The sequence below is a fragment of the Canis lupus genome, chromosome 5 (genome assembly GCF_011100685.1).
Source record: "Canis lupus familiaris isolate Mischka breed German Shepherd chromosome 5, alternate assembly UU_Cfam_GSD_1.0, whole genome shotgun sequence".
Classification (NCBI taxonomy): Eukaryota; Metazoa; Chordata; class Mammalia; order Carnivora; family Canidae; genus Canis; species Canis lupus.
In genome coordinates this window covers 37,613,266-37,757,444 of record NC_049226.1, presented here as the reverse complement: position 1 = coordinate 37,757,444, position 144,179 = coordinate 37,613,266, and the positions used below count along the sequence as shown (strand labels likewise).

Genomic DNA, 144,179 nt, shown 5'->3' with positions numbered 1-144,179 from the left:
CTCTAGTCTATAAGGCAATTAGTTATTGGTGTAAGGATATACAAATGGGTCAGAGAGAGAGCTGAGAAATGGATATGAAGTTAATTGGTTTGTTTTTAAAATGCTGATAAAATTCATTGGGGAAAAGCCTTTTCAAAAAGACATGCTAGAACAACTAGATAGAACAACTAAACAATTAAACAACTAAAACAACTTCGTCTTTTTTCATGAGAAAAAAATACATTTTCATTTCTTTTTAAAATACCATATACAAAGTTAATTCAAGATGAATCATATGCCTAAATGTAAGAACTAAAACTATAAAGCTTTCCCAAAAATCTTAGCAGAATGTTTTTTATATTATTGCAGTCAGGAAAAAACTAGACTAGGGATGAATCACAAAATACTATGTTGAGTAAGAAAAGCCAGACACACACGAATTTCAAGAACAGGAACAATAATCTCTGGTTATAGAAATCAGAACAATATTTTCTTCTCAGAGAGGGATATTGAATGGGAAATGGCATGAGAGATTTTTCATGGAAAGTGGAAATATTATACCTTTTGATTTAGATGATGCTAGATGGGTATGAACATTTGTCAAAATTCATTGAACTGTACTCTTAAAATCAAAGCATTTTACTCTATGTAAAAAAAATGCCAATAAGTAAATCAATAAGCAAGAAATTCCCTACTTTTGGTTCAAATATCTCTTACTTGAAACACTGAAGTAAACCAAGAGATTTTTCAATAAAGGCAGAAAGGGTAGATTTAATCTGGGAGATATAGAATGCTTTTTCTCAAAACCATCTTCTTTTTTTTTTAAGATTTTATTTATTTATTCATGAGAGACACAGAGAGAGGGGCAGAGACACGGGCAGAGGGAGAAGCAGTCTCCATGCAGGGAGCGCGACATGGGACTCAATCTCGGGTCTTCAGGATCACGCCCCAGGTCGAAGGCAGGTGCTAAACCGTTGAGCCACCCAGGCTGCCCAAGGAAAGAGTATTTCATATTTTCCATTTGGACCGTATATTCTATTTAAAAAAATAGTGTTTGCTTGTGTTGAGAGCTGTGTGTAAATCTTTGGTCTTAGAGTTAAGTAAATCATAAGAAGAAGGGGAAAGACGTATCTAGACCTCACACAAGAGGAGAGACTTTGAATAGGATTGTATTTGAAGGGTCATCACTCACCCTGAACTTGTCTAATATATTTTGGAGACTCATAACTCAACTGCTCTGGTGTAACAACCTGTGATGTTATTCTCAACTTAGTAACTAAGATTTTTTGGGGGAAAATATCACTGCAGGTTGGCGTCACCTATGGTTTGCCCTGGAGGAGTAAGGCAATGAAATCCGGGCCAAGATCAACCCTTGTGGACTGCAGGTGTGGTTTTCTGAAAGACAAGTAGAGATTTGAAATAAGAATAAAAGAATGTGCCTCTCCCAGAGGGAGGGTAGGAAGGCCCTGGAGGCAGAGAAGGAGAATCTGCACCTCTCTGCTTCCCAAAGGGTCAGCACTTCATCATCCATCCATCTATCCATCCATCTTTCTGTTTATTTATTGTCTCTTGATTTGGGGCTCTGAGCACAATCATATTTCACAACCAGTTTTAAGTTACTGCTTCCTCTGTCGTGTAGGAATAGTTATCCCCAAGTCTATAATAATATGTTATAAATACGAAGATTTGCACTGTGTGTTTGGAGGAATTAAATGCCAGGCAAAAAGCAACCCACACTCCCCAATCTCTTGATGCCAGCACAGCAGAAACAGCATCTCCTCAAGGAGGTGACTATAGTCTTAGCTTTAGATACTGGCTGGCAACGCAGTGAGTGTGGTCCCCAAGGGAGCTGGGAGCAACTGAGTGGAGCATGCAACACAGAGAAGCAGTTTAAAGATGATCCCCCACCCTGCCTTTCCCAAAATATGGAGCAAGGAAAGCCTCCTACTTGGGTTACATGTGGATTATGTCAGATAATATATATTCTGCACATAGTAAGCACTGGATATATGGTAGTTATTAAAATAATAATAATAAATCTAAACTAATTCCACCTGGAACTATTTATCTGTGGAGGAATCTGGAGAGACGTATGGCAGATCAGGAGGCCTCTGGGAATGAAGTAATGTTATTTAAAACATCAACAAATACAGAAAACATAGAAGCATTGAATGCTAGAGTTGGGAGATCTCGAGAGTTACTTTAGTTCAACATTCTCATTTTACCAATATATAAACTGAGTCTCCAAGAAGTAAAGTGACCGGCTTCAAGTCACCTGTCATTTGTAGCAGTGAAGGGTGGACACATTGACTTCCAATGAACTGGGTTCTTTTTTTCCTCCATTTTTCAAGAAATCCTTCTTAGCAAATATCCGTAAGAAAATTCTAAGTAATGTCCATCATAAATTTATCTTAGTGGAGAAGTTACTGGAAGACATCTTCTCAGAGAAGTGGAACAATTCAGTGGGAAAAAAACAACATTTTAGGGTTTCCATGATAGACATCAATTCTTAAGGCAATAAAAATTCTTCCCTAGAAAATTCTATCATGATGTTTAAATGTTCCAAGTGATCTGAAAATCCAGTTTCCTTCCTTCCTTCCTTCCTTCCTTCCTTCCTTCCTTCCTTCCTTCCTTCCTTCCTTCCTTCCTTTCTTCTTCTTTCTTTTCTTTTCTTTTTTTCATATTTGTGTGCTCAGGAAATCTAATTGCAATGATGACAATGATTTCCAATGTTCTGCACCCTGTGAAATTGGAGCCCTTTGGAAATAGGGGCAAGGAAAGGCACCAAGCCAGCATGGATAACCAACAGCTTTGTGGTCAAGGGATGAGGAGGGAACTTCCGCAAAGCTTGCCCTGAGATCAACTTCATACAGAAATGCTATACTTGCAATATTAACTGCCTCTTTTAATTCCACGTGGAATCTTTACTTTTTAGGATTTTATTTATTTGTTTTGACACAGAAAGAGAGTGCGTAGCAGGGACAGTGACAGAGGGAGATGGAGAAGCAGACTCCCCACTGAGTAGGGAGCCCGATGCCGGGCTCCATCCCAGGACCCTGGATGATGACCTGAGCTAAAGGCACATGCTTCACCAGTTGAGCCCCCCAGGTGCCCCCCATATGGAATCTTTCAACTAGGACTACCTTTTGTCAGTAAAATTTAACCCTGAATAACAACTGTGATTCACAAATAGAGAAATACTGTCACTCTGGGGAATTGATCGAAATTTTATTCCTAGACCTTTCTGGAAGATCAAGATGTTATGCAACCATTGTCAATTCCAAGTTGGAATAAAGCTGTATGATAATCAAGGTAATTGTTACACCTGTGTCATATGGCTGTACCCTTCAGATCTGGTTCACCGAATCTACTCTTTTATAGTACCAGAGCTGGTTTAACATGTTCTCATTGATTCAAATCCTGGCAAACCTTGTGATGAAAGCATGACCCAAACTAACCTGCATCCTAAAGCTTATGATTCCAGTCTACGGGGTTCCCCTAGAAATGACCCATGTTCTGAGCTTATCTGATCCTTTCTTGCCAGAGCCTTCTGACGATTCTCCAGATCCAAGTCTTGTCCTCAGTCTCCAAGGCTTTCTCTCTGCCCATCTTCCCAGGTGGGACCTCCTTTATAGGGAGTCTGGCTTTTGGTACTGCCCAACATCCAAAAACTGCCAAATGTTTCATCTTCAGGATACAGAAAGTCCAAATTCCAACTACATATAGGTAAAAGCACTACAGACAAAAATTAACTCTAAAATGTCATGGGTGTTGGGCTTGAAGTGGCAAATGAAAACCAAAGAAGGAGAGAAAAAACAGAGACAATTTCACTCTTCTCTTTTTGCCTAATACTTAGAGAAAAATTTACCTTTGAACAACTTCAGAACATATACAGTTAAAAATACCACCTCAACAGTTAATATTATACATGAAAATATATTAATATTAATCACTACATCAAATATTAAATCAATTAAAGTAAATTAATGGACTTAATATTAAATGTGTAAATATTTAATTAATAGAAGCATTATTTAAATATTAAATTAGATATTATGTATGATGGCAATATTGGTTGTATATGTGTTGTATTAAAATAAAATTCAAGGGGTGTCTGGGTGGCTCAGTTAGTTAAGTAACCAACTCTTGGTTTCAGCTCAGGTCATGATCTCAGGGCTGTGAGATCAAGCCCCACATCAGGCTCTGCACTCAGGGTGGAGTCTGCTTTAGATTCTCTCTCCTTTCTCCCTCTCCTTCCTGTTCTCTCTCTCTCTCTCTCTCTCTCTCTCTCCTAAATAAATAAATAAAATCTAGGGACACCTGAGTGGCTCAGTGGTTGAGCATTTGCCTTAGGCTCAGGGCATGATCCTGGGTCCTGGGACTGAGTCCTGCATTGGTCTCTCCACAGGGACCCTGCTTCTCCCTCTGCCTGTGTCTCTGCCTCTCTCTGTGTATCTCTCATGAATAAATAAATAAAATATTTTTTAAAAAATCTTTTAAAACCATACAACTAAAATAGCTTCCAGAGTCAAAATTGAAATTCAGTAGTTTACAGAGCCTGCAATTTCTATGGGAAAGATCAGAGTGACTTGTTCTGATTTGTGAGCTAAAGACAGTAAGGCACTCTAAGGGCTATACCAATTGTCTCAAGATCCCAACTCCATCAAGCCTGGCCCTACATCCATATTTATACCTTCCAGATAACACAATACCCACGATTTTCTACTTGCCACATCAATATCACTCTGGATCCACGGAAGGGTCATTCTTGCTTTCTTCTTAGATGTTCTCGGCCTCTTTATACCCAACTTGACAGAATTCAGAGAAATCTCCCCCAAATTTGTCTGTTACCCTTTACCTTCCTAAGTCACAGTTCAAAGAACTTCTTGTTACACTATCAAAGGGACAGTCACATCATGAGTATACAGCTATATATCTTCTCCCTTAGCTTCTCCCAGACAGCTGCTCTCTGTAGTGCCAGAATTTGGATCATATGATTCTTTGGACATTACCTATTTTGTATCTTTGTTTTCCCCAAAGGAAGCCTAGTTTAATTGAGTGTGGATATTAGTATTGTGTTATCAGTAGCCAGATGGTCCTGAGACAGGAGGATGCTGTGATGTGTGGTCTCCATCCTTCAGAAGGAAGTGATTGCTGCTGCTTCTCACAGTGCCTGAGATACCAGAGGAGTTGTCAGTATTAACAACAATCTTCTCAGAGCAAAGTAAAAGTGACATGCAATGGAGCATATTCTCATCCTGGGATGTAGGGACCGACTCCATCAGCTAGCTAGTAGGACTGTGGAGGGAGTCCTGCAGCTGCACTGGGGCATCTGGCTCTAGCTGAAATCCCTTCAGTTTGCAGATGAGTAAACCGAGGAGATTTCAGCTACTTGTCAAGTGTGACAAGCACACTTTTATGTCCTCAGGCACAGTTAAAATTGTGGCTTTGAAAGTATTGTCTGTGAACCCAGACATCCACTCTAGTGCATCAGCTCGTTGTCAATCTCTGTCTGCTGTCTTTTCTTTTGAGAAAGGGTTGCATTTTCATGTTTAATTGTATGTTCAGTAATTTTGGATTGCATCCTAGGCATTGTGGCTGATATGTTGTAGGGACTGCGAATTCTGTTATATTGCTCTAAAGAGTTTTGATTTTTTAAATTTATTTTATTTTTAAAGATTTTATTTATTTATTCATGAGAGACACAGAGAGAGGTAGAGACACAGGCAGAGGGAGAAGCAGGCTACACTTGGGGAGCCCAATGACGTACATGATGCCAGGACCCCTGATTTTTTAAATTAGGCAATTAATTTGGCTAGCTTTAAATTGTGAACCCAAGTTTAAATGTCAGTTCAATTCTTTTAGTTTCAGCTGGATGTCCTGTAGTCTGTTCTGCGTGTTAGTGGCTCAGGGTTCAGCCTATGATTAGAATTTATTCAAAGACTCTGGGGCATCTTCCCTATACATTTCTTAATTTCCAGGAGTTCTATCCTACTTTCTAATGGCTGCAATCATCCTGAACTCTGTTCATAAACCTTCTACCCAGTAATCACTACTATTAGCATCTCACTCCATTTTTTTCCTGCCTTCCTGCATGCACTTCTATCTCTCTCTATTTATAAATACCATGCATTTTAAATTAAAATTGGATTCATATTACAAATATTTGCTTTATTTCTTACTTTTATCAGTTACCATTGTATTTTGAGCATCTTCTTTCTATTTGAGCTTCTTGAGCATATCTTTCTATTCTTCAAATATTTCAATGTAGAGAATTCCATAATTTGTCTTTTTTTAATTGCCATAAACAACAATGCAATCAATTTAACTACACATGAAGTTTGTCCATATCTCTGAATATGACCTTAGTTCATACTTCTGGAAGTGGAGTTATTTTTACTTGGATTCACTAGCTATCCAGTCACTACATAATAGCAAAGCTACTGTGTTCATCCTCCTATAGAAGAGGAAGTACTAATATGAATTGTCAAATTATGGGACATTTATTGGGTCAAATTTACTATTATCTAAGTCCCAAAGTATTAAAATGTTTGATATGGGGATGCCTTGGTGGCTCAGCAGTTGAGTATCTGCCGTTGGCATAGGGTGTGATCTGGGGTCCCCAGGATCAAGTCCTACAATGAGCTCTTTGCAGGGAGCCTGCTTCTCCCTCTACCTATGTCTCTGCCTCTCTTTGTGTCTCTAATAAATAAATAAATAGGGATCCCTGGGTGGTGCAGCGGTTTGGCGCCTGCCTTTGGCCCGGGGCACGATCCTGGAGACCTGGGATTGAATCCCACACCGGGCTCCCGGTGCATGGAGCCTGCTTCTCCCTCTGCCTGTGTCTCTGCCTCTCTCTCTCTCTCTCTCTCTCTCTGTGACTATCATAAATAAATAAAATAAATATTTTAAAAATAAATAAATAAATAAATAAATAAATAAATAAAATCTTTAAAAATAAAATAAAATAAAATATTCATTATGTGCAGTCCTCTCTTTGGAAGCTTTCTTTATCCTGGAAATTCCCAACACACCATTTTGCTCAGCTTTCCTCTCTACTTTGCACGCATTTCTAATTTTATTTGTCTTTGCTTTAAATTCCTGTACCATATGGATTATCAGAGGGTGGTAAGATGTTAGTATCTGTAAATATAGAGCTTAAGGGGCAAAGAGATGTCTTTGAGGCATTGAATCTGAACCACAAGTTCTAAACCAGCTTTTTGAGGGTTTCATAGGAGGTGTTTGACTCCCAACCAATAATAAAATGGTACATAACACCTTTGACTGAAGCACTTTGACTTTATGAACTTTCTTTTTTTTTTTTTTAAGATTGTATTTATTCATTCGTGAGATACACACGAGAGAAAGAGAGAGAGAGAGAGAGAGAGAGGCAGAGACACAGGCAGAGGGAGAAGCAGGCTCCATGTAGGGAGCCCGACGTGGGACTTGATCTCAGGTCCCCAGGATCATGCTCTGGGCTGAAGGTGGTGCTAAACCACTGAGCCACCCAGGCTGCCCTGAGCTTTCATAAATACAAGCAAAACCACTTCCAGAGCAAAAGCATGTCAACTCTACCCATCACCAATGGGTAGTAACTTGTCATGAACTTGTCTCAGTTGTACCTATGGGACTTTACTTTGTGGAGGTGACTGAGTGACAACATGGAGAGGCAGATGCCACTGAAAGAAGAGTTGATTATTTATATTCCCTGAGAGGAGAAGGCATGCCATGGGGAATGTAGGACCATAGGGAAGCACCAATAATGACCCGAAAGCAGAAAACAGGAGTAAGGAAAGAGCCTAGGCCAGAACCTTTATTACTATAGTGTGGAGAAATTGTCAGGTGGGATACCTTATTGGGCAGGAAGCAAAGCACAAGTGTTGGGGTTTGTGGTTAAAGAATTTGTAACATGATTTGCACACCTACAACAGCTGGATGGCAGCACCTATGTAAACAACTTGGGTTGTTTGGCTCTGTGGTTAACAGATGCCAAATAGATAAGGACGGAATCTAAGAAAACACAGAACACTGGTTTATAATGAAAAGGAAGCCAATAAAATGCAAATACACATGGGCAAAGAAATGTGCCTTGCAAGAAATTAGTACTTAGGATTAAAGGAATTAACATTATATTTAAGGGAATTGAAAAGAAGCAAGAAGGCCTTATGTGACCTGCCTTCTCCCCCTCTGACCATATCTGCCACTACCCTGCAACTTGCTCATTTCTCCCCAGCCATGGACCTGTGGGACACTCTGGAAAAAACTAAGTATGCTTCTGCCTCAGGGCCTTTGCACTTACTGTTCCTTCTATCTGGAAAGCTCTTTCCCAGACAGTAGCACGGTTCCCTCTTGAAGGCGTTCACTCAAAAATTACCTTCCTCATCAATCCTCCTAAAATGAACCCCATTTGACACTTCTAATCCCCTTTCCTACCTTGTTTTTTCTCTTTTGCATTTATCAATGTTTACAATGCTGTAGATACTTCACTTTTCTTTTCCTTCCTTTCTTTCTTTCTTCTTTTTTATTGGGGGAGGGGGGAATCTACCCTCCACTAGGATGTATGTTCCTTGAGGGCAGGTAGTTTGTTTTGTTTGCTGTTGTGCCCTCAATCCCCACATCTTTCAAACTAGTATTAAGAGGAAAATGTTGTGGGATGGGAAACACTGTGTTAACAGGGAGTAGAAAAACAGAAAGGGGGATCCCTGGGTGGCGCAGCGGTTTGGCGCCTGCCTTTGGCCCAGGGCGCGATCCTGGAGACCCGGGATCGAATCCCACATCGGGCTCCCGGTGCATGGAGCCTGCTTCTCCCTCTGCCTATGTCTCTGTCTCTGTCTCTCTCTGACTATCATAAATAAATAAAAATTAAAAAAAAAAGAACTTAAAAAAAAAAGAAAAACAGAAAGGTAAGTTTAACCATATAGATATTTAAATATATATATATATATATACACACACACACAAACACACATATGTATATGTGATTATACAGAGTGATAGATAACTAGATAAATAGATGAAGTTAGATAGAGATCGACTTCTACTTTAAATTATATATATAACATATGTAATATATGTATGTGTGCATATTTGTCTCTCTATGTGTGTGTGTATATATATATACACACACACACCTAATTGTTAAACCTGTAAACTTCTTTACAAACAGTAAGCTTCCCGGGATCCCTGGGTGGCGCAGCGGTTTGGCGCCTGCCATTGACCCAGGGCGCGATCCTAGAGACCCAGAATCGAATCCCACATCGGGTTCCTGGTGCATGGAGCCTGCTTCTCCCTCTGCCTATGTCTCTGCCTCTCTCTCTCTCTCTCTCTCTGTGACTATCATAAATAAATAAAAATTAAAAAAAAAAACAAAGAGTAAGCTTCCCAAGTTTTGTTTTTTAAAGATTTACTTATTTTATTTTATAGAGAAAGAGAGAGAGTGCAAGCAGGGAAGGGACATAGGGCTTGATGCCCTGAGATTATGACCTGAGCTGAAATCAAGAGTCAGATGTTTAACCAACTGAGCCATCCATGCACCCCATAATTTGAAAATCCTTTAAGTGTATTTACCGTCACTTTAGAACAATACTCTGAATAGCCAGCTCCTTAATATGTGATAGCTACACATTTTCGAAAACACATTTTAAATAACTCAAAATGCATTCCTTCCTATGTATCTCAGTGTAATTTTTTATGTCATGTTCGGTTTGGTTTAAAAATGACATCATTAATTTGATGGAAGTAGTGTGGGAATTACTTCATTCATGCAATATAGGCTTAAGAAAAAAACCTCATTGTTCATATTTTTGACAATAGAATCATGCAAACATCGATCATAGGGAAGTTTTCATAGAATGCCTGCATGTTGATACTTTAAAAGCTTCTCATACCTCGCTCGTTTGTTACTAGAAGGTGCTATGGGCTGAATTGTTTTGTCCTGCTCAAATTCACATGTCAATGCTCTCAACCCCAATATGACTGTCTTTAGAGGTAGGGCCTCTTTGGAACTAATTCAGGGTAGATAAGTTCATAAGGGTAAGACTCTGATCTAATATGGTTAGTGTCTTTACAAGAAAGAAAGAGACCAGAACTTTCCCCACTGCCCACATTCTCACACACTGAGAGAAGGCTATTTGAGCACCTAGCATGAACACAGTGTTCTTCAAGCCGAGAAGACAGCTCTGACCGGAAACTGAGTCACCGTCAGCATTTTGATCTTGGATTTCCAGGCTCTAAAACTATTGAGAAATGAATCTGTATTGTTTAAGTCCCCAGCCTATGGTATTTTGTGATGGCAACTTAAGCCAACTAAGACAGATGGCATTTCAATAAATACTAATTTCCAGGTTAAGGAATTGGAATATATTTATTTATAGTCAGTAATTGATAGAATGGTTTAGAAAACTGCCTTCTTATTAAGAGCTGTTAGGTCCAAGTATACCATGCAGTATGGTTAACATACATATATTTATTTACATCCTTTATTTTTCTGAGCGGAGCATAAGGAAATAGTCTTTTCACATGCAGTCAGAAAATATAAAACAGTTTTTTAAAAAGGAATAATTTGTAGAACTGAATGGTCAGGTTCCATAGGTTGATCTTAAAATTATGGGTATTTGGGGGAGGGGGGAATAGAAATCCATTCATTTAGTGGTTTCTGCATCACTTATCTGGACCAGATCTCTGGAGTGTCATCTTTAGAGCTCTCCAGAACATAAATCATGCCAAATGGGTAGTAAAAAATGATACAAGGTATTAGGCTGATTTGTACCATTCTTCTTTATGACACTTCACTGTGAGGTCTGCACTGTTATGGCTGTAAGAGGGAGCCCTGGTCCACCCAGCAGTGCTTCCTGCATATACCTCTGGGTGTGCGGAAGGGCACATCGGACCCATCAGAAGGGAGGCAGGGAGAACCATAGGCAGAGGACACAATGGATGGTATTCTGTGGATGAATGCACCTCTGCTCCTATCCATGTTAGCCCCTCCAAAGTACCACTTGAGCATCTTCAAGGCCTGGAGACTAGTTTCCCACACAGACAGCTTAAAAGAGCCAAAGCAGAAGCTGTAATCCTGTTACGACTAATCGTGGAAGTCACATACTGTCACCTATCCTATTGGAACATCTCTGATTCACACTAGAGTACAAATGCCAGGAAGTGTAGGTCATTAGGGACCACGTTTGGAGCCTGGCTCACACTCTTGGTACCACATGATGCTACTTCCTACTGGGGTCTTGCTTGAGCTATTCTATGATTTCTTTCCTCCTCTTGCCCAGGGGAATCTCTTAGGCTAAAGCAGCAGAAGTAGGGAAGTCCCACATTTTCTGCTCTTTCTAACTGACACAATTGTTTACCGAAATACTGACTTACAAGTACTCTAGATTCCCCTGAGGCATTGGTTTTTAATGTTGGCTGTTGTTTAGAATTATCTGAGGGGCACCTGGGTGGCTCAGTGGGTTGAGGGTCTGCCTTTGGCTCAGGGCCTGACCCTGGGGTCCTAGGATCCAGTCCCACATCGGCCTCCCCGAGGGGAGCCTGCTTCTCCCTGTGCCTAGGTCTCTGCCTCTTTCTGTGTCTCTCATGAATAAATAAATAAAATCTTTTTAAAAAGAAAGAATTACCTAAAGAGTGTATGCATGTGTGTGTTTTATACATATTATATATGTACACACACATATAAAATATATTTTATAAGACATTTATTTTATATATTTGTATTTACATATATCATATATACATATATATGTAAATACATACACATAATATTCTAACTGCACTTTCACCCCATCAGAAACCAGTGCTTCACCTCCATCCCATTCCTATAGGTTCTGATTTAATTGGTTTGGGAGGGATCCAGGCAACTGTAAATGTTGAACGTGTGCCTCAGTGATTCTAACACACAGGTCAAAGACCACAACTTACGTTTTTCGAACACAAGAGTCAGAGAGAGTGGCCCAGGTAAAGGACACAAATCTCATTTACTACTCAAGTTCAGCCTCTGCCCTCCATCCAAAGAAAGAAAAGACAAGAAGAGTAAATATTACAGACGGTCTTAACGACCTTAGCCATCACTGCCCAAGCAACGTTCACACCACTGGGGAGGAATTGGATGCAAGGCACCTAGTTTAGGGGCAGGGTCATGATTCCATCCCAGGACTCGTGCTTTCCTGTTTGCAGACCCTGCCAGCACCTCAAAGCCTCCTGGAAAACCTCAAGGGCTATTTTTGAAGAACCCACATGAACTTCCGCTCTTGGATTTCATCAGTGCTGACTCAGCAAGCATGGAAAAAACTTTCGTTGTACTTCTTTTTTCTTTCTGTTGAATTACCAAGGGCTCATCAGCGAGAAACTAAAACATCATAAACTGGAGGGTGTTTTGGGGTGGGGGCAGGTGGTAAAGAAATGAGAGAAATTTTTTTTTTTTAATGGGAAGCCTCAGGTAACACAGCTTTCAGCTCAGGGCTTCCACTTTGAGCACCAATTTTGCAAAGGGCCTCCGGTTCCTTGAGGGCAATCCACGTCAGCCCAAGCTTGATTCCTCTGCTTCCCCTACCTTCCGGGCCAGGTAACCGAGATCCATGAAGATCTCTGATTACTGCCCCACTTACTTTTTTTCTGCTTCAGGCACAAGCCATTTATTGAGAGCAGAGGTTTCAAATCAGAAGCCTGCGGGCTGGATGAGGTCCATGGAGTGGGGGTCGTCTGTGTTTTTCCTTTAAGTTCACATTGAAGAGAGAGAGAGAAAAAAAAACACAGAACCTCTAGGATCCCTTGAGGAATCAAGATAAATAACAATGTTGGGTTTGCATTTCAGTTTGGCAAGGATGTGTTTGAGTTGTATCCCTTCCTTCTCTCCCCCACAGCTTCATGCTTTTACATGCTGGGCCTCCTCTGTGGGCAATTGATCTGGGGGCCCCTTACTTAAACAATGACATGCATTAGGTATAATATTAGTTCTTGTTTACAAACACAATATGCCCTGAAGTTAAAAAAAAATTAAATGATATGTCTGTGTGTATATATGTATAGACAAATGCACACGTCCCCCACTGCTGAGATCCTTTCAGATCCCCTTGAGTTGCACTTGGGCATCACTGATCCTGGAGCGTTTCAGCCTCTGGTCAGTTGCTGGTTGGAATACAGGTGTTCAATACCTCCTTGGCATCTTCCTGATACTCACTCTGAGCGCCAAATACCTTCAGGAGGATATAAAATGACGTTGACACAACCTTCACTCTGAAAGAGCCATCGACTTCCTGAGTATTTGAATCCAGGCTTAGCTTTGACTTTTACCACTTATTTCCTGGAGTGATTGAGAAGCATCTTCAAGGGGAACCGTGTCTTGACACCATCTCAACCTCAAGGGTCCCCACTCCCTGCTCTCTGGGCGGTGACCTTCACCGAGAAGGTCATACACCTTGCATAAAACAATGACAACCAAAGTAGAGATCTTTTTTTTTTTTTTTTAAGATTGTATTTATTCATGCGAGACACACAGAGAGGCAGGGACATAGGCAGAGGGAGAAGCAGGCTCCCTGCGGGGAGCCGGATGTGGGACTCCATCCCAGGACCACAGGATCACGCCCTGAGCCAAAAACAGACCCTCAACCACTGAACTGCCCAGGTGTCCCCAAAGTTGAGATCTGACTCTTTTGCTACAAATTAAAACACATTCCTTTGCAATCCTTTATTTGGAAAGTCCTGAAATTTTATTCTTATAGAAAACAAACAAATACATTTTCTTTGGAGAGAAAACAGTGGCAACCTCACAGTGGTTTTATATTCATTCTCTTCCTGGCAGCTGGGAGGGCTGGGGGGTGAGTGATGGCGAAAGACATTATTTGAAAGTTTCTACTTTTTGGAGCTCATTCCGGGGATGCAGTGAACAAGGCTCGATTTTGCGGCTGTATTTCATGAAGTGTCATTATCCTTCTGCCAGAGCAAACTAATGGATGGCTGGGAGGAAAGATACAATTTGGAGGCAATTAATTCTGCTTCAAGTCCCAATTCACCCAATGCTAAATAGCACTTGAATCCCGACTCAAGATTTAGAGCCCAGCGGCCTGTGGAAGTCGGCAGGGCTGCTCCTCCTCCTGACTCCGTCCTGCAAGGGGCCTGCCTTTTGTTCTACTTCCTCTCGGCCCTGTGCTCCTGGGCAATTAGATCAGCGGTGGGGCTGGTCCTCGGCCGCTCTCCGCCCTGATTTACGGCCCCAGGGAAGCCCCTGGTAAGCTGGTGCAGGGCTCTGCTCGTCCCAGCCACAGCAGGGCCCATGCTGCCATCTGCTTGCGACACTAGGACAGGAGCACACACGGCAACAGCCTGTCCTGCCCCCCTCAGCGGGGCGGCTCCCAGACTCTGCGCTGATCGCGGAGCAAGTGAGCCAAAGATGCTCCCCGAGTCCTGGGATCCTCTGAAGTGGGAGGCTTGGCCAGGGCCCGCCCGCAGGCACCGCTGCAGGAACGAGAAACACATCATTTTCCCTGTTTATGATTCACCAACGCCGAGGGGGATGGTGGTTAAGCACATCTCCTGCAGGCACCTGTTGGGATCAGCCTGCTCCAGGAGAAAGGGGGCTGCCAGCGGCCCCCTGGGGCAGGGGCGTGTGCTGACACACCAAGCCCAGGTCAGCTGCACTCATTTGCCATCAGCACCTTGGAAAACACTTGGCCCAGCGAAGCAACACTGCTCTGCCTTCGTGGTCTCACACCGGGCACCTGGGGCAGCTTGGCATCTCCATGCCTCTGGTTGCTCATCCTCACCCTGGGGACGTTGCGAGCATTATGATGGGAAGGTTGTAAATAGGACCTGGGGCATCAGAAAAGCTCCGTCGATGTTAATTATCATCCCCGAGGTAGGGTTTCAACTCACGCCACAGTTAGTAAGTCAAACCAGAAGCAAGAAATCAAGCAAATACAGGGGCAGGGGCCTGAGTTGGGGTTGAAATCCGGAGACCCTTGCTTTGCAGCACCCCCTTCACCTCGCTGGGAGGACGGCTGACACTTGGTACCCTGAGTGCCAGGCAGGTACATAGGCTTTCCTGTATTAACTCTTCCCGCATGCCGCAGCTACTCTGAGAGGTGGGCTATTTTTATCCTTATCTCTATTTCACTAAGGAGAAAACTGAGACGTGCAAACACTAAGGAACCTCCTCAAAGTTGTGCGCCTAGGAGCCAGGATTCCAAGGTTGATAAACCCGCTCTGCTCCCAGTGGCGGCTCTTAACTACACCTCTACCCACCCACCACTCAGAACTAAGAAATGGGGCACCTGGGTGGCTCAGTGGTTGAACATCTGCCTTCGGTTCAGGGCGTGATCCTGGGGTCCTGGGATCAAGACCTGCATCAGGATCCCTGCAGGAAGCCTGCTTTTCCCTCTGCCTGTGTCATGAATTAAAAAAAAAAAAACAACAACAACAACAAAAAACCCTTTACAAAAAGAACAAAAGAAATGTAGAGCCCCAGGACCATAGATGGTCTGACTTGACCTTCTGGAGCTCCTAGCACCCAACTCCTTCATTTTGCAAAGGAAGGAACTGAAGATGAATTGGAGTTTCTTGGAGGAGGCAGGGCAATAGGGCAGCCTGGAGTCAGAGAGTCTGAGGGTCCCATTTGTGTCACCAAGCAACTCATTTAGCCTTTCTAAGTAGTGTCTTGGCATGACCCCACACCTGGTGTCCTACCACGTGCCTGCCTCACAAAGCTGCAGGCAGAGCCACCTGGGATGAGAGTGAGGGCTCTTTGAAAGGGGGTAGGGGTGGCTGTCCTTGCCCCCTTTTATGCAACTCAAGTGGTAAAGCTTGGGGACTGACCCAACAGCTGACTCCAGTTTCAGGATTCTTCCCACTACTCTCTACTCTCTGAAGAGCTGAAGAGGCACAGAAATCAAAAGGAAACCAGAGGTCTGGGGATGATGACAACCTTGACTCTACCCTACATGGTTCCCAAACAACTCAGAGCCCTGCATCGCAGTAAGAAGGGCTCTCACCTGTAGGAAAAACGCCACCTCTAGGAAGAGTGCTCACCTGGAAGAAGAGTGCTCTTCTGTAGGAAGAGTGCTCCTTGATAACCCGGTCCTGAGTCAAGTTGCGGGGGGCCCCCTCACCACCTGTTGTGCCTGCAACCTGCAGTCAGAGAAACCACTGAGCCTCCGGGCATTCACTGACCTGCCTTTGCCAAACCCAGGCTCCCGTTACGTTGGTCCTGGTGATTACCAGATGCCCATTCTCCAGGGCTCAGTTCATCTCAGAGCTCATTGCCGGATGCTGTGCAGGGGATACATAGATGCACAAAGGGAACTTAGAGGGAAATGAGGAGGCTGCCATCACTCATGGCAGTTGGTGGGGAAGTTCAAGCCCAGTGGTGTGGGAACTCGGAGAATATTGTGGGTAGCATGGTTTGGGAAGGGGGAATGACAGCAAATTTTTGAGCACCTCATGTATGTGAGCTCATGTAATTTTTTTTGAAGATTTTATTTATTTATTCATGAAAGACACACACAGAGAGGCAGAGACATACGCAGAGGGAGAAGCAGGCTCCTCAGGAAGCCGATACAGGACTCGATCCTGGAACCTCGGGATCATGCCCTGAGCGGAAGGCAGACACTCAACCACTGAGCCACCCAGACATCCCTGATCTTATGTAATTTTTAAACCTTTTTCAAAGAGATAAGCATACTTAAATTAATTTCACAGATGGAGCTTAAATGATGAAAAGTCACGTACTCACAAGGGCCAGGGCTAGAAATGGAACTGGAGTCTCTCTGGAAACAAAAATCCAAACCCATGATACTATATTCACATTGTTTCTGAGCATTTATGCAGCACTAGCTATGTACCAGGGGCTCGTGATGCAGGCTGCACATATTACCTTGTATAATCCTCAAAGAATCCTTTTGAAATAGATGTTATTAGTCCTCATTTCTAGTAAAAGGAGGCTTAAGTAACTTGCCCAAGATCACATAATAAGTAAAAGGGCGAGGTTTGAACCTGACTTTGTTTAGCTCCAAAACTAAGGCTCCTTTTACTGCACCCTGATTTTTCCCTATTTTTCCTATAATTTTTAAACAAAAACATTTCCAAATTTGATGAGGAGTTTAATGAAGCATTGTCATCTATGCAAACTAGCATATTCCTCATAGTCATTACCAGACTTTTCCTTCCTGGGAACCAAATACTGCCTCTCTAACCCAGTGTGGACGCCTGGTCACATCACTTCCTGGGACAGAGGACTTCTAGGTGGAGTACTTGGTGGCGATGCTGTGACCTTGGCATACCTTTCCCAGAAGCACCCCCTCCAATCCAGGGTGAGACTAACCTCCCCTCCCCTCCACCTGTGTCCTACCTACATCCCGTTAGCTCACAGATCCCTGACTTTGAGAGGCTACTCTTCTCTTTCCAGATACTATCTCAGATTCAGGAACTCCCCCAAACTATATCTCTGTCTCCAATCTCTCCTTTGACCTTGAGATCCATATATATAACTTCCTACGGAGCAGCGCAGGAGATAAATCTGGACAAAATAACTCGGTGCCCTAATGGAAATATGTAGAATGTATAGTGGAGACGTAAAGACTTAACTGGTTTAGTGATTTTCTGCTGAGGTTAGAGAAAGGTGACGAAAAATGGACTGTCTCATCCTGAGTCTGGGAGGAAGCTTCTGAGCTTTCTCTTTAAAGGCAGAAAACATGTATTTGTGAAAGGAGACTTTTTTTTTTTAAATTTTTATTTATTTATGATAGTCACACAGAGAGAGAGAGAGGCAGAGACATAGGCAGAGGGAGAAGCAGGCTCCATGCACCGGGAGCCCGACGTGGGATTCGATCCCGGGTCTCCAGGATCGCGCCCTAGGCCAAAGGCAGGCGCCAAACCGCTGCGCCACCCAGGGATCCCAGAGACTTTTTTTAAATACAAAATCCATGGGTCCCTTCATAATTATTTTCCTTTTAGCTTTCTCTTTCTCACTACCCCCCACTCCCCACTTTGTTTTAGTTCTCTGTTGTATTTGCATTATCAAAACTCTCTCCTTTGGCTCTCTCCCTCTCTTTTTTCTCAACCCATTAGATGATAGAACATAAAGAGCAACACCAGCCGGGTGGGAAGGAATGTGGATCAGTCCAGGAATATCCAAACTGGCCTTGCTCCTCGGTTAGGGTGACCAGTTTGTTTCAATTTGCCACCTACCCCGCCCCCCACCCTGGGAGGCTGGAGGGAGGGGTTCTCGGTTTTAGGACTACAGGACCCGCTTCCTGGGAAGCTCCACGGCCCTGGAGCACATCACCATGCTTGGCCACCCTCTCTCACCGGGATGCGAATAACTAAGGATCTGGATGTAAGCAAGTGTACAAACTAAAAGGCATTCGCCTAGATTTCCTTGGGAATAAATAAGGCGAGCATCTGCAGACCAGGATGCCCCGGGAGGCGTATCAAAGACACAGATGCCTGAGCTCACTGCGGACTTCTGATTCACGGGGTCAGAGTGGAGTCGAGAGTCACATTCCTGACGCCTGGCCATCTGACACCTGCTGCTTCCGGTCCAGGCACCAGCCTCGGAGAACCACCACTCTCCGGTTCCCAGAACGTCCCTGCAGAAAGTGCAGGATTCCTCCAACTGTGATAACACCGGAACCATCTTGCCACTAAGCCTGACCTTGTCCATGCCCACTGAGCCATTCTATTCTTGCTAAAGTCTTTATTGTTCAGAGACAGAGAGTGAGAGCTAGACCAGCAACATGGTCACCATTGATTAATGAGCCCCCTGCCGCCCTCGTGGCTTTGGGAGACTCCGGCATGCAGCTTTTGGCCTCAGAGCCTTGCATTTGGGGGAAAGAAATAAGAGGTCTCTTTAGAAAGGCTTGAGGGTGAAGGCCGGAGGGGCTGGGCAGGGCAACAGCTCAGGGCTACAGCTCACTGGAGAAATACCAACCTGACCCTCTCCAAACCCCCAACAAAACCTTTTCTTGAGTGATTAGCCCCAGAGAAAGGTGATTTGTTAAAGCCCTGGGTTCACTGCTTTTGTGTCCTAGGCCTAGGACATCTGGCAGGAGCCAGAGAGCTCTCTGATACTGGGCTTGAGCCCCATTCTCATCCACTGGACTGTGCATCATTGAAACACTGGCTACTCATTCTCATGCTAATCCGTGAACTCTGAGAGCAGATGTGAAACATTTCGTTCTGTTCCTGCTCACTTGTAAAGAACTAATGCCACTTTTTTTTAAAGGGAAGGGCTGAGTTGGGCTGAGAGAAAGGTGAAGGTGAAAGGGGAGAGAGAAACAAGGGGAATGGGGTGCATTCCAGAAAGACATAAAAATTTATTCTCTCCCAGTGGGCGAAGCACTCCAGGTTAGGTGAGTTCTGGCCAGAACAACATAAAACAGAAAATGCAAACTAATATTAAGTAGGGGGTACCTCCAGCTTGCAAAGCCAGTAATATCTTTGGCTTGCGGAGACAGAAAGACTTTGATGGTTTTCCCCAATATGTTCCCACGGAGTCTTTCCTGTCTGCCTTGCCCCAAAGCTTTATCTTTTGGGGCATAGAAGCTTCCCGGCAGATCCCAAAGATCTGCCTCCCAAGCTACTGGCATACTTCAATTATTTTACATTTAGAGTGCCAGTTGAGAATGGAGGCAAGTTTAAGCAGAAGCTGGGAGTGGTTCAGAGGAGTATATCTATATTTCTCTATGTATTTCCTCTTCTCTATTGATAGGAAAATAGATATAGATTTATAGAGAGAGGAACAGATAAATAACTTCTTACGCTGTCAGGCGTTTACGACGGCTATTCCTACGAGCTTCATTTGCCTAAAGTGCCTATACTATTGATTAAATTGTAAATCTGTTAATGACAACATTGATTCAGTGGAATATCTAGATTTGTTTCCTACACTGTCATCAGAAAAATTCTCAGGGAGAAAGACTTATGATACATTTGCTGATGGCAGACTGTCCCTCTTGCCCAGGATTTGTGGCCTATTTAATGCATGCCACAGACACAGGCTGACATCTGCAGAGCATGCCAACTCAGAATTGTTTACAGCTCTCACCCGAATGTCCTCTGCATGCCACTGCTTGCATCACTCACTTTAACAGATCCGCTGTGTCAGTAGCCCCTCTGCATGCTAAGCGGCCAGACCTCCACCTTTCACCCTTGCACCTTTCTTGAAGTCCCTTAAATCAGTGTTGCCCAAATAAAAATAACCCAGAGGGCTTGTTAATGGAAGAATTTTCTGGGCCCTACGCTGGACGTTCTTAGTAGACGTGGATGAGCAGGGGTTCTAGCCTGGCTAACAAGTGTCCCAGGAGAGTCTGATCAGCAGGAAACTCTTGGTCACATTGCCCACGCTCTTCTAGTGTGTTTGTGGACGGCCTCTGGGGTGGACAGGGGTCTACATACAACCCAAACTACTCACCCTCTGCCACTTCTCTGGTCATGCTGTCTACCTTTGCAGTTCAGTTGTTTGGGGGATCACCTTTGACCCTTTATACTTTGGGATGTCTGTTTCCACTGTGAAGTCATTCCCTGCAACTCTTGCCTATTTGTCTAGATACCTGGCGCTCTGTTCTTTTCCCGTAGGCAGCACCATGTTTAGGAGGAGAGGCAGAGGGACATTAGGTGATGATGTTTGGTCTTATAATTGGACAATTTGTTTAGTTTGTTTTGCTTGGTTCAGCTCAAGAAAAGTCTCAGGGGTTTTAAGTTGATTCTGTCCTGGTTGCATCTGTTCTAGAGAAGACCTCAAGAACACTAAAGCTATACATATCAATCTTTCAATCCTTTCTTATCCTTTTCTATCATCTTCTTTCTCATAATTTAAATTATCTTTCTTTTTCCTTCCAGCCACCTTAAACTAACTGCTTTCTTTTTTCTCTCAATTTTCTAATTCTATCTTCTGGAAGGTAGATTTTGTTTTTACCGCTTCTAACAAATTTTAGATTTTTCTTTTCGCATACCACCCAGGGAGACCTCGAGAAGGGGGTAATTGGATCACAACGTGACATTGCTATTGGAATCAACGCCTTGGGGCTTCCTCTGTTCCCAAGTGGGACTCCCACATCAGAGTCCTTTCCTCTCACTAACCTCCCTCTTATCCATACCTGTAAGCTAGACGCACACACACACATACACAGACCCCATCCAGATTTCCAGGATTCCCAGACATATTTCTAAATATCTAGCCCTACCTCTGGAACAGGTTCATGCTACTTCTCATAGGGCTATTGGGCTCCTCCAAATCAGAGGATGTAATGAAGCACTTGTTCAGAGAATGTTCAAGCATCCATTCATAGATAAGGAGGCCCCGTCTCCATCCTGAACTCAAAGAAGATCTCAATAAAGGGTATCTGCAAACTACCCCCTAGTATAGGCAACTTATTCAAGATGCGCTGTGCCACAACCCATTAAAAGAGTTGTCATTTCTTCCTGGACCCTATTCATCAATTATCCCCACCCATATTTATTCCTACCTGGGTGTCTACCTCATGCTATTCCCCTGGCTTCAAACATCTTTCTTCTTCCTTCCACCTATCCAAACCCTAAACATTAAAAAAAAAAACAACATCTGTTCAACTTTTAGATTCTTCTAGCCATCAGTGAGCTCCTTCTCTGAATTTCCAATCCTATATATTTTTTATCCCACAATTTGTATCTAATTACGTATTACTCGTATCATGAAATATCAGGTCAGGTATACATTTTCATTAGATTCATGAACACTAGAAATTCCATTTTGGCATTCCTGTGGCCTAATTCTATTTCTCTGATAGGCGTTTATTTTCTCCCTTATTGTTCTGTTTTTTGTTTTGTTTTGTTTTGTTTTTAAGTAATTCTGCACCCAATATGGGGCTTGAACTCACAACCCTGGGATGAAGAGTCACGTGCTCCACCTACCAAGCCAATTAGGAACCCTCTTCCTTTTTTTGTCAATGAGCTTTTCAAGTATGTCTTCTGTCCCTAACTAGATTGTAAATTAGTACATTAGGCAGTGAAGAGTTACCAAATATCCACCATGTGCCAGGGAAGCGTGGTTAGCAAGGCAAACTCATTTTCACTGCTCACAGTCTTTCAGTTTTCTCTAACTAAAAAAATCATTATTTCCTTAAAGAGAACTGCATGCTTTAAAGTCTTTTATTCCTGTTGCTCGTATAGCCTGGAAACAACATATAAAACACACACATCCTGTAAGTTTGGCTGGAGGGTGCTTCCACTGCCATGTCTAAAGAGTAAGTAGAGTGAAATGATGCTAATTACGATATTTACCATTTATTGAGCACTTGCTATGAGTCAGGTGCTTTATGAAGCCCTTTATATGTATGAACTCATTTATTGCTCACAATGACTCACTGAGCTGTTAACACACAGACATATTAAGAGTTCTCATTCTTTCTTCCTCTCTAAATGGGTATTTTAGAACTTCACAGCTTTGATAGGTTTCCCAAATAAAACTTCTTGATTATTTTCCTCATCATAGGAATCTTCTCTCTCTCTCTCTTTTTTTTTTTCTTTTAGAAGTTCAGGGCATTGATTTAAAAGAAGTACATGTCCCTCCCAAAGGAATACAGAAAATTTTATCTCAGGGCACCTGGGTGGTTCAGTTGGCTAAGTGTCTGCATTTGGCTTGGGTCATGATCCTGGGGTCCTGGGATCAAGTCCTGCACAGGGTTCCCTCCTTAGCGGGGAGCCTGCTTCTCCCCCTCCTTCTCTGCTCTCTCTTTCTCTTTCAAATAAATAAATTAAATATTTTTTTAAAGAAAATTTTATCTCAAAGAACTAAAAGATGTCTAAATTTCAAAACCTTTCTTTTTAAAGAGACTTTCTAGTTTAGCAGTATTATAATTTCTCTCATCTTTTCCTCCCTTGTTTAAAAGAGTAGCACACACAAGCCAGGGTACAGTCAATGGCAGGAAGGGGGAAAAAGAGGAAAGGTGGAGTAAAAAACTTACCAAGCTATGTTATTCCAACATGAATGGTTTTTTCCACTTTGCAGGCATGTAGAGGGTAGTGTTATGGGGTGTTTATGGGCATGGACCCTGGAGACGGTGTTCAAATCCTGACCACCTCCACATTCCTTATCCTGCTTGCACCTCAGTTGACCTATCTCAAAATGAGAATGATCATTATTTCACAGCGTTGTTAGTGAGATCAAAAGACTTGATATGTTTGAGCATTCTAGAACAGTCTTATGCAAATGAAAATTACTCTTTGATAGAATCCTTTGTTTCCTCATCTGTAAAATGGGGATGCTAGATTGAATCTGATATATCCAAGTTTATTTCTACCACAGGCTTGCAATCAGAAATTGACCTGTATATAAGTTCCAGGGATTTTTAAAAATGATAATTTTACCGAATTGAATGTGCTTCCACTTAGTGATTATTAGCTATGGCTCAACAATGATTTAAGTGCACAAGAAGGTATACTTTATACCTACTTTCCTTCTGTAAGTTATCCTTCATTATGTCAGTTTGGTGATATAAACTGACATTGCCCTTCAGTGACAATTGCTACTTGATCCAAGTACAGTAGAGGTACACCTGGCAAGGTTAGTTATGTGGCTGGAGCTGTGGGCTGATGGCACATGCTTGCTGCCCTGTGAAGTCAGGTATAGTAGCCAAATGGATAAAGAATTTGGTAACGAGTCTTCTGGAGCACATCTGTGGCCTTCAGACCACTCCAAGTGCGGTAGAGGGAAAAAAGCATAGCCAGAAAGACCTAGAATGCATCCCAACTTACCTTGGTTCAACTTTTGGAGCCTGGACTAGCGTTTCTAAGATCCTACAGGAGAGCTGTAAGGTTGAGAGTTGATACCGATAGAGACTCCAGCATACAGCTAATACCTACTGCATGCTCAATAAGTGGTGCTAGTGTGTGTTAAAGTTAAGTGTAATAGTGAGTAAATACTAACAACCATAAGACGCAGGAATCCTGTAGACTTGAGGTTTCAAGTATACAACCTGAGGTACATATTCAGCTCCATCACTTTCTAGGTTGATGACTTTGGGCAAGTTATACTAGATAACTAACCCTCAGTCTTCTCATCTGCAAACTGGGAATAATACCTGGAGAGGCTATGGTGAATAAAAGTTGGAAATAATAATGTAGTGTGATCAGCTGAAGATGTGTCATAATCAATATTCAGTAAAAGGAGATGGCCGTCCTTGAATCTTCTAACTTGCATTGTCATTTCCCCTGGAAGCTCTGTATACCACACGTATGTATTATTTTTATTCATAGCACTCATTCAGTATCTGAACTTATTTATTTCTTGTCTTGTTTTGTATTTTTCTTCATACCACCTCTTTGGTGAGAGCCAAAATTGTTCATCATTTTTTTTTAAGATTTTATTTATTTATTCACAGATAAGAGAGAGAGGCAGAGACACAAACAGAGGAGAAGCAGGCTCCATGCAGGAAGCCCGATGTGGAACTTGATCCCAGGACTCCAGAATCACGCCATGGGCCTAAGGCAGGTGCCAAAGCACTGAGCCACCCAGGGATCCCCTGTTCATCATGTTGATCATTACTCCATCCTTGAGATTTCACACGTGTAAGGCACATAATAAATGCTGGCTAAATAAACAAAATAATTATGTTAACTATTGTTATTGATGGAGATACACAGGACTAAAGGACTCCTGCAGATTTTCATGTATTTTAACTGTTTTTTTGTATTAAAATAATTTTTTGTCATTTCTGCGAAGATTATTGTCCCAAGTATCCTACGCTCTAGCACAGTGTTGGCAAGTCCTTTTGCCTAAAATTCAACAAGTCATAACGTATGCATTCTTCTGTAAATAGGTCTTATTAACATAAAACATGTCTTAAACATCTGTTCTTATACCTCTGTACTTTAATAAAAATGATCTTCTTTTAATAACTGAATATTGATGACAAAGGGATTCATGCAGGGGGACTTAATCATGGTCATGGGTAGATTTGGGATCAAATAGAAAAATCTAGCTTTGCTTTCAAGAGATTATTGGGCCAATCATTATACATACCAAGAAATTTAAGTGGAAGTCTTCTTTAGGAGTCTTCTGACTTCTGACTTCAGCAGACCCACCAGAAAGCAGAGAACACTGGGAAGGAAGGAATGTACAAAAGAGAGAAATGGAAGACATTCCAGTTTTAAATTTATTCCTTGGGGGTAAAATACTATTTGGCATTGAAGAGTGTCAATTCAGTGACAGTTTATTTCATTGACCCCTTTTTGGTCTTATTATGGCCCAGATTTCTATACTAGCATATTATGTTTGATCAACAGCACCATTTGAACCAGTTGCGCCACAGTTCTTTATTTCTTTCTTTCCTTTTTTTTTTTTTTTTTTTTTTTTTTTTTTGCCGTTGATCATTCTTGAAACAAATTCTTTCTCCACCTTATCAGGTAAGCTCATTTTCCTCCAACCCCACTGGTTGTTTCTTCTCACATTTCTTTTCTGACTCCCCTTCTTTTTCCCAATCTTTATTGGGAAACACCATATGGAACACCTAAGATCTCAGAGCTTGGTGTTCATTTCTTAATTTATGCTCTTTCCTCGGGCCATGATTAAACATACTTCCATGGTTTTAAACACATTCAATAAAGGGCATCTGGGTAGCTCAGTTGATTAAGTGTCTACCTTCAGCTCAGGTCATGATCTCAGGGTCCTGGAATTGAGCCCTGCATCAGGCCCCCTGCTCAGTGGGAGTCTGCTTCTCCCTCTCCCTCTTCCTCTGTCTCCCACTTGTGCACTCTCTCTTTCTCACATAAGTAAATAAAATCTTTAAAAATAAATAAATAAATATATTCAATAAGCTGGTGGCTTCCATATTTATATCTTCAGTCACATTTTCTCCATTGAGCTCCAGATTTGTGTCTGTTAAACATCTCCATGTGGATGTCCAATGAAGGTCTCAAACTTAGCAAGACCAAAATTCTACTCTTGATTCTTGCTTCCAAGCCATTATGGAATCCATGTTTCCCCATTTATGTAAGTAAAACAATCATTCTTTGAGTTGCTTAGATGAAAGACCTAGAAGCCAGCCTTGATTCCTTTCTTTCCCTTATGCCCCACATTTAATCCAGCAGCAGATCCCATTGGCTCTACCTCCAAAAAGCATTTCAGTATCTTCTCTTATTAGTACCTTTACCACTAACACCCCACTCCACAGTCCATGACTTCTTTCTGGGAGAACTGTTAAGAGTCTCCTCATTGGTATTTTTGTACATTCTCTTGTCCCCCCAGACTTTATTCACCATGTATTACTAGGGTAATTTTTTAAATATGTAAATAGTATCATATTACTTTTACTGAAAATCCCTCAATGGTTTTCCTATCACATCTAGAATGACCTCCATACTCTTTTCCCCATCTTAAAAGATGCTAAATGACTTAACCCACACCTCTTCAATGTCATATGTGTTCAATGAACAAATGAGTAGGTAAATAAATAAATGAATGAATAAAAGCAACAGATTTTATGGTTATGAGTATGGGCTCTGGTATTAGATTACCTGTGATCATATTTTGGATCTACCAATTAATAGTTTATGGATTGGATCCACCAATTAATAATGGGATCTTCGAGATTTAACTAAGGACTGTTTTGATTTTAAGCAATAGGAAGTGATTTTAACTAAATGGAATCAAAAAAGAGAATTTATTAGCTTGTTAAATCAGGAAATTCAAGGAATTCTTCTGACTTCAGGTACATTTGGTTATAGGTACTCAGATAATATCACTAGAAATTTGTCTCTTCTTCACCATAAACCACCACAGGTGCCTCATAATTGTCTTCAGATTCAGGCAAACTCTACCCATAATGGGGCAAAGATATCTCTGTTTTCATTCTGCTACGTAGCTAAAGATTCTACAGGAAAGAACATTTATTATTTTCAGAGAGTTTTAGCAAAAGTCTTATGAAAAATTCTAATTGGGTTTGGGTCATTTGCCTCATCCTGAACCAATGACTAGGGCTAAGGGATGACTAGTGTTGGCTCATGTGCCCATCCCTCAAAGTTAGGCTGGATTCATTCTTCTAAGCAACTTGGACTAAGAATAAGGGAGGGCCAGCTACCCAAAAAGCTGTTTTGGGTTCATCACATGTAAAATAAGGCAAGAGTTCCTACCTTGTATATAAGGCTCATAACACAATGCCCAGCATACAGTGAGTAATCCATTAATTAGATACAAATGGCACTTAGAAAAGCTTTGGGATGTGGACCAAGTTCTACATAGATAAAAAGTTATGCTCCTAAAAACTCCTACCACTGAGCAAAAACAAATGAAAATGAATAAAATATGATTTCTGAGCTTGCTCATGATTCTAGAACACCACCACAAAAGCACCTAAGGAAAGAAGAAAGGAAATAACAAAGTTATAAGCAAAAATCAACAAATCAGAAAGCAGAAATGGTAGTTGTACTTCTCAATTGCCTTTTTGAACAAAATAAATAGATACAGGGGCACTTGGGTGACTCAGTCGGTTGAGTGTCAGACCCTTGGTTTTGGCTCTGGTCATGATCTCAAGGTCATGGGGTCAAGCCCCACACTGGACTCCATGTTTGGCACAGAGTCTCCTTGCCCCTCTCCCTCTGATTCCTCTCTTGTTCATGTTATCTCTCTCACATGGATAAATAAATAAAATCATTAATAAAGAAGTAAAATCTTTAAGAAATAAATGTACATAACTCTGGCAAGCTAATAAAAGGGGGGTGTGATACACAAGTGCACTAAATAATAATTAGAATTATAAAGAGACACCATGTTTTTAAAAATTATAATTGAATGCATTTCAATTCGAATAACATGACAAATAGAATAATTTGGCATGCTTTTAATGTTTATTACAGAGATATCATACAAATAAAGCCTGAAAACATTATTACAAAAAGAAATCAAACATTTAAGTACAGCAAGAAAAAAAATCTTTTTCACATTTCTTTGCTTGCATTCTTCCTAAAAATAACCACTTTTAGGAGTGGGGTGTTCATTCTTTCCCTGCATTGATGCATTTACAAATGTAGGGATTTATGCCTTCTGTGTTATATAGAAAAGTCCACATGTGAGTTATCTATACTGCTTTGAAACGTACTTTTTCGCTTAAGCAAATGAGTTGATGATAAATCTAGTGTTGACATACGGGTCTATGTCATCCAATTTTACAGCCTCAGAGTGCTCCTCAGGAAGGCCTGCCTTTTAAATTATTTAACTACTTCTCCTTTGATGGACATTTAGGATCTTAACAATTTTGTTATTACAAACAGCATGGAAATTGAGCAACCCTGTATATGCATCTTTGGATACAAGTGCAAATAGTTATTTAGCATAAATTTCTGGAAGGATTTATCATTTCTATTTTGATAGAGGGTGGCACCTCACCTTCATAAAAGTCAACACCAATATACTTTTTGTATAACTGTTTTAGATTTTCTATTTTCTGCTCATTCTTGAAAACATTTTCTATCACCAATGTTTTTACTCTGCTAATTGGATGAGGCTACCCCCATAATTCATGCCATGCATTTCCCTGCTCCCCAACAGCAATATCTACCAGAAAGGTCAAAAAGAGAAAGCTGATCCCTCAGTTGTATTGCCTCCTGACTTGGGAATATCAGTAAAAATTCTCAGGATTATGTCTGTTCACCGGGATGGTTTCTGGGGATTGAAAGGCATATATATAAGTAGAATCAAGCTTTATCCTTTTGCTCTGCTCTGATTGAGTCAGGTTTCCTCTCTTTTACTTTCTTTCTTTCTTTCTTTCTTTCTTTCTTTCTTTCTTTCTTTCTTTCTTTCTTCTTTCTTTCTTTCTTTCTTTCTTCTTTCTTTTTTTAATTGATGAATTTTGGAATGGGAGAGAGGTTGTCTCTTCATTTTTACTCATTTTTGTAGGTGTTGGAAAAAAGATTTTTCTGTGGCAGAAATCCAGATTCTTTTCTATGAATCCAATAGTCTCTGGATCCTCACCAATGATATTAATTTTACTTCTAAAAAATTATTTTTCAGGGGCTCCTGGGAGGTTCAGTTGGTTAAGCATCTGACTCTTGACTTCAGCTCAGGTCATGATCTCAGGGTTGTGGGATGGAGACATGAGTCTAGCTCCTTGCTCAGCATGGAGTAGGCTTGAGATTCTCTCTCTCCCTCTGCCCCTCCTCTCCCTCAAAATAAATAAACTTAAAAAATAAAAAGAGTCTTTGTAGATGTTTCCTTTGTCAATCATTTTACCTACAGATATTGTTTTTCCTTTTAATGCAATTAAAATCTGATCTGTCCTGATGGTTTGAAGCAGGTTAAACCAAATGTCATTACTGATACTCAGCTGATACTCGGCTGTTTTGTTAACCTACAACAACAGCAATTTCACATCTGGCAAATCTTTAAGAATCTATGTTTTTCTGCCTATGCTTTTTTCTTTTTTTTTTTTTTTTTGCCTATGCTTTTTTCTGTAGTTTGGCCACTGATGGGGGCTAGGAGCTGTTGCCAGGTGAGGTGGGCTGGCCCCTTGGTGAACCTGAGGCTCTCAGGGTTTCCCACTGCTGGGCCACACAGCAAGCAGTGTGGGTGGAAGAGGCAGAGGAAGAGAGTTGAGCATCATCTCCCATTTCATCACCCTGATGAATTGCCCATCACTTTTTGAACCCACTTGTTGACTGTGGCATTGGGACCACATGGGACCACTTTCGTATCTAAAACAGTGTCTCCTGAGTAGTTTGGACTGCACTTGGCTCCATATAACTAATCTATTTTTCTGTCTTGCTTTCATGCATTCTGCAACATTTCTGTTCTCCTTGTTACATTTTTTTCTTCCCCGCCCCCCAAAGTAATTGATTCACTTTGAGTGGGTGAAAACATGGGTGAGTATGCTGTTTACCATCTTGATCTCATTTCTCACAAATGATTTTAAGGAATAGAGACTGGTTCAAAAATACTAGAAATTCTTAATATAACAACCATGAGAAAAATATTTGTCATCGAGCACCCTTTTCTATTAAGGCTCCAGATCTGAATTGGCATGTGAATAATTTTGATGTTACTCTTAAGAAATATGTAACCCATAAATTATTTATACTCTTTTTTAAAGATTTTATTTATTTATTTGAGAGAGAGAAAGAGAGAGAGAGAGAAAAAAAATGAACTGGGGGGAGGGACAGAAGCAGACTCCATGCTGAGCAGGGAACCTGATTCCAGGCTCTGTCATCCTAGGATTCTGATATCATGACCTGAGCCAAAGGCAGATGCTTAACTGACTGAGTCACCCAGGTGTCCCTCTTTATACTCTTTCAGAACACTTAAAAAATATAGAAAGTTTTCATGTCCTTTTAGAAAGCCAGCTTGCTTATACTAAAACACTTCACAAAAATTGAACACAACAAAAGGCTGGCTTATTTTTAAACATTAAAAAAATATATGTTAAAAAGCAATTAAACAAACAAACAAATATATGTTTTATTTATTGGAGTGCCTGGGTGGCTCAGTTGGTTAAACGTCTGCCTTCAGTTCAGGTCATGATCTCAGGGTCCGGGGATAGAGCCCTGCATTGGGCTCCCTGCTCAGTGAGGAGTCTGCTTCTCCCTCTCCCTCTGCTTCTCCTCCCCACTCATGTTCACTGGGTCTCTATCTCAAATAAATAAATACAATTTTTAAAAAGAAAGAAAAAAAAGAACTAAAACTCCCTTTATTATTTTTTACATATTTATGTCTGTATGTATTATGTATATGTTTGTTTATTTATTTATTTATTTATTTATTTATTTATTTACTTGACAGAGACAGAGAGCAGAAGCAGGGGAAGGGGCAGAAGGAGAGGTTCCCTGTGGAGCAAGGAGCCCAACTAAGCCCAATGCTTAATTCCAGGACCTTGGGATCATGACCTGAGCCAAAAGCAGACACTAAACTGAGTAACTCAGGAGCCCCCAAAGGAAACTGAGTAACTCAGGAGCCCCCAAAGGCTGACTTTTTAAATGACTTATAGATGCAAGTAAATAAAACCTTATCAAAAAACATACAATAGCAAAATGAAATAATAATTACAATACCAAATTACCAAGCAGGTGAATGTGAGTACACTTCAACATTAAAACAAATTGATGTACCATGAATGTTATACTAGATCACAAAAAACAAACAAAGCAGAGCAATTCCCCCTCCAAGTATCTTAGTATCTGTAAAAGCCTCTAAACAAAATCCAAACCATTTATAATCAATGAATATTTTTAATACCAGAAATAAAGTTAGCTAATTCTTTAATAAGATTAAGATTCCAGAGTGGAAAAAAGGACAAATGTCATACTTTGGAAGATCAAACTTTAGGAGCATTTCATTAATAACATAAGCAGAGAAAAGATACCTGATATTTTTGCTATGATTTCACATTATTCTTACAGTTTAAAAAACTTTTTAAATAATTAATTGACTATTTAATTAATTTAGAGAAAGAAATAGTAAGGGGAAGGGCAGAGGGAGAAGGAGAGAATCTCAAGTAGACTCCATGCTGAGTGCAGAGTTGGATGGGGGCTGGATCCCATGACCCATGAGATCATAACCTGAGCTGAAATCAGGAGTCATTCAACCAAAGGAGCCACCGAGATGCACTGTATTCTTACAGTTTTAATCAATGCAACATGGCAAGAAAAATGAATGAGTTAAATTTTTGGAAAGAGGACTTAAAATTTTTTATCAACTAGAAATTAGGTAATTGTCTACTGAGAACATTGAAAGTAATAGGTATGCCCTGTAAAGTTGCCAGTTACTGAATGAACATATATGGAAAAGTTCATAGTCTGCTTATATTCTGGGGGAAAAATCATGAAACTATCATGGGGGGAAAATTCATTCACAGAGCAATCATTCATCTAGATCACTTATGAACAACCACAGGAAACAATGCAGGAATTTTATGAAGGTAATGGAAAATTTTCCTGTCATACAATAGAAGGCATTTCATGTTCCTTGAAGGGGTTATAATGTATCATATTATAAATATGCGAATTCCCTCTCCCCCACCCCCAGCACCCCCAGCAAGCAATACACGTAATGAAAAGACCAATAAAAATGTAAACAGCATGCTTTGGGGGTAACTGACCTAAGAAGCCTAAAACCGGGGGGAGAATAAATATGTGAGAATAATCAAGACATTTGAAATGATAGCTTTTGGAGTCTTCCAGTGAAAGTATACAATAAATATTGTGACAATATCATGTGGTTCTAATGACAATGACAGATCAATGGACCAAAATAAAACGTCCCAGCACAGACTCAAGTATGTATCAATTTAAATACAAGATAAATGTGTCATTTCAAGCAGGGGAAAAGGATAGGTATTAGGAAAACTAGTTCATCACTTGGGGGAAAAAACAGAGAGTTATTACAAGAGGAGAAATTGATTAGGTAAGAAGCTGGCTCAGAGGATCTCTTTCTTGGGGACGCTCTCTGGTCTTGCCCTTGCTTCCATCGCCTATGAACACAAAGAGACCTAATCCTATACAAGCCAAGAAAGGACTGTTTTTAAAATCACTGTATAGCCATGTCTAAAAACATTATTTTGTCCTGTGTAAAGGGTCTTAAAAAGTCATATGTTTATATAGGCTGGGATGTGAGTTATTCTAAGTCCTTTAAAGGAGTGAAACCTGTGTCAGAGGTCAAGCTGTAAAAAACATAGAGGTGCCCCTTGGCATCCAGTGTTTAGTAAAAATAAGCCTTTTTTTTTTTTTTTTTTTTTTTTTTTTTTTACAGTTCTAGGTCATATTATTCCAGCAGTTAAAGGGCAGAAGGCTAACAAGGAGAGGTGATGAGATGGATGAAATGCTCTTTTACCCCCAGATTAGGGACATTGGCAAAATCAGTCTCTGTTTCTCTCCCTCTCTCTTCCTCTCCCTTTTTCTTCTCCCTCTCCCCTTCTTTGTCATGGAAAGACTTCAAGAATTCCGAGGATGATCAAGGATGCCAGAAGATGAACTTCGGTCTTTCCTAGGAAAAGAGAATGATAAGAATGCACAGAATTCCCAGAAGAGAAAGTTTGTCCAAGTTCTACCACCTGAGGACATTTCTAGAACACCTGCAGGTGTGAACAAGACATAGCAGCACACTTAGGAGCTGCACAATTTAGGGTGTGTTTCCTCATCTTCTTTGAGCCTCAACTTCTCCATCTGTCAAATAGGAATAATAAAATCTACTCTTAGGGGGCCACCAGAGAACTAAGAGACCTTGGTTGCAAATCACTTAACACAGAGCAAGAGCTCATCAGTATTAGCCATTATTATTAAACCAGTTGCATTGACACATGTCTGTTGTAGTTTCAATTGTGTCCTCCAGAAGATATGTTCAATCCCTAATCCCTGGAACGTGATCTTTAAAAATAGGGTCTTTACAGACCCTATTTAATTAATATTTAAGTTAAAATTAAGACCTCCTGGATTAAAGTGGGCCCTCAGACTAATCACCAGCCTCCTTATAAGAAGAATCAAAGAAGGGATCCCTGGGTGGCGCAGCGGTTTGGCGCCTGCCTTTGGCCTAGGGCGCGATCCTGGAGACCCGGGATCGAATCCCACATCGGGCTCCCGGTGCATGGAGCCTGCTTCTCCCTCTGCCTGTGTCTCTGCCTCTCTCTCTCTCTCTGTGACTATCATAAATAAATAAAAAATAAAAATTAAAAAAAAAAAGAATACAAGGTATTAAAAAAAAAAAAAAGAAGAAGAAGAATCAAAGAACACCCTAAGAGAAGATGGCCATGTGATATGATGATGGAGGCAGAAACTGGGCCAAGCATCTACAAGCCAAAGAACACCAAGAGTTGTCGGCAGCCACCAGAAGCTGGGAAGAGACAAAGAAAGATCCTTCCCTACAGCTTTTGGAGGGACGATGCCTCTGCCGACACCGATCTTGGACTTTTAATCTCCGGAAGGATGAGAAAATCACTTCCTGTTGTTGAAAACCACCCAGTTGGTGGTCATTTGCTATGGCAGCCCTAGACAAAGAATCCAGTGCAATAATTAATCTTGCACTTTTAGTTGCTTAGTGAGATGACTGGAAAAGCTATATTATTGTGTAGAGAATAATCATCAGAATGAAAAAGAAAAAGGAAAAAACCATCTGCAGAAAGATATGCTACCCATGGGTGTCTTACTAAGGCATGCATTCTAGCATCTCAGGAGAAAACCAAGTATAGAGATCCATACCTACTGCAGTGATGCTGCAGACACAACGCTCTTGCTGGGAAGTCAGGTGTTGCAAAAAAGAACTCTCTGGTGCTTCTGAAAACTGAAGGGAGTTTCCATTCCAGGGCCATGTTTCTAAGTAGTAGACTATAATCTCAGTTCGTTCTGGGGGGGATCTCAGGGTGACTCCTTGTTCCCCTGTCCCTGCACCCTTATCAATGCCTCTGCTACCACCCAGTATCTCCTGGTTGGTCTCAGAGGGTGCCCGAGACGTCATAGTGGATCTGGACTTTGACCATTGTTATCCATCCAGCCCCACCCCCCCCATTTGCCCTCCCTGTTTTTGATCACTAGTCCATGCCTGTCACTGTTGTGGTTATGCCTTGTTCCTGACTGCTAGGCTTCTCCAAATTTCACTCCCTCCTCCAGACCCTGGATCTTCTCAGTAACATCTGGGTGCTTCTCAAGCCTCTAGAGCTACCAGACGCCCCTAAAGACTTGTTGCAGGTGTTTTGTGAAAAGGATCGCCATGGCCCTTCTGAACCCTCCATGGAACCTAAGGTCCCATTCTCTTTTTGCTTTTGGGATTCCCTCAGGCTCAACCTGTCTCTTCTCCAGCTCCTGCTGAACATTTGTTTTGGAGTGGAAATCACAGGACACTGGCTCCTGCTCAGAAAGCTCCAGTATGCCACTCTCCTTCCATTCCCTCTGATTTATCTTCCTGTCTTATGATACAAAGAAACATTTTATTTTATTTTTTAAAGATTTTATTTATTTATTCATGACAGACACACAGAGAGAGAGGCAGAGACATAGGCAGAAGGAGAAGTAGGCTCCCTGCAGGGAGCCCAATGTGGGACTCCATCCCAGGACCCCGGGATCATGCCCTGAGCCAAAGACAGACACTCAACCACTAAGCTATCCAGGCACCCCAAATTCAGTTTTCAAATAGAGTGTATTTCACAACCTGCACCCCTTTCTTTTCATATGGGATAGAATCTGATATAATTGATCCAGAACAGAAGCAAGGAGAAGCGGGAGGAAATCTTTATGTAATTATCAACCTTCCCAGTTATTTTTGGCCAAATCAATAATTTCTGAAAATGACCATTTGTCAAATCCTTAGTTAAAACCCCATCCCTTAGAGGTGGTGGGCTCCTAGAGAACAAACCGAATCCCAGATACTTGGTGAAATGTCCTCCACCTGGTCTCAAAGTAAACCAAGCCCTCATTATATGTAGCTGAGGCTCCAGTGTGTTCACAAAACATGTGTCCTCTGAGATTCCTGACAAAAGCAAGCCCTCTACAGTTAAGGATTATATTTCTTGATTTGCACTCCTCTGAACAATGAAGGTTACTAGATAGGACATGGGTAAAGGGAGTCCATGGCACAAAAGGCTTCAAAACATGGAATTAAACAAAATGTAACTGTCTTCTCTACTGAAAAGTCACCTCAGAGACTATAATATGCTAATATTTAACAGAGATGCTCAATATTGCCTTGCAATAATTTTTGTTTGCTTCTCAATCTGGAACAGCTACCGTGGTCATCTCCATCTGCAAAAACTCCTAAATTCCCCCTAAAGGAATTTTTTCTTTTCAACAAGGTCCTCCTAAATTCCACTTATTTTGGGAATTCCTGATCATCTCTTTATTTGAATTCTCAGTAACTCACAGCTCAGAAATAATAAGTCGCTAGTCATCCTCTCACCTGTGATCGAGAAAACAATTTTTTCCCCAGTGAGAGTGAGAACCTTATTTGATTTAGATGACAATCCAAAGAATCCCAAGAGTCCCTGTGACCTCATTTCAAGCTTCACTGTTTGGAGAGGAATGACTCAAGACCAAGACTGTGTTTGTGTATTCAACCCTGAATGGGACTTGACCCAGCTTCCAACCCTGCTTGGCCAACTTGACTGCTACCCACCCAACCCCATCTCTCCAGTCCTACTGGCACATCTCCAAGTCAATTTAGAGTGAGAAACCAGCATATCTGACTGCAAAGATAGAGGAAAAGCCAACTGGCAAACAAACATCAGGACAGTTATGGAAAGATCAATTCAGTGGCAATACCTGGAATGGATTCTGACTTCTTCTCCTTCATGCTGCATCTACTCTATCATGTTTCTTGCTTAATGAGATATTTTAGATTTTTCTCTTCCTATCCGTACCCCTTACCAACACTGCAGTTTGGGATTCTATGATTTCATGACTGCCATTTATTTAACTATAGCTTCTTCATTCGGTTGTCTGCTTCAAGCTTAGCTTTTCTTTTCTCTCTTTTTTAAAAATATTTTATTATTTGAGATAGAGAGAGAGAGAAAGCACAAGCAAGCGGAGGTGGGGGCAGGGGTGAGAGAGAGGGAATAGTAGCAGGCTCTCCACTGAGCAGGGAGCCCAATGTGGGACTCGATCCCAGGACCCTGAGACCATGACCTGAGTCAAAGGCAGATGTCAAGCTTTTCTAACTCATCTGACATTTGGTTTTCAAAATCATTTTCTAAAATGCTGCCTTTATTACTTCCAGGGCTGAGAACAAGAAATGGAGCACTTGAATCTGAGATCTGAAGATCCTGGACCGTCTTTATTTACTTATATATATATTTTTTGTTTCTTTGCTTTTGCCTGTTTTGATTATAAGTCCAAGTTTGTGGGACGAAGTAGTTTTATAGCTCAAGCAGGGATGTATCAACCTTCCATTCTGTTAATATTGCTGTGATTGAAGTAAGTTCTGAGAAGCAAAAAGTTCCCATTCATGAATGATAAAAACTTTTAAAAACTTTATTGGAATGATGCGTCCGTATCATTCAAAGCGACAGGTATATCTGTGGCATATGAGTCATCAATCGGATTTCAAAAGCAAACGTTCCTATGCTATAGTTAAAAAAAAAAAAAAGTAATGTGCTCGACCTCTCATTAGGTAAATACAAAGATGATTTAAAATGTCCCAATTAGCTTGCTTGTGTTTGAGCTACACTTTCTGGAGTCAGGCTCAGTGGTGGTGATCCGTGCAGGCCTGACTTACGTGGGGGTAGAAGAGCAGGGACAATCAGACAGGTAACACCAGGTAGGTCTCACCTGGTGAGCATGCTCGGTCCAGGCTGGGGTCATTGATAAGGTCACCAGTGAGACTGTCTGGTCAGGTGGCAAGAAAGTGTATATGGTGGAAAAGGAAACCAGATCTGATGATCTTGAGACAGACTACCCTAAAATCTCCAAGAACATTGGGAATAACAGAATTTAGTCCGGTGTGGCGATGAGTCAGGATCTCAGACCAAGTGTCTTAGAACCGATCTCTCCCTGGCTCACTTTTCTTTCTTTCTCTCTCTCTCTCTCTTTCTTTCTCTCTCTCTCTCTCTCTTTCTTTCTTTCTTTCTTTCTTTCTTTCTCTTTCTTTCTTTCTTTCTTTCTTTCTTTCTTTCTTTCTTTCTTTCTTTCTTTCTTTCTTTCTTTCAAGATTTTATTTATTTATTCATGAGAGACACAGAGAGAAAGAGAGGCAGAGACACAGCCAGAGAGAGAAGCAGGCTTCCTGCGGGGAGCCCAAGGTGGGACTCTATCCCGGGACCCCAGGATCATGCCCTGGGCTGAAGGTGGCACTTAAACTGCTGAGCCACTAGGGCTGCCCCGTAGATCACTTTTTTATTCCTGTGTTGACTTCATCATCAGGAGGATTACCCCTTGGGGAATAAACTATGGCCGCTAGCCCCTCAGGCTTATCTTCTGTCCTTCTGGCAAACCTAGGGCAAGGGCACAGATTTCTAGGAATCCCAGTGAAGTCCTGTCCTTGAACCTCTGGATCTGGCTTATATATAGTTGCATTTTGGAAAACCAGGTGCTACGCAGACGGAAGACAGATTACTCTGACATCGAAAGTCAAGGGGATCCTTTTGGGGCTTCGAGATAATTCTTGGATGCAAAGTGTCTGATGCAAGTCTTGAGAGGGGGAGAACTGATGGTAAGAAAAGTGTTAGGTGAGAACACAAAGAACAAAGGCACATGGCTTCTTATCTGGTGACTTCATTTTCAGGAATGGTGAGTTCCCCAAAGAAAAGACAAGAGGTACACAGTAAAAACAGAGACTGGCATAATGCAGAAGTCTGAGACAAGTCCCGAGGCTACTGAGATCACATTCCTGCTTCCAGGAAACTTTCTTAAGTCAATAGATTAATAGAAATGATTTCTTGGGGCTAAAATAAATAAAGATTTGGCCACATTAAAAAAAGATTTTATTTATTTATTCATGAGAGACATAGAGAGGCAGAAACACAGGCAGAGGGAGAAGCAGGCTCCCTGTGGGGAGCCCAACGTGGGACTCAGATCCTATGACCTTGGGATCATGACCTCAGCCAAAGGCAGACAGACGCTCAACCACTGAGCCACCCAAGTGACCCTTGATCACAGTTATTAATTAAAGGTTTACTGGCTACCTGATGTGACTGCCACATTAGTACTCACGCCCTATGATCCAAAATATCATGCCCCTGCCCCCAACCAATCCCTCAGGACCCATTTTGGAATCCCTCATCTCCGCCAAGTCCCCCTCTTAATTTCTAGCTAATTGTTGATTGTCACAATGGCTCTGTTCTAAGAGGAATCGGTCACCGAGCTGGCATCCTGCTCTCCAGTCTTGACACTGCTGAGAAAGCTTTGTGGAGGAGAAATCTTCCTAAAAAAGCAAAGATTTTCCTGTCGATCTCCCCAGATGTCCCATAAAAGTAGACTCTCAAGAAAATTGCACAAGGCCCTCAGGATCTGGGTCCTGCTTTCTTCTCTATCATCATTTCTACGTTACTTCTAGCTCCCTACAAGCCCACACTTCATTCATGCTGAACCACAAGTAGTTTACAACACACAGTGCCCTCTCTCTTTTTCTCTCTCTCTCTCTTTTTTAAGATTTTGTTTATTCATGAGAGACACACAGAGAGAGGTAGAGACGCAGGCAGAGAGAGAAGCAGGCTCTGGGACTCCATCCTGCGACTCTAGGATCATTCCCTGGGTGGAAGGGAGGTGCTCAACTCCTGAGCCACTCAGGCATCCCCACAGTGCCCTCTCTTGACTCGGCCTTTTTGTGAGATGCTCTCAGACCGGAATGTCCAGCTCCATTCTTCCCTGGACCTATTAGTTCGTCAACAAATCTTTATTGGGCATCTCCTTGCACTAGATGATATGCTAGATGTCCCGATGTAGTACTGAGTAGTGGTCTTAGGCTCTTTGGAGTGTCTCTAGTCTAAGGGGGAGAACCTATAACGTCACAAATACTCATGAAGTCTGGAGATAACATTGCTGGGGACTCAGAGAATCTGCATCAGGAGACTTGAGCAAAGCAGGGATGAGGAAGGCATCCTTGAAGATATGTTCCAGCTGATAGCTGAAGGGTGAAGGGGATGTGTGTTATAGGTAGAGACACCATGGACCTTGAGACAGGAAGGGGAGGGCGTAAGTAAACCCTGAAAATGAATCTGATGAACGTGTAACACAATATCTGGTACTTGTGTTGAACACAATGCAGATGTGCATTCTAAGGATTGTGTGCGTATTTTGTCTCATTAAAATGATAAGCTCCTAAGGCTCATGTGTCCCCGTTTGCAGGACATACTCTGCTCTCCTGGATGCATCTTACCTCCTGTTCCTGCCCCAGGAAGAGGCTGACCTTCATCCATAACATCAATGGGCTCCTGAGCTCTCTGGCTTCCATGTTGGTGTGGCCGGTGGAGTTGGAAGGACATGGAAGGAGATCTGGGAGTGAGGGATGGACAGGAAAGGAATAGGGCAAGGGAGGGTCATAGAGATATCTTTTGGGGCAAAGAAAGGTTAAAAAAAAAAAAAGGTCCTGTGAAACATCCAAATTCTTTGAGCAGAACCATTCATGAGTCCATACACATCAATTACGCTCATTTTTACAAATGGCCAAAGGATGCTTTCTCTATTTTCCACACTGCTAGAAAGTCTTAGTATTTTTAAAGAATTATCTATCTATTTTAAATTATTATCTATCTATCTATCTACCTATCATCTATCTCATATATACCTACATCCACTTCTCTCTGTATGTATTTATCTATCTCTATATGGTGAGAACTTACGTATATAAGATTATATAGAAACATATATAAATAACACACGCACACACACACACACACACACACACACATATAAATTACTAGCCAGTATGTTAACCATAGTCATCTCTGGGCAGTAAAAGTTGAAATTTGGGATATGATTTATTATACTTCATTGTTTACTGCATTTTTAAAATATTATGCATTCTTGCTTCTGGGGCAGGTAGGAGAAGGTCGTCTGTAAAGATATTCCTCCCTCTACAGTGTAAACTCTCCATGGGTGGGCTGTGAGAGAAGATGAGCCATCCTCTGTACTTTGGGTTTAGTGTGAGTGGGTTTATGGGACACAGAGGGTAGGACACTGGGTGAGGATACTGCAGTAGGACTGGGGACCCACCAATGAGAGAGAAGTAAGCTGGAAGTCACCAAACATTAACCTCATTTATTCACCCGAGTACAAGACCAGCTTCTGCGGTAGTAAGAGTTTTTCATGGGACCCCCGGGTGGCTCAGTGTTTGAACATCTGCCTTCGGCTCAGGTCGTGATCCTGGAGTTCTGGGATTGAGTCCCATATCAGGCTTCCCGCAAGAAGCCTGCTTCTCACTCTGCCTATGTCTCTGTCTCTCTCTAGGTCTCTCATGAATAAATAAATAAAATCTTTTTTTTTTTTTTTGAAGCGCTTTTCCTGGCAGCACTCATCACTTTTAAGGAGTGGCTACATCCTATAATGTGGAAGGTCAGGAGAAAAGGAGAAACAAGAAAGTGCAACAGAGTCCATTGTGCTTGTTGGTATTTCTGTGGCCACTGCTCCTCTTTGAAAGCGCCCTAAGAACGATTAGCTGGAATGGTTTTCCATTCTAATAAATGCACCCGAGTGGATCAAAGACCAAGAATTTTCTAACAAGTTGTGGAATATGACTCCCTCTAATGTTATCCAGAGACTTTAATCAGTCTTTTTGATGCTTTCTCATGATTAAACATAATGTCACATATCTCTCCCCTGCTATTTGGTCCAGAAACATTCTTCCCCTGACTCTTTCCTGAGACATTCATTGCCTTAGGCGGTTCTGGGTTCTAGCAGTCAAGCTTGCCTCTTCTCTGAGGGGCTTTGTCTAGATGACTTCCTTCTGGGTTTTGAAAACTTCTCTCCCTCATTCCTTTCGACCTAAGGGCGGCAACAGCCCCGATGCTACTGGCCCAGGGTTACTGCACTGTACCTTGGCCTTTGCCTTATCCACTCTTCCGGAAATACTTCTGTCATAAATAACCTCCCTGCCATGAGTTATCCTGATGTGAATATCCTGTTTCCTGTTTAGCCTCTCACAGCTATACCTCTCTCACCAAAAATAACATCCCCATTAGTGCTGCCCAGTATGGCAGCCACTAGTCACCTGTGGATATTGAGTATCTGAAATGTGGCTGGTCCCGACAAAGATGTGCTGCAAAGGTAAAATACACACTAGATTTCGAAGCCTTGATGTGAAAGGAAAGAATCTAAAATGACCTCATAATTTTAATATGGACTACATGTTAAAGTCACATTTTTAGGTATGCTGGAGGTATTATTAAAATTGACCTCCCCTTTTTCTTTTCGGCTTTTTTTTTTTAAAGGTGGCTACGTGAAATTTTAAAGTTACCTATAAGACTTGTATTTATGGCTCGTAATTTATTTGTAATGTACAGAGCTGCCCTAGACATTGTGAGCACTCCTAAAACCATGTCTCCTAAGTATGTAGGTCTTTAACACCCACATAAAGAAGATACCTAGGTTTGAAACGTGAAAGTATAAATGCATGATATTGTACCCTGTTGGCTCTAGCAGGGAATGTGGAGACCATCATTTTCCCAAGGAGGAAACGGAGGCATGTTTGTAGGCATTTATGAGACTGCATATGTTTTCAGACTTTTAAAATGATTTTTTTTTTTTTTTTTGGTATTCCTTCTGCAAATCAGGCTGAAACACTGAGAGAAAAACTTCAAAACATATTAAAGCTCCAGATAGTATTAAAACTGAACTGGCTTGTCAATATTCAATTTTAGGACACAAAGAGACAGCAGACCTTGCGGGATCTGCTGTTCATCCTTGTAAAAAGTTCATTGCTTTAAGGCATCAGAAGCTAATAAGCTCTTGGCTGCTCTGCAGAAGAGGCTGGAATCGGTACTTCATAAACCTAAAACCAGGGATCCCTGGGTGGCTCAGTGATTGAGTAGCTGCCTTCGGCTCCGGTGGTGATCCCCGGGTCCTGGGATCGAGTCCCGCATCAGGCTCCCTATGGGGAGCCTGCTTCTCCCTCTGCCTGTGTCTCTGCCTCTCTCTGTGTGTCTCTCAGGAATAAATAAGTAAAATCTTAAAAACAAAAACCCCCCAGATGTAGCAAAGGCACAGACAGACCAGCTCCACCCCAGCACAGAGTGAGAATCAGTAGGTCCTCCCTAGGAAGGGTCAGGGGGACTCCCGTGACTTGCACGTCCACGGTCACACAGAGCACAGAGCGCAGGAAGGCAGGCGGGGAGGTTGGCAAGGCCGGCCCGGGCGGCGGAGTTCCCGGCGAGGCGCAGGGCGCGGTGCGTGTGCGGGGCCCGGTGCACGGCTGCCTGGGTGACTTGCACCGGTCGGCGGGCCTCGGTCGGGGCCTCGGTCGGGCCGGCCAGCCTACCGCCCACGTTGCCAGGCGTCCTGCCGAGACAAGGAAGCCAAGAAATCAGCCACAAATCGAGATGGAATCAGACCCCCACGTCCTGCAGGTTCCACGGGCCGCCTCCCTCCACTGAACAGCGAGGTGATCTGTATCCCTTGCTGACCGGCTCGGGAGCGGGAGCGGAGGAGCGCGCCAAGGGCAACCGGGTCAGGGCAGGCCGCAGAGAGGACGCCGCTGTAGAGGCAACCTGGGACTCCTTTCCCGACACGCGTGCGCACGCGCGCGCACACACACCTACAAACCCACACGCCAGCACAGTCTTCGTCGCAACTGGGTGTGGGGGATGTGGCAGGCGACCTGATTTTTTTTTTTTTTCCCCCTCTAAAACTTATTTCTCTCCTCGGTTTGTTTATGGGCTCAGTTCCCAAGAGGTTGCTCCTATCTCGGTCCTGGGGAACTCTCGATCGCCCTAAACCAGTACGAGGCCAAACAGTCACGAGGAAAAGACAAGATACGGGCGAGGGGCGAAGAGGCCTGGGCTCCGGGGCCGGCCGGCGGCAGCGGGGTAGGTGCAAGCCCGGGCGGGCGGCGGGGAGGAATTCGGCTCGCCCGGGACAAACGGGGGCGTGGCGTGCAGCGGGGCTGGCAACTGCAGCCAAGGAAACTTCCAAAGGGCCGGGGAGGCGGCAGGGGGCGGGGAGAGGAGGCAGCGACAGGGGCGGGAGCAGGGACCCGGAGGGGGTCAGGGCTGAGCCGAGGCTGAGAGGCGGCTCGGGGGGAAGTCAGGCCCCCGGGGATCCGGCCGGCCCGCGCTGTCGCTCAGACGACCCCGGAGCCCCCGCAGCCCCCCGCGCGCCGGAAAGGGGGCGAGGCTGCGGCGGTGCGCGGAGCGGGGGCGGGGGGTGGGGGGTGGGGAAGGGGCGTCGCCCCGGCCGCCCCCGCCCTCCTCGATGCCATTGGGCCGACGCTGCGGGGTCCGCGCCACCTTTTCTCCATCCCGCCGGGTCCGCCCCGCCGCGCCCGTCCGGGAGCCGGTGCTGCCCGGGCCGCTGACGTCACCGCCAAGTTTGCTGCCCTCCGCGCCCCACGTGTGGCGGCGGCGGCGGGGCAGCGTCTGCGAGCGCAGTGGCCGCGGCGGCTGACAGGTCCCGCGCAGCCCGGCTCCGGCGCGCCGCTCCCCGGTGGACACCCCGGGCGCTGTGGAGCAGCCGGGCGCGCGCGGAGAGGGGCGCACGGCCCGCCGCGGGCCTCGGGCTCCCGCCGGGGCAGGCGCACTCGGGGGCACCTCGCGCCCCGGCGGCCACCGGCCCGGAGGAGGGCACCGTCGCTCGCCGCCGGCCGCAGCGCCCGGAGCTCCGCGTGCCCGGAGCCTCGAGTGCCCTCCCCGGGACCGAGCCAGGGATGCACGACCGCTGAGCGGGGATCCGCGCCGGGAGGCCGCCCGGGGCCGGGGCTGAGACGCACGCGCCGCCGCCTCCGCCGCCGCCGCCGCCGCCAGGACCCCCGTTCCCGCGGCGCTCGGGGACCCGGGGCGCCGAGCGCGTCCCCCAGGCTCAGGACGGGCGAGTCGACGACGATGGTCTCTTAAGCACGGCACCACGTCCCCCTCCCGCCCCCTCGGCCGGAGGCAGGGGTCCCGCGCGGGGCGCCCGCGGCTCCGTGTCCCCGGGGCAGCTCGCACGGCCGCAGGGACGCACGGGCGATGCGGGGCCCCCAGCCCGAGGTCGCGGCACCCGGCGGGGTCCCGGCCTAGCATGGCCCGCGCGCGGCCCGACGTCGCCTCCGGCTAGGATGGCCCCCCCGGGCCCGGCCGGCGCCCCCGCCACCTCCGCCGAGCCGCTGTCCCGCAGCATCTTCCGGAGGTTCTTGCTGATGCTCTGCTCGCTGCTCACGTCGCTCTACGTCTTCTATTGCCTGGCCGAGCGCTGCCAGAGCCTGGCGGGCCCGCTGGTGCGGCCGTCGGGCGGCGGCGGCGGCGGCGGCGGCGGCGGGGCGGGGGCCCCGGGGCGCGGCGCCCTGGCGGGAGGCCCGGGGGAGCCGGCGGGGTGGCCCGCGGCGGCGCACGGGAAGCGCCTCCTGCAGCTGCAGCGGTGGCGGAGGCGCCGGCCGGCCGTGCCGCGCGACGACGGCGAGGAGGCGGCCTGGGACGGGGAGCCCCCCGGCCTGGCCGGAGGTCCCGGCGGCTCGGGGGCCGGCAGCAGCGCCGCCGAGGCCCCGCCGGGGACGCTGGCCCTGCTGCTGGACGAAGGCAGCAAGCGGCTGCCGCAGGCCATTATCATCGGCGTGAAGAAGGGCGGCACGCGGGCGCTGCTCGAGTTCCTGCGCGTGCACCCCGACGTGCGCGCCGTGGGCGCCGAGCCCCACTTCTTCGACCGCAGCTACGACAAGGGCCTCGCCTGGTACCGGTGAGCTGGCGCAGGGCGCAGCCGGGGTCGGGGTGCGCGGGGTGCGCGGGGTGCGCGGGGTGCAGGGATCCCCCACCCCAGCTCATCCCCTTCCAGGTTCCACGCAAAGGGGCCTCAGGCGTTGCTCCTGAGTGCGGGGGTCTCCTTCCCCATCGTCCCTTGTGCCTCCAGGGAAATAAATGGGTGTTAAGGGAGGCAAGGGGTGGAACATTTTGGCCTTCACGAGTTTTCCTTTCGTCCTTGGGATTTCCTTTCCTTCACGCAGCCAATCCCATCTTTTTCTCCTGCTCGGTCCGTGTGTCTCTGTTGTTAGCTTAAGGGCTTGGGTGGGTGGAAAGGGACCTCCTAAATTAGAAATCTGTTCCTCGATTAGGAGGCGTGTAGCCTAGTCCATGCTTTTCCTGCAGAAAGCATGCTTTTATTTCTTCTTTATCTGCTGAACGGTACCCAGTGGTTCCTGCAGTCTCTGCCATCAGGTATTCATTTACCTTGACCCTTTGCCAGATCACTGCCCTAGTAATATCGAGACTTAGTAAAAGTGTCAAGAACCAGAGGCTGGGCAGTTGGGAAATACAGGTTAGCGCTCGTGCCAGCAACCAGCCTGTGTGCTTGCTTTAAGGAAGGGCTTCCCGTGTAATAACTTGTGCTTGTGGTGAGGAATGAGTCTTGAAAAGTGTTTCCTAACTTTAAAGAGAATAGTGTCTCGTGTTTCTGGCCTGGCTGAAACTTTTCTAAAGATCTTCAAACAATTCTCTTTCCAAATGAGGCAACTTTTTTTTTTTTTTTCCCTTTTTAAAAAAAGAAAGGGAGAAAAAAAAATCAGGACACTGGTTACATTGTGAAAAACCCTCCTAATAAAGTTTAGGAAACAAGTCCGATTCAGATCTCAATCTTAAAGTTGCCAGTCTTCTCAAATTTAGACCACCTTTAATAATGGAATCAGCCAAACTCCAATAAATCCTGGTGTCACCTGGATTTTATTTGCCATAAAATATTGGCCTGTTTTCTTTCCTCCGAGAACAACCAAAAATCATGTGGCCAGAATTCTCATTTTATGACGTTATATCTTGTTCATTAAGTACGTGTTCTCTTTGTTGTTTTAACTGACACAGCATCACAGAAGTTACTGGCACAATTTAAATAGAGTTCAGAAGCTCACTAACTAAATAATTCATCTCCGAAACAGAAATGAACTTGATCTGACAAGTTTATTTATTTGAGGAGTCAGGCACACCCTCAGATTGATTTCGGGAGCCGAATTTACAGTAACCCAACTTAGGAGAAAACATGTGGTCTTAAAAGTCAAGTTCAAACCTTAAACATTTTTAAAACAGTAACTTTCCATTTGTTGGAAAGAAAAACAAACAACCTTCCCTTAATATAGAATATATATCATTTAAAATCATCAGCCACTTAAAAAAAAATCCCCTTGTGTTTCTGTCATTTATGTTGTATCCTCTGGGAAGTTCTTATAAAAATGACCTGTTGAATCTGGAAACAACAGGTCCTTCTTTTTAGCACAAAGGCAGCTCTGTTTTTTCCATCAAGGACACAAGAAAGAAGTGATTAAAGACCCCTAAAACTCTTATCTATAGAGGTTTGCATTGAATCGGGCTTCGTACAGTGCTGTGACACAACACATTTCAAGCCAACTTCACGGAAGGTCTAAAGACAACGTTTGGATCTGAGGTGCATTAAATACGGTGAAACATTTAGCACTAAAACTCTTTCTTTTCGTTTTACCATGTAGACTTTATTTCCACAAAGTAGGATTGTTTCTTCTTATTCCAGAATTCAGTATTTGAGGGCACAGTCTACAGACCTGGATCTTATTTTCCTTGAACCTTCTTAAGATCATGTAAGAGAGAAGGAATGTTTCAAGGTAACTTAGAAACACAAGTATTAAGAAAAAAAAAACAACAACAAAACAACAACAACAACAAAAAAAAAAAACAAAAAGAGAGAGAGAGAAAGAGGGGGAGAAAGAAAAGTCATAAACTTTTAGGTCACTCTCTTTTGGAAACTAGATGCACGCTGTAAAGTAAATCTCTCCTTGGATTGTTTATTCCAGCAGAGGAGTGCTATAAAGCAATTTATGGTGGTTACAAAAATAACTGCACGGTAGACTTCATGGTTTGGTGAATTTAATTTTCTAAGTGTCGTAGCAATGTCTTTGTTTTACCATTTGCAATGGTTTTTATTGGATGCATAAATTTAAGTTTAACTCAATTACATATAAAACTCTTATTAAAAAAAAAAAACCCTCCACCTATACAGCCTGGATTATGCGCTCATTTAATGAAATTTTGCCACAGTTCTCTTTCATCTTGGCTCTGAACTTGGGAGTATGATGTTTGTGAGAGAGACTTGAACATTAACTCTGGAAAAAAAAAATCTCTTGCACAGAATACTACTTAACCTATATTAAGTGGACATTACTGCTGGTGTTTGGCCAGTATGTACAATTAGGGATTCGGTGAGACTTTCCTGAGTCAGCCCCAAATTTATTATATGGGATTTCTGCCACATGCTTCTGATTTACCCCGCCTCCCCCCCCCCCCCCCGCCCAGCCCCCGCGACGTGAACAGAAAGACAGCTCGTGTTTGCACCCCAAAGTGAATTATAGAAGGAAAAAAACCCTGTAAAATATTTTTTAGATGCTCATTGACGTGGGACAATCTTATATGTCCAGCCGTGGGTTTTTTTGCCCTATGAAATCTCACAGTTGGCCATAATAGATCGTTGTGGCAGTGCCCCCTACTGTCCTGACAAAGGGAGAAGTGTGTTGTTAGGAAGCTGAAAGAAAATGCCATGGAGAGTGAGTTTGAGAATGAATACTGTGGCCACGACCATGGCTGGGATATTTCGGTACATTTGCCTCACTGAGGAAAAACATAAAGTACTTCGTAAATTGCGTCCCAAGATTAGTATAATCGGTTTCTTCCTTTGGACAGATTTGTAGTAAAGGCAAGAAAGTTGAGTCTTTTCAAAATCTCTAAAAAGGGAAGCTGCTCTGATTGGTTTAAAATGCCCTAATGTTCCTCTAGAACAAACGAAAAAGACAGATATTTATATGCCAGGAAATGTGTTAATGATAACGTAGGATGCTTCGGTGGAGTCTTCTGGATGTGAAACTCCACCCTGGTGGGGGCTTTAAAAAACATTCCAACATTACTTAATTTAGCAGACATGATATCAGTACGACAAATGTCTGTGGCTTGCATGTCATGGGAAAGCAATCCTTTGCAATGAACAGTCTGCGTGTGTTTCCATGGTATGGGTGGTGGGTTCATAAAGGAAAGTTAGGGAATTTTTTTCATTAGCTTTAAGGCTTTGAGATCTTTTCTGGAAGCCAAATGCTGCTATTGTCATTTCAAGAGCAGGTGAGCTAAGAATTGAATGAGAAGGCCCCCCTCTTCCCTGGGTATTTCTGTGCCAACTCAGAAGGGGGGGTCATTTCTTTTCTTTGTAAGACCAAAGATCCCTATTTATAAAATACTAAACATACATGCGTACACACGCATATGTACGTATAAATAACACTTTGTTTGGTGTGACATTTTTGTTTCCTCTCGTATTTTGGGACAAGATAGTAACTGTTCCATACCTAATCTCTCAGGCTAGCATGCTTCTCCCCTATGTTATGATGTGTTTTCTTTTGAGTGGAGAAGAGTATCACTAAAATATTTTACTTTCTAGCATCCAGGAAGATCAGAGATCAATCAGCTTGGAGTTTAAGAGTTGGTCCCCCCCACCCCACCTCAGCTCCATCAAAATTTAAAGTTTTGTGGCCTCTCACGATCATCGCCTTGTTTTCCAAGTCTACCGAAGAGGCGGACGGGACAGAGGAACTCTGGGTTCCTATCAGGAGAAACCGGCATTTCTTAGCAGCTGGGAGCAGCTGCAAACTACCTCCATGTGCACTTTCCCACCCTCCTGAGCCACAAGCCCCTTCTGTATGACGGGGTGGAAATGAAATTCGAGCCAAGGGAGCTGCAGAGCCTGGCCACCCATGCAAGGTCATAGGGACTGAAGTCCAAAGAGAGCCCCTCTGTCCTTAGAGTAAAGAACAGTGGGAAGGGATGTGGGCTAGGAAGAGAGAGGAAAGAAGTTGCTTTGGACCTCGAGTCTAGGGTGTGTGTCTACAGGGGGAGAGGGGCTAATTTCTTTTATGCATATAGTTCCCATCAGCTCCCAGTGACTGTACATTCTCTATCCACCTAGAGGCTGCAAACAGGCCCTTTGAGAAGCCACAGAGCTTTCATTTTATTAGCTGAATGCCTGTACTCTGGGCTTAGCATCCCAGTAGATGACTCCAGCAATACCAGTCAGACAGCTTAGTCCTGGTGTGTGTGTGTGTGTGTGTGTGTGTCCCCAAGGGTTCATGTAAGAGCAGACACTTGGTAGGTGGGGAAATTGATAGAATTGGTAACAGGCTAGTTATTAAGTGCCTGCGGAACTTCTGAGCATGATATATCAGACACCGAGGTTATGGGACAGGCTTTGGGTCTAGTGAGTCTGGGCATTAAAAACAACAAAAGCCACGTTTGTTATAGCCTAGAACTAGAATAGCTTGCATGCTCCAATATTCCTTTATAACAATGAGATTTATCGTGTGCTGATACGTTTTATGTGAAATGCATAGCTGTCTCAGAGTGGAAAAATCCTCCACGATACCGTGATCTGCCCTCCCCTTAAAAAAGAAAGCCCTCTGGCCAAAATGTTTGTCTCATATACATAACTCTGTCGATTGGCCAGGAAAGCATATGTGCCAAATCTGTATCTTGGAGGGGGTCATGGGAATAAAATAATAAGCCTGTGCAATTAATGACATCGGGGGCTAACCTTACATAGACCAGATGCTCACATTGGGAGGGGAAGAGTGTCACAGAGCAAACAAACCTACTTGATATAAACAACAAAGGGCCTCCCATCCCTAAAGCGTGCATGTGAACAACTGCAAATTGCAATTACCATCATTCAAATCACCAGGGTCCCGTTGGGAACTTTACACACTTAGCACTTTTCTTTAGGAAGGTCATCTTTCTCCACCAAATAATAGTAACTTGGCAGATAAAGAGTGTCCTCTCTTGGTACGTTTCCCAGTGATATTGGACTCCGCGCTTTGTGAAAGTTGGTTTCTGTTCGAGGCAATGAGTTACAGTCGCGAAAATGAGATTTTTTTCTGTTACAGATAGGCCTTTCATAAGGAATTGGAGGAATCGGAGTGATAGCATAACTACATAATGTTGTAACTCCCTAGTCTTCGCATTTATAAGAATGTCTTAAAATGTTGGACAGCCCTGTTTGATGTAACTTGATAGAGTTTAAGAATCTCCATGGGGGATCGTGGTAAGTTAATAGATAAACGTGTGTGAAACCAGAACTTAGAAATTGAGGAAATGCTGAGTTCAGTGACCTGAAGCATCTTCCCAGTTGCTGGTCTCCAGTGATGCAATTCTTGATTTTTTTTTCTTTTTTTTTGCATTACTCACGTGGTCATGACTACCATGCCTGGAACATTCACATGTCTCCTGTGATCATTTGAGGACCGTGTCCCAAGAGTTCAGATTTGACCTGTCCCAGAAGCTGTCCGAAGACAGTAAATGTTAAAAAAAAAAAAAAAAAAAAGGAAGAAAGAAAGAAAAGAGGAAGTGTTTATACGAATGAAATTTAGTAGCTGACCACGAGGCGTGTGACATCCTTGCACCGTTGAAAAAAATAAAATCTTCCTTCGCAGACTGTGGAGAGCAGCCCCTTTTTGAAGGTGACATGTAGTGCCACCTAGTGGGAGGGAGAGTCAGCAAGGGACCCAAGCAGCTGAACTTTGAAAACCTGTAATCAGAGAGTTAAGTGCGGTCTGGATTAGGGAAATCGGGGCAGGTGGCCTTAGGTAGTAGCATCAATAGCCCAGGGATTGTCTGTTCAGTGTGGCCGAGCTCTGCTTTGCTTGTCTGCCTGAGCTCACTCCTCTTAGGCAGGGAGTTTATTCTTTGGAGAGAAATAAAAGAGACCTGCCTTCACAATAAACCTGAGAAACAAGATATAAATGAGTAGGAGATTTATATTGGAAATGTGCATGAGTGAAAAGGAACACCATATGCCCCAGATTAGTTTCCTTAGTGTGCTTTGCCTCTGTTTCTGAAAGCCAGCTTCAAATGAAAATACTTCCAGATGATTTTATTTCGACAGCAGTAATGCAGCCTGTGGCTTCCCGGGGTTGTAAGGCTCTGGAGGAGGGTCCCCTGATTTCCTAACGGGCAGTGCACAGAAGCCTGTTTAACCCCGAACCAACAGAGACACATCAGGAAGATCCCCATCCCCCCTGCAAGGGACGATGTCACAGGAGGTGCCTTCGGACTCCCAACAGGAGAACCGTTCTTGTGACTGCAGCCCGGTGCCTGGGGAGGGTCGGGGAGAGGGGTGGTGGTCAGGTGAAGGCAAGGCCGCGGAGGAGGGGAAAAAATAGGAACATTACAGAGGAGATATCAGGAGACCCCATTGCAGCCAGGTGACAAGCTTAATGCTTGCTTGGTGTAGCCAGCGAGGAGCGCACCTCACCTGGGGGGTATCCTTCCCCCACGCGCCCAAGCCCGGTCTAATCACGAGAAAACATCTGATCAACCCAAATGGCAGGGCAGCTACCGAAGAAAATCTCCGACTGGCATCCTTAAAACATGTCAAGATCACGAAAAACAAAGACTGACAAACTGTCAGAGATCAGAGACCAGAGACTAACCACTAGTGAGTAAAAATGGTGGATCCTTAATTGGATCCTGGAGAAAGGGCATTCTTGGAAAAAACTGGAAAAATGAGACGATGTGTGTGCAGCCTGTTGGTGGAACGATACCAGGATTAAATTCTAGGGTTTGATCACAGTGCTAGGGAAACGTGAGATGATAACCTTAGGGGAGTCTGGGTGGAGGGGTATCTGCAAAGTTTCCGCGCTGTCTTTTTTTTTTTTTTTTTTTTGGAACAATTTTAGTATTTGAAATTATTCTAGAACCAAAGGAAAAAAACAGTAACATCCGCAAGGAAGGGAGGAGATGCCCGACGGCTTCAAGGGATGAGGGCTCATCCGGAGGTCCTCCTCTGCACACCCGCTCCCTTTTGTGCCCTGTTCTCCCAAAGCACCTGTGGCTTCCAGACCTGCTGATCTTCCCTCCGCTGACTCCTCTGCCTCGCTGTCCCCGAACCAAGCACAGAGACGGTTCTGTTGGGTCCTTCTCTCTTCTGTGGCTGGCAAAGTGAGGAAGGTGTAAAAAGTCCCCCACCCCTGATTGACTTGTACTCTTGTTGGAAAGTAAAAACAAAACAAAACAAATCCCTTTAAAAAAAAAACAAAAAACAAAAACAAATCCCTTTGATGTGAATGACAGGTTTTTGAGAACAGAAAGGATGGAGGTAGGGGTCAGGGGAAAATCAGTTGACATCAGGCATTTTTCCTACGACACAGGAGGAGCAGTTGTAGGGTTGGGAAGCTGGTGATGGGATGGAACCATTGCTCTTTGTGGCTGAGATGCCAGCACGGTCCCGGTTGTTGTTGTTGTTGTTGTTTTTTAAGATTTTATTTATTTATTCATGAGAGACAGAGAGGCAGACACAGGCAGAGGGAGAAGCAGCCTCCCTGAGGGGAGCCCGATGTGGGACTCGATCCCAGAACCCCAGGATCACGCCCTGAGCCAAAAGCAGTCGCTCAACCACTGAGCCACCCAGGTGCCCCCCAGTCCAGATTTTCTTGGCCAGCTTATCGCTCCTGGCTGCTTGCTCAACCTGGTGCTTTCTCCTTTGGTTTAGACACTGTGGCTTATAGGACCAGCCATGGGAGCAAAACAGATGTGGAGCAATCACCAGGTTCAAGGATCAGAGAAAATCCAACTTCGAGTGCACTGGAGAACCAGAACCTGGGCACCTGGGGTGGTTCTTCCCATTGAGGTGCTGAGTCTGGATGCCAGTGTGCTGGGACCCAAACGTCCCCACGTCTAGGTGACATGCTGGCATTTTCTGCTTCTGTTTTTAAACACAGAGTTGTGCTTCTGAGACTCTGGTTTACCAGAATCATGAAAATCTCCCTAGAAACATTTCTTTTGATATTTTCAACAACTGTAAAAATAGTTTTGTTCACATTACATTTTCTCTTAAGCAAAACAAAACAGCATGGCCCTGCATCTCAAGAAGCAAAGAACTTAGTGTTTCCTTATAATTCTTACTCCCTTATCTTTATTGGATCAGTTTTTTAGTTTTCATTTTTGTTTGTTTGTTTGTTTTCTAGAGACAGAGAGTGATGGGGAGGGACAGAGAGAGAGAGAGAATCTTAAGCAGACTCCATGCTTGCTCGATCTCACAACTCTGAGACCATGACCTGAGCCAAAATCAAGAGTTGACGGCTTAACCAACAGAGTCACCCAGGCACCCCATTGATTGGCTTAGTTTTGTGAACATGTGTTGTGCAAAGGACAGGCTACTAATGCTTATGTAGAGAAGATAATTTCTTTGATTTAATGCCATTCTCTGTATCTTTCCATCTTAGTTACTACACACTTTTCTTCATGCATTTTGAGCCTTCTTAAAAACAATTGCAAACTATTTGAACCCTGAAATGGACATTTGATGAAATATTTTGTCTTAGTCTGTTTCATTTAATTCTGCTCTGATCTTTGTTATTTGCTTTCTTCTTCTGCTAACTTTAAGCAGAGATTGTTCTTTTTCTCATGCCTTGAGATGTCAAGTTAGGCTGTTCATTTGAGATCTTTCTCTTAATGTAGGCACTTGGTGGTCTTTATCTCCATCTTTTTTTTTTTTTTTTTAAGATTTATTTATTCATGAGAGACACACAGAGAGAGGCAGAGACACAGGCAGAGGGAGAAACAGGCTCCTCGCAGGGAGCCTGATGTGGGACTGGATCCTGGATTCCAGGATCACGACCTGAGCTGAAGGCAGGCACCAACCACTGAGCAACCCAGGTGTCTGTGACTTCCCTCTTAAAACTACTTCAGGAGTGGGTTGTTCAATCTCCACATATTTGTGATATTTCTGGTTTCACCCTTGTTATAGATTGCTAGCTTCATACTATTGGGTCTGAAAAGATAACTTGATAGGGTTTCAATCTTCCTAAATTCATTAATATTTGTTTTGCAGACCAGCATGTGGTCTGTCCCAGAGAACATTCTATGCCTGCAGGAGATGAACGTGTATTTCCGCTGCTATGGATGGAGTGGTCTGTGTATGTCTGTGAGGTCCACCTGGTCTAATGTATCGTTCCTTCAAGGTCAATGTTCCCTTATTGATTTTCTGTCTGGATTATCTCTTATTTTAGATGTCAGGTAACAATTAGTAATGTTTGGTGAGGCCTCACCCTGTACTGGATGTTACCAAATGATCTACATGTAGTCTGGATATTTTATTAATATGATGACTATTATTAGGCAGATCCTATCACTAAAGATGAAGTAAGTTGTCCAAGACCATACAGCCAAGTTAAATGGTAGGACTGGTGCTGGATCCAGGGCCACCCACCTCTGGTATGCCAGCACCTCACCACCAGGGTATGCCATTGTGTTCTCAGCATGGCCCCTGTGTGGTTCCTGCCCAAACAGCAGGCCATCAGCGGCTCAGAGATCGTGGACATGGAGAGGCTGCCCCATGTGATTGGACACATTTCATCCTGGTCTTGGACCCTTCATTAGAGAACTGGGTAGCGTATCAACACAGGGTTGAAAACCTAAATTGTTAAAAGTGGTTGTCTATCCTATGAGTCTGGTGGCCTGTGAGATAACTAAACCACTTGTGTTTTTTCTCAACTTCTCTCTCTCTGTCTCTCTCTGTCTCTCTCTCTTTTCTTTCTTTCTTTTTTTTTTTTTTTAAGTATCAGATTCCAGAATCCATCTTACTGAGCCTATCAGAAATCCGGGTGGTCTACTTCATTCCCTCCCCCCCTTCCATTAAATATGAACAGTAACTATGAAAGAACTTTTAACTATTAAGTGGCCCAGATGAGCAGGTTTCCTCCTAAACTGCTGTATGGGAAAGCCCGAATATTGTCAGAAATGCAATCAGAAAGCTGCTTACTGCTCGTGGAAGTTGGGGCCACGCGAGCCGGTGGCTGTGCCAGGTTGCTTGTGACATCATGTGATCCTGTGCTCCCATTTACCTGTAAGAATCTGCCGACCGCCTCTTCCTCCTGAGCATGGCTGAGTCACTGCCAATGTCCAGAGTTCTCTTTTCTGTGTGTGCACTTTTTTTTTTTTAATTTAAGATATTACTTATTTATTCATGAGAGGGAGAGAGGCAGAGAGGCAGAGATGCAGGCAGAGGGAGAAGTAGACTGTGTGTGTACCTTTTGATTGACATTCTGTTTTTTTAATTCGTTGAGGTATGCTAATACTCCCAGCCAGGGCACAGCCCAGTTGTTACCCCAAAGCACTCTTCTGTCTACCTCCATTATTATTTTATTAATAACCATCATCTAATTTCTTTCCTGGCAGCTGGTCATTATGAGTGGCAACACAAGCCCTTTACTGTAGTGGTCAGGTCATTGCCACCTAAGACATGGGACCCCTGGGTGGCTCAGTGGTTGAACGTCTGCCTTCAGCTCAGGTTGTGGTCCCGGGGTCCTGGGATCGAGTCCCGCATTGGGCTCCCTGCAGGGAGCCTGCTTCTCCCTTTGCCTGTGTCTCTGCCTTTCTTGTGACTCTCATGAATAAATACATTTTAAAAATATATATATTTTTTTAAAAAGGCCTTGGCTCCTGATGGGAACTTCCTTTGGTTCCAGCCAGATAGCATCATAAACTCTAAACATTGCTGGAGTTAGAAGGTCTCTGAGAGATAAAGATCGTCTTGCTTATAAAGGACAGGAACCTAGGGCTTCAAATTCTAGGGCACCATTCTGAAGAATCCAGTTAAGAAACAATTCCATGTTCCAGATGATAAAAATTCAGTTTTGGAGGTTTTGCAACAATGACAAAAATATGCTAGAGGATGGAACAAGTTAGAGCATTATGTTTTTCTCCTCCCAGAATGGGTAAATTAAAGCATTGCATTGACTTGAATCAGCGGTCAATTCATCTTTAAATGCCTGGTTTTCATCTTAGAGCATTTTCCCAATACTTTGGTGTGTACAGATTTAGGGACCCCACTAACATGATTGGCCCATGGATCCTTGTGAGTAATTTGTGTTTTATGATCGTTGCCTGCTTGTTAAAGATTAGTGGGGGAAATCTGAGTACAGACAGGAAAAAGTTTGCTGTTTCTTTTTTTTTTTTTTTTTTAAGTTTGCTTTTTCTCTCTTGAGTGTTCAGAGTAGGAAGTAATCCATCAAATTATGGGAATAAAGTTCTTTTTCCTTTTTTCAGGCTTCTTTCTTGGATTAGATCTCTCCTTTCAATAGAAATATCAAAATTACCAGGCTAGTTTAAAGGACAAAGTCAAAAACGATGGATGTGTTTGGTATGATCATAAATCTTTGTAGATTCTTGCGAAGTTCAGATATTAAAAAGAAAAGAATGGAATTAAGCTGCAACTAAAGTTACATTCTTGGAGCTAATTGCATGCCTCATCACCTTTCCAAATCAGAGTCTCATTTGTTCTAACTTGATAGCTTAAAAAATTCTGGCTGTAGGAAAATGCTGCAGAGATGAAATTATTTCATTTCCCAAACAAAGGTTTTAAGTAAACAAAATCTGGCATCTGTTTTTTTTGATTTTTTTTTTTTAAATTTCCTGGTGGACTCTAATTATTCTTATAGTGCTTTCATCAAATGCTGTGGGTTTTTCTTTTCTTTTCTTTCTTTCTTTTTTTTTCTAAGAAATAAAAGCTACTTGTTTTTCTTTCTAATGAGGTCTCACTCTTTCTTCTTGGTGTGGGAGGATTCAGGATTACGAAAGTATCTGTTAAAAAAGCTCTCCCCAAAGCCAGAGGGTCTACTAGAATGACCTGCTAGAGTTTAATGATGGAAACAAAACAAATTGGATCTGTTTTATATTTATCATGGGGGGGAGGTCGTGGAGAACTAATGCCTGTGATGAAAATTCTTGAGATTTTCAGGTGCATTTGCCCTGTGGCAAAGGGTGGCAAGTTGGCAGCAAGCATTGGAGAAATTACTTCTTAGCTCCGACTGATTGTTACCAAGTGAGAAAATAGACTTGTTATTGCCATGCCCTTGGATTTTTCAAAAGAAAAATTGAGAAATAATATGTAATAATAATGAAAAACCAAAAGCGACACTAAAAACAAAATTCTGCATGGGTGGAGCAAATCAATGTCATCCGAAGGTGAATGGCTGCTAGTTTATAACCAATGGTTGGTTTATGGTGAGGACCAGATGTAGACAAACAAAAGCTGGTGTTATACGAAGAGTTTTCTACACTGTGAATCACAAGACATTGTAATAGAATCCATTGTTTTTTGTTTTGTTTTGTTTTGTTTTGTTTAATGAGAGGCACTTTGATAGGATAAAATAGGAGCGTTGATCCCATGTGGTAAGCAAGACAAGTATTACTACCTTGACAAACTTGGTTCCGGTGCCTACACATGCATGGATGAGTGGGTGCAGAGTGGCTCTCGATGGGAAAACTTTGAAAAACGCTGGCTAATGTGAACAGAAGTCCTATTTGAGAAGTCCAAAATGAATGTGCTTCAGGACCCTTCGAGAAACTGATTGGGAATGCTCCATACGGTGGATTCACCTGTTTAGTCTTTTTCAACCTTATATCTCCAGGGCCATGAGCTCTGCCTGCCACATAAAAGATTCACTATTGGTTTAATGAAAAACTGAAACTGACCCTGGGGCCAGAGATCAGGAATTTTTTTCTGAAAAGGGCCAGAGTAAATATGTTAGGCTTTCTGGGCTCTGTGGTCTCAACTCTTCAGCTCTGCTTTTGTAGCAGAAAAGCAGCCTTGGTCAATATGTCAATGAACGGGCATGGCTATGTTCCAATAAAATTTTATTTACCAAAACAGACCTTTGGTTCACTACCAAGAGTTTGCAGACTTCTAGGGTAGGCTGAAGGCTTCAAACATGTTGATTCCCCTTTCTTACCTTTTTATTCTCAGGTGGGTACCCTCCACTAACGTGCATAGCAGGCGTGAATGCATGATGTAGAAATAACTTCCCACTTGAGATACAACTTGGAAATAGCAGAACTCCCTTGTGGTTGTGTGAGAATAAGATAGTTCACCCAGAAACTGCTTAGCAGTGACCTGTAGGAACTTTTTGAAATTTTGTGTAGAATGGTGGCATTTCATGTAAAGGTGATCATACACTCAGTGATGCACATTCTATTTTTTTTTAAGATTTTTATTTATTCATGAGAGACAGAGAGAGAGAGAGAAAGGCAGAGACACAGGCAGAGGGAGAAGCAGGCACCATGCAGGGAGCCTGATATGGGACTTGATCCTGGGACCCCAGGATCACGCCCTGGGCTTAAGGCAGGCGTTAAACTGCTGAGCCACCCAGGGATCCCACACATTCTATTTTGGAAGAGTATTGTATACACACAAATCAAAGCAGCTTTGGTCATTTTCATGAAAAGCTTGAGAATCTGTTCTGATGTTTCCTTGACTTTGTACTCAAGTGCATCTTTGGTTTGTAGATCTTCCCCTGAGTCTTTATTTTCTCTTTTGTCTTCTGGATGCCTGGGCATGCTTCGAAGCATTTGGAGGGAGTTCTGGGGATATAAAGAGGTCATACTTCCTCACCTGATCTCCGTTATGAGAAACCATCTTGCCATGTGGTTGAGTTCAACATTGTCTTTGCAGATGGGGGGGTTGGGGGGGAGGGTGGTGGTGAGACATCACATCTGGAGCCAAACATGAGGAAAGAGTTCTGAGGATTAGTACATGGCGTGTTTGAGGAGCCTGGACTTTCTTCTAGATCATCACTGTCTAATAGAAATCTAGTGGGAGGAGTGCCTGGGTGGTTCAGCCGGTTAAGCGGCTGACTCTTGACCTCAGCTCAGGTCTTGATCTCAGTGTCACGAGTTCAAGCCCCTCATTGGGCTCCATTCTGGGTGTGGAGCTTACTTAAAATATATATATATATATGGAATCACATTGGCCATATTGAATTTTCTAGAAGCCATCTGCAAAGTAAGACTGAAGAGGTGAAATTAACTTCTGTAATAGTTTGTTTGAAAGTTAATACATCCGAAATATGATAATTTCAATGAGTAATCAAAAATCAAAACATTCTGGATGAGGCATCTTACATTTTTTCATGTGAATCATCCAAATCTATGTGTTTGATGCTTGTAGCATGTCTCCATTCTGAGTAGGCAATATCATGGGTTCCATAGCCCGGTGAGGCCAGTGGCCACCATATTGAATAGTATAGCTCTACAGATGGGGATGGGGTGGTGGGGGCTTTCAGTGGAGGACTGATCCCACAGATTGCCTCTGGTTCTGGTGTGGACACCTTATCCCAGGGGGCATTAGAAGGGTAGAAAATGCAGCCTGAGCTATCAGAATCTAGAGGACAGATGATGGAGGCTTAAATTAGAGCAGGGCAGTTGGTGTGGGAAAGGGGAGAAAGATTTGCTAGAAGTTTTGGTAGTAGGGATTATAAAACTTTGCATGGGATGCTAGGCATGAGGGAGGGAGGAGAAATTGGAGAATATTTGAAGATTCCTAGCTCTGGTATATTTATTAGTAACTGTGACTGTGGTCAGGAACCCAGGAAGAAATGACAGGTGCCAATGAGAACAAGCAACTTTGTCTGAGGTGTGAAGTGGAAAGGGCTTCAGGGTAAGCTGGAGCTCATGGGGGAGGTTAGGCTCGGGAACCGCGTAGGGCGAGATTGTTGAGGTCTTGCCAGCTGTCACAAACCCGACAGGTGAGAGTGTGTAGCAGAATGCAAGGATCTGGGGAAAGAGAGCAGGACCAGGAAAACGTGTTTATATTTTCACTCCAAGGGCATATAGTTTCTAGAGTTGATGCTGTGCATGGGGAAGTGTATAAAGGAAACGGTGTGGATGTCCGCAGTTTACTTTGAAACACATTGAAAAAAGATCAGATGAATTTGCATGGATAGAAAGATGGGTAGATCATGGGATAAGACAAATACAGATTTTTAAGGAAAATATGTATTTAGAATTTAGTTGGGGGGCACCTGGGTGGCTCAGTGGTTGAGCATCTGCCATTGGCTCAGGTCATGATCCCGGAGTCCTGGGATCGAGTCCTACCGCTTCTCCCTCTGCCTGTGTCTCTCATGAATAAATAAATTAAAAATCTTAAAACAAATTTTTTGTTGGTAGGCGCAGGGTGTCTCTTGCACCATTCCTTCTCATTTTGCTGTGTTGAAAATTTTCATAATAAAATGTTGGTGGTAGAGGGGGTGAGTTTCAAGATCATTGGTATCAAATGCTGTTAAAAGGGGGTATAGAGGTTTGAGATGGAGGAGTGTTTGTTTCAGCAGTTAGGAAGTTATTGGGGATCCTGAGACCAGGTTGGGTGGCTGTCGTGTGACACATGCCAGCCAGCAGTGAGTTGGTGAGTACGTGGAAATGTGTCAGAAGACATGAGGAACGCAATGAACTTGGCCCCTGTGTCTGTCTCCCTCTTCTTGCTTAGACTGGAATCAACCAATGGGGTCTTCATACAGACTTTATGGCCGTTATGATGAATCCTCATGTAGTAAAACTACATGGTGACCTGATCAAAAGTCTCTTTATCAGAGTCTTAGCTAGGACCTTTTTTCTTATTTTTTATTTTATTTTTAAAAAGATTTTATTTATTTATTCATGAGAGACACAGAGAGAGGCAGAGACACAGGCAGAGGGAGAAGCAGGCTTCCTGCGGGGACCCTGATGGGGAACTCGATCCCAGGACCCCAGGATCACGCCCTGAGCCAAAGGCAGATGCTCAACTGCTGAGCCACCCAGGCACCCTGAATTTTTTTTAATGGATGCTTAAGGCTTTCAGCATTAATTGTTGAACACAAATAGTGTCTGATATGCCTGTTTTCTTGAAAATATTTGTAAATTTTCAAGGCAGCGCTGCACCAGCCTATTCTAAACTCCATTGCCAGCGTGGAAAGGAAAATGAACTTGCTTTTATGAGCCTTCATCTTCTGAACACTTACTTTAAAGTTCCTTGGGAGGACGAAGAGATTTAACTGCTTTGTGTTTTCTTCCTTTCTCATCAACGCTGATTTTTTTTTTTTTTTTTTTTTTTTTTTTTTTTTTTTTTTAAGATTCAACCACTGGATAGTCTTTCCATCAGTGACATCATCCCATTTCTTCCCTGCGCACACCGAGTATCAGACGTTTCATGTTCTGCTCCTGATACTGTCTCCCTAGTCACCTGTTTCTCCACAGCCAGGGGGTTCCAGTCAGTTTCCCAAGACCCTAAATGTACTGTATTTTCAGTTTCCACAACTTTGTCCACTTGATCTTTTTTGAAAGGAAACTTTGCCCCCTGTTTCTGGGTACTGAATGGCTATACTGTCTTGTTAGGAATTTAAATCATCTGCCTCTACAAAATTAACAAATGACAGTCTCACCAACTGTGCCGTCTGTGTACACGTTATCAAAGCGTGTGCCTAGGGCTACTCTCGATGGTGATGCTAGTTTAAAAATAAGGCATTCGGAAAGATAGACGGTATTTCAGATACGGTTTCTTAAAATTAGGTGATTGATTTCTCAGGGACAGAAACATCAGAATTATTAATCAAATGATACAATGTATGAGCAGTGCTCTGCGAATTTAAAAGATGATGGTTATGAAATGCTTAGAAATCCACTGGACATTAAATGTCTCGTTTCACTTTCAGCCCCTTGATTGTGTAGCAAACTGCATCAGATGAGTAAGTGGTAGTGTGGCTCTACTTTTATAAGCATGCTTCTCCTTCATTTATAACAAAATTCAAATAAATGATAGGTCATTTAAATGACTCCTAGTGTATTGGCTTGAACATGTGAATTATGTATACCCGTTAACCATAACGTGTCAGCACCGTTTGAGAGGTTAGGTGAAACCATTGCCCTTCCAAACAGGAAGTTCTTAAAAATTGAAAAGTAATTAGCTGTGTAAGCAATTCCAGCATATTGATTTGGACATCTGACTTACATATGCCTGTTATCAGATTTTTGTAGAATATGCTAGCTCAGTGTTCATTTTCTTTGAAAACAGAAAGTTCTTTTTCTTCCTCCCCAAGGCCTCTAAAAATCTGAACTATTGAACTCAGATTTGAGTAATGATGTACTATACTTTGCCAAATGAGTCGCTTCCCCTTTTATAACATCCATCAGAAAAAAAGGAAGTGTCTAGTTGGACAAACTGTTTCCCAGGAAAGGCCTTTTTTATGTGTTTGCTTAAGTCAAGGTAATTTTAAAATCAGAGGAAAACTCGATATTGTTCTCAGGTGACATTTAGGAAGTGAAAAGATTTTGAGTCTCTGGGTTCTATTCTATAGGCACAGAGATAATAAGACAGTAGTTAAAGGAAATTAGTGTCTTCTAAAATCAAAAGAAAGTAATTTGGACTATTTCACAGCATATGTTCATATAAAAATGACAAGAGATAAGAGATGCTTCACACATTTGCAGTTTAAAATGCTACTCCAACAAAACATAAAATGTACTTTAAACTTTTTTTTGGAAAAAAATCTGAAATATTTAGGCTCAGAATGGCGTGACTGGATTTATCGTTATTATATTCAATTCCTGTTTGGAATTCATAGAGCTTGTGCTAAATCTCAGCCCTCTGGGATGTGAGCTTGTTTATTCTTATCCCCAAATAAATACCTCGTTATTAAGGAAAAAACATCCTGTCATAAAATCTCATCATTAGCATTGGAAATGACCCCAAGGTCATCTAGTGCAATACTTATCTGATAGACCAAAGTTTATTAAAACCGCTTCATAGCTTTTCTCATCATCAAGTAGTGCTTTGGAGATACGTCTTCAAAACATTGATGTAACACAGCTTATTTGAAGAGCAAAATATTTAGTCCATCTATTGCTGCTTTTCTGCATACTGGCTGCCAAGCAGATTCACATCTGTTTATCCTTTGTTCTTGTGACTAGGTGTTTTGAGACAGTGTAGAGTGTGTAGACAGCTTTTACAAATAGGATTTTACTAGCTCATATTAAATTTTATTTGCTTATTGGAAAGAGAATACAGTCAGCTCTGCTGTAATGTGTGTTTTGCAAACAGGAATGTGTTGCAACGGAATTCATATTTTAGGAGCCTGTTGTTGTCTAATGCCAATCACATTTGCTTATGCACATATTTGTGCTCGAGAACCACTAGGTGAATGTAGAAAAAAGGGCTCTCAGCTGAACCCAGCCATGCAAGAAGGGGCAGGCCCGCATGCACACACACAGATCTCAGATATCCACCAGCTACCTCACTGCAAGCTGTGAGGCCCACCCACCCTGGCTGGTGTGCAGCTCCAGGTCCCATTTTAAAACACCTTCCTGCTACCACTTCACAGTAACTGGCTAGCTGCAACCCTCCAGTGCCCACTTTCACCAGCAAACTTTAAGGCTTCTTCAAGGTCAGGTGCCATATTTATTGTAGTATGTATGAATTTCTTAACCATTCAGGTGTGTAAAACTGTTCTGCTGCTGTTATTAGGTTCGTATCTTTTTAAAAATATTGCACTGATAAAGTTGGGAGTCTAATACCCTAACTCCATTATCCCCATAAGCCCTGTGGTTTTTTACTGTGTGATTTTATACGGTGTGGTGATTTTAGGAATACATCTGTTGGAGTTAACAGCACCACTGACTCTGTGCTCACCCATTGCAGACGATGTAGCAAACTCACTAAAGGCTATCCTTGTAACCAATCTGAGGCATTTACTCCCAGACATTTTACTCTTCATCAGCTATTAAAAAAATGTCTACCTAATTAGGTTCAAGGTGTATGTATAATTTTTAATGATTTTATCATTTAGGAGTACAGTATAGACATTTTGTTTTTTTAAAAGATTTTATTTGAGAGAGAGCTAGAGCGAGAGCACACGAGCAGGGTGAGGGGCAGAGGGAGAAGCAGACTCTGCACTGAGCAGGGAGCCCGATGTGGGGCTTGATCCTAGGACCCTGGCATATGACCTGAGTTGAGGGCAGATGCTTAACCAGTGAGGTACCAAGGTGCCCGTAAACGTTTTCTAACTATGTTGGTGGTCCTTTTATAAATATTGTAATGACTTCTAAATTCCCCTTTGAGAATATATCATAGGGGCACCTGGGTGTTGAACTCTTGATTTTGGCTCAGGTCATGATCTCAGGGTCCTGGGATTGACCGTATCTCGGGCTCCATGCTCAGTTTAGAGTTTGCTTGGATTCTTTCTCTCCCTCTCCCTCTGCCCCTATCTGCACTTGCTCTCTCTCTCAAATAAATAAATAAATAGAATAAAAACATATCATAATTTATCATTTAGTCTTTGGGTACTTTTTAATTTGGGGCTACTATAAATAGCCCTCTGATAATTATCTTTGTTTATAATGCTATTTGTTATACTGAGTACAAATTGTTTAGAACCTACTCCCAGAAATAGAATGGAAAGGTCAAAGGCTGGAATGTTTGATACATTTTGCTAAATTAACTCTCAAAGTGATTGTATGAGTTTATATTCCCACCAGTATTGAACAGGTAGAGAAGTGTGGCAAAGTCCTGTGTGCACATGATTCTCAAACAACAGAGAGAAGCATTTCATTCAAATGGGAAAAGGTGTGCAGTTATACAAATGTCTTCATTTATTTTTATAAAAAGATACACAATGCTAGGCGTTGGGATATTTTAAAGTGTATAGTTATGTGTGGTATGGGTAAGGAGTCTCCAGCATCTCTAACATTAAAATATTTTTTCTGGGTATTTAGACATCAGACAGCTCGTACGTTTTGTATACTTAATGTAAACGGCAGATTTCACTACCATAACAACGGAAAATCAAATTCTGTTTTTAATACATGAAGTCATTCACATTCAAATGATTACCATACTGCAAATAATTATTCATGTTGAAAGGGTGTTTGTAATTCCTCTCACTCAAGTGAGACTTTGTTATTAGGGGATTTTTGGTGTCACACTGTGAGTCTAATTGCCATTCACTCGTATGCTCATTCATGAGATGGTATCTTAGGCACCGTATTGGTACTAGATCCAAGTATGAGGAGTGACCATGGGGCCCTGACTCTAGACTGGATTGAATTAAGGCATTGAGTGAGGAAGGCATAACTCTCTAAATACCACTGTAGAAGCCCCTGTTTTTTTTAAAAAAGAGTTTAAAGATTTTTTTGGTTAATATTGCATGGATTCTGTTGTCTGATGTGCCATAAGTCACATAAGCACTCCCCACTGTTCAATGTCTAATTTGACTCTGGTATTTTACTATAACAAACCTACGGTGGATTCCACATAACTAAATCTTGAGTGCTTACCCATGGTTATTTCCTTAACATAATTTCTCAGAAGAAGAATGTTGGGTAATAAACTGACTTACCCATTTTTTAAGGTTTTGAGAGATAATTGGAAAATTACCTTTGGGAAATATTATACCAAATGCTCCTACTGGTGGTGTGAGAGAGTACTTTGATTGGGTTCTAGATAAATAACCATTCTGAGAAATATATGTGTGTGTGTGCATGTGTGTGGATGTGTATACAAAAAAGATACATACAAAAGCTATTATTAGTATTTCTTGGGATCATGGTTCTTTTTTTTTTAAAGATTTTGTTTATTTATTCATTAGAGACACACAGAGAGAGGCAGAGACATAGGGAGAGGGAGAGCCTGATGCGGGACTCGATCCTGGGATCCGGGATCACTCTCTGAGCCGAAGACAGACGCTCAACCCCTGAGCCACCCAGGAGTCCCTCTTGGGATCTTTAAAAAAGTCATCAGACATAAAAGTAATGAATTAGATTGTGCCTGAACTTGATGCAAATAACAGTTCATGCTGACTGTGGTAGAGAAGCACTTTGTAGTAGAGAAGCCTGCATCTACTTCTGGCTTTGTCATTGATTAGTGAACTTACACAAGGCACTTGACTCTCTGGGACTGAGTTTTTTCACCTGCAAAATAACGTCAAACTCATTGATTTCTGTTCACTCCCTTGGCCTAAAATTGTATCATTCTATTTTGTACTATGCTGTATGAATACAGGGAAAGCTTCTGGGCTTTTCTGTCATGACCAGTATTCTCAAGCTCAAGCTCCCATTCTTCCTCTCTCTAAGGAGGGCACAGTTGGCTTTGCTGGTTCCCTCCACAGGCTGATCTAAAGGTTTTTTCAGGGTGAAAGGCCCTGGGGAAGACAGGCTCCCTGTAGCGAGGCAGCTGGGCAGCAACCCCATGGACCTGTTGGAAACAGAGCTGGTAATAGCTTAGAGGATCTTGTCTAGTCCAGGCTAGGTGGAATCAAGATGAAGATACCTTAGTTCCAGTAATTAACAGCATGCTGGTTAGGCCATCCTACCAAGCACATGCTTGTTCTAGCATCCAGTACTAGATATGGAAATTGTGTTAGTAGCATTGGTAAATTTAATGGCAAGAAAATAAAATTAGAGTAGTTGCTTGTTCTTAGAATAATGAACTGATTCTTACAATGTCCCTTGATGTCACATGCTAGAGAGATCTTAATTAAAATGGGTGCTATGTGCTATTAATGGTTTTGGATACCTCCAACACTGCTGTGGGGTTTTGAAGATAGGTGCACAAATTCTTTGATTCTCCTTCAAGAGATGGAGCTTAATCCTCCTCCTCTTGAGTAGGGGTGGGCCCATTGACTCACTTATATTAAATTGAATATGGCAAAACTGATAGTATGCTACTCTTCAGGTTCATGTATCAAGAGGCTGTGTTTTCCAACTTGGTCATGTTCTTTGTCTTGGATGACTTGACTTGGTGAAGTTAGCTGCCATGCTTTGGGAGTAGCCCTCTAAAGAGGCTCATGTGGCAAAGAACTGAAGCCTCCTGCCAGCAGCCACATTAATGACTTTAAAATGGGTCTTTCAGCATAGTCCAGTCTCATATGACCAACCATAGCCCCAGCTCATAACTCGCCTGTATGCTCAAGAGATACCCTGAGCTAGAACTACCTAGATAACCTGCCCTAGGACTCCCGACCTTCAGAAATTGCATGAGATAATCAACATCTGTTTTTTTAAGTCACTAAGTTCTGGAGTTACTCATTATGTGGCAGTTCCTAATACAACCACCAGCACTATTTGTGAGGCCAGTACTTCTCAAATCCAAGCCGGCATCAGAATTACCTAGAGAGTGCCTTGAAACACAGATTCCTTTGATGAAAGGAATTGAAGAAGACACAAATGAGTAGAAAGATCATTTGTGTTCACGGGTCAGAAGAATTGGTATCTTTAAAATGTCCATATTACCCAAAGCACTCTACAGATTCAGTGCAGCCCTTATCAATTATCAATAACATTTTTCATAGAAATAGAAGAAACAATTTTAAAATTTGTATGTAGCCATAAAAGACCCTGAACTGTAAAAGCAATCTTGAGAAAGAAGAACAAAGCTGGAGGCTTCAGGCTCTCTGATTTCAAACGATGTTACAAAGCTATAATAACCAAAGCCATGTGGAACTAGCATAAAAACAGACATGTGATTAATGGAATAGCATAGAGAGCCCAGAAATAAACTCATGCCTATATTATCAATTAATTTATGACAGAGAAGCCAATAAAACACAGTGTCTCCAATAAATGGTGTTGGAAAAACTGGACAGCCACATGCAAAAGAATGAAACTGGACCACGTTCTTTTTTTTTTTTTTTTTTTTTTGGACCACGTTCTTATACATCATACGAAAATTGACTCAAAATGGATTAAAGACGTGAATGTAAGACGTAACATCTCACACTCCTAGAAGAAAAACATAGGCAGTAAGCTCTGTGACATCAGTCTTAGAGATAATACTTTGACCCCCAAAGCAAAGGCAATCAAAACAAAAATAAACAGTTGGGACTACATCAAATAGCTTTTGCACAGCCAAGGAAAACCATCAACAAAATGAAAAGAACCTACTGAATAAGATCCAAATCATATGTCTGATAAGTGGTTAATATCCAAGTATATAAGGTGTCTAAGTGTATAAAGAACTCATACAACTCAGTAGCAAGAAAAACAATTTGATTAAAAAATAGGCAGACAATCAATAAACATTTTTTTTCTAAAGAAGACTTACAGATGGCCATAGGGTACATGAAAGATACTCGACATCACTAATCATCAGGGAAATGTAAATTGAAACTACGATGAGCTATCACCTCACACCTGTTAGAATGGCTATTACCAAAAAGATAAGAAATAACAAATGGTGGCGAGGCTGTGTAGGAAAGAAAACCCTTGTGCATTGTTGGTAGGGTCATAGGTTGGTGCAGCCACTATGGAAAACAATATGGAGGTTCTTTAAAAAATTAAAAGTAGAACTATCACATAGCCCAGCAATTCCACTTCTGGCTATTTATCCACAGAAACCAGAAACACCAATTTAAGAGATACATGTACCAGCCATAAAATGTAATACCTTGTTTTGTGAAAGCATGGATGGATCTTGAGAGTATAATGCCAAGTGATAGAAGTCAGAAAAAGACACAGAAATAACCATTTAGATTTGGGATCTAAAAACAGAAAACAGGATAGATGCAGAGAACAGACTGGTTGCCAGACTTGGGGTTGGGAGAGGTAGAATGGGTGAAAGGAGATAAAATTTACAAACTTCCAGTAATAAAATCAATGCCATGGGGATGAAATTTACAGTATGACAACTATAGTTAATAATACTGTATTACATATGTGAAAGTTGGTAGGAGAGTAAATCTTCAAAGTCCTCATTATGAGATAAACGGTCTGTAACTATGTGTGATGAAGGATGTTAACTAGATTTATAATGGTGATCGTTTTGCCATATATACAATATCAAATCATTATACACCTGAGACTAACACAGAATTGTTGGTCAAATGTATCTCAATTCCTACCCCCCGCCTGTGGATTCCTAGACTCCTGCTCTTGAAAATCCATTGGGTAGGTTTAGTGAGTGTTTATTGATGGTCAGTACGATCCCAATTTTTCTCTCCTTTCTTACCTTGTATTGGCAGACCCCTTGCTAACCTTTGGCTTGGTCTTGTGCTGTTACTTAGACAAATGAAGATGGAGCTAAAATCTTTAAAAGCCCCATAGAATAAGCTGTAAGCTACACTGGAGGGGGAGGTGAAGGTTAAGAATGGTTTTCCCGGGAGCCTGGGTGGCTCAGTGGGTTGAGCCTCCGACTCTTGATTTGGGCTCAGGTCATGATCGCAGGGTCGTGAGATCTTGCTCCTCCTCCGTCAGGCTCCATACTCAACAAGGAGTTTGCTTGAGTCTCCCTCTCCCTCTGCCCCTCTCCCCTGGCTCATGTGCTTTCTCTCTCTCTCTCTCAAAAAACGAAAGGTTTTCCCACTTTTTTTCTCTGACACAAGTCACCATAATTAGGAGACACAGAGAGAGAGCCATGCGTTTCCATTTACAGTGTCTTGTGAATTTGGCAAAGGCTGAAACCAGAATGGAGTGTGGGAATTTCATTCCTTTCTGACCTCAAGCATCGCTACTAATGTTCTTGAGCCTCCAAAAGATACTTTCTCCCCTCTTAGTGCAGGAGTTTTTGTAAATCGGTGGGGGACTCAGAAAGAGTCGCAATATAGGGTAGTGTGTGCAGTGCCAGGTGAGGGGAGCAGATGGCACATAGTAGAGAATTTCAGAGGTGAGAGAGCAGGAGAGAACTCCGTGTGGTGGGGCATTGAGGTAAAGCCTCCTGGAGGAGAGGAGATCATTAAAACTGGGTAGAAATTAGATAAGCAGGGAGACATGGGGAAGAATTCCAGGTAGAGGGAACAGCAAAGTAGGGAGGGGGTACACGTAGGTGCTGTTGCAGTGTGGTCGCAAGAAGATTGATTTAAGTGGGTTGATGTTTTGTCTGTGAAGAGGATTATGAGGTAAGATGAGAAAGCAAGATTAGAACCTCATGGTGGGGGATCTTGAAAGTCACTTGGAAAGTTCTGAAATTCTTTCCTACAGAAATGGGGAGAGTTTCTGAGCAGGGTAATGATACATGGCCTGCCTTAAATGTCTTAGGAAGACTGATAGGACAGTGAGCATAGACTGAATTAATTGAGGAGGTTGTTGGATGTGGGATAGAGCCTCCCTACAGATGAGAACGCCTCCCAAAGACCACTTCTGTTATTTGGGCTAGAGATAGTGAAGCAACTCATAGCAGATGACACCTACAAGAGGGTGAACCATTGCATTTCGTTGTCTGATTGGTTTGGGAGAATAACAAAGGAATTAAAAGTGACTCTGCCCAAATTTTCATCATAGTAGTATGGCAATGGGTGAAGGCGAGTGACCATGGGTAAAGAGTTGTGGCTGTAGATGCACACAGAGGTCAAGTGGTGGGGGCAGGGAGAGTTCCAGATGGAGTCTTCATCAGACAAGTGTCATACTGCAATGCAGACTTGGAGTAATCTGTTAGAAGTCAGAGGACAAATCAGGGATTTGTTAAATCCCATTTTTGTTAAAAATGCAGGACTGCATTTTTAAGAGAGGGAGAGCAGGAGGCCTTTTAAGAAGCCTGAGTGGAGCCATTGGATTACAGAAAGGTATTTTAAAATTCATCTGGAGGGCACTTAGGTGGCTGAGTGGGTTAAATGTCTGCCTTCAGCCCAGGTCATGATCCTGGGGTCCTCAGATCAGGCCCTGCATTGGGCTCCCTGCGCAGTGGGGAGTCTGCTTCTCCCTTTCCCTCTGCTTACTACTTCCCCTGCTCATGTTCTTTCTCTCTATCTCTCAGTCTCGAATGAATAAATAAAATGTTTAAAAAAGTTAAATGCATCAAGAGAGGTCAGATGAGATGGAGGCTCACTATAATGCCAGGGAGGCCAGGACAGCATTCATCTTAAATGCAGACAGACAAGAACTAGAAGAACGAACAGTAAAGGTCAAATGGGTCCAGCAGTTAGAAGATCAAGGTAAGCAATCTGATGGGCATTCAGTATTTTGACTGAAATCCAGATGTGAGAGGAAAACCTGTAATGGAGCGGGTGGTCCTGTTTCTCCAGGACCCTCCTGGGCTCCAGGACCACACATAAAATTCACTTCCTGTCCACTGTCATCGGGCTGTTCAAAGGCGTGGTCTTATGAAAAGGGTCATGGCGTTTCTGCAATTCAATACAATCTTTTAAGTTACTCCTTTTGTGTCTCCTATATCCTTAGCAGGACGGTTAGTTCCTCAAATCTGTGCTTTGTTCAGTTTTTAAGAAATTCCCCGGTTGTTTCTGGCCCAGTGCCTCACACCTGGTGGAAAGTCAACAACCAGCCATTGAATCTCCCGTCTCCTGATTCCTGTAAAGTGAAAGGATGGGTCTGAAGTTCAGGCAGGTGAAAGGACCTTAGCAGATGAAGATGACCTGAATTGTTTCTGGACAGCCTGGATATCTCCTCTAGGGAACCCAGCCTTTATGAACAGAAGCCACAGGTTCAGTAACAGCTACTTCCCTTGTGTGCCCCCGTATTAGTCATAGAATCAAATCACCAGGCTGCTCTCTCATCCCCTTGGCTGGCTTGTGGGCTGCCCTCTGCATCCTGACTTGTTAAGGAAACTTAAGTTTCCAAACACGTTCGTTTTCCAGTTCCCTTCAGATTAAAGTCCTACAAGAAAGAGGTCCAACTGTTCATCCCCTAAGAAGTGCACAGGGACACTGTGTGTTCTGGAACAGAGGACACCTGTGTTCTGCTCCTAAACTTGCTGTGTGAGGACTTGACTTGGGACAAGTCAGTTCCCCTCTTCAGGAAGCACTTTTGTCCTCCCCAAAATGGGTTTGGCTCAATGCTTCTGGATCATGTTTGGTCATCTTTAGGGACATGTTTCTAAGAAATTCATAGAGGTCAAAAGGACACGGTGAGAGGGTGAGGTGAACAAGCTGAAGACACATGAAAACAAAAGTCTAGCCAGTAGCATTTTGTTATGTGGGAAAGCATTTTCCTGGGAAGCTCTCTCTTTTGTTTTCTTTATTTTGAACAGCATTTTATTTTATTTTATTTTTTAAAAGATTTTAGTTATTCATGAGAGACACACAGAGAGGGGCAGAGACATAGGGAGAGGGAGAAGCAGGCTTCTCAAAGGGAGCACGATGTGGGACTTGATACCCGGACCTGGGATCACGCCCTGAGCCAAAGGCAGACGCTCAGCTGCTGAGTCACTCAGGTTTCCCTGAACAGCATTTTATTATAAAAAATTTCAACATGTAGCAAAGCTGAAATAATTGTAGTGTGAACGCACCTACTCATCGCCTAGATTCTCCTTAACATTTTACTATACTTGTTATATTGTCTGTCTTTCCATCTATTTATCCTCTCTCTAGTGTGAATTCTCTTCCATTTTCATGATTCTTCCAGGTGTTAGTATCTTTCCTGAGGCACCACAGAGCCATGGAAAGTTAGGGAAAGTTGCCAGTTAACATCTGAGGCAAATTGGAGTTTCCAAATGGGTCGCCAGCACCATCTTGGATGTCCTCTGAGGACGATTGTCTTCCTGCAATCTTCAGAGGAATGCATCAGCTGCGTAATATATAATGTGAAAATAGGGACCTGAATTTTAAAAAATTTGTTATTTAAAAAAATTTGTTATTTTAAATGAACGAAGTTCACCAAAGCCAGCCTCTAGCAGAGATATATACCTATTCCAGTATTGCTATTGTGCAGAGTATTAGGGTGAATGTTTTTCTTCTCGGAGTTGTCCAGCTCACAAGAAAACTGGCTTAATTACTCACAAGAAAACAGACTTAATTGCTTCTGGACAGGCAGATTAGACTCATAATCTTTGCTGATCTCTAATCATTGCTGACTAAACTCATAATCAACACTTCCCAAGTCACCCCCTGCCCTTCCTTTCTCCTTAGTCGGGGTGGCTCTCTCACTATCCATGAGTTTGTGTGGGCTGAAGTAGCAAATGTGAGCTTCCTGGGCTTGCAGTTGGCCAAGAAGAGCTTAAACAACAAAGGGACACCTCCTGTCTCTCTCTCATGCTGAGCAATTGACCCATCACATGCCTGCCTCTCCGTTTCCTTCTCTGTAATCTATGGCCAAGAATTTTTACCTTGTTATAGTTTGAGGGTTGTTGTGAATGAAGAAAAGAATAAGGGAAGGAAGGAAGAAAAGGGAAGAAGAGAGGGAGGGGAATTTAGGAACCTAAAACTCTTGTAAATACATGAAAAATACATATATTGAAATACAAATCATAAGGCAAAAAGTGAGCGGAATACATTAAGAAGCTAGCGTGCTAGAGTTATGGAGGAGTGATTATTTCCTCTCCTTGTTTCCAAAATTATTTATAATGTGATGCTACCTTTTTCATTTATTTTTTAAGGTTTTTATTTATTTATTCATGAGAGACACAGAAAGAGAGAGAGAGGCAGAGACACAGGCAAAGGGAGAAGCAGGCTCTATGCCGGGAGCCCAACGTGGGACTCGATCCCAGGTCTCCAGGATCATGCCCTGGGCTGAATGCAGCGCTAAACTGCCAAGCCACCCAGGCTGCCCTACCTTTATCATTTAAAAATGGTGCAGTAGGACTAAGCATCTGTTCTTATCATTTTGGGACAAAAAGCAAGAAATGATCTCTGTAGTAGATAGCTGAAGAAGAAAAGGACCAGCCATTTGGGAAAAAAATGGAAATATTATAGACAGGAACCTTCTTTGCCTGATAGGAGCAGAGACTGTTGATTTATGCCTTCCATATCCTAAGAACATTCCCTGCAAAGGGGAAAGAGCTGGAATCTCTCAGGTGTGTTGAGAGTGTTTGAATGTCAAAACTTCTAGCAAATTTTTATCACTTCTGAGCTATAAGAAGACTTTGTGGTGTGAGGTTAACTATTGGGTAATCTGCTAATTGCTATCTTCTGCTCTGTGCTACTTTCCAAGCAGGATTAGTGGTGACTCCCAGAATAGAATTTCCAGTCTACCCATCTGGGACACAGTTCATGTGAGCAGGAAGGTGGGAGGAGTGTGGAATGGCTAAAGATCCATTTTAGATCTTTAGAACACAATGCAAAAACCAGGGAGGGAACAGAAGGGAGGTGTCATTGAGATTCTTTAAGTGTACGATTCAGAAGTTCCATTTTGACCTTTTCCCCCACTGCCATTTCCAAGGGATTGAATATACATCAGGATTTTACTCCCAGTCAAGTCTTCTGCATTCAAGTTTCAGAAGCTGAGAGTTGTGAAAAACGAACATCTTAAAAATCATTAATGGTTATAGAGGGAGCTAGACAGTGAGGAGCTGGCAAGGCACAGCTTGGGAACATGAGCAGTGAATCATCTGATTCATTCTTTGTATTAGCTCAGAACATCAGGCTTTGTGTACTTGACAGCAACATTCCATAGCAGTCTTCTTTTTGTAATTAATTAATTAATTAATTTTTTAAGATTTTATTTATTCATGAGAGACACAGAGAGAGAGGCAGAGACGCAGGCAGAGGGAGAAGCAGGCTCCCTGTAGGGAGCCCAATGCAGGGACTTGATCCCAGGACCCTAGGGTCGGGACCTGAGCTGAAGGCAGATGCTCAGCCACTGAGCCACCCAGGTGTCCCTCCGTAGCAGTCTTCACTGGAGGGCTCATGTTGTTGCACACACCTGCTGTGTTACAGCAATGCACATAGCTGCTGCATGCTTAGCCTCTCCACTCAAGAGATGAGGTACAAATATAACCTCATAATTAAAACCTTTAATTATCTCAGCAACATTTCCAGCAATGAGAAGGATGAAGCTGAGGAAAGATGTGGTCTATTTCCTGCCTCCCTCCAACTATTAACAATAAACACATAGGAATGTTGTATAAAATATAACAACCACCACAATAAAAACAAGTTCACGCAGTCACAGTTTAAAGAAGGGGAATCCTGCCAGAACAGTAAGTAGAGCCTGAAGCTGTAGGAAGCCACAGAGGATAAGCGGGAAAAAGGACCTGCAGGCGGAAGGCTGGGATTCTGGGATTTGACCTGGGTTTGCCAGGAGATACAAATTTTGCTCCACACATAAAACCGAATACTTTGGCAAACACCACGCTCTTTGACCTCATGGCTGGTCTCCCAGCTCAAACAAAAGTGCTGAGGAAGCTTTCCCTCTCTATAGGATTTTGGACAAAAGAAAAAAATTCACCCACAAGGAAATAAAACCACAGCTAATATGAGTTGTATATTTGCATGTGGTCTGAGTTTATACTTCCTGTAAAGTATGAGAACCACTAACTGAGAAATCAACTTAAAGATGGGACTCAGGACTATGGAATCCACCATATCTTTGGCAGATGAAAAACTGAGACTACCCTGGATGATTTTCATAACTTGGTTCCCTAAGTTTTGTAACTTCCCCAGAATGAGCAGCCACTATTGAGGATGAGTGCACCATTAGCAATTTCAGTCACTTGAAGAAAGAAAGCAACCATGAGGGAGAGGCTGTAGCCCTAACAAACCAAGGTGGACTTCAAAATCGCATGCTCTGAAAGATACCAATATGTTTATTTCAGATTATTAAAGAAGTAAAGTAAAACATAAGAACCATAATGAAAAAGCATGATAGCGAAAAGAAGATTTCTAAAAGAACCAGAGAGAATATGAAATAAAAAGTAGACTTGAGGGAAGCCTGGGGGGCTCAGCAGTTGAGTGTCTTCCTTTGGCTCAGGTCATGATCCCGGGGTCCTGGGACCGAGTCCCACATTGGGCTCCCCACAGGGAGCCTGCTTCTCCCTCTGCCTGTGTCTCTGCCTCTCTCTCTCTCTCTCTGTGACTATCATAAATAAATAAAAATTAAAAAAAAATTTAAATGAATAATTGAGTATAAAATTAACAAGAGGGAATGAATTGTTTGTATTATTAGTGAAAATAAAAGAAAGATGAAGTGAGGAGTAGTGTCAGGGCATTTTAAAGTCTTTGTGTTGATTGCGAAAATGCTAGCAATATTAACTTTTTGATTTTCTTAAGTCCATCATCATACACATTTCACATAACCACTAAAAGAATTAAAATAATTGCAAGCCGGAGACAATTGAACAAAATACAAATAAATTTGATCAATCCAACTGAAGTTTAGGAAGGTACAAAGAAAACAGACATGGGAAATAGAATGCATCAAATAAAATGGTAGGAAACAAGTTCAGATTTATGACTTATCAAAATAAATGTAAATAGGTTAAATTCAAACACTGAAAGAGTCTCAGATTGGGTGATTTCTTCAGGAAAACAGATCTCTGCCCAAAAGAACCTGTGTCTTGGGAGAAGATCCTTGCTCCCTTCAAACTTTGGCAATGCATTCCACTTCTAGTGTTTTCTACACCAATAAAAAATACAGCTTGCTGTGCAGAAGCAGAATATAAGGTCAGCATAGAAGAAAATGTCGTTAACACATGTCCTCAAGTGTTGCTGATGGAAGAACTGCTTTTCTTGCATTAACATTAAAAACTTTCTAAAATGAATTCTGAACCTTTTAGCTTCCTACCGAGCAATGGTGATGCAGCTTTTTGGTCAACTGACTGGGTCCAAATGTTTCTTTGTGTCAGAGAAGATTGGGCCATTCGTTCAACGATAATTAAGAAAAATTATGACTCTGGCACCGGTGCTAATAGTTGCAATTTTGTGATTTTTGCATTGCCCTCTCGCAGTTAATTAAAAGCATTTAGAAAGTTCAGAAACATACGCTCAGGAAAGGAAGGAGCTCCGGCTGTGTTCTCTAGGGACCAATGTCCACACCCAGAAAGAGGGAGAACAGTGGTCTTCAGTTCACCGTCATGGACATATGTCTTGAGAGAAGACATTTCCTTATGTTCTGCTGAGCTACAGCTCTCTGGACAACCCCTACTGATTCCTAGGGGCAGAGCATGTCAGAGCTGAGAAGAACCTTCTGAATTTCCAACCCATTCAGCTGCTATGAAGATGAAGAAAACTGTATGTGCCCTCCCGCCCCCGGACCTCTCCCCTGAATGGGATCAGCAGAATAGCTGGACATCCCTGATGTTTTCTGAGTTTGCCCAGATTCCCAGTAGCAGATGACCTACAAAAAATCTTACTCAAGTTTCCCAGGGTCTAGGTGACTTAAGGTCCTTTAATGATGCACCGTGATTGAGCGAATCATGACACTGCTACTGACCAACCCACAGACAGACCTTTCAGGTTCCTGAAAGAGCAGAGAATTTGCTGCCCCCCTTCTGTGGCAGGTGGTGCCTCTGTAATCTTCAGGCTCACCTGTTTTTTTTTTTAAATTTTTTTAAAGATTTAATTGATTTATTGATGAGAGACACAGAGAGGCAGAGATGTCAACCACTGAGCCACCCAGGCGCCCCCATCTTGTGTTTTGATCTTTTTCCGTGCCACCCTGGAGAAGTGACCATGACTCTTGCCTGCCCCAGGGTTCCGGTGACATGTTTCAGAGGTTCACAACTGAGTTTCTTCCTTTCTAAATGGAGTGCACATATCTCTGGAGGAAGCAGGGTCTGGGAGCTTGGGGAATGGGTTCCCTTCCCCCGGCCTTCCATCTGCAGCACACATGAGGCAGGTACATGTTTTTCCACTTTGCAGCTCAACCCTTGAGAATCCGTGGGGTTTTGTTTAGGGCTTTTTTAGATCTGATTAGACTCCAACTCCTTTACCCCCACAAAGTGAGCAAACAAGTGGCTCAGTGGTTGAGTGTCTGCCTTCAGCTCAGGGTGTGATCCCGGGGTCCTGGGATCGAGTCCCCCATCGGGCTCGCCACAGGGAGCCTGCTTCTCCCCCTGCCTGTGTCTCTGCCTCTCTCTATGTCTCTCAAGGATAAATCAATCAATCAATAAAATCTTTAAGAAAAAGTCTTTCCAAAGTGAGCAAACAACAGCTGGTTGACGTCACTCCTCAGGCTTTGTATCTGCTCCTGATAAACAATCTCCGTGTAAAAGAAGCAAAGGCCTTCCAGACAACTAAAGTTAGACAAAAATCATCTTTTTATGAACTCAAATAGTGTCCTGTCATAGTAAATATAAGATGGTTTACGGTCGTAGGGCACATCGATTGGCTTCATAAACCCTGACTCCCGGACCTCAGCTGGGTGCCTTGATATTTGACTCTTTGGATGGAGTTTGGCCCAGTAGAAATGTTGGCTAGCAATTTCCATCAATGTAGAAAAACAGGAGTTACGGCCCATAAATTCTCTGCCTGGCCAGGGGTGGGGGTGGGGGTGGGGGTGGGAGCAGGGGGTAGGTGTGGCGGGGCCCGAGGTCAGGGGCAGGCTGAAGACAGAGGATGTCCGAAGGACTGCCATCGGGATAATGTTTCTTCAGTTTTTGAATCTATCTTTCACGCTGGACATTTTTATAGGGCCATTCGATCCCAGGATGTAAGGGAGATCAGAGGGGGCGGGAGGGGGCTGCCTTGTCAGGAATCGGATAGGGTTACCGTCCTGGCCCGCTGTTCCTCCGTGTGCAGCCTGGCTGGGGACAGGATGTGAGATGCTCCTGGAGTGGAGTGGCCTGGGGTTGTCCCCACCGCTCTCGCAGCCGGTTGCCCTGGACTGGGCCTGACCCACCTCCTGGCCTGTTGTAGGAGCCCTGTGGACTCTTGCCCGTTGCCGGGCTCCCCTTTCCTGGAGGCAGAGCCAAAGTTATGGCTTGGCCCTTCCCAAAACGATGAGGTGGCGATGGCCACACATAGAAGGGAATGAAGGGGACAGAATCGGATCTGTCTTGTGATCTCATTTTTAGGTATTTTTTAAAGTTTTTATTTATTTATTCATAAGACACAGAGAGAGAGAGAGAGAGAGAGGCAGAGACACAGGCAGAGGGAGAAGCAGGCTCCATGCAGGGAGCCTGACATGGGACTCGATCCCAGGACCCCGCGGTCACCACCTGATGCTCAACCGCTGAGCCACCCCGGCACCCCGTTTTTCCCTTTGAGCCAGCAGCACCATCGCTGGTCTCTGCTTGAGGATCTGTGAGGGACCCCCGGGTGCCTTTGTGGGCTCCCGACTCCTCCGGTGGCGGAGCCCCGCGGCCCAGTGAGCGTGCGGCCGGGGCTTAGCTGGGGAAGGGCCTCTGGCCCCACACAGCCCAGCGCGCCGGGCCCTCTGCCTGCCCCCCGGGTCCTCCCGTCCGCACCCCTGCGATCGGGGCCCTGGCGCCCCCTCCCCGCAGCAGGCTGCCATCTGCTGCCTGTCCCTCCAGCCTGCTGGGAGGCCTGCGGCCAGCGCGTCGCAGCCGCTCGGGGTGAGCCCTTGGCGGCCAGCACAGGAGCAGCGAGGCCGGACACCTGCAGTCTAGGGTTACGCCCGCGGGCAGGGGGCGGACAGAAATGCACGGCTGTGGCCCGCACCCGAGCTCCCATCCTCCCAGGGCCCTGGGTCCCCGCACTGGCTGCTTAGTCGGGTCCCCCGAGGAGACCCTGCATCCTGATGCCCTGGCTCTGTCCCCGAGACTCCCGCTGAATCGGCCCGACCTGGGCTCCAAGGCCCCTGGCCTCATTTACAAGGTGCCGGGACAGGTCTCATGTGCAGAGGGATGGGCACCTGCACGTAGATGAGTTACGAACAGGAATAGGGACGCGGCAGCTGTTTGCTCCTGGCCTGGGAGCGACTCTGTTACACCCTCATTCCCCCCTCCACCTCCACGCTGTGCATTTTCAGGTTTTGGGCTCTGCTGGATGATCTTCTAGAATTTAAGTCGCAGTATCTCCAGCATCTCCCCAGTCAGGGAACTCGAGGAATGCCACTTTAATTCCCCAAACCTTGGTGTCTTTGTTTTTTTTTTTATTTTATTTTTTAAAGATTTTATCTATTTACTCATGAGAGACACAGGCAGAGGGAGAAGCAGGCTCCCCACGGGACTCGATCCCAGGACCCTGGGATCATGTCCTGAGCCAAAGGCAGACACTCAACCACTGAGCCACCCAGGCGGCCCAACAATTCACTTTTCAACCTTGTTACATGTCTGTCTAGAGCCTGTCTTAGCCTTTCACGTCTCCTCTTTGCTTTTACAGAATCTGTATTTCATGTGAGCATGTTGGGCACATATCACTTCAAATTGAATTTAATTTTGTTGGTTTGCTGTATTTTTCCCCCTCCTCTCCCACATGGAGATCACCATCACTTGTTGTCCCTTTCTATTTAGGGCTTTGTTCCCTTCCCTTAATTCTGTGGCTTCTCCTTCGAGAGCTGATGTTGGTGGTTATCGGGTGACTCATGCTTGAATATTGAGCCTGTAATTTGCTCAAAAGACAGGGTGCACCACTCACCTCAGATAAACAGGAGGAACAGTTTCTGACAAAAAAAAAAAAACAACATTCTAATTAAGTGATTCAGCAACGATTAGGAGGGGAAGAGGGCCTCAGCATGGAGCACCCCCGCCCCCCGGGAAAGCATTTCTGGGCTGTCCCCCTGACCCCTGGCCATTTTGTGAATCTGCTGGGCAAGAGGGCCGATTTCTGCATGGGCTTCGGTTCATTGGGAGTTTGTGGGTTTTGTTTGATCCGCTTGGCTGAGCCCCGACCCTGGGTATACGATGCGACAATGTCTGAACTTCTTATGCTGGCTGCTGCCTTAAATTCAGGGAAAATTGCTGCTGTCCTAAGGATTTTCTGCTGGGTGCAAGCACCGGTGCCATTGAGTTTCTGAGTGTTTTGTTGTTCTTATTTATTCTAGAACTCATCCCTGGCTTTCTAAGCCTCCCTGAATTGGGGAGGGATTCCAGTTCTTCTGGGGCAGCCCCTGCTTACTGCTGGTCGCAGTACACTGCTGTTTTGGGAAAGGTACCATGAGCAACCGTTAGCTTGAAGCCATCTGGGTCCTCCCTGAAGAAGGATGTGGACGCTGGGTGTGGCTTTCCTACATTCTGACTTTCCTTTGGTCATTTTGCCTAAGATGGGTGAAGGATGTGAGAGAAGGAGGGGTTTTAATGAAGCCAGCGGTATCTTTAACCTTCATGGTTTGTTTCTGAGCTTTTATACTTAGAAAAACTTAGCCAAGAATGCCTGCCTATTCATCTCTGTTTTTTGTTTTTTTTAAGATTTTATTTATTTATTCATGAGAGACAGAGAGAGAGAGAGAGAGGGAGAGAGAGAGAGGCAGAGACACAGGCAGAGGGAGAAGCAGGCTCCATGCAGGGAGCCCGACGTGGGACTCGATCCCTGATCTCCGGGATCATGCCCTGGACTAAAGGCGGTGCTAAACCGCTGAGCCATCCGGGCTGCCCTGTGTGTGTGTGTGTGTGTGTGTGTTTAAATATTTTATTTATTCATTCATGAGAGACACAGAGACAGAGGCAGAGACACAGGCAGAGAGAAGAGCAGGCTCCCTGCGGGGAGCCCAATGGGGAACTTGATCCCAGGACTCTGGAATCATGCCCTGAGCCAAAGGCAGACACTCAACCTCTGAGCCATCCAGGCACCCCTCGCTTGTGCTCTCTTGCTGCCAAGTTGAATCTGTCTAGGTGAAATGGATGTTTAATATGACGCCCATTTAAAACAAGGGAAGGTGATGCTTCTCCATCTGCCCCTTCTCATTCCCACACTGCAGGAAGCCTGTCAGAAGAGCAAGGGTCTGGGGCAGGCTTCCCAGGGTGGAATGGGGGCAGGGTGAGCTCCAGGCAGACACAGGGCTTAGCAAAGAGGTGTGAGAGTTTGATCTGTGCTCAGGGAGCCATAGATGTTCCAGATCAACGGAAATGTGGGTCACGAGCTGGGGAGAGGTGTAAGATAAGGCAAGTGAGGTAAGGACTCTGGGGCTCCTCTGGGGGTAACTGTGAATTCCAGACTGAAGTGTTCCATCATGATCCACTCATCAGCCAGGTGCCACTGAGTGATTTTAAGTAACCCCATCCTCGGGGGAATTGAGGAGGACTGATTTGACAGCACCCGGATGCAGGAGGGAACAGAAAGGGGGACAGTCTGCCTGTAGGGAAGCAACTTAGGAAGACATTGCCATCGTTTAGTTTCAAAATAATAAGGTGGTCCTGGGGTTGGATGGATGGTGAGGGAGGTGGCATCTGTTAGGACCTCCAGGATGGCATCTTATCCCACCTGGCAGGTTTTGAGAAGCTTGAATGAACTTTCTCCCTTGTTGCTTGGCAAACAGAACCCTGGCTGTCTTTTGAAGGAAGGCTGAATGTGCTTCTAACTAGAGTAGCATCCTGGGTTGGGGACTTGACACTTGTAAGTCACCAGCGCTCAGCAAGGAAGGCAGTGATCACGGGGAAGGGCTGCTCAGTGGCCGCTGAGCCTCCGTCAGGGGCTGCATCCCTGAGACCTCAGAGCCAAGCAGTGCCTGGCACTGTGGGATGGCAGGTCTGCTAGTGGTGTGGGCTGGGTAAACTTCGTGGATTTGCCATTCCCCTTGTGAGCACTTTTATTTCTCATTTTTATTTTTAATAGGCTTGATACATTATACATTGCTCATTTGCTACTAAAATTGGAACCAGTAGAGCAATAACTGGCAATTACCTCTTTGAGTGCGATGACTTTCCCTGCCATCAGCGGAGGGCTCAGAGCTGCACAAACTGCTGGACTTTGCAGCTGGGCAGGTGGAAATGGGGACCCCCGTCCTGCTCCCTAGAGTACAGGCTAGCAACTCAATAAAAATGCTCAGAAACAAAGCAAAACAAGCAAGCAACCCCCTCTCCCCGTCACCAAATAAACCTACAATCCGATGGATAAGATGTCTTATTTATGACACAGGAAATCCCCAGCTCTGGCTAATTCCCCAAGAATGTTTTTCCTTTTGAACCTCTGATTTTCCTTGCAGTGTCCAGCCCCCAGCCTTGTGAGCAATCATGTTAGTGGCATCGTTCATGTATCTTGGGGTCACTTTCCTTGACATTCTCACCTAAAGTTATAGTAAAATGATTAGACCATCCATTACAGATAGGTACCTATCTATAAAGGGCACCAAAGGAATAAAATTCCCTCTGGACTATCCTCCTAAGGGAAGTTTGATAAAGATGTGCACAGGTAGGCCAAAGGTCTACTAGGAGTTTCAAAAGAAAGCACTTTAGAGCTTCTGGCTGGCTTGGTTGGTTAAGCATCTAAGTCTTAGTTTCGGCTCAGGTCATGATTTTAGGGTTGTGAGATCAAGCCCCCCAGATCGGGCTCTGTGCTTAGCGTGGAGCCTGATGGAGATTCTCTTTCTCTCTCTATCCCCTAGCCCCTCCCCCTTCACTTGTTCTCTCTCTGTCTAAAAAATAAAAATAAAAAATAAAGGGAAGTACTTGAAAGAATAAGAGCGGGGGTTAGAGATAAATAGTTTAATTTTCTTTTCTTTTTTTTTTTTTTTTAGAAATCAATCATATTTCATGTGCTTAGAAAGAACTCTGTAGGAGCATTGAGAATGTATAATTTAGCTGGCTAGGGCACCTCAGAAGAAAAGTCTTTAAAGCAAAAGGGTGCCGTGGATGGGGCACTTGTTTGGTGAGATGCCATCTCAGAGGTTTTCAGGGTCAGTTGAACCACTGCTTAGAATTTTGCCCCAGGGATGGTTTCTGGAGAAAGTAATCTGATCTGGACAGGACCCTGCAGCAGGCACAGGAGAGGGGATATCCGTTTGGTCAACTAAGAGAGAAGGCATGGTATCCTCCTCCAAGACATCTTTATGGATGCTGTTGTAAAAGCACCAACACAGTGGTGGCTTGTGGGGGCTTGCACACGAGCAGGTGCAGCGGTGGTCTGTGCTCCTTCCTGCAAAGCTGGGCTCTGTATGGACAGGCTCTGTGCAGTTGCTCTCTTTGGCCATCCCGGGCTGCACCTGTTGTGGGGGGAGCGGTGTGTTCTTGTCCTGGGGCTTGTGGTGCCCCCCCACTCACTCTCCTGTCCCACATGCCCCACTCTCAGGGCCAGCAAGAGGCTGGAGGCAAGGGGCTCCAGCTCCACAACTCAGCCTTAAAGACAAGCTCATCACTTTGTGTGTGTGTGTGTGTGTGTGTGTTTTAAATCTTTTATGTATTTATTCATGAGAGACACTGAGAGAGAGGCAGAGACCTAGGCAGAGGGAGAAGCAGGCTCCCTGCGGGGGAGTGGGGGGGGCAATGTGCCACCCAGACATCCCAGTCTCATCACTTGTTAACAGGGCTCTGGAATTTCTAGGCTCCTTTGGTTCAGTAAAAAAACTTCTTGCTTATTATGCAGACTCTGCCCGGTGGGAATAATAAAAAAAAAAAATCTACCTTAACTTGATTATAGAAAGACCTGGAAGCCTTAGACCCAGGGAACTGGAAGTCAAAATGATCCTAAAAGGCTACTTCTCCAGGCCATAGATGGCAGTTCTCCCTGATAAAGGGGAAGGATTATTATGCCTGAGTCAGGAACCACAGAAGGAGGAACTACTTGACTGGGTTTACCCAAGGTTCAAATTATTTGCTTGCTGTGAAAAGGTAAGCCGTGGGAAGCCCTTCACCCTAATCTGCTGTTTTGATTTGCTCTTCTCAAGTACAATGGCTGCTGATGAGGCTGGAGGATGAAAAGTTTTAGCTATACTTTTCTTTGTCTTCATTTGCATTTGAAAAAGTCCCCCAGACCGGCCTGAAACGTTCTGAACAAATGCAGTGCTGAAAAATCAGGAAGGTAGATTTTAACACTGTCCCTCCAGCCAGTAGGCAGAGTTCTGGAGAAAAACGTATTTCAGGAGAGATGGGAACTCTTTTTTTTTTCTTTTTAAAATACATACAAATACATTTACAAATGAAGTGACAGAGCCAAAGCCAGCCACCTAAGAGGAGACAGAAAGAGCCCCTCCCCCAATGCAATGTTTGACATTGCCCTTGAGAAGGCTTTCATGGGGAAGCTGTATTGATCAATGCTGCAATCGTATTTTGCCCTGACATACCTGGCACTTAGATTATAAGTACTGTGGTCAGCCAAGGGAAAATTAAAGTGTTCAAGAAGCAAATACAGCAATTGCCAGTCAGACAGCCATAAACTGAAGTCTAAATCAAATCAGTAAGTGCCCGTCAATTGGCATCTCTGTGTGTGGGGATAGAAGGAGGATTGAAACAGGACTCTCCACTTTCACAAAGCATGCAGCTGAGTTGGATGCTAAATAGTCATTCTTGACTTAAATGAGATATGGAAAACATAGGATGTGCTACAAGGCAGAGTAGATCATTCAGATAAAGTCTCATGGAGGTTGGATCTTCAGTGAAGAGGGTTCTGTACGATGAAGAAGGTTAAGAAAGAAAAGCTAAGGATGGGAAGCAGTTCACATATGATGTAAAGATGGAAGCAAATGCAATTTATTCAATAGAATGTCTTAATTTTTTTTTTTTTTTTTTTTTTTTTGCAGATAATGAGAGATATATTTAGGCAGGAAAAAATAATTTAGAGCCTGAGAGCAAAGGACTCTGGCTAAGCAGTTTAGAGTTAACCTGGGTGGCCTTTACACAAGACAGGTAATCTGCTGCTATGTGCATGACGAAAGAAACCTCTATTAGTTTGGGAAACACGCTGTGGAAGCAAATAAATGGTGAGCCTGTCTTTTTTGAAAATGTTGATAGGTTGTTCATGATGGATTTTTTTTTGCACCAATTTTGATTTTTAAAAAAATACTGCATTAAAATCTTACCTTGATTACTGAATTTTAGGTTGTCCCCTTACATTACGCACCTGTGGAAAATTTTGCATTCATCTTACCCGGGTCCCGGCCTTGAATAAATCCCCAGATTTGAGTGTCTGCATAAACAGAGGTTTATTTTTCACTCGGATAACAGACATTGCAGGTGTTTTGGGTCAGGTGACTCTGCTCCATGTGGTGATTCAGAGGGACCCAGTTTTCTAACTGACACATGCCTCCCAGCTTGTCCTAGGGCTCATCTTCATTCCAGTAGCCAGAAATGGAAGAGAATGTGAATGATAGTGGAGGAGAGATTTTCAGAGACCAGGAGATGCACACCATCTTTGCTCTCCTGCTTGGTAGGAGCTCAGTCACATGCCACACCATACTGGGTGGGTGGTTGGCAAATAAAGAGTAGCCATATTCTCACAAGGAAAGAGGATTGGCCAGATGAACAGCTAGGAGGCTTCTCTGTCACAAGTTCTGAAAAGAAAATTTAACTGGGAAAAAAACCCACTAAAATTCAAGAGCAAAAGAGAAAAGAAAATTTCAACTAATGGTATTCAAAGTTCTTGTGTTCTAAATTAAAAAGAAAAAAAATTACTACCACTAGGTAGTGGTAGTAGACCTGGTAAATTACTAATAAATAGGTTCAATTATCAAATAAACTTCTAAATGTTTCATGCTGTTTCACCATTTAGCGGATTCTTAATGCATGTTAGTATTTTAAAGCTCTGAGAATAAATGAAAGAAGCTCGTTTTAATAATCGAATATCCCCAAACATATTTATGACCATGGAACCTTCTTTCATAGAATATCTATCAATATCCTGAGGGCATTTTGGGAAATGGTGTATCTAGGGGAAAGGGAGGTTTTCAGATAATCAATAAGAAATGAATAGAAAGTCCTCTGAGTACAATTAACCATTAACAGTCCAGTTATATTTGTTGACAAGAATTTATGGAGGGGAGCCTAGCTGGTCCAGTTACTAGAGCATGTGACTCTTCATTTCGAGGTTGTGAATTTGAACCCCACATCGGGGGGTGAAGAATACATAAAAACAATGAAAATAAAAATCTTTTTTTTTTTTTAATCATGGTTACTTAAGATAGGCAAGGTTTGTGATTTTTTGCAGTAAGTTTCCTAGAAGCTAGAATGGAAAAAGACCTGGCTAGCAAGGACAATGGATAGAGCAAATAGTTAAGTCATCATGGGGGTTGAAGGGATTAGTGTATGGTAGTGTGCATCAGTCCAGTTACAGAGCCCAACCAAGTGAGGAGCAATGGAGTTGGTTCGTGGGGAGGGATCAGTGTCAGGGAAATTTACCTGAGGTCAGAGGACTGTTAATGGTGGGTGAGCATAAGGAGTACAGCAAGAGAAAATATCCCCATAAGAGGCGGAGAGTCAGTGGTGTTGTACATTGAGTTTGCACCTTTGTTGATGGGTAGGAGGTGTGGAGTGGAGGCTCAGTGAAGTCTTAGATGATGTAGACCAAAGGTTGTTAGTCAAGGTTGTTGATGGTTCAATTAACTGAGTACTATCTAGGATGTTAAGAAACATGGTACTGATATGCTATGGACTGGATGTCTGCATTCCCTACCCCCTAATTCTTATGCGATGATATTTGGAGATGGAACCTTTGGGATGTGATTAGGCTTAGATGAGGTCATGACGGGAACACGAAGGTTGGTATTAGTGTCCTTATGAGAAGAGGAAGAAACTGAGCCCTCTGTTCCTCTGCCATATGAGGATACGGTAGGAAGGTGGGTATCCGCAAACTAGGAGGAGAACTCTCTAAATACCAGGTCTTCCAGCACCTAGATTTTGGACCTTCCAGCCTCTAGAACTGTGAGAAATAAGAGTTAGTTGCTTCAGCCACCCAGTCGATGGTATTTTGTTATAGCAGCCCGAACCAATGAAGACAATATATAAAAGCAGTACAGTTACAGAGTCATTAAAGACAGTGGAAATGGTTATTGGAAACCATTGGAGTAGGAAAATGAGACTTGGATTTGTTAGTATAATTAAATAATGGGGACTTTAAAAATCAAGACATAGTGTTAAATGCTGAGGGGAGAGATCTGGCTGAAGACTCCTTCTCTTCCCCTGAGATGGATGGGAATGGAGGGTGGGCCTCTAAGTAAGGGACATAGTCATGCAATCATATAGGTCATAGAATATGTAATAGAATAAGAAATTTGGTCTAATACGGATTCTGTGAGGGCTTTCTAGGAAACCTGCAGAAACATGAATACGCCAGATCAATATGTTTGCTAAATGTTGCATGTCATATGATCTTGGGAGTCTCATACTGCTTATTAGCCCATTAAGGGTCTCAAAGCCGGAGAGTAAAGATTAAACACATTTATCTCAACTCTCCCAAACTTACTTGTATATGAAATCCATTTTTTTCATGGTATATGTATTTTCATTCATTGAACACATATTTAGTGAACGATCTCCTAGTTGGTACTATGCTATGAAAGGCTGATGTTCTAGAGAATGCAGTTTGAGAGATGATGACCTTGTCCAACCTCTACATCTTTCAGATGAGGAAATTAAGTCTATGAATAGTCAGTAAAGAGAGAGGTATAGTCAGTGTGGAAAATCAGCTGGAGGATAATGGGAACTGGTTGAAACAAAATTTGGGGGGGCAGCTCCATTTTTTTTTCCTGGGAGTGGCATTGAAGATCCAGGGATAAGACAAGGTAAAAGTGTACATATTATAGTGATGAGGCGAGGGTCTACCTAGTAGACAGTGTCATGACATTAGTGTAAAAGGACTAGTGGAAATTAAGTAGAGAAATACATATATATAGTCCCATTCTCAGGCAATCCCCAAATGGCAAGAGGTTGGAGATAAATATTCACCTGATACTTTTTGAGTTATTGTTGCTAGATGCTCTGAGTGACCCAGACACGAGGAAGAGCCTGTCCTTTCCATGGAAGAGAGCTCTTTTCCATGACCTCGTGGAAGTTGTAATGCAGCCTTAGATCTACGCTCACTTCTCTTCCGTGTCCCAAGCACAGTTAGGTTACTTCAGAGATCACAGGACTACCACCTCTAAGGCCAGTGGACTGTGATGAAGATATAAAACCTCCTCCCTGCAGAGATGCTTAGCTCCCATGTATAGGTAGGAAGAAGGGAGAAAAGGTTTCTCAGATGGTGAAGGCAAACCAGTGGAAGAGAAAATTCAAGAAATGCAATCTCCGCCATGATGACAAGCAAGCACCGGTTCGAGATATTCATGGAAGTGAGCAGAGCATTGATGTCTCCATTCATTGTGCATGATTCCCTCTCATGCTGCTTTCATTATTTGAACACTATCTGGTGTCATTAAGATATCAATGTTATTTAGGTATATCTGCATTGGCAGTTTAATTATGTCTGGGTAAGGCTCGGTATTTATTCATGGGGATCTTGGGGAGTTGTCAGACACCAGCCTGGAGATAAAGACCAGGTGCCTGGAGAATGCTAATGCTCCTCAGCTTGCCACTTGACAAACCCACATGCCAGTTATTACCAAACTGATTATTTCGATCATTAACAACACATACATCAGCCTCCTTCACCCGAGATTGCCACATGCATTCATCTTTTCATAAATGGTTATCTGACAAGGGCGCTGAGAATTGATGTTCTGGGGGGGATTGCCCGATGTGGGTCAGCCATGGGAGGCAGCAAGCTGGACACCCTGTTAGCAGCACTATTTCATTAATCAGATTAGGACAATAACCCATGGCGTGGGCACCATGTTCGTAAACAATACCCAATCGGGGTGCCTTTGTCTTGCCTGTGGCAGCGGCTGCACTGCCTGCTAGAGGATGCTGCTTTGCAGATCCCTGTGGAAAACCTGCACCTTTGCTCATCCTATCACTGCCCGTTCACAATAATCACTCTTGCCCCAAGGAGAGGGGCACGAGGAGAGGCTTGGGGGTTCTGGAGACACCATCTGTTCCTTATTGCTCACCTGAGTCAGAGCCTCCTGACATCACTTCTCTGTGTCAGCATGAGCCAAACAGAGCAAATAAAGAGGCTGGAAAGCACAAAGCAAGCAAAAAACATCTACCCGTCTGCTTAGACAGATAAGTAGATACCTGTCCTTGGAATCGTTTTATTTGGTGGCACGAACAACATGGTGATGGTGGTGAGGATGCTGTTTCCATTTATATGATGCTCCACCAATATGGTCTTTTTGGATTTTCTCAAAAATTGAACTTGCTTTAAGAAAAACCAGATGTTGGAACCCGGGCTTAAGAGACCTTATACAACTTGCCCCAAGATCATAGGCATAACCATTCACAAGAGGCTTCCTTAGTCTTATTTTGCCACCTTGACACCATTATAGATAGAGCCATAGGGAGTGCAGTGTTCCAAAATCCCAGCAAATGGTGACTTGTATCTGGGTTTCCCTCTTTTTTGGTCTATAGCTCATTTTAAGAGTTAAGTACTCTTTTTTTTTTCTCCTTTTATAATAAAACCAAAATCTTTATCATTTCCCATTCATTCTAGATTTCCTCTGTGGTACACATAGAAAAAAATCTGATTCTCTATGCAATAGCCCCTCAGACATTAAAGACAGACATATGAGTCTAGAATGTTCTCTCCTTCAGGCTAATTCCAGGTATGGAGGGACGCGATACTGTCTTGGTCTTTGAGGGCTGCCTAACAAAGTACCACAGACTAGGTGACTTAAACCACAGAGACTCAGGGGCACCTGGGTGGTCAGGTCAAAGCGTCTGCCTTTGGCTCAGGTCATGATCCCAGGGTCCTGGGATAGAGTCCCGCGTTGGGCTTCCCACTCAGCAGGGATTCTGCTTCTTCCTCTTCCTCTGCCTCTCCCCAACTTGTGCTCTTGCTTTCTTTCTCTCTTTCAAATGAATAAATAAAAAAATATTTTAAAAACACACCAAAAAACAGACATATGTTGTCTTCCAGTTCCGGAGGCTGGAAGTTCAAGACGTAAGCGGGGCTGGTTTCTCCTGAGCCCTCTCTCCTTGCCTTCTTGCTGTGTCCTCCCATGGCCTTGCCTCTGTGCATGCCACACTTATTAGAAGAGTCTCTAAGTCTTATTAGGTAACTTAACTTTAATCACTTTTTTAAAGGCCCTATCTCTGAATATAGTCACATTGGAGTTTAAGGGTTCAACATGTGAATTTGGGGCACCACAACTCAGTCCGTTATAGGTACGATTAAGTCAAGGCTTCTGTTTCTGTTTTGTTACCTGTTCAGGAACCAGAAAGCCAGCACCATTCACAGATGGAGAAGGGGCTGTACTGCTTGTCTGTTGTTTGAGTAGCCTTGAGGATCTATGTCCCCTACATGAGTTCGGTGTATACAGCCAACGGATGGCTAGCTGGCCATGGTGCCCAAAGATGCCACCTAAATCAGCGTTGAAAATGATCACGCCTAAGGCAAGGGGTATGACTCCATGAAGGGAAGAGAGCTCTCTCAAGGAGCAGGAGTCTCTTAGAGCGGGTGCTTCTGCAGCACAGGATGTAACATGGAAAGTCTCACCCTCTCAGATCTCAAAGAAACTGGACTCAGGCCTTGTTTTCATCTAATCTATTTGGGAAGGTGGTGAGGGCAATTCTAGAAACTGGCCCTTCCATTCCCAACGTGTATACCAAGAGTGAGTGAGACAGTGATGAATTACCCAAGATGAGGTTAGAATAATTTAATAAAAAGAGGTGGAAATGGGGTCTTTAATTCCTAACCTTTTGAGCTGTGGCTAAAATCCATTAATAGAACATGGATTAAGAAGTCCAAAGTAAGATTAGTCAGCATCACCCACCAGTGAATCACTCTGGCACCCGGGTCAGAATTAGCATCTGAAAATTCTTTAAAACTTTATTCCTGAGATTTTTTTTTTTCCTGGCTTGACTTCTTTTGTAGTCTTAGCCTTTTTAGCCAGGGAGATAGAAAATGTTTGGCATCCATTCAAAGCTCATTCAAACCACAGGGTAGAACTATAAAGGAGGCCTTTGGGGATATGTAGGGTCAGTCTGAATAGTTTATATCATAGCTTTCAGTTAAAAAAAGAAAAAAATTCTTTTACAGCATCAGTAGGGAGAATTATATCACAATATATAAGTAGATTTAGCAGGATTTACAAATCCACATGTGTTCCCTTAAGCAGTAGTTTTCAAATATTTGATGACCTTAGAACTCTTGGTTCAGATGAAATTTTACACTGAAGTAAAATGGAACAAAACCGTCATAAGGAAAGTTAGTTTGCTCACATGAGGATATAGGGGGGTCTCAGAGACCCTAGTATTTCTGTTTCACTCTTTTGGGGTAGCCCTTAATGAGAACAAGTGCCAAGATCTTCCAAGAAGATAGATTGATTGCTTTTTCTCTTGGAGATTCTTACTCTACACTGAATTTCTCCCAGTGAACCACAGAACATGTGGGAACGACAGCCGATCATTAAATAGTAAGTCACACCTCTCTTTGAGTTTTGAAAAATATTTTGAAAGCAATGTGGTCTTCCAACATAAATGTAGAGATTAAAGGAGGTGAATTTTTCCCACAGCAGGAACATTTAAAACACGGACTGTTTAAAACAAACTGCTAAAAAAAAAAAAGTGAATTTTACCAATTGAGCATGTGTTTTCTTAGATCATCAAGTTGTAGACCACTAAAGATGGAAGAGACCCTGCATATGGAAGTCAAATGAGATAATTACATAAAGGTGCATTGTAACCTATAAAACATTTCACAAGAGTTTAAGTGTTGATGGTGATGATGTGTACCTCCTTTCTTTTCACTGGAGTTTTAATATTTCTTTGATGTGTAGCCCCTAAACCCCTCAGAGCTCAGAAAAGGCAAAATATCTTGCTTGATGTCAAGCAGCTGGTCAGTGACAGAGATAATGCTATGACATAGATTGTTGCTTGAGGGCACTTAGATCAAGTCATAAAAGCATAGTAATCAGAGGCCCATCAGAAAGCACCACACTTTCTCTTATATAAAAATACATGTTGGGGATCCCTGGGTGGCGCAGCGGTTTAGCGCCTGCCTTTGGCCCAGGGCGTGATCCTGGAGACCCAGGATCGAATCCCACATCGGGCTCTCGGTGCATGGAGCCTGCTTCTCCCTCTGCCTGTGTCTCTGCCTCTCTCTCTCTCTCTCTCTGTGACTATCATAAAAAAAAAAAAAATACATGTTGGTGGCTTAGTTGGTTAAGTATCTGCCTTTGGCTTGGGTCATGATCTGGTGGTCCTGGCATTGAATCCTACATTGGGCTCCCTGCTCAGTGGAGTCTGCTTCTCCCTCTCCCTCTGCTTCTCTCTCTATTTCTTCTCTCTCTCTCTTTCTATCTCTCAAATAAATAAGTAAAATCTTTTAAAAAATGCATGTCATCTATACCTGAGATGAATCCCAAGGATCTACTTGTTGAAACACAAAAGACAAGTATCAGTCTGGACCTATAAGTTTAAAACATGTTCATGGAAGGATTGAAGGCTTTATTTACCTAAGCCCAAACTTGGGAGCAGAGAATACTTTCTATTTATAGCTCTTCAGTGATACATTTGGAAAATATCAAGTGGACTATTGTCTTACATAGTTGGTGTTAGGTTTCTAAAATCAGTACCAAAAAGTAAAAATAACATCAATACAGGTGCTGGTTCTCTGGGTGGAACATGCGGCTCTTGATCTCGGGGTTGTGAGTTCAAGCCCCATGTTGGGTGTGGACCCTACTTAAAAAAAATCCTGAAAAAAATAATAAAATCAGTATAAACAGTAAAGATCATACAAAATCAAAATTATCTCTGAGAATCCTTTGGACTGTTAGAAGCTCAAAGACCTATCATCTGTTACTTTTATCTCTGGAAATTTGGCTGAGATTTTTTTTCCTGTAACGTTGAAAGCCAAGGTCTCCTGAACCATACAAGGTAGCATAAATATGTTTTATGTTTTGTTCTTTGTGACCTTCACTGGTTGAAATGTGGAGGGGATTGCACATGATCTGATTCTACTGTACATATTTTCTGCTTTAGCCATAGGTTGGTTGATGGTGATAGTTATTGAAATGAGGACATAATAACAAATACACAGTGATGTTTAAGGAAGGAAGTGTTCTTTGGTGGTGTTTCTAACCTGTGAAGTAAAATTAGGTAGAATCACCAAGACTCCCCACTCCTGACTTCCCCAAACTGGACCTTAGTACTCTCCTCTGAGCTAGAACTGGATTTAGAAGAACACTGGAAATGGCTATAGGCATATCTCCAACGATGGCCACCAACAATTCCTCTCATCCACATTTCATGCATTCCACTTCTCCCATTGAGAGGTAGAATTGAATTATCTCCTCCTCCTTGAATCTGAGATGGCCTGTGCCTTGCAGTGTCCAGTGGTAGAATGAGGCAGGAGCAATGCTGTACTGGTTCTACACTTAGTCATGTGGAGGCCTCATGGCTTTCACTTTTGCTCCCTTGGAGCCCTGAGCCACCATAAGTGGAGGCCAATCACCGTATTGGAGAGGGAGGTCGGCCAGCCCCCAGCATTTCAGCCTCCCAACTCAGGACCCAGATGCCATTTTGGTGAGTCTAGCACCAGTTGAGCTCCAGGATGAATAAAGCTAAATGAATACTACTGACCTCACATGGAGCAGAAGAACCACTTAGTGGAGCCCTTCCTACAGTACGGGAACAAGAGCAAATGAATGCTTCGCATTGTTTTAAGCAGTCAGTTTTGACTGCTTTGTCAAGCAGCAGTAGGTCATTGAGACAGTTGGCCATGAGATTTCTAATAGATGTTGTTTCATAGACTCTTGCCTGCTTTGTTTTCAACTTCTTCCAGATAGACACTTCTGCTCTTATATCCTCTGATGCTGCCCAGAGTTTTAGTGAAGAAACATAAAACAAAATAAAACGAGGGATTTCTCCCGGTGGCATATCCTGTACAGGCTTCCATTCCACTCAAACATGATGGAGCCAGAGGACACGGCCGCAGTGTCTCAATGAGGCTCTCAGCTTAGTTGGAGTGGTCACCAATGCTGGGCACGGTTTCATAAATTTCACATTCCATATTATTTTACTGGTGCTTGGTTTTCAATTCCTAGCAGAGGGAGACAGTGACAGGTGGCACACAATTACTTTCTAAAGGATTAAAATCCTCAGGGAAGAGGAGGCAATGATAAGGATCAGAAGTGGGAAATCAGACACTTCCAGGGAAAGGAAGCATAAATGAATTTCTAGGAAAAGACAGTGCTACCATGAAAATATCAAGAAACAAAGTCATGGCTTTTGCAAAATGGTGAATCCACCTCTCCTGGGCTACTATGTGGTCAATCTGGATGTCGTAGGGTCATTGCAGCCAACGATAAAATACAGTTTTCTGGGGGAAGAAAAAGTGGAGTCATCATCTGTAAACACACAGGATGGCTTACTCATGCGATGCCACAGGGAATTCAATTCCACGAAACACAGTTGCTAGATGTCTAAAGATTAACTAAGGAGACGTGTCACTTCGGTTGGCTAGGAAAACACTATAAAATTGATGTGTCACTTAAAATACACAAATGTAGCACTTACAGGCCAAATAGATATTTCTTGATAGAAAACGCCTCTTAAAACCTTGGCAGGGCAAAGCAATCTGCTCATGAATGTTTATTGTGTTAGTGGAAAACTCTGTCAAATTCAGCCACGTTGTCACCCGAGGAAACACCAAAGCCCAGATTTTAACCTTACTGAAATATTGATGGCATAAAGTGGAGGCTGATGGGATACATAATTCTTACTACTTTTCAGTGTCTTTGGGGTAACCTGCCTGGACAGTACAGGAAAAATGCTTCCCCTTCCGACTTCCGCCCCCCCCATCCCTATCTGGTGCAAGAGGTGGCTCTACCGTCAGCTGACAAGTGTCTGGTGGAAATTTTATAAGACTTTTTAGTGAGGCACCAGTTGTCTTTTAATACTTGAAAAAAATTGAAGAGAAGGATTCAGTTACTCGGATGAAAAATGAACATTCTACCCCGGCTTTGGCCACTGCTGGTATGCTTGTTTTAAAACTGAATTATAGGCGTAATACATTTGCCAGAGACACAGGCATTAATTTTTCTCGAGCCATTCAAGATTGGGAGGACAGAACAGGAGGGAGCAGAGAGAGAAAATAAGATAATCAGAGTTTCACGTTGATTTATTCATCTTTCTGTGAAGTTATGGGGACCTGCAGGGAGACCATTCCAGAGGCCTTTTCTCCTGCAAGAGAGAGAGGGAGAATTGCAGACGGGAAAGCAGCATGAAGGGCGACAGGGCAGCCTGCCAAACACAAAGTCCAGTTGTTGTTCTTAGATGATAGGAGATTACTTTATTTCTCTCACTGCTTTATAAAAATACAGATGCATAAAATATACCGCATGATGCAGAAGGAGTGCAGAAGGCCACACTGTTTATCCAGGAAACAACTGTGTTCCTAACCTGCCAGTCCACTGGCTCATTCCTTTAATGGAGATAAAGTGGGTCTTGGCAGAGCCAAGTGGAGGCTGTGATTCCGGGGTGTTTGAGGCTGGAGGTGCAAGAGATATTGACTCACAGCCTGTCCTGGGCAGATGGATGGGCTCTTGAAGCATAAAGCTGACACCACACACAGAAGTCTGTGTATGTGACCCATCTCGCAGACCTAATGTCGAATCACTAAGTGTGGGTGGGAGAAGCCCCAAACCAGGAATCCATGGGGTCCTCCCTTGGTCAGCGATCAGCTCCATGCAAGACCAGCTTTATAATCTGTGAGGCCCAGGGCACAATGATAGTGTAGGACTCCTGGTTAAAAAACAAAAACAAAAACACCTGAAATTTTTTTGTCTGTGACAGCAGAGCACAAAACTAAGGGCCGAGCTCTTCTAAGTGTGGAGCCTGGGAGATGGCATTGGGTTCATGGCTTGAAAGCCCGTACTGGCTCCATGACTTTATGATAAGAAGCTTCTCATCTGGAGTTGTCAGTTTCCATGTGTTAAACTGATCATGGTGGGGATGGAGTGAGTTGGGGTGTGTATGATGAAACTTGGGGATGTCAGTAAGCAATATTACTAAGTTTGATCTTCTCTCTTTTATGGAATTCACGTCTTCATTCCAAAGAGCCTCCCCTCATTCTGTTCTTAAAAATGTGGACCTGTGCAGAGATTACCTGTGGACCCTTTTGGGTACCGAGGACGCAGGAAACAGCTTGTGGCTGCTGTCTCATAGAGCAAAGAAAACTTAGGTTTAAAAAAAGAGCATATTTTCCCATATTCATACAACAAAAGCAAGTCCATTGGTTGCCTTAGAAATTACTGTTTGCCTTTCTTCTATGACAACTCAAACGTCTTTTCATCCTCCAAACAGAAAAAAAAAAAAAAAAAAAAAAAGCATAAGCTCATCTGTCTTAGAACCGACTTTGCAGGCAATGTTGGCAGGTTTATCTATTTGAAAAGAGACCTTGAAACTCTAGTGCCTTCTGTAAAGCCTGGGTTCTCAGGCTGAACTGCGGGGAGATGACAGATGGGATTCAGATAAGTTTAACCTTTTTGTTGCTCTAACCATAAAAGGATCACTAAACCTGAGCATATGCATTTGGTCTACTTTTATACGCTTTTTATTTCTTTTTTTCTATTCAACCATCTAGTAATACCGTTGACCCTTGTTAACTCACAGGTTTCTGTTTGTGCGTAAGTTGCTTGCCAACACTTATCTGCAACTCCCAAATTAATACTTCCAGTGCTTTCCTGGTTGTTTTTTGGACATGCAACAGAGACACAAGAAATTTGAGTCACTCTGCATGTGTGTTCTCAGCTGAGGTCACACCATGTGACGTTCTGCTTTCTTATTTCAGCTCTCATACTGTAAATAAGAATCCTTTTTTGCCATCTATGGAGTGCCATGCTTCTCACATTTCTTGTGGGGTTTTTTGCTGGTGGTGATTTCACTGTTTAAAGTGGCTCCTCGAGGTAGTACTGAAATACCTACTATTTCTAAGTAAAGGACGGCTCTCGTGCTCTATGGAGAAAATACCTGCATTAGATAAGTTTTGTTAAGTCATGAGTTACAGTGTGGCTGGCTGTGAGCTCAGTGTTAATGTGTCGATAATACATAATAAATAAGAAGGCTTTCAACAGAAACACATAAAACTAGGTTTTATATGAATTGATTGGCCAAAGTTTGACCAAAGACTCATGGGAACCTAACCCTACATTTCCCCTGGGAACAGTGGTTCCATATTCACTAATTCAGCATTCCCAGGGACTTAAGAGAACATAGTAACCTCAAATAATAAGAACAGACCATATGTGTTGAGAGCCCACCTTGTTCAAGAGCCTAAAGTACAATAGAACATATCTCATCATCAAGGACGGTGTTTAGTGGAAGTAGTGACCATTCTTGACGATTACTTATTCCAAGAACCTGAATATAGTATCTGCCTATAAGTAATGCCAACTTATGCCATAAGTTGGGCATTAAACCATCAATAGGAACAAAGACTCAAGTTGGCACAGCTCCTAAGTGGAACAGCCAGGATTTGGATCCGACTCGATTCATTGACTCCCCAAATCATTCTCACATGCTCTTCTGTTTATCTAGTCAAGGAGAGGACAACTCTTGGACCAGAAAAGGAAGGTACCAAAATAGATATTTCTGATTGGTTTTTCTCAAAAACACCAAGTCCATCCTAATTTCTACCTCTGGCTTGCTTTGAGAGAGCTGTGACAAGGTTCTCAGAGAAGCTTTTCTAGAATTTACAGTCCTTAATGCAAATCCTTTTTCTTTTGATCTGTTGCAATAAATATAAAACAAGAATTTTAAATAAGAAATTTATACTTGAGTCCGTGATTCTCTATCATAATAAGTAGCATTTAATGGAGGTTTTCTGGTTATTGTTGCTCTGTTTGAGCAATGTGTAGACTATACTGAAAGCGTTGGGGAGTTGTTTCTGTGAAAGTAACCTTTTTTTTATCACGTACAAATCCCTCCTGTTATTTATTATTTTGAATTAACCTACTTGCAATGGATGTGAGCAACCTCAAACCACAGATACACAGGGGTTTCTTCTTGACTTAAAAAAAGTTTAAGCAAATTGAACACCAATAAAAAATAAATTTATTATTAAAAAAAGGTTTAATAATTTTTCAGATTATGATTTATTTGGGGGTTTTGTTGTGATTACAGTTGTTGCCTTTCCTTGTAAAGTCTGCAGACTCTAATTTTTAAAGAAGGGTCTGGGTGTCAGACCTTTTCCTTCCAAACAGAACTTAGGACAATGACAATTTTTCCATGTTCCTCAAAGGTCACTGGGAGGACAGAGTGAAAAAAATTTATAAAAATCACCTGAAGTGGTACCTATATTCTAGCAGGGCTCCTTGCTTATTTGTTCCTTTTCTGTTCCCCTTATTAGGCAGTTTATTTCTCTTTTGCAGTTGGGGTCATTTATGAGGCTAGTGTATAAATGAGAAAGTCTAACCTGTAGAGCTATTGCCATATATAATAACTTTACACATATAGAATTCTCTACAGCTTACAGAACCCCCTTCTCACTCTCAGATGTATTTCATTCAATGTAATCCTTAGAGCATCCCTAAGAAAAGGACACAGCAGGTGCCATTGTCTTCTTTTAGGTAAGATGATGAGGCTGGGATCTACAGAGGATGAGGTTATTCGGGATAAGATCACAGACATCACTGAAAATGACTCGGTATAATTCTTCCATTTTCATTATGAGCTAAAATTATATATGTCACCATATTGCTTACTTGCTGCAAATGTTTCTTGGAAATATTCAAAGTCTTGACCAAGATTATAAAAACCGCCAGAACCGGACTCCGGCATGCTACTGTTTGATCTTCTTATCTTGTGCTGCCCAGATGTCCCAGATTTCACACTTTTATTTGAGGACGCCAGAGCATGGTGGCCTTTCCCCATCCTGGGTATCCTGTCTGCAGATACCGGAGAATTTCTTAATCCTCTGCTAAACTCCAAATATCCAGATCCCTTTCCTGTGTGGATTTCTACCTTTCCACTTTCATTCTGACCCCTCAGCCTTTGGATTCTCCTGGAAAGCTCATTTCCCCCTTGCGCATCTTATCGTCTCCATCTCCCCGGTGCCAGGTCTGCAGTGTGCTTCTGGAATTTGCTTCTGGCCCATGATGACAGCCTGAGGACCATTTATTTGCCAGTTTGAAATCTGAGCTTCCCAGGGCGGTCGGCGGGGAGTGGTCATTCTTGGTCTCCCCTTATCCCACTGCTGACTTAGAGAGCCTATGTATGGTCTTTCTTCCATCTTCCATGACAACCAGGTCTCTTGCAAATGCAATTGTAAATGCACGCATGTGCAGGGACCCTTTGCTAGTGAGTGCATGGGACAGTTCTCTTCTGTAGGGGACCACCTCGAATCCGAGTTCAACTCCGCCTCTACTCCAGACTTCACAGCTGGTGCCAGAGAAGTCACTCACTGGTGAACCGTGTCTGTTCGTGGCTTCTCCAGTCCAGCGTGGGCTGTTTCCACTCCTCTGGCTGAATGTGCTTTTTGCAAAGGGGCTTGATTCTGAACTCGAATTACAGCCGCTAATTCAGGCCTGGGCCTCTGATCATTCATCTTTTAAGCTTCTGAATCCCATTTGGTTCCCTGTCCCCCCCTGTCTCTTTCCTACCACCTCCTCTTGATGTGGCCAGAATAGTTAACTCAGACAATTAGTAAATGCTGAATCATTGAGTCAGTGAATAAAGCAAGTGTCTGTGTGAGGTATACAACTTCCTGAGTGGGTTTAATGGAAGTCTAAAGAGATTTTTCACAGATTCATGGGTTTTCAAAGGAGAAATTTGCATATTAATAAGAAGCTGTTCAGACTGATTCGCTTAATGTGTATGGAGTAAGTATAATTAAATGTCAAGGGAGATATATCATGAAGTAATGAAGCTGAAGCCAATTTATCAAAAATAAGGTCTAGGGAGAGACATTTCAAATAATAAACAGTTCTCTAACCTTCCTTTTTAAGGTGATTTGCTTAGTCTGGGTGAAGATTTACATGTTTTTTTGAGCCTCGTGCAAACAAAGATTCTGGGAACAGGGTGGGGGGTGGGGAAGGAGAATGAACATTTTTCCTATTCAAGTTTATAACGTTCAAGGAGGTCTTTCCTGTCTGAAACCCTTTTAAAAGGGACAAAACCCATTTAGTTTTTCTATCGCAGATATTGAGATGTGGTCAGGATCGGCACCCCGATCCACCCCCTCACATACAAATACAGCTGCCATTTGCAAACTCCTGCTCCAACCAGAGGAAAAACCATACGTAAGGGTGGCTGGTCGCTCAGGAATTATACCTATAGCAAATTGATGGAAAAATGGATAAAAGACAAGAACTCTGGGTTCTGGCTTCTGAATCCCGAGCTATTTGCTGATGAGCATGTCTGAGAAGTTGGCCATTCTTTGAACGGTCTCAATCCACACTTTGCTCTGAATTCCCTTAGTTGGGAAGTCATGATAAAATTACATGGAGCATCTTTGTATGCTTTATTCCCTAAGTGTTTGATTGAATTAATCAAGAAATTCAGGCTTGTGGCAGTAGATGGATTCTCTTGAACCCGGCTGACACCAAAGTGACCTCTGGAGAAGTTGCTTAACTGGATCAAATGGAAATAAAGAATCACTAGTGTTTGATTCTATTTATTGGGATGTGAAAGCTGGTGGGTTGGTTCCTGGGCCGAATGGAATGAGCGGGACCCTCACTGAGGTCTTCAAAAAGAGGAGGATTTGAGTCAATGCTGTCAAAACACCAGGTGGAAAAGAGGAAATACCTCCCTCATACTCACTTGATAGACTAACCACGTGAAAAGTCGAATTTAAAAACTTAGAGATTAGGGGCACCTGGGTGGCTCAGCAGTTGAGCGTCTGCCTTCATCTCAGGATGTGATCCTGGGGTCCTGGGATCGAGTCCCACATTGGGCTCCTGCAGGGAGACTGCTTCTCCCTCTGCCTATGACTCTGCCTCTCTCCATGTCTCATGAGTAAATGAATAAAGTCTTTAAAAAAAAAAAGTCTCTACCACTAGGACTCATTCCAAAAATTAAAAACAAACCCTGTTGCCAACTTTTACCATATAATAGAATCTGTACTGATTGAATGAGGGATGTCAAGAACCCACCTGCTTACCCACCCTCTTGCTTAGTCAGGTTTCCCTAAAACATTTCCAGGGAGCCTCTTGGGCTGCATTCAGCCTGGCTTGAAAGCCTAGCTCACTGACTTGCATTCTCCCTAACTTGTGTTGGACAGATTTGTATCATTGTTTTAGTAATGTGCAATTTTTATCACATCACTGAAATCTAAAATGAACACAAGACTATTGCACTGCAGTCATAAAATATTCCTTAATTTTGCAGAATAGGAAATCCTTTCTGCAGATGGTGGTTCAGCAGCTCAGCAAACCATAGGTCTAGAACTTCTCATTTATACCTTCAGGTGCTTCAGGTGTGAGCTTTCCTCTTTTGACCACAGAAACAGTAAATTGAATATTCCCATCTTGCCATTCACAGGACGTACCACAGCACAACCCGTTGGAAGGACCATCTACATACCCAGCTAGAGAGAGAAATCCTTTAACTTCATCCTGGAGTCTAAAGGCAGCAAGTTCAAAAATAAATTCAGTTCTTTTGTTTACAGCTCTCCTATTTTGATATGAAATGCTTTTGAAATCCTCAAAGTCATCCTGAAAAATGCATTCCCTGTAATGTTACTTCTGTAGTGTTTGTAGGTGTCATGAAAGAAGGAGGGTTTTGTGGTCAAGTATGAATGAAATGAATTCCTTGTTGAATTTTTTTTTTTTTTTGATCATGGACTTTGAATAGTTGTGTTTGTAAGGGTCACTGTGACAAACCACATGGGATTTGTCATAGGCAGTGTTTCCCCAGGACGGTGACCATGCCAAACCACGCATTTGTCATGAAAATCCATAGTACTGTGTGTTCCTTGGGACACAGTTTGGGGAATGCCCTCCTTTTAAATTAAAGCAAATTGTGATTTATAAAATCACAGGATGGATGAAGTTCGTTGTTGGAATTTGATCACGGTCTTCAGGAGGTTAATTTGAGACCTATGCAGGTCCTTTACTTCTCCTGAATAAGTAGACAGAGATAGGAATATTAACTGCTTATTTCTTTCCTGAAAACATGGGCCTCGGGACTGAATTTTACATGATAGATTGGCCTTATGCTATGATTGATTTTTTTTGTACCATGGGACAAGCAATTTATTTTCTCCCTAACAAATGGCAGGTGTTATTCGTTCAAGGAAACCACCTACATAGAAGTAAAATATCTTTTTTTTTTTAAGGCTGTCAAAAGTACTCTGCTATGGATTTTTTTCCATATTTTATTGCTTTGGGTACCTCATTATTCTCCTACAGTTACCATTTCCTATATCAGAGTCTCTGGACCCATAAGATTATACACAAGCATTTGTGGCAACTGTATATCTTGAGCCACATATTTTTCAGCTTTATGTCCCAAGCCCACCCTCCTGCCCCCACCACCATACATACCCATACTCCATTCCCATGCACTGCCTGTGGTCCGCCATCTTTATATCATTGTGCCTTTATGCATGTGTCCATCCCTCTTACTGAAAGACCTTTTTTCTTATTTACCCGTCCTACCGCCCCCTCCAACTCATTCTTCAAAGATAAATTCAAATGCCACTTTCTTCATGACTTTGCTTGCTGCTTTGTGGTTCTAGTGGTTGGACTTCCATGTTGGAGTTGTATGCCACTTTGTTTAAAACTTAACACTTTGTCGCCATTTGGGTTTTCCACAAAGCAGATCCTCGGAGGGAGTGAAGAGTATAAACTGTCTTGACCTCTACAGGAAAAGGAAAGGAGGCTGAATTGGGCAGACTGACTCAATGTAGACATGATGGTCTCTAGTAGCCCCACCTGGAGACCTAGAGTAAAAATTGCTTCATCTTTGAATCCAAAGGCAGCAAGTTAAAGAATGAAGTTCAGGACAAATTCAGTTCTTTTGTTTACTGCTCTCCCATATTGATATGAAATGCTTTTGAAATCTTCAAAGTCAGCCTGAAAAATGCATTCCTATAATGTTACTTCTGTAGTGTTTGTAGGTGTCATGAAAGAAGGAGGGTTTTGTGGTCAAGTATGATTGGGAAATGAAATGATTTTTTTTTGACCGTGGACTTTGAATAGTTGTGTTTCTATGGGTCACTGTGACAAACCAAATGGGATTTGTCATAGGCGGGTTTCCCCAGGATAGCGACCATGTCAAGCCAAGCATGGTCAGTGGAGGTCCCAGCATGGCCAGACTGTGCCACCATCTTGTTCAGTCACTGACCAAGAGCCGCCCGGAGCAAAGTATGTGCTCAATGGCTGAGACTGACCCCAGGGAAGGACTCCTAACAGCAGGAAGCTGTCAGTTCATTATACTTCCCACAGCTGGGCTACAAGTCCTTCGGTGAAGGGGGGATCAGAGTAGCTCATCTGTGTCGTCCACCTTTTTTGCAGCCTTATCAGACTTTTTATTCCATGACCCACATACCCTGAATGTGAGCTCTCCCAGGGGCTTTAAAGGTCATGCAGGTGAGACTTTAGATTTTACAGACAAGGACGCAGAACCCTTTGTTGTCCCCACTGGACTGTGATTTCCTTCACTGTATGACCTATCCTGAATCAAATCCCACATAGGAATCTAGTGGGTCAGTCCAGCTGTCCCCATTCCAGTAACATCCAAGTACCCATTTTTCTGGCAACCCAGGAAGCACTGTCCTTTTCTGGGGCCAAAAGGAATGGATGCCGATGAATGTCAGGTAGGAAACGAGGAAATTCTTAGCAATATCTGTAGTAGGCCCTAGTGGTTCCATGACACGTTAAAACGCTCACACACCAGCATCGACACTTAAATATTGGTCTTTTAGGACTCGAAGTCCCCAAACAATTGCAGATAATGAAGGGACCTGAAACTCACAAGAGCAGATCCACTGCAGCCGTAGTTGGGAATCTGAACAAACTCTTGGTTCTAGAAGGAAGAAAATGAATGAGCAGAGTGGGAGCAAATTGCAACAGAGGGTCTGTTTTCCTGTCTGTTTATCAGTCGCTTTTGCTAGAAGCCACTGAGGCTCCGAGGCTGTCTTAAGTGAGCTTTTCAAGACTCTACTCTCACTGGCTCTTCGTGCTCTTTGTCAGGGTGGGGGTGGGGGTGAGGAGGGGGGTCTGCTCTCCCACAGGGGTCTGCCCCCCTCCACTGGCGACCCATAATGCCTTAATTACCAAACCCAAAGCAGGTGATGTCTGCTTTGGTCCTGAGGGCTCTTGATGACTCAACTCCCTAAAAGGGAACACTTTCCACATCAATAATTAAACAGAGCAATTAGGGGAATTTAAAAAGTATAATTAGACAGAATCAACTCTGAGTCCCTTGAGCATTCTGTGTCTTTCTTTTTCATGCTCCATTCTCTCCCTCCCCTTCCCCTAAAGTGTCATTTTGTGGACATAGGAGGCCTCTGTTCTGTCTGTGTTTTTAAACCCAGGCAGAAAAGGGGGAAAAAATTCATTGGAAGGGCAGGTAAAATGCAGACCCAGACTACTAGGTTCCAGTTCTTGTGACTTGTCACTCTCCCCTTCCAGCCAACCTCAGCTCTCAGGGCTGGAGGAGTGGAAAGAGGGCAAGGTAGTGCAGGCTGGCACACCCAGTTGTGCAGGAAGTCTCTGGAAAGGGGGCCCCATGCCCCCCAGAATAGTGACATATACAGCCAGAGCACGGTGTGTGGCAGCCCCAATGGGGCATCCATAGAACATTACCTCTGTTCATGATCTTCCACTTGATTTCACTGTGATTGCTCTGGTGTCCTCAGGTACACAGAATCCATTTTCTCCCCCTACCTTGAGGATGTGAAAATCAAACACGGTCCAAGCAGATAATAAGAAAATATGAAAATTGAAGATGTGTCCTAGTTCAATATGATGATATGAATGTAAGTTTCCCCTTCTCCCACATCTCCAGTGAAAAAGCCAGAAATGGTAGCCATAAGGAGCAAGCAGTACCAGCAATGGGGCAAGAGCAGGTCACCATCAATATACCAAAAAATTCATAACCTTCTTTAAGGGGAGCGCGAGGAACTTTGGATTGTGGGAAGGGTAGCCAGTGCAGGGGCTAGAAGGGACCATCTGGAAACCCATATGCTCAGGTGTCAGGATCTCAGGGAGTGTGTGCTGCTATGCAGGGACCAGGGGCAGACCCAGGTCTACTCCAGGGAGACACCAAGTGCCAGGATTGACGGAACAGCACTCATACCTGCAGACCTGGGCCCCCAGAGGCAGGTAGGGGGCTCAGCACAGTTAATTCTGGTGTTGGCTTGCACTGATTAGACTTCCTTTTTTTATATTCTTTTTAAATTTAAATTCAATTTGCCAGCATAGAGTATAACACTTAGTGCCCATCCCATCAAGTGCCTCCTTAATGCCATCACCCAGTTACCCCCCGTCCCACCTCCCCATCTGCAACTCTTTGTTTGTTTCCCAGAGTTTAAGAGTCTCTCACGGTTTGTCTTCCTCTCTAATTTTTCCCCACTCAGTCTTCCCTCCTTCCCTTATGGTCCCTTTCACTATTTCTTATATTCCACATATGAGTGAAGCCATATGATAATTGTCTTTCTCCAATTGACTTATTTCACTCAGCATAATACCCTCCAGTTCCAGCCATGTCTATGTAAATGGTAGGTATTCATCCTGTCTGATGGCTGAATAATTTGACTTCTAATTAGACAAAGTAAAGCCCAGATAATACGTGACATTTCTCTTCTCCCTTCCTCTGGCTGTGACAGATTTCAGCAGGAACTCAGAAAAGCAAAAGCCACCTCCGCCCTAACTGAGGACAAATTCAAGTTAGTCTCTGGTACTCCACAGGGCCAGCAGGCAGACACATGATAAAATATAAGTCTCAATCTTTTAAGAGAATATAACCAATTGAAGGAATTGGAACGAGCATCTCCCTTCCTGTTCATGATGTACAGAGCTTCCATGTGAAATAGGAGAAAACTTGAAAAAAAATCATTGATTTTCTCAACAAGATTTTAGTCTTCAGTTGAAAAGGCCAACCAAACGCCACATTAAAGTAGTAAACATGGCCCTACATGTATCCTGATTCCAAAGAGAAAAGTTTCCCAGAGGATGAAGGGGTAGAAAAAAAAAATCTTACGGTCATCTAGATAACAAAAACAGATTCCCTTACAAGAAGATAAATGAAGCTTCCATGAGGTGTTTTCCTCAAAATATTGTCTTTTAGAAAGTGCTAGTCTCCTATTACAGAGTGTTGAGGGACCAAAAGTTTGTGACTTAAGAATTTTTAACCATTAAGATGACCTCAAATGGCTAATGTGAAAAAGTTAAGTTTACAATAAAAACAAGTGGAATTATATAGTAGAAAAGGAAATGAATCATCTGCAATGGCTATTTGTAGTTTGCAAGAGATGTAGGAGGACAATATGAAATAGTGTTTACAAATATAAGAATGGCCAAAGCTGACTCAAGCTCATGTGTGCATGTACGCACACACACATGCACCCACACATGCACATACACACGTGCGCATGCATACATACACATATACATGTGCACACATAAACACGCGTGTACACACATACACAGTTACACACACACACACACAGTCTCTCAAAGGAAATGAAAGCAAGCAAGCTGGCATGACCAAGTTGGCATCAGACAATGCAAAATCCAAGATAAAACACTTAACATGAAACAAAAAAAACTTTTTAATAATCAAGAGTACAACCCATAGCTTAATTTTCATGAACCTTTATGTATGAGATGGTGTACCCTTGTAGCGTCAAGATACATGAAGGGAAAGCTGTTAGTAATAAAAATAGATTTTGTGTTTTGGGGTTTTTGTTAAATTACTTTAAAATAATTATAGATTTGCAGGATTGCAAATAAGTGGACAGAAAGTTCCCGTGTACCCTTCACCCAGCTTCCCTCAATAGAAACATCTTGTACATTGTAGATTAATATCATAACCAGGAAACTGACACTGATACAATTCACAGAACAGAGATGGCTTAAAATATCACAATACCAGTAAAATACTCCAACCATTCATTTGAATCTTTGCCAGATAAGTTGGGAAAATATGAATAAACACATGGAACTCTCCAAAATACACTTAATTTTCATTAAAAAAAAAAAAGTTACCAGAAGGCTGTGTATCTACAAACAGAAAACAGGTGGTCTTTTCAAAAGTCTGTGAAACATTTATAGAAATGTTTATATACTTGCCATAAAAAGTGTAGTAAGTATCCTGAAAGTTTAAATAATGGTAAACTCATACTTTGACCACGTGAAAAATAATAATAACAGGAAAAATAAAATTAATAAAATGGCAAGATAAAAAACTATTTTCTTTAAAATTCTTCATTTAGAGAGGAAATAAAATCTTTGGCTAAAAGTCATTTAGAGGGGTGCCTGGGTGGCCCAGAAGTTGAGCGTCTGCCTTCAGCTCAGGGTGTTATACTGGGGTTGTGGGATCAAGTCCCATATCGGGCTCCCTGCAGGGAGCCTGCTTCTCCCTCTGCCTGTGTCTCTGCCTCTCTCTGTGTGTCTCTCAGAAATAAATAAATAAAATCTTTTTAAAAAAGTCATTTACATAAAAGCCAAATGATAAACTAAATACCTATCATACTTGTGTAGTCAGTGATGTAAGTAGAATGAATTCATGTCTATATAATTTAATATCACACTCGGAAGGAATGAAAATGAGCCAAGTCAACATTCAAACCGCAAAACTAGAAAAGGAGCAAAATACAATGAAACAATGAGAATACATATGGCCAGAAATGCTGAAGACATTACAAAACATACACTGTATAATTTTATAATAATGAATTTGAAATAGACTAGGAATAAATTATGTATCGAAATGACACCAGTCACCAGAACTGTCTTCCGGAGACAGAGGACAGAGGACAGCAGGTATTGAAAGACAATCCAAATTTAATTAAAAACAACCAAATAAGGGACGCCTGGGTGGCTCAGCAGTTTAGCGCCTGCTTTCGGTCCAGGGCATGATCCTGGAGTCCGGGGATCGAGTCCCACGTCAGGCTCCCTGCATGGAGCCTGCTTCTCCCTCTGCCTGTGTCTCTACCCCTTTCTCTGTGCCTCTCATGAATAAATAAAGTAAAATCTTTTCATAAAAAATAATAAATAAAAACAACCAAATAAGAGCAGACAATACTCTGCTCAATACTCAATAAAGTCCATGTAAAACTAACTAACTTTAGGCAGCACTAAAGAGCCTGCCTCACCGTAGGGGGCACAGAGCCTAGGGAGTCTGTTCTTTCCTCACCTCTTTATCATGTCTTTGCAGCAATTGGTATTTGACACTTGATCAGGACCACTTTTTAAACATTTTTTTTAATTTTTTTAATTTATTTATGATAGGCACACAGTGAGAGAGAGAGAGGCAGAGACAGGCAGAGGGAGAAGCAGGCTCCATGCACCGGGAGCCCGATGTGGGATTCGATCCCGGGTCTCCAGGATCGCGCCCTGGGTCAAAGGCAGGCGCCAAACCGCTGCGCCACCCAGGGATCCCTTTTTTTTTAAACATTTTTTTTTAATTTTTTTAAGGACCACTTTTTAAAATGTACCCTCTTGTTTTGTTTCCCAAGACTCCACCCTCCTCCTATGCTGTCTTTTCTTCCTGAGTTTACCCTGTGAGCCCCCAAGGTCCAGTCTCTGTCCTACCAATTATTATCTCCTTTGTCTCAAGGAACCCATCCTATTTCCTTCTCAAATAATGGGACTAGCTTTTTTTTTTTAATCTACTCCTTTTAATTTCACCCATTTTAAAAAATAACTACACAGCCAGATCTTGAAATGACTTTTTTTCTAGAAGGGAGCCTCCGTAAGAAGAGAACAGACCAGACTTCACTTGATCTTTTGCTCCATCCTAGGTTTTAGAGGCTGGACTCTTGAGATCTAGTTCTTCCTCTCTCCTTTACAGACCTGGTGGGTTGTATAACTTCTCGCTTTTGGCCATACCTTCTGCCTCTGGTTCCTATCTCCACCCATTTCTCTTTCACTTCCAAACACAGCATTTCCAGCTCATTCCAGATGTCTATTTCAGCATAACAACATGCCCTGCTACTGCCTACAAAACTCCATGTCCAGGTTCTACGGTCATATGGCTCAAACCAAGAGCATCGTCTTCTGTACTCACTGTGTGTGTGTGTGTGTGTGTGTGTGTGTGGTCTGTGAAGCTTGGCTTGAAACAACTTTGGTGTTGTTAAACATTATTTGATCATTATATACCTGTTTCAGTTTTTTACAGGTTTTTGTTATACGTCCCTAACAAATACCAGTTCTTATATGAGTCTAATATTCACCAACTAATTCTGTGCAATCTGTTGGCAAAGTGAGACATGCATAGAAATTATTTACTAGATTTTTATTTTTATTTTACTTTTATATTTTTTTATTTTTAAAGATTTTATTTATTTATCCATGAGAGACACACACAGAGAGAGGCAGAGACACAGAGACACAGGCAGAGGGAGAAGCAGGTTCCCCCCGGGGGGTCTGGTACAGGACTCGATCCCAGGACCCCGGGATGATGCCCTGAGCCAAAGGCAGATGCTCAACCACTGAGCCCCTAAATGTCCCTATTTATTAGATTTTATACTGAAAGAGATGATAAATCCTGACACAGAGGGGTCTGGCTTCACACATTTTTTTTCAGCACATAGCAGAGACTCCACTGATTTGCTAGATGATCCGTGATGTTCCGTTTTGGCAATGTTGTGTCTCTACGGTACAGATATATTATACAATTGCCTTAATACGATAGAAGACAAAATTTCACCAGTTTTGATAGAAAACTATATTAAATTAAAAACAGCTCAAAAAAGCATGCAATAAACTATTGAAAAAATTAGAGATTTCTAAGTGGGGGACTAATAACCATCTCTGAGCAGTAGCACTGATAATTATTTTTTGAGAGTCAAGATACTCTATCTGTATTTTTCAAGCTTTGAAAATTGTGATGCATATTATTTATATGCATAGACATTGAAACAAACAAGTGTGGAATACACATTCATGAGAGAATATTTTTACTTCATTCTATCTGATAATTTCTATCCTATCCTATTTTATTCTATTCTTTTTAATGCGGGTGACAATCTTATAAAGCAACGATTCTGAATAGAGGGCGATTTTGCTTCCCAGAGGGCATCTGGCAATGTCTGGAGCCGCTTTGGGTTGTTGTCATGCTCTGACGGGGGGAGGAGAATGCTACTGGCATCTAGTGGGTAGAGGCAGGGGATGCGGCTCAGACCCTATATTACACGAGACAGCCCCACAACAAAGAATTATCCATCCTGAGATGTCAATAGTGTTGAGGTTGAGAAACCCTGATCTAAAGAGTTGTACCCACAAGTCTAAACACACTCCTCCGCCAGCATTAACCAAGAAAGGGGTAATGTTGCCCATAATAATATGCCAAGATTCTTTCCAGAGGAATAGTAAGAACAATTTTTGTCTTTATGGGGACCCCACAAAGTAGACCCATTTATCCTACTACAGTGTTCGGAGTGCTCTTTCTTAAAGTTTATGCCACCTTGCTAGACTTAGGTCCTCACGGCCATACAGGGCACTTGGAGGTTAAAACGTTAACAAACGTGTCTCTAAGTGTCCGTGAAAGCTGATTCAGCGCTCGGGGTGATTAGCAGTGTTGGGTCAGAGCTAATGAGCTCGGGGTGCCAGAAGTTGGTATTGGAGCTTAGTGGGGCATTAAGACCCAAGAGCAGTCAACTTCTTTCTGACCCGCTTGGGCCTCTGTTTTCTTCAAAACCCAAGAGGGAGAAAATTGCTGACAGGGCAGTTTATTCCCTATCAGGCTAATTACTTCTTTTCCCAAGGTCAAGACTCTATTCCGGCAGTGCGGAAGACATCTGAAAGCAGAGAACGTCCTGCCCACTGGGGAGGGGAAGCCGAGGCGTGTGTGCGCCCCTCAAAAGAAATAAGCGATCTGCAAAGAATCTAAAAGTGGAACACAAGGTGGAGGGACTTCTAATGTGGTCTGGAGAACAGCTCGGCCGAGGGGCCCGTCGTGGCTACAAGTCAGGAGCACGGGGCTTGGGGCCCTGCCACCGTAGACAGCTGCACTATGGACAAAGAGGGACAACAGAACGTGTGTGAACAGTGGAGAATCTGGAAGGAGGCATACAAAGTTGGTTTTATTAAGAGGTTGGAGGCTGTCTCAACAAGCTCGGTGTAGAGGGACATTATTCTAGCTTTCCTGTGAATAAGCGATCTGTTTTATCTATCTAAATGGAAATGTTGGGGCGCCTGGGTGGCTGAGTCCATTAAGCATCTGCCTTCGGCTCAGGTCATGATCTTAGGGTCTTGGATTGAGCCCCACATCCAGCTCCCTGCTCAGTGGGGAGTCTGCTTCTCCCTCTCCCCCCCTCCCCTGCTTGTGTGCGCATGTGTGCGTTCTCTCTCTCTCCTCTCAAATAAATGACATCTTTAAAAAAAAATAAGTGGAAATGTTTTGCATGTTTCTTAGTGTCCTTAGCTCTCATCGCTATAGATTGCTTCTACAGACATACAGTGGTTGGGGAATGTTGGAGAGGCTGCTCTGGTCTAAAGGGTGGAGTGCTAGACTTTTTTGCCCTTATTTGATTCCTGTGATGTGGGGCAAATTATTTTATGTCTTCTAGTCAGGCACTTGTAAATATGAATTTACATTTACAGGGCACCTGGGTGGCTCAGTGATTGAATGTCTGCCTTTGACTCAGGGTGTGATCCCGGGGACCTGGGATCAAGTCCCACATCGAGCACCCTGCAGGGAGCCTGCTTCTCCCTCTACCTGTGGCTCTGCCTCTCTCTGTGTCTCTCATGAATAAATAAAATCTTTAAAAAATAAATAAATAAATTTACATTTACGTCTAAATGCAGAAGTGAATATGGTTGGGCTGCTATCATCCATAAAGGTGCATTTCCTCTTGACTATACTGTGGATTTAAGAGGATAGCGTCCTAATGGAACTCTCGTGACTACAACAGATCTTTTACATATCTCCATTCAAGTTGACTTTGGAAAAATAAGAGCATGCCAGGAAAGGGTGGTTAATAACGAATCAATACTTTTTGGTTATAAGAGATAGGGCAAGGGGGCCTTTGGGTGGCTCAATCGGTTGGGCTCCTGACTCTCGATTTTAGCTCAGGTCATGATCTCAGGGTCCTGGGATCGAGTCTCCGAGTGGGCTCCATGCTCAGCAGGGAATCTTCTGGAGATCCTCTCTCCCTTTCTCCCCATTCAAAATGTGCTCTCTCTGTAGAATAAATCTTTAAGAGAGAGAGAGAGAGAGAGAATTGGAGAGTGTCAGTAGCAGCAGTGCATCAGTCCTTTTTGTTTTTTTAAAAAAATTATTTATTCATGAGAGACAGAGAGAGAGAGAAGCAGAGACATAGGCAGAGGGAGAAGCAGGCTCCATGCAGGGAGCCTGACGTGGGACTTGATCCCGGGTCTCCAGGATCCTGCCCTGGGTTGAAGGCGGTGCTAAACCACTGAGTCACTGGGGCTGCCCCCTCATCAGTTCTTTATTGATCCTTTGCCATACTTATTTTGAAGGCAGAAGTAGGAAGAGAGTGGCAAATGACTGAATGTGATTTTCATAATGCATGTACTTTGGTTATTTCCATTACATGGATGGGGAAACTGAGACACAGAAAAATTAAAATATTTATGGGTCCCCTACCTAATAGGAAATGTGACCAAATACTTTTAGTCCCCAAATCGGACCCATTTCCGAGGTATTACCACATCCTACTACCTCTGAGTTCTATGCTTCTCACCAAGGGATGCTCCCCTGAGATTTTCGATTTCTACAGTCACTTTTAATGCCTTGCGGGCAGTTAATGGTGCCTTTTGGAGCTTAATGTGGGTAGAACAATCCAACCAAATCAATAGTAATTTGTAATTACTTTCTTTTTTTCTAGACTTGGTAAAGGCTAAGAAAGGTTAACCACATCTTCTCCCAGAGAGTTGGTCTAAGATGAATGAAATAATGATATGCATCAGTATCCAGCCACCTGTAAAACATCTCATTTGTTTTAATCATCCAAAAGTCCAAGCTAGATCAACCTCAAGGAGTTCAGATTATTTGCTCCTTGGTACAGCATTTTGGGTAGCTTTAACAGTTTCTCATGATGGCTTCTCCCATTCATAGTAGACACAATGATTATCTCAATGACCCCACTTGCAGCAGGGAGCCACTTGCATCTTTACAAAAGAAAAATAGGCTAAAAAAGTAGAGGTTGGTGGCACATTCACCATTGTTCTATTAGTGTTGCAGACAGGAGCAAAAGCCAACTGTTCTAAGCTTTGCAAATGCTCTAGCCCTTTAGACTTACTCTTTCTTACTCTTCTGGCAGCCACCTTCTAGAATCAGGACATAATTTCATATCTGCTCTACTTTTGGCATTTAAAGAACAAGTTAAAGAAGGAGGATGAATCAAAGAGGAATAGCAATTCTGCTTCTGAGAGAGTACAGCAGTGCTTTCAGGGTTTGGATGTATAAGTTGACCAACAATTCTTCTCCCCAAAGGCAACCACTATTAATAGTTGGGTGTGCATCTGTCCAGATATTTGGTAAGCCTGTATTATATACAAATACAGTGTATTCATTATCTATGGCTAAAATAATATTCCATGGCATTACCACAAAACCTCATAAACATATAGTTCTTTATTTTAGAAGGCTGCTGGGTTCCACGCTTGGTTTGAGATCTGAGCCGGCCTTGTTCATGTGTCTGTGGTCAGCTGTGAGCCGGCCAGATGGCTCTTCTGATCTTGTCTGGGTCTGCTCACATGTCTGGGAATCAGCTGGCTGAAGGCTGATCTAGGGTGGTCTTTGCTTGGCTGACTTGGGTGACTCAACTTTGTTCTGTTTGTGTTTCATCCTCCAGAGCCTAGTCCAGACATGCCCTCACAGTAATGGCCAGGCGCAAGAACACGAGTGGAAAATACAAGAGGCTTTTCAAACTTCTTGAAATAACTATACACTTGCTAATGTCCATTGGCTGGAGCAAGTCATATGGCTGAACTCAGTATCAGAAATAGGAAAAGAGATGCCACTCGTGATGAAAAAGTTGCAAAATCCATGGCAAAAGGCAAGGATTGGAGCAAGGGGCGGATAATTGGGGCTGTCAATACAATTAAACTAACAATCACAAAACATGTTTTAACATTTTTGATGGTGCTATGGTGGACACCCATTTATGTAAATGCTTGTGTAGTTATACTGATATTTCTGGAAATTGACCTTGTAGATATAGGATGGTGAGATCCATCACAGTTTATCTTCCTGCAAGACTGAGCTACTTGGAGTCCGCTGAGCGTACCACTATCTCTTAAACCTTTGTGTCTTCAAACACCATTTCTTCTAGACTCCTCCTGCCTCTCCTGCTTGACTTTGTTAAACTGAAACCCATGGTAAAGAGACTCTGTATATAATTGGTGATGGGCTCTCAGGCTCCATATCATACTCACTCTGCAATAGCCTCAAGTTCCAGCATTTGTAAAAAAAAAAAAAAAGGGTTCTGGGAGCTACTTAGAGCTCCTCTGTCATCCGCATTCTCATCTGCACTCAAGCACCACTGTATTTGGGAAGGCTTCTCCGCAGTCCATAGGCAGGTCAGATGCTCCTTCTCTGAATGTCATGAATACTCCCATTTTGGCACTTCTCCTGCTGAAATACATTTGCTATTATGTCTTTCTCTTTGAGAACAGGAGCATTGCCCTTTTGTTCATGGAGTTGCATATTCTAGTAGAGTGTTTGGCCAAAGGTGGCACTCAATAAATGTTTGCTAAATAAAAATCTTACACTTGAGGTCAGCCCTAAAGTTTGACCATGTAAGAGTAATTCAGTAAATATTTATCTGTTCAGTCATTCAATAGATATTTATTGAATTTGTATAGTGAGTTGGACATGTTTGAAATGAGAGAATGGGGAGAACATGAGTGGGTCTTCTTGAAATGGAATGGTAATTTTAGAGTGTCTGATGAAATTTCAGACTTTTTACCCAGGAAAATGCACATAATGCTCACGTTCACTTTTTATATACACTTAGTGGGCTCATTATCTCCTGATACTCATTCTTGGAGCTTAGGTTAAAACCTCTGCCTTCTATTGGTAGGTTGTGTGTCAGACTTTGCCAAGGGCAGGTCTGCAGACTTGAGGTCAGACTATCATCATGACAGTCCCACCCGTCAGGGTCCTTTGTCCTTGCCTCATGACAGACAGGTGTGCAGGTGGCCTGAATATATGGATCCTGTCGTATATATAGTTCTATATATATTTTAGATACCTTGCCTTTGCCTAAAGTATTTCTTGATATTCACAGGTTATATTTGGCTCTTTTTTAAAAAGATTTTATTTATTTATTTATTTGACAGAGAGAACACAAGTAGGCAGAGTGGCAGGCAGAGGGAGAGGGAGAAGCAGGCTCTCATTGGAGAGCATGATACAGGACTCAGTACCGGGATCCCAGGATCACAACCCAGGCTGAAGGCAGACACTCAACTGACTGGGCAACCCAGGCACCCCTGTTTTTGGCTATTGATAATGAGATACATGTGAATAGAAACATCTATCACAAATATTCCTCACGGGGCTGCCTGGGTGGCTCAGTGGTTGAGCATCGGCCTTCGGCTCAGGTAGTGATCCTGGGGTCCTGGGATCGAGTCCCACATCAGGCTCCCTGCAGGGATCCTGCTTCTCCCTCTGCCTGTATCTCTGCATCTCTCTGTCTCTCATGAATAAATAAATAAAATCTTTTTTAAAAAAACCCAAATATGCCTCATGGCTTCTTTGACATTACAAAGCCATCATTCTGTGTAAACACACAATTTATTCAATTTTTGGGGAGAAAGGGTTTCCAAAAACATTGCCACGTAAGAAATAATGATTTTTGCATCGTAAGGAAAATTTTAAGGTATATTTAGATAAAATGAAAAATCAATAATCCACTCAAAATAGCAAAAATAGAAGCTATTTAGGAATAATAACAATAAGAAGCATATACAACTTGCCTATAAAAGCTTTACTGAGGATTTGTGACCAGAGTTCAGAGACATGGTGCCAAAAGCATAATCCATGAAATACATGGGTAAATTGAACCTCATAAAAACTAAAACTTTTGTCCAGCCAAAGACACTGCTAAAAGAAAGATGGGGGTGCCTGGGTGGCTCAGTGGTTGAGCAATTGCCTTTGGTTCAAGTTATGATCCCGGGGTCCTAGGATTGAGTCCTGCATGGAGCTTTTCGGAAGGAACCTGCTTCTCCTCTGCCTATGTCTCTGCCTCTTTCTGTGTCTCTCTTGAATAAATAAATAACATCTTTAAAAATAAAAAGAAAAAATGTAGTGAAAACCACTATGAGATACCATTGCATATCTAGAGGAAAGGAAAGGAAAAAAAAAACAAACCCAACAATATCAAGTGCTGATAAGGATTGGAGCAAATTGCTTTGGGAATGTGAAGGGAAGGGCCACTCTTTAAAACACTTTGGCAGTTAAATATATCACTTATTAAATGATCCAGAAATCCAACTCCTGGCTAGCTATGTGAGAGAAAAAGTGCCGTTCATACAAAAACCTATGTCCAGTGCTTATTAGAGCAGTCCTATTCATGATTGTTGAAAGCTGGAACCAACCCAACTGACCTCCGTGTGAGTGAATAAAAAAGCTGTGGTATGCCCATACAATGGAATTCTCCTCCACAGTGAAAAGGAACCAATTCTAGATGTATGTAGCAGCTTGAATGGATCTCAAAGGCATACTGAGTGAAAGAAGCCAGGCTTCAAAGGTCATAGGTCATAATTCTGGGGTCCTTGGGTGGCTCAGTTTGTTAAGCATCCAATTCTTCATCTCAGCTCAGGTCTTGATTTCAGGGTCATGAGTTCAAGCACTGTGTTGGGCTCCACACTGGGCATGGAGCCTACTTAAAAAAAAAAAGATTCTGTGTCATAATTCCATTTATATTATATTCTCAAAAAGTCAAAACTATAGTGACAGAGAACAGATCAACATTTGCCAGGAGTTAGGGAATGGAAAGAGGGTAAGACCACAAAGTGAGAACACAGTATCAGAGAAATGGATCTATTTTGCACTCTGATTGAGGTGATGGCTAAACAAACCTAGATACATCTTGAATTTCATATAACCATGCTCCAGAAAAGTCAGTTTTACTATATGTCTATTTAAATATAAAATAAAAGTTTTATTAGGAATGTGAAAGAAAATCGGTATCAATGAAACATATGTCATCCTTCTAGATTGACAGACTCAATATAGCAAGCTGTCATTTCTAACTGAATTAATCTTTACCTCTAATGACATTTCAGTGCCAAAGGAAGTGAAAAAGGGAAGGGGAGTTGATGAAAATATTTTATGATTTCTTCTTTTGGAAGAAAACCCACTTAATAGAATACACAGGCAATTTCATGTTAGATTTGAGACATATTCTAAAATTACAATAATTTAAAAAGTGTTCTCCTGGTGCCAAAATAAACACAGAACAGAATATAAAACTTAGAGGCACCTGGGTGGCTCAGTGGTTGAGCATCTGCCTTTGGCTCAGGGTGTGATCCCAAAGTCCTGGGATTGAGTCCCACATCGGGCTCCCCACAGGGAACCTGCTTCTCCCTCTGATGATGTCTGTCTGTCTGTCTCTCTCGCTCTCTGTGTCTCTTATGAATAAATAAAATCTTAAAAAAAAAAGAATATAATACTCAATGCACAGCTTGAAAGCTTCATAGGAATTTGGTATATGGAGTAGATGGCATATCAGTACTGGATAAAAAGTCATTTTTTAAAAAGGAAAAAATTTAGAATTCAGTATCAGCAAGGATTTAAAATGAATTTCAAAATAATATTAAAATCAGAGATGAATCTTTATTCAATATTGATGGAAGGGCAGTCTTACTTAGAAAACATCTTAAAGAAAAAGGAAAGGTCATAAAGAAAAAATCAGAGATTTTAAAATGTTAAAAATTTTTAAATATTGTAAAATGATAAACTAGAATATTTGTTACATAAAAGTGTATAAATATTGTTAATGTAAAGAAAATGCTTAACGTCTAAGAAAGAAAGCATCTCAGTAGAAAACAATTGGCAAAAAAAAAATAATAAAAAAATACATAACCAGGAAATGTCTTTTAAAAGAAGTCATACACTTAATAAATATCTGGGAAACGCTAGTTTAAAATATAAGTATTAAAAATTTCCCGTATTTTTGGCAGTTATTGTGCAATATTGCAACACACAGCATTAGCGCATGAGAAAACAAACCTTTACTGAAGTAGAACTAAGATGTTCAAAATAATATATTAAAATCAAAGACAAAGTGAAAATGCCTTCATAGAAGGCAAGTTTGCAGTGCAGTTTTAAAAACCTTTAAAATACACATGCCTTCCTCTCCACATCAAGAAAATGGTGAAATACTAGAATTTCTAACTGGAAACAACCTAGATCTCCAACAATAAGGGATTCACTTAAATACTTTATGGTGATTCATAGAGTGGAATACTGTGCATCCATTTAAAATGAAGTTGATGTGTATTTAATATCAAGAATGATGTTTCTTGGGGTGCCTGGGTGGCTCAGTTGGTTAAGCGTCTGCTTTTGTCTCAAGTTATGATTCCGGGATCCTGGGATCAAGCCCCGCATCAGGCTCCCTGCTCAGTGGGGAGTCTGCTTCTCCCTCTCCCTCTGCATCTCCCCCTGCTTGTGTTCTCTCTCTGTTAAATAAATAAAATCTTTTAAAAAGAAGAGAGAATGATGCTTCCCATTTATTCATAAGTGCAAAAAGCAGTTTATAATGGTGTACACACAAAATGATTCCATTTTATGATTCAGTTACGAAGAACTGCAGAGTCTAGACGGATATATTTTTAAATGCTGCGTCTGACTGATGGTTGGTGGTTTTTCCTTTTTGAGGGTTTTGTGCCTCTCTGATTTTTCTGATTTTTCTGCAGTGAGCCTTTTTCATGTGTGCAAATTTCACTTTATATGTTTATATTAAAATTTGTATTAGTATGGTATAAATCTAATTTGAAATACATTTGGAATATAGCTTTTTTCTTCATGATCTCATCCTCCATCCTGTGATTTTTTTTTTTTAAACCCTCTGTGCTGAAAGAAGATAGGCTCCTTTCTGTGCAGTCCCTCAGATACAGTGAGAGCGGGTCTGGGACGTGTCTGTGGTGGTGGAACCACTGGGTCCACGTGAACTGCTTCATTTGGAAAGTCCAACTCCTGAGGGCTCTTGGGCCTGATTGGAACCAGAGCCTCCTCTGTCTGCCTTCTGCTCTTTTATGAGGATTTTTCTGAGCCCTGTGACTTCCCTCAACCCCGACCTCCTCGCTGTCAGGACTCCAAACAAGAGTACAAATGGAATCCGCCCCACATCCATGTGTCCACAAACAGTTAAAGAGTGATATTTCAACCTCATAAACTGTTAAATGAAATATATTCTCTTCTCCTGTGTTGACGAATATTCCTTCCTAATGACAGAACAGAAAAATATAGCTAGGGGCGCCTGGGTGGCTCAGTGGGTTAAGTGTCTGACTCTTGATTGCGGCTCAGGTCATCATCTCAGGGTCCTGAGATCAAGCCCTGTGTCAGGTTCTTCACTGGGCGTGGAACCTGCTTAAAAATCTCTTTCAGGGCACCTGGGTGGCTTAGTGGTTGAACATTTGCCCTCAGCTCAGGGCGTGATCCCAGGGTCCTGGGAGCAAGTCCTGCATTGGGCTCCCCGCAGGGAGCCTGCTTCTCCCTCTGCCTGTCTCTGCCTCTCGCTGTGTCTTTCATGAATAGGTAAATAAATAATCTTTAAAAAAAGGAAAAATATACTTTAATCTATTGTTTTTACATGTCTGAGAGTTTTGGCAAAATACCAAAGATGACTAGATTTAGTTATTACTGCTCAGCTGAGTATTCTGTTGATGGACCAGCAATTTTTAGATGAGTCATAAAATCAGGACATAACACAAATCATGAGCTATTATATATTTAGGCAGGACCACTGATTTTTACACTTAATTTTAGAAAAATGCTAATTATGCTACAAAAGACTTTATATTAATGTTGTTCTATTGACAGTAATGGTCCAACGCAGGGATCGGCAAACATTTTTTGGAAAGGTCAAGAGAATGTTTTAGACCTTGTGGGCCTATGGTCTCTGTCACAGCTTGCTCAGCTCTGCTGTCAGTGTTCAGAAGCAGCCATGGACAATGGACATGGCTCTGTGTTCCTAAGACTTTACTATAGGGGTGCCTGGGTGGCTCAGTGGTTGAGGGTCTGCCGTCAGCTCAGGGCGTGACCCTGGGGTCCTGGGATGGAGTCCTGGATTGGGCTCCCCAAAGCCTGCTTCTTCCTCTGCCTCTGTCTCTGCCTCTCTCTCTGTGTCTCTGATGAATAAATACTTTTTTTAAAAAAACACTTTATTATAAAAATAATTGAATTTGAGGGCCAGAGTGTGGCAACCCTTTGCCTAAGGGATTTTTAAAGTGTAAAGGACAAATTTGGACATCTTTTGATCCAAATTGTAAATTAGAGGAAGTGTAAAAATTAAAATGATCTTCTTTAGTTTTCATAAGTGATTTTTCTTTGTGAGTATTCCAAGTTATCAATCGAAATCCAAAGGTAAAATATTGGCTATAATGAGTAAATATGAAAATTTGAAACCAAAAAACTAAAGTTGATTCTTTTAATTAATTTTTTAAATGGTGATTAAATCTTACTAAATGTTTTCCAAAAATTAGAACTATTTTGAAGTCTAGCTTTCAATGTGCATCTGTCTGCCCTTGAAAAGACCCAGCTGTCCTACTTAGTCTGTTTCACCTTGACCCACATATTTTTAAAAAAGACTTTATGTATTTATTCATGAGAGACATAGAGAGAGGCAAAGACACAGGCAGAGGGAGAAGCAGGCTCCCTGCGGGGAACTCGATGTGAGACTCGATCCCAGGACCCCGGGATCACCCCCTGAGCCAAAGGCAGAGGCTTAACCACTGAGCCACCCAGGCGCCCTTTGACCTACATATTTAAAAGGCTTTGTGTAGCACTACTTGCTTAATTGTACAAAGTGTCCCTCGACATCCGGGTACAACTGTTGTGAACACCGGGCTGACCAGTAAGTACCTCCAGGACCGTGAATTTCCACGGGAGGTGACGCAAAGAAAGGAGCGCTCAATAATACTAACCAATGATATTTTCATATCAGGAAGATATTTCATGTTCTGTCATCTGCGCTATGGGATAAGTGACTTATCCTTTCTCTCCGCTAACCGCTTCCTCACTCAGATACTCCCCAAACCAGATCCATGTCCACCTTCTGTGTCAGCAGCAACCCAAACCCATGGCCATTGTCAGCATTCAGATGTTCGCTTTGAAGACACAGGGCCATGATTTTGGAGATGCTTCCCTGGGGATGCTTCTCAGCCTTAGTCATGAGAGTGGATGTTTGGGGTCATGGGTTGCATAAATGGGAATGGTAAATCTGTGTGTGTAAGATGAAGACTTTCTAAATGGTGGAGGCTCTGAGCAAGGATGCATCTTGTCCGAGGGCTGTGGTGATGATGCTCTCCACGGGGGTCCTTGGCGGAGCAATGGCTTTCTCCTTCTGAGCGGCAGGTGGCACAGCCATGCCCAGGGACTGTGCCTAATGGACACTCCTGAATGGCTTTCCTGAAGTTTGGTCTGCACAACTCATTTTTTTCTTTCCTTTCCTTTTCTTTTCTTTTCTTTTTTTCTTTTTTCTTTCTTTTCTCTTTCTTTCTTTCTTTCTTTCTTTCTTTCTTTCTTTCTTTCTTTCTTTCTTTCTTTCTTTCTCTTTTTCTGCACGCCTCATTTCACGGTGATGTCCTATCTTGGAGGTTTTCTTTGTAGCATTGAAGTGAGATTATCTTGGAGGTTCTGTTCCTGTGATAGAACGTGTATCCTTTTCTCCTGTTCAAAACCAAGGAAGCTGGGGGCCCCGTCTCCTGCTGGCAATTTTTGAAAGAACATCCAGGCAATGCAATGCCCTGGACCCTATAAAAACCACATGTTTATGTCACTTTTCCTGTTTGAAACTTAAAAGATATGTTGACTTAGCACCTACTCTGTGGCCAGAACCTAACAAACAGAAGAGAAAAGAAGAAATCAAGGAAACCTAAAGAAGCGAATGCCCCACTGTTGCCAAAACGTAACAAAGGACCTTCCTTGGGGTTTCTCTGCCGTCGTGCCCTCTGCGCATCCCTCTTGGCCTCCCCGCTGTCCTCAGTTTGTCCATCCCCAGGCAAGGAGAGCACGTTCCTTCCCTTATCTCCAGCAACACATATGCAAAGAGCTGATAATTCCAGGCCGTCTGAGGGAGCCCTGCTCTGAGGCAGCTGTCCGCAGTAGCACACAGCTGATAGCAGGCTTCTCCGATGAATCATTTATAAAACTCCTGTCAGAGCCTCGGTGAGCCTTGATGGGGCTTTGTGGTGGCGGCCAGCACAGAGCCAGGAGAGGTGCCCACCTTTGGCTCCCACCTGCCCACTTGGGCTAGGAACCCTTTCTTCCCCTTCTGGATTGTTCAGCCTCTAATGCCGGTTAGAGTACCAGGTAGGACGGAGGAAAACCCATTCTGCTTCTCATCAAGGCTCATGGTCAACATTAACTTTCCAGCCTCAGAAAACACTGGAAGGGGATTTACCCTCCATGAGGGAACTTTATTTTCCAGGGATTTGAAACGTTTCAAGGTGGTTGGGCCCTCCCTGTGTGTGTTGTATTTCTAGAATTAAGGAAGAATGCTCTATCACAGAAAGAGAGGGAACCAGACGCCGGAGGGTGGGGGGGTGTCAGTGGACCAGAATCTAAGCTAACCTTTGTGTCCCTTCTGCAGCCTGACTTCTCAGACCTTTCTGCATCTGAAATGAAGGGGCTGGATTAGGGGATTTCTGAGACTCCTCCCATTTTGGTGTTCAGTGCTGCTGCTGCCTAGCAGAGCGGTCCTCCCACTTGTCTTTGTCTAGAACGTTCTTCTCTTTTTAATCCCACCTTCTTCTCTTCCCCTACCCACCCCCAACTTCCTTCTCCCCCCCACTCTCTCTTTCTCACTCACTCTCTCTCTCTCACACACACACACACACTTCTGAGGGTTCATAAATATTTATCAGACTTTAAACCCTGACTAAATTATACTTCATCTCTGCTATTTATAGTCATTTTTAAAACAACTAGTTGTAGACTCATTCATGAAGATTTATTTCCGTTCTAACTCATAGTAGACATCCCCTCAGTTTCTTATACACTGACTTCTTCATTCTTGAGCTTTTCATTTCACTGCATCTGTTGTTCAACTGAAATGCAATTTAGGAGACTTTTCCAAATACCTCCATGCAAAGGTTTCCAGAATCATTGCATATCTGAGAATGTTACTATTTTTTTAGGATTTTATTTATTTATTCACGAGAGACACAGCGAGAGAGGCCAAGACCTAGGCAGAGAGAGAAGCAGGCTCCATGCAGGGACCCCAATGCAGGACTTGATCCCAGGACCCTAGGATTACTCCCTGAGCCGAAGGCAGACGCTCAACCACTGAGCCACCCAGATGTCCCCTGAAAACGTCACTTTGATAAGACTTCAAATGAAATACAGCTTAGCTCAGGATAAGCGTCTTTTCTCCTTTCAAACTTGAACAACCTGTGGGCACTTACTAAGAAAGTGTAATGTCAACCCTCCCACCTCTCAACCTTGTTTGTCAAGTAGCTAGTTGCAGTGTTACTGTGTTAGCCTTTCTGTATGACTGACTATGAAATGCTTTCTTTATGCTCAAGCATCCCAAATTTTGCAAATATTTTTCAGAGCGTGGTTCCCTAAAAGGGCAGGAACGAGTAGTACAGATTTGAGGAGGTGCTTGCTTTTGGGTGATGCAAGTGTTCAGTTCTACACAGGACAGGGTAGAAGAATTATTGTCACTCTTTTGGTTGGTGCATCAAGAGTGTCTAAATCAGGGGCTCCTGGGTGGCTTAGTCGGTTGAGCATCCAACTAGTGATTTTGACTCAGGTCATGATTTCATGAGCGGTGGGATTGAGCTCGGTGTCAGGCTCCATGCTCAGTGGGGCTCTACTTGGGATTATTTCTCACCTCTAACCTCTGCCCTTTCCCCTCAAATAAGTGAATAAATAAATAAATCTTTAAAAATATATTTTTTTAGGGCAGCCCCAGTGGCGGAGCGGTTTAGTGCCGCCTGTAGCCCGGGGTGTGATCCTGGAGACCCAGGATCGAGTCCCATATCGGGCTTCTTGCAGGGAGCCTGCTTCTCCCTCTGCCTGTGTCTCTGCCTCTCTCATAGCTCTCTCTGAATGAATAAATAAATAAATCTTTAAATATATATATATATATATTTTTTTCTTTTTAATGTCTAAAATTCAGAGAGAAACCCATTATGGAGAGGCATGACATGTTCCCGTCTTTCTCCAGGTGATTTCTTAGATTCTGATCATCTTAAAGATTTAAACATCATTATTAAGTTGTATGTGAATTTCAGTTTTTAATGTTAGGGTTTTTTTTCCCTCTGGATATTTTTTGACATCTTGGTAGGATGTTGGTAGCACATCAGTTCCCAAGAGCCAGACACCTTCATTTTTTTAAAGATTTTATTTATGTATTTGAGAGAGAGAGAAAGCAAGAGCACAGAGGGAGAGGGAGAAGCAGACTCTCTGCTGAGCAGGAGTCATGACCTGAGCTGAAGGCAGACACTGAACCAACTGAGCCACCCAGGTGCCCAGAGTCAGATCCCTTTTTAAGAAAAGACTTTGGGATCCATGGATACAGAGTTAAAAATTATATTTTAAATCTGACACAGTCCCCAGTGGAATAAACTTGGAAGGAGAAAAGCAGAGGGGGAGGCTCGGAGCCTTGTAAAATATTGGCCTATTTCTGTATGTGCTGAGTCAATGAATGAGATGCTTGGTGGCATTGCTTGGGAAAACTAAGGTCCTGTGCAAACATAAAGGATTCGCCCTTGAATTTATGATCTAAGATCTTGCTCCTTCCCTTTCAGTGTTATTCTCTTCTCTGACTGGGATGCAGATGTGTTTTCTGCCCTTTTATGAAGTTCCCCCAAATTATCAAGAATCCTTGACTTTTCTCTAGAACCTCCCCTGAGAGCACCAAGGAACATAATGTGGCTTTTGTTTGTTCGGTCGGCTGGTTGATTTTTTAAATACCCTTTCTCCCTTTGACATAAGGCCTGGGGAGAGTTAGAAAGCTCTCTCTTTCTTTGGTTGATCGCTCCCAGTTTCAGAAAGAGTTTCCTAACCACAGCCTTCATGCTTGACGATGACATACCTTGACGAGGGTTGGGTGATTAGAATCGTGCATCTAGATTGGGTCAGCATGGGAGCCGGTTCCAAAACATAAGTCTTCCCCTCCCACAGAAGCCAACTCAAACAGTAACTAAAGAGAGTTTTCTTTCCAGCCTTACAAGTCACGTTTGGAGTGGAGTCCAACAGAACAACAGCAGGAAAAGAAATACTGATGTGGTTGGACCTGGGCCCGAGGGATGGTGGGCTGACAGCGCTGGGAGTCTCTGGCAGCTTTCTCTGCTCCAGGCTCACGCCATGGGGGACCCCTGGGAACTACCTTCAGGCCAGGGCCATGCAGAGAGCGTGTTTTTCCTAGAATTTTCTGCTGCCAGAAGCTTCCAAAAACAGTCGCATTGTTTCTGTTTGCTTGTGTAGCCGAAGAAGAAAATATGTGCTGTGCAAGGGCCAGATTTATTGACTCCTCAAGGTAAATTACCTTTGTGTTCCAACTCTCCAGACTTTTCCTGGCAGCCTGTCCTTGCCTTACGGAAGAACGCCCTAGAAAAACATGTATCTTCTGCCTGTTTGCAAGATTCCAAGCAGAATGATTTGCACCCTGCCATGAATAGGGAAGTTTGTGCATTGAATGCTCGTAGGTTTTGACAAAATATTGGAGATGACCAATAACATCGACCACAAGAGTCCTCCTGATGCTGCCTACATGTCTGGGGAGGTTCAAAGAATACGCACTTTGGAGCTGAACAACCCTAGATTTTCATTCTGTCACTCTCACTCGTTACTGTGTGTCTTCAGACAAGTAGCAAGACCTCTCTGAACCGATCTCACCACTCATCTCCTGGGCTTCCTGGGCTTTCTCCTGCCTCCAAGGGCTAGGGGAACACCAAGGGAGCCTTTATTTGGATAACCTCAGCATCATTGATTTGAACTGTGTTCTTTCAGACCTCATTGATTTAGAAATGAATTCTCTTGATGCAAGTTTGCCCTGCCTCATGATTTATACAAATCTTTTTTTTTTTTTTTGGTGTAAGTGATTGGTGGAGTCACACTTAAGAACAGAGCTGTAGTGAGGCCTGCAAAGTTCTAAGCCTGACAAGTTAATAATGAATTTAAATCCTGCACCATCCAGGAGTCTTGGAGGTGGGGTGGTCCTAGAGACTTGGGAGGACAATACTAGTTGTACTGTTTTGCTTACGAAGAAGCCAAGGCTCAGAGAACCAAACGATTTGCTAAGATCACACATTTTAGGAGCTGCAGAACCAAAATGGATCCACATTCCTATGCCCAGTTTTGAGTTTCCCATAAAACTACGTTGTCTTCATGGAGACATGTGATCCATCGGTGCCATATTTTGTGATAAAGTCAATAATGTTTAGTCCTCATCAGCATTCTTAGGCAGAAATCCTAACTTTTAAAAACTAACCTTGGGGCGCCTGAGTGGCTCAGTTGGTGAAGCATCTGCCTTCAGCTCAGATCATGATCCCAGGTTCTCGGGTTCTCAGGATCCTTGCTCAGTAGGGAGTCTGCTTCCCCCTCTACCACAGCCCCTGCTCGCGCTCTCTCTTTCTCCCCCTTCTGAAATAAATATTTGAAAAATAAATAAAAAGAAAAATTAGTCCCAACTCAAAGAGAAACATTTTCCCTCTTTTTTAGAGTAATGGGAGCTTACTTCTTTCTCCAAAACAACAGTTTTGGGACAGGGCTTGTCTGTTTCTTTTAGTAAAATTCCTATCATTTTCCATGTGTAAAAATTAAGGATTTTCTTTAAAAACTGCTTGGTTCCCATCATAATTCAGCTGCCCAGCCTCCTCAGAACGGTGCTGTCTATCTTGCAACAGCCAGGTCTCTAGCTCCTCAAGCTTGGATCCTGTTGGAAGAGCCCCCCGCCGCACCCAAAGACCTGCATGCTTTCCTTCATCCATTCCAGCTTGTGCTCTGTGTCCAGTTTCCTTTATCACTGACATTAATATCATCGTATCACATAATATCATCATATCACTGACATTAATCTTACCATCCTCATCTCATCATCTTCACTGTCAGCTGCCCTAATGCAGACAGATTCTATCTGTATTCGGGTAAGAGTTTGGGTTCTGCCAGGATCTTCACAGCCGCCCTCTGGACAGCTTTCTCAGATTCTCAAGTTGTCCATCTTGGGTGTATTCCTGTCCTATCCCTTTTGTCTGCTGACTTTCTCTCGTCTGTTGCAACTAAGTGACCTTGCACTAGGCATTGGGGTGTCCATCTGTCACCTTCCATATCCAGACAGTGGGAACCTGTGCATGCAGCTTAGCCTCTCTGAATCTCAGCTTGCTTATCAGAAAAATTGGGGGACACAATGCCTATCTTATCTCACCTGGAGTGATGTAAAAATTAAATGAGGAAACAATTGCTAAAATGTTTTGCAAACATAATGCATTCTTCAGATATTTCTGTACCCCTGTCCACACTCCCAGAGACACATCCACTATGATGCTGTGAATACCACTGTGCGCATAGCGCTGTGAGAAATCAGTGGCCCAGGTGTGCGACAGAGATTATGTGGCTGCTGCTCTGAAACTTGACTTGTGCAAAGGGAAGAAGGCCATTGAGAGAGCCCCTGATTCCTACAGATGGGAGGTCAGCTCCTTTTCCTTTATGATCTTTCTATGAGTTGGAAATGTAATTGAGTGGATCCCTGGGTGGCGCAGCGGTTTGGCGCCTGCCTTTGACACAGGGCGCGATCCTGGAGACCGGGGATCGAATCCCACGTCGGGCTCCCAGTGCATGGAGCCTGCTTCTCCCTCTGCCTATGTCTCTGCCTCTCTCTCTCTCTCTCTCTCTGACTATCATAAATAAATAAAAAATTAAAAATAAATAAAAATATTTTTTAAAAAAAGGAAACGTAATTGACTTACTAAATGCACTATTTTGAAGTGCCTGTTTTTCTTGGAGAATTATGGAGAATTGGTCCTTTTATTTTTGATGTCTTACAAATTTTTTATTGAAGTATAACCAAATTCAGAAAAGGACAGAAATTCTGCATTATGGAGTGGGATATTCCTATCTCTCTAGAACCGCCTTCCAGTCACTCATCCCCCCAAGGGTAACAACTGTCCCCAACATCTAACACTCTAGGTGGGTCTTGCCTGTTTTTGGACTTTTTACAAGAGAAATAATATGGTACATACATTTTTGTGACTTGCTCTGTTTGTCAACATTGTGTTTATGGGATTCATTCACAAATGCTGAGTCATTCATGCCAATTCTATATATTATTTTATATAGATTTTATTTCTCTATAGACACACATATATATATATATTCAGTCATATATATATTCAGTCTTCTATTTTTGATGGATGTTTAGGGAGCTTACTTTTGGGGCTGTTACGATTAATTATGAATGTTCATGAACATGTCTTTTGATTAACGTATGTATGATTTCTATTGCATTGTCCTCCGACCAGAATTGCTGGGCCAGACTATATGCATAGGTTCAGCTCTGCTCGATAGATCCAAATAGTTTTCTAAAGTCATTATAGCTCTTTATACTCAGAGCAGTAGAGAGCCAGTTGTCCATATCTTCGTCCACACCAGGAATTCTTTGTGCTTTTTGTTCTAACCATTCAGGTGGGTGTATGCTGTTGTGTTTTAATTTGCATTCCCTTGATGACTAATGAAGTGCAGTACCTTTTCATACATTTATTGACTATTTTGATACTGTTTTTTGTATGCAGTGCCTATTTAAGACATTTGCCCATTTTTCTTCTATGATGTTTAGTTCATTTTAACTCCTTGATTTGTAGGAACTCTTTATGTATTATGGCTAGAAATCTTTTGTCAGGTATATGTATTTTAAATATTTTCTATCATTCTAATGGTTGCCTTTTTACTCATTGGTATCATTTGATGAACAGAAATTCTTATTTTTAATAGAGTCCAATTCATCATTTTTTTCTTTGTGATTCTTCCTTTAAGAAACTTAAGAAAGAGGGATGGGGGGAGGGAGCTCAGAGGGGATGGGGAGGAGGAGGAAGAGTTTGCAGGAAATAGGGAAGAGGAAGAGGAGCTCAGAGGAGTTGGAGATGAGTGACAGTGGGGAGCTCAGAGGGGATAGTGAAGAGGGAGCAAGGAGCTCTCAGCCCTGAGGCTCAGCACCTGACAATGGCTTGTGACTGAGCAGGACTGTCCCTTTCAAGTCTCCGCATGCCCTGAAGCACCAGGTATTCTATTTAATGCTCAATTTACTGGTGGGGAGAGCAGGAAGTGGTGAATGATCCAGCCTGGGGCCAGGTCCTTGCAAGGCTTCCCCTGTGCTGGGTCCCCTTCACAGGCCAGTGGACCCTCCTCCCCAAAGCAAGAGTCCTGGCACTAGACTGGTTAGCCCCATACAGATGCCCTGTCCCACCATCCCCTGCTACCTGAGGCCTGTGGGAAGTGGTATCCAACAGAGGGGGAGACAGAGAAATGAGCCAGAGTATCAGGGCCAGCAAGGGGCCCCCTCTGTGCACCTGAGGGCCCCTAGGGCAGAAGCAGCCTAGTGCCTGGGGACAAAGCAGTGGGGGAAGAGAAGCCTAGAGAGGTTGGGGGTGGGGGTGGGAGGAGGAAAAGCAGCTGGAAATGAAAAACATGCTATTCATCTGGCAGAAGGGCTAAATTGGGGCATCTGGGTGGCTCAGTGGTTGAGGGCTGCCTTCAGCTCAGGTTGTGATCCCAGGGTCCTAGGATCAAGTCCCTCATCAGGCTCCCCACCCAGAGCCTGCTTCTCCCTCTGCCTGTGTCTCTGCTTCTCTCTCTGTGTCTCTTTCATGAATAAATAAAATCTTAAAAAAAAAAAAAGAAACTTAAGGAATATCTGCCCCTCTCAATTGTTAAAATTCTCTCCTAAGGTTTTTTCCCAAATGATTTATTATTTTATCATTCATATTTATATGTACCAGCCATCTGGAATTGGTTTTTCTATATGGTGAGACATCAAGCAAATTAAGGATTATTACAAAGTGGGTTGCACACATTTGCTCTTTCTCCCCAAAGAACACAACAAGAATTACAATATCCAAAAAGTAGAAGTACCCAAAGGTCCATCAGAGGATGAATGGGTACACAGGATATGCTCCCTACATACAATGGAATATTATGCAACTATAAAAGGAAAGGAATTTTGACACGTGTTCCAACATGGAGCTATTCTTTCAACCATGAGCTAGTCATTCAAGCTCTCCAGTCTCAGCTTACTCACTTCACCTGAAGAATCAAGCCAAAGGGCTGGAGAATCTGGATCATAAGCAGCATTGACATGACCATTATGGCTGGGGAATCTGGATCATAAGCAGCATTGACATGACCATTATGACCATTATGATATATGGCACATATCAAGAACTGTTCTTAAGAAGATGACACCCAGTGTTTAGAATTTCTGGCTGCCAGGAGAACCCCATCTAGTCGAGATCACAAGGATCCAGAGAAGGTCACAGCCCCTCTGACATGTTCCTGGGACATCCACACACCTGTCCACTGAAGGCCTTATACGTGTGACATTCAGGCAATGACAGTGCCTGGTTGGAAAGCCATGAACTGGAAAAGCCGGTTATTTGCCTGTTATGGTGGGAGAGAGAGGTGAGCTGTTTTTAAGGGGAATCAATTTATTTCCATGCCAACTGGCACAATTATTCCTAGAGGGAAACATTTTGGTGACACTTCCACGTTGACTAGCGGCCCATTTTGTAATAATCCTTAATTTGCTTGTGAGATCCCCTCTTACTCTTGCCTTCCTCAGGAAAACAAAACAAAACAAAACAAACAAATCTTTTCTACTTTCTCCTCACAATTCTGGTTTCTACCCACTTCCCCATCCCCATATACCTACTATTAATGTCTCCAAATCCTCATCGTTATTTAGAGGTGACGTTGGGAAAGCCTTACACACTTAGTCGGGAAGTTAAGGCCTCCTAGCACCTACACCTCCCATCATCCAATTCATCCCCAGCTTGTTCCGTATGTAGGGAAACTTGACAGGTTTATTGCATACACCTTTCTTCCCCCGTAGCCTGTATGGGATCTCTCCAACCTTTCGTGTACTGGGATGGCTTTTTCCCTCCCCCTTCAGGCCCAAGTCCTGGCACAGAGTAGAGTCACAGTGGAAGTCTCACTCAGGTAAGGAAGGATGATTTGCAGGTTCTCCTGAACACTTTGAAATACGGTATTCCAAATTACACATGTATTGCATTCTGTGTGATAGATGTATAATGTTCTCTGTTTTGAACATTAAAATTCAAATTGCAGTAAGAAAATGAATAAAGAAATTAAAAGGGAGATTACTATTTAAAGAATCCCTTTGTGAGTCCTTTAGCAATGTTAGTTTCATTAAGGATTTATTTAGACTATCACTTCTTCCTTTTTGAAAAAAGTGGCTTGCAGGTGGTTTCCAGTTAACTAGACTCCCTACCCACACTGTAACCCCCATGCCCAACCAGCCTGTTTTCCTCACCCTGTAGATGACAGTAAGTAATGTGTTTTTCTTCTGAAATCCTATTTTAGCTGTTTCCTCTTCAAACGCCTATTGACCTACTCTATTAAGAAAATTTAAAATATGGTTTCTTTTTTTTTTTTTCTTGGAGACCTCAGTAGGATTTTCTCTTGTGCTGCACAATCTATAGCCAGAATCTGTGCTAAAGGGCTGCTGGAGATCTGTGTGTTCCCCTGAGACAGGGGAGAGGGAGATTGAGATCCTCAACCAGTAGCTTCTTCTTTTTTAAGACTTTATTTATTTGAAAGAGAAAATGCAAGCACAAGCAGGGGGAAAGACAGAGGAAGAAAGGGAAAAGCAGACTTCCCGCTGAGCCGGAAGCTAGATGTGGGACTTGATCCCAGGACCCCAGGATCATGACCTGAGCTGAAGGCAGACACTTAACCAAGCCTCCTTAGCTTCTGAATGCTAAGGTGCACCACCAACCAGTAGCTTCTGAATGAAGTATGTTCTCTCTATATTACTGGTCAAAAAAGGAAGCCTAGTAGTTAAAAGTCAGAAATCAGAGGAAAGGAGGCAAGAATTCAGAATTTTTTTTAATCACCAAATACTCTTTATCATCACTTCCCTGATACTTCATGTTTGCTTCTGCTATTCCAGACTTTTTTCATGCAGTTGATCAAATTCCATTCCCTGAATTATTCCAACAATGTCTGGATGGATCTCCTGGCTCATCTTGTAAAAGCACAACATAAGCTTCCAGAATGGGTTGGCCTTGCCACTTTCTTAGTTTTCTATGGGGAGATGGGCAGTGACAAGCCCATGAATTCATGTCATGCAGTGACGCTAATGTCACATGTTCAGTAACAGTAACTTGTGTCTGCTTGGTGATGACAGTGAACTCTGGTTGCTCCTTAGTCCTCCCCAAACCTTAGGGTCTATCTGGCGGGGGGTGGGGTGGGGGATGGATGACTTTAAAGGTTCTTTTGCAAAAGGAATCACAGATTTCTTAAAACAACAGCAAAAGGCAACAGAAATCAGATAGCTAATTATCATGTCCTTCTCCAAGGAAAAAAGTAAACAAAACCAGACTAAAATATCAAAGACAGCAAAAATCTGAGAATAACGACATCACTGAACTAACCCAGGGTCAGTGGCTTATTGCCACAGATGTTCAGGAATTTGTGCCAAAAATAATGACAATGGGAAGCAGAATAGGTTTTTTTCTTAAATTTTTATTTAAATTCCAGTTAGTAAAATATACAGCGTGATATTAGTTTCAGGTGTACAATCACAACAAGTGATTGGACACTTCCATACATCATGACAAGTGCCCTTAAACCCCATCACCTATTTCCCCCATCCTCTGACCCCTTCCCCTCTGGTGACCATCAGTTCTTTACAGTTAAGAGTCTGTTTCTTGGTTGGTCTCTCTCCTCTTCTTTCCCTTTGCTCATTTGTTTCTTAAATTCCACATATGAGTGGAATCATATGATATTTGTCTTATTTTGCTTAACATAATACTGTCTAGCTCTGTCCACATAGTTGCAAATGACAAGATTTCATTCTTTTTGATGGCTGAGTAATATTCCATTGTATATAATGGATCTCTCATCTTCTTTATCCATTCAGCAGACAGTGGACACTTGGGTTGCTTCCATAATCAGCTATTGTACATAATGTTGCTGTAAGCATTGGTGCACCTGTATCCTTTGAATTAGTGTTTCTGTATTCTTTGGGTAAATACCTAGTAGTGCAATTTACTGGGTCTTAGGGTAGTTCTATTTTAGATTCTTGATGGCCCTCCATACTCTTTTCCACAGTGGCTGTACCAGTTTGCATTCCCACCAGCAGTGCAAGAGGGTTCCCCTTTCTCCACATCCTCGCCAATACCTGTTGGGGAACTAGAATGTTTATGAGCCAGTTGAGTGACGTCTGAGACAGACTTGAAAGTAATTCATTTGTGGAGGAGGGAGCAGAAACAGAGGGGGTTGACAATGAAATGAAATTGGCCAACAGTTGCTATTTTTTGAAGTTGGATGTAAGGTACACAAGATTTACATTAGCATTCTCTCTACTTTGGGGTGTGTTCGAAATTTTTCTTAATATAAAGTTGGCAAATAGTATAGGTCGGATGAAATTACAGGACGTTAACAGAGGCAAATTCACATAACACAAAGTATATATTTTTTTACCACAAAGGCAAAATAGAAACTCATCACCAAGTTATGGTAAAAATGCGGTAAACCAACTATTAGAATTAAAAGTAAAAGATAAAAACAATCTTAGATAACACCTACACTAAAAAGGAAATTAAAAGTACAAAATGCAATTAACTAAGTATTTATGAAAATGACAACAGTACATTGAAATTCGACCAAGTTTATGTGTAGAAGGGAAATAGTAGCCTCAAATGCTATCATGACTTGTGAGGGGGGATTGGAAATAAATGAAGTATCCTGTTAAATAAATTAGAAGAACAGCAGAGCAGAAATAGAAAAAGAACAAAGGGATCGTTAAAAAGCTAAAATGCAAATAAAATAACTTAAAAAGATAACAGAATCAGGCAGCCCCGGTGGCTCAGCGGTTTAGCGCCACCTTCAGCCCAGGGTGTGATCCTGAGGACCCGGGATCGAGTCCCACTCGGGCTCCCCGTATGAAGCCTGCTTCTTCCTCTGCCTGTGTAGCTGCCTCTTTCTCTCTGTCTGTCATGAATAAATAAATAAAATCTTTTAAAAAAATAAAAATAAATAAAAATAAAAATGAATAAATAAAAGATGACAGAATCTAGAAAGCAGAAAGAAAGGCAGAAAAGACCAAATTCCTGGGGATTATAAAATTACAGTCCAGACTCTGGATCTAACTGCTCAATTGGGTGACTTTTAGAAACATGTTAATTGCCAAAATTGACACAAATCAGAAAATTTATAAGAAACCAATAACTATGGAAGAAACCAAAAAGATACTTGAAAACTCTTGTTTCTTTCCTATCCTTACCCACAAAGCATCAGTATAAGATAGCTTTGTAGGTAATGCTCACCAGATGTAAGGAACAGAAAATTATTTTGATGGGTGCCTGAGTGGCTCAGTTAATTAAGTTAAGTGTCTGACACTTGATTTCGCCTCAAGTCATGATCTCTCAGAGTTGTGGGATTGAGTCACACGTCGGGCTCTATGCTCAGCACAGAGTCCATTTCTCTCCTTCTCTTCACTTCCCTCTGCCTCTTCCCCCACTCGCATGTTCTCTCTCTCTCTCTCAAGTAAATAATATTTAAAAATCTTTAAAAAAACTATTTTGCTACTTAAACTTCTCTAAGCTAAAGAAAAATGTGAAACATTTCTCAACTCATTTTATTGGTGGAATAATTCATATTCTAGCAATTGATTAAGCTATTGATCAAAAGAAAAATACAGAAACATCCCATTAATGAATATGAATGAAAAATCCAGAGCAAAATAATAATGAACCAAATGTAGGACTCTGTTAGAAGAATAATGTATCCGAATCAAACGGATTGTATTCCAGGAATAATAGTGAATCCAGTATAAGAACATTTAGATGTTTGATTCTTCCCACAATGGGTCAAAGGATAAATTTCGTTTAGTCATTGAAATGAAATCTCCAAAATACATTTATTCTAATATTGATTTGAGCCAGAGCTATTTCTTGTAAAACTTGGAATTAGAAAGACGGTGCCTTAATATCAAACAGTGGAGGTAATGGTAGTACATTCAAATTGGAAGAGTAAGGGATGCCTGAGTGGCTCAGCAGTTGAGCGTCTGCCTTCGGCTCAGGTTGTGATCCCAGGGTCTTGGGATCGAGTCCCACATCGGGGTCCCTGCAGGGAGCCTGCTTCTCCCTCTGCCTGTGTCTCTGCTTCACTCTGTGTCTCTCAAATAAATAAATAAAATCTTTAAAAGATTTAAAAAATAAATTGGGAGAGCAAATAGGTTTCATCTCTCCTGCTCATACTTTTGACAGGCCCTGAGATTGATCAAGGCAGCAACCTCTGCTCCATGAAGACCCCAGTGGCATATTTTTCTTTCGAAGTGGTGAAGTGATCCTAACGCCATCAGGAAGAGTAAGCAAATGAGAATTGAGAACGTTTTGAACAACAAAGAGCCAGAATTCACTTTGGCGTTGTGAAAAGATAACATAGTAACAGTGTGTGAGAGCTGTCACACTCATTCCCCTTTTTGCTCCCTCCCCCTCCAACCTCCCCAGGGACCTGATGCCAAGGACCCTGGACAGGCAGATCACCATGGCTGAACGTGTTGAGAGGAACCAAGATCTGTAGAGTGTTGCAGTGATGGCATTTCGAATTATTCAATAAAAGATGGATTTAAGTCTTGTTTGTTAAAGGAAAATTCAGAAATTTTCAAGAGAAGTGTGTTGTGTACCAGGCAGTGGCATTATAGTAAATAGAATTGTTTATAAGAAAACTGCGGAAAGGGCTCGGGGTATTTTAATACCATCTCATAGTGGTATGATCATGTTTATGGTGATAGTCTAATTTACCTAAAGAATTTTTTTAAAAATATTTTATTTATTCATGAGAGACACAGAGATTTAGGGGGAGGGAGAAGCAGGCTCCCTGCGGGGACCCCGATGTGGGATTCGATCCCAGGACCCTGGGATCACACCCTGAGCTGAAGGCAGGTGCTCAAGCACAGAGCCACCCAGGCTGTCCCAAATTCGGAAATTTTAAAGAGAAGTGTGTTGTGTACCAGGCAGCGGCATTATGTTAAATAGAATCGTTTGTAAGAAAACTGCGGAAAGGGCCCAGGCTATTTTAATAGCATAACGGTGTGATCGTGTTTATGATGACAGTTTGATTTACCTAAAGAATTTGATGGAGGTTGCTTTCTTTCTTTGATAAAATAGGTTCTTTCTTGCTTTCTTACACAGCATCGTGTGTTCCTAATAATAATAAAATCAAAAAAAATTACGGAGCACTTAATTCTGTGTCAGGCAGTCTCCTAAAGTATTGAAGTATATTATATTAACTCGCTTAATCATCACAACAATGTAGGTAATGGGTAGCATTATTCCCCCATTTAAATACACGAGGCCCTGGAGAAGCTGGTGCAAGCTGGACCAGAACGTGGGAGGGGGGATGCACGCCCAGCTCCGGAGTCTAGAGGATGCTCCGCTGCTTGGAATGAGCCCTCCCTGCCTCCGCACCGCAGGGCAAGTCCCCCCCTTTGGAGGCTGTCACACTCATGCCCCTTTTCGCTTCCCCCCTCCCCCTCCTCCCCCAGGGACCTGATGCCGAGGACCCTGGACGGGCAGATCACCATGGAGAAGACGCCCAGTTACTTTGTCACCCGCGAGGCGCCCGCGCGCATCTCGGCCATGTCCAAGGACACCAAGCTCATCGTGGTGGTGCGGGACCCGGTGACCAGGGCCATCTCGGACTACACGCAGACGCTGTCCAAGCGGCCCGACATCCCCACCTTCGAGAGCCTGACGTTCAAGAACCGCTCGACGGGCCTCATCGACACGTCGTGGAGCGCCATCCAGATCGGCATCTACGCCAAGCACCTGGAGCACTGGCTGCGCCACTTTCCGCTCGGCCAGATGCTCTTCGTGAGCGGGGAGCGGCTCATCAGCGACCCGGCCGGCGAGCTGGGCCGCGTGCAGGACTTCCTGGGCCTCAAGAGGATCATCACCGACAAGCACTTCTACTTCAACAAGACCAAGGGCTTCCCGTGCCTCAAGAAGGCCGAGGGCAGCAGCAAGCCCCACTGCCTGGGCAAGACCAAGGGCAGGACCCACCCCGACATCGACCGCGACGTGGTGCGCAGGCTGCGCGACTTCTACAGGCCCTTCAACTTGAAGTTCTACCAGATGACCGGCCAGGACTTCGGCTGGGATGGGTGACAGTGTAATTTAAAAAGAAAAAAAAATATCAAAATATAATATATTTTTTTACCGATCGGTAGAGAAATGGCAGTTTACTATTTGTGCTGAAAATGTTTGTTTCGGTATTTTTTTTTTACCACCCCCCCCCCCCCCCCAGGGAATGTTAAGAGCATTCTGGCTTCCGCCCCCATCTTCATGGCATCACCAGCACCCAATATTTGGATACACAAACAAGCAAAAAATACTTTTTGCATTTTTTGATTTTTTTTTGTTGTTGTTGTTTTAATGTTTTATATACATAGTCCTAAACTAGGAGCATCGGTCACCATGAAAACTTTTAAGAAAATCCTAAGGGTAAATCAGTCCTCTCTCTGTTTCTGTCTCCATCTCTCTCTCTCTCTCTCTCTCTCTCTCTCTTCTCACGGGTCCCAGATAAAACTCTCTCTCCTTACATTTCCTCCCTTTTAATTTTTTTGCCCGTGCCACCTCTTCAAAACCGTTTCCTGATTAGTAACACGGCACGCTAACCACAGTGCTTTCAAATAAAACTTAACCTTCTTCCGTCTTTCTGCTATGTGGTGTAAGAACGTAGCACATAGGGATTAGGATCCCCGTTTTACAGATAAGGAAACTGAGTCTCAGGGAGGTTTTACATGACTTATCCTAATAATGTCAGATGGTTGACCTCAGGCCGAACCCCATCTCTCACTTGTTCCCTTTTTCATGCCACTTCTTCCAGAGAGAATGAGAAGTCAGCGGTGTATACTCTTAGAAGCGGTTAGCTGGGGTGGGGATGGTCTGATATAGGACAGAGAGGGTTGCCTACTGTTCTCTGAGGCCTCAGGGTAGCCTTATGACACTCCATCACGAGGAGTCACCAGTGGTCAAGGACACCACTCGGACCAGGACACAGTATCTTTTAAGAGCCAGTCTGGGCTCCTTGAAGTGCCCGGAGATGCGGAATTCTTGTCTTGGCTGAGGTTGAGAGAAATTATCAGAGTCTTAGCTGGAGAACAAGATGGACAGTCACACTAGGAGAAGGATAAAAAGGGTAGGAGCATAACTTACCTAGTTATGGTTTTGATCATCTTTTTTTTTTTTTTTTTTTTTTTAAGGAAAAACGCACTTCAGTAAGAGCTTAGGAGTATGAAGCTCTTTTTGCTGTACCTCTTTTTTAACAAAGAAAATCTGCTTCTCTTTGTAATATCTCCTTTCTAATCTTGGAGTTAACACTAAAAGGATGAATAAATGTCACTATTTTTTTTTTTCGCATGGCTGGAGGACCGCCACTTCGTCACTTTATTTTTCCCCACTTCCCTGTTTGTTCCATGTTTAACCGAATGTTCGTTAATGTTTGGAAAATATTCTAAGAAATACAGATGTGGGTAAAACGGAGGTTTTTTTTTCTTCTCCTATTTCTCTCATCCCTCGTTTAAATAGCTCAAATAAATCAATAGTTTTATGAAGAGTATTCCTTTCCTCTCCAAGTGGGCATTAACAAGATTAGCATTAATGGGAATTAAATTGGTTTAGAGAGAAGCACATATGCACGAAATATATAAAACGTTTATAATTAGTCTGTCAGCAACATTTTATTACAGGTTTAAACCCATGAGGAGAATGTCTCCTATCTCGTGTTAAGTTTTCCATGTCTGCCAAAAATTTAAAGGACCAGACACTACGGTATTGCAAAATACTCTTTTTTTCTTCAGTGTTGTGAGTCCAAAGAAACTAAAGTTGCTGGAAAATACACAGTGCAAATGTGCATCAACCATAAATGGTCTGCATCAGGGGAAGAAAGGCATTCCTGAGGAGCCCAACACAGGATTAAAATGCAGAGAAAAAATTATTAAGTTTCTAGGTATTCCAGCATTGCTCCAGACCTTTGAATTTCTGTTGTGGATATCCCATTTATGAGAATTACAAAAAAATAAACCAAACAAACCAATTCCGGGTCTCCTTTGCCCAGTTGGTTTCCTTCCTTTCTGGTGCCCTTAATTTTCCAATGCAACACCCTGGTTTTGTTGTACTTAAATCATCACTTTTAGAAACAAGATACTCACCTCAAACTCTTTGCATCTTTTAACTTGTTTTGTTTGTGTCTCTGATCCTTTTATAAGCATTTGCTTGGCAATATGCAAACGTAGCTTGCACAAGGAAACACGTGCATCTAACAGTTGTATTGGGCAATCCTCCTCTTTCTGTGTTAAGAAATAATAAAAGAACAGAATTGAGTTCAAAGCACCTCTTCTTGCATGTAGATTTTTTTCATTTTTTTTTTGAAATTCATATTATTTAAATAATGAATGACTACGAAGCCTTCCAGGAAAACTTTCTAGCTTCTAAAGTTTCAGAAGAGTGTCAGAAGTTAATAGATCCTGACAAAACATATACAGATCTAGAATCCGTATACTCAACGTTTCTTCCAGAAGAGAAATTGCATTTACTCTTGCTGTGTGTGGCTTCAGATATCTTTTATCCGTTTAGCTATAACAGTTAGTGGGTTTGTTCTTGATTTGAACATCTTAGCGATGCTTCCTCTAAGCTGTCTGCTCCATGGCTATGTCTACTGACCTCCTGAACTCTTCTTAGAGGTGGAGAATTCTCTCTCCAGAAGAGCAACCAGAGGTCGAGAGTTTCACCCTGAACAGTTTACTTTTGAGGCCCCGTCTACGGTGTTACAATTCTGTAGGTCACTTAGTGATTTTTAGGGGAAATTCATTTATTCTGATGACTGGAGGTTAATAAGCTTCCAGACAATGGATGTGTATTACTCATGGAGTATTAATCCCACTGTACTTTTCTTAATTTCAAAGATCTTCAAAGAGTAAAATGTAATGGATCAAATCGCCATTTGGCACTTAAATCCTCTCTAACTAGTTATGTGGGGGTTTAAAACATAATGTGTCTGGAAATTCTCTACTCTTGAGTTTGCTATGGTTGGAAAGAGGATCAGCTATTTTTTTTTAAGATTTTATTTATTTATTTGTGAGAAACATACAGAGAGAGGCAGAGACATAGGCAGAGGGAGAAGCAGGCTCCCTGTGGGGACTCCCATGCGGGACTCGATCCCAGGACCCCGGGATCATGCCCTGAGCTGAAGCGGATGCTCGACCACTGAGCCACCCAGGCACCTTGAGGATCAGCTTCTCCTAAATGCCTTCATCCAGTTCTGTCAGCTAATATCTGCCAAATCTGTTACATGTGAAGATACTTAAAATTTGATGTGGCAATACATAAAGGTGCGTATGTCATAATAGTACAGTATGTTCACTAGCAGATTACCCTTTCACTAAATATCCCTGAACCAACAGCACTCTCCACTCTCACGAGTTTTACTTTCCAGACAAGCAGGTGAACACTTATGAGAACAGTGGTTCTCCCCAAAAGACAATTTTACCTCTCAGGGGCATCTCTGGAGACACTTGGGTTGTCCCGAGGGGGCTTCTGGTGGGCAGATGCCAGGGACGCTGCTAGACACCGTGTGATGCGCAGCAAAGCCCCCATAACAACGAATCCTCCTACCCAAAAATGTCAGCAGTGCTAAGATTCCTGGTTTAAGAAGTAAAACCTATACAGCTGGTGCACATCGGATGCAGGTCTAAAAAGCAGGTTCTAATGAATGCTTGGCTGGAAATTCTTTCCCTCATCACTCGGAGTTTTTCTCTTGCAAACCTTTCCTTCTCTCTCTCTCTCTCTCTCTCTCAGCAAATGATTCCATTATAGTAAGCAGATCAATGTTTAACGTCATGCTCTGCCAAGAGGAGTGCTAACGAGAAACATCACTGAACTGTTTTTTTTTTTTTTTTTTTTATAGCTGAGATCCAGGAGCCGCTTACAACAAATGGATAATTGCATTTCTGTGAAGTGGAATCCGTCAACTTCGAGTGGAAGAATAACACCCCAATAAGACATTTCTAAAGGTTTTTTCAAGTTCAAGTCTTGCAGATTCAATTTGCCTCCGTGACGGGGCCATGGCAGTATTTCTTGTTACCTGACACAACCGACGTGTCGAGAGATAGAAGTAAATGGCCCCACTTGTGTTAAACAGCAGAATTCAGATGGATATGCTGGGGTGTACAGAGGGCCCTGAGCTGCTGAGTAATAGCAAAGGAAGGCAGATGATTTCTGCCGAATTTTCTAGAAACCCCAGGGCATTGTGTCTCCTCTCCATAGAATCATGGAAGAGAGGAGCTTGTGATGGCCAAACGTGGGGAAGTGTGGCTGGGATTCAGTCCAATACAATTCTTCTTGTAGAAATAGAACACCCTGCCTATTGTCCTGTTATATCCTGTAATTACTGATGAAGAATGACTTTTCAAACCCAAATCTCAAGCCCTGTTGGGGAAACATCCCCATTAATGTAACCTAAGTCTGGCCCTTGAAACATCTTCAGTGTGCAAATGGATTTGCGTTCAGAGTCTCAATTATATGGATGAAAAACATAGATGGGAAAATGTATAAATCTGTGTGTCCCATCACAGAATGTTGGAATAATGGCAGGTCTGTCTTTCCTTTAAAGTGTGAAGGAAGGGGTGCCTGGGTGGCTCAGTTGGTGAAGCATCTATCTTTGGCTCAGGTCATGATCTCGGGGTCCTGGGATCGAGTGCTGCATCGGGCTTCGTGCTCAATGAGGAGCCTCTTCTTCCTCTCCCTCCGCCCCTCTCCCTGCTCATGCACACATGCTCTCATTATCTCTCAAATAAAGAAATAAAATATTTAGGGGCACCTGAGTGACTCAGTGGTTGAGAGTCTGCCTTCGGCTCAGGTTGTGAGCCCAGAGTCCTGGGACTGAGTCCTGCATGGGGGTCGTCACAGGGAGCCTACTTCTCCCTCTGCTTATGTCTCTCCTCCCTCTCTCTCTCTCTCTCCTCTCTGTGTGTGTGTGTGTGTGTGTGTCTTTCATGAATAAATAAAGAAAAAAATCTTTGCCAAAAAAGTCTTAAAAAAATAAAGCTTGAAGAAAGGGTGAATTTGGAGATACTATGAGGCAGTGCAACTTTATACACAGTCATAAAAGAGCAGATTTTAGTTATGCCAGGAGGAAAGAAAACTGAAAATAGAAATTGCTTCTAATATATGGACCCATTGTGGGTTGTTAGGAAATCTTAGTATGTCTCAGACTCAGTTCTTTTTTTAAAAGACTGTATTTATTTATTTGACAAGGCAAGAGAGACAGCATGAGCGGGGAAGGGGGAGCAGCAGAGGGAGAGGGAGAAGCAGGCTCCCCATCAAGCAGGGAGTCCAATGCGGGGCTCAATCCCAGAACCCCAGGATCATGACATGAGCCAAAGAAAGACACTTAACCACTGAGCCACCCAGGTACAACCTCGGTTTTCAGTTCATTTTAACTATCCATTGTGGTCCCATTACTAGCTATATGGCCAACAACCTAGTCTCCAGTTTTGCCATCAAAATAAAAGTTAACAATAAATAGGGAACATACTTTCTGCTGTGGATCCTTTTCCATCCCTCAATTCCTAGGTCTGAGGTTTTGGGTGCATCTGAAGGATCGGAGCTGATGAGAAATACTACCCTTTATTAGCTCCGCCTGGCTGGGGTGTGCTAAGGTGGGATTTTTAGTGTGGTGCTATCTGGTGACTCAGAAGACAGCTTGTAGGTCCCCGTCTGGTCCACAAGGGGACAAAGTAGAGTCTCTTTGCTTCACATCCCTCCCAGAGTCACTTTCTAGTAAGCCCAGAGTGTTTACCACCCCTGGGGGGTTGTTGCCATGGCAAATAGGACTAATACACCTTCTCCCTTCTTACC

The 144,179-nt window shown here is 42.8% G+C and overlaps 1 protein-coding gene across 1 annotated transcript; it reads left to right on the top strand.

The window, feature by feature from the left end:
- Positions 1 to 44,577: 44,577 nt before the first annotated feature.
- Positions 44,578 to 140,654, top strand: HS3ST3A1 (heparan sulfate-glucosamine 3-sulfotransferase 3A1). The gene is made up of 2 exons (XM_038536942.1): positions 44,578 to 45,207; positions 137,807 to 140,654. Exons 1-2 carry the CDS (start codon positions 44,594 to 44,596, stop codon positions 138,426 to 138,428), a joined length of 1,236 nt encoding a protein of 411 aa, XP_038392870.1. The 5' UTR covers positions 44,578 to 44,593; the 3' UTR covers positions 138,429 to 140,654.
- Positions 140,655 to 144,179: the final 3,525 nt, after the last annotated feature.

Excerpts from the sequence above, each read along its gene's own strand:
- HS3ST3A1 (XM_038536942.1), top strand. The coding sequence starts at position 44,594 with ATGGCCCCCCCGGGCCCGGCCGGCGCCCCCGCCACCTCCGCCGAGCCG. Across the intron at positions 45,208-137,806 it reads AAGGGCCTCGCCTGGTACCG|GGACCTGATGCCGAGGACCC; the intron begins GTGAGCTGGCGC and ends CTCCTCCCCCAG.